The 141,421-nt window shown below is 37.0% G+C and overlaps 15 protein-coding genes, 4 long non-coding RNA genes and 4 pseudogenes across 26 annotated transcripts; 5 read left to right on the forward strand and 18 right to left on the reverse strand.

The window, feature by feature from the left end:
- Positions 1-7,275: 7,275 nt before the first annotated feature.
- LOC125480349 lies at positions 7,276-9,582 on the reverse strand. Its single transcript, XR_007260759.1, has 2 exons — positions 8,831-9,582; positions 7,276-8,030 (listed from the first exon to the last, which is right to left on the reverse strand). It is a non-coding gene; the product is annotated as an uncharacterized LOC125480349 (long non-coding RNA).
- Positions 9,583-10,766: 1,184 nt separating this feature from the next.
- LOC125480345 lies at positions 10,767-11,378 on the forward strand. Its single transcript, XR_007260755.1, has 2 exons — positions 10,767-11,027; positions 11,106-11,378. It is a non-coding gene; the product is annotated as an uncharacterized LOC125480345 (long non-coding RNA).
- A 938-nt stretch (positions 11,379-12,316) lies between these two features.
- LOC103948117 lies at positions 12,317-18,634 on the reverse strand (annotated as a pseudogene).
- A 677-nt stretch (positions 18,635-19,311) lies between these two features.
- Positions 19,312-20,109, reverse strand: LOC103948279. The gene has a single exon (XM_009359290.3). The coding sequence runs from the start codon at positions 19,975-19,977 to the stop codon at positions 19,480-19,482; it is 498 nt and encodes a 165-aa protein (XP_009357565.1). The 5' UTR covers positions 19,978-20,109; the 3' UTR covers positions 19,312-19,479.
- A 2,271-nt stretch (positions 20,110-22,380) lies between these two features.
- LOC103948119 (cysteine-rich receptor-like protein kinase 10) lies at positions 22,381-25,544 on the reverse strand. The gene is made up of 7 exons (XM_009359109.3): positions 24,644-25,544; positions 24,046-24,189; positions 23,812-23,933; positions 23,449-23,659; positions 23,129-23,366; positions 22,879-23,029; positions 22,381-22,796 (listed from the first exon to the last, which is right to left on the reverse strand). Exons 1-7 carry the CDS (start codon positions 25,437-25,439, stop codon positions 22,467-22,469), a joined length of 1,992 nt encoding a protein of 663 aa, XP_009357384.2. The 5' UTR covers positions 25,440-25,544; the 3' UTR covers positions 22,381-22,466.
- A 10,985-nt stretch (positions 25,545-36,529) lies between these two features.
- On the reverse strand, positions 36,530-37,477 carry LOC103933028 (cysteine-rich receptor-like protein kinase 25). The gene has a single exon (XM_009342681.1). The coding sequence runs from the start codon at positions 37,475-37,477 to the stop codon at positions 36,530-36,532; it is 948 nt and encodes a 315-aa protein (XP_009340956.1).
- A 2,069-nt stretch (positions 37,478-39,546) lies between these two features.
- Positions 39,547-42,368, reverse strand: LOC103933029 (cysteine-rich receptor-like protein kinase 44). 2 transcript variants are annotated; one of them, XM_018643919.2, is made up of 7 exons: positions 41,588-42,368; positions 41,376-41,495; positions 41,104-41,294; positions 40,784-40,994; positions 40,450-40,687; positions 40,226-40,376; positions 39,547-40,146 (listed from the first exon to the last, which is right to left on the reverse strand). In XM_018643919.2, exons 1-7 carry the CDS (start codon positions 42,351-42,353, stop codon positions 39,847-39,849), a joined length of 1,977 nt encoding a protein of 658 aa, XP_018499435.2. In that variant the 5' UTR covers positions 42,354-42,368; the 3' UTR covers positions 39,547-39,846. The 2 variants fall into 2 exon arrangements, with proteins under 2 accessions (XP_018499435.2, XP_048447012.1); XM_048591055.1 differs by having other exon boundaries at positions 41,376-41,498.
- A 1,331-nt stretch (positions 42,369-43,699) lies between these two features.
- Positions 43,700-46,817, reverse strand: LOC103948280 (cysteine-rich receptor-like protein kinase 10). Of its 4 annotated transcripts, none has more exons than XM_018647690.2 (7): positions 45,897-46,817; positions 45,708-45,812; positions 45,445-45,617; positions 45,093-45,303; positions 44,726-44,963; positions 44,487-44,637; positions 43,700-44,400 (listed from the first exon to the last, which is right to left on the reverse strand). In XM_018647690.2, the coding sequence occupies exons 1-7, from the start codon at positions 46,702-46,704 to the stop codon at positions 44,098-44,100; spliced, it is 1,989 nt and encodes a 662-aa protein (XP_018503206.1). In that variant the 5' UTR covers positions 46,705-46,817; the 3' UTR covers positions 43,700-44,097. The 4 variants fall into 4 exon arrangements, with proteins under 4 accessions (XP_018503206.1, XP_048447009.1, XP_048447011.1 ...); XM_048591052.1 differs by having other exon boundaries at positions 45,974-46,112; XM_048591054.1 differs by lacking the exons at positions 45,445-45,617; positions 45,708-45,812; positions 45,897-46,817 and having other exon boundaries at positions 44,726-44,818; positions 44,917-44,963; positions 45,093-45,173.
- A 6,122-nt stretch (positions 46,818-52,939) lies between these two features.
- LOC103948123 (cysteine-rich receptor-like protein kinase 15) lies at positions 52,940-89,252 on the reverse strand. 3 transcript variants are annotated; one of them, XM_048591057.1, is made up of 8 exons: positions 89,168-89,252; positions 54,970-55,926; positions 54,749-54,868; positions 54,458-54,648; positions 54,138-54,348; positions 53,804-54,041; positions 53,580-53,730; positions 52,940-53,500 (listed from the first exon to the last, which is right to left on the reverse strand). In XM_048591057.1, exons 2-8 carry the CDS (start codon positions 55,733-55,735, stop codon positions 53,201-53,203), a joined length of 1,977 nt encoding a protein of 658 aa, XP_048447014.1. In that variant the 5' UTR covers positions 55,736-55,926; positions 89,168-89,252; the 3' UTR covers positions 52,940-53,200. The 3 variants fall into 3 exon arrangements, with proteins under 3 accessions (XP_048447014.1, XP_048447015.1, XP_048447013.1); XM_048591058.1 differs by lacking the exon at positions 89,168-89,252 and adding an exon at positions 86,249-86,266; XM_048591056.1 differs by lacking the exon at positions 89,168-89,252 and having other exon boundaries at positions 54,970-56,781.
- Positions 58,661-59,877, forward strand: LOC125480346. Its single transcript, XR_007260756.1, has 3 exons — positions 58,661-58,884; positions 58,978-59,089; positions 59,620-59,877. It is a non-coding gene; the product is annotated as an uncharacterized LOC125480346 (long non-coding RNA).
- On the reverse strand, positions 71,864-74,847 carry LOC108866009 (cysteine-rich receptor-like protein kinase 10). The gene is made up of 6 exons (XM_048591351.1): positions 73,806-74,847; positions 73,354-73,526; positions 73,002-73,212; positions 72,635-72,872; positions 72,396-72,546; positions 71,864-72,309 (listed from the first exon to the last, which is right to left on the reverse strand). The coding sequence occupies exons 1-6, from the start codon at positions 74,611-74,613 to the stop codon at positions 72,007-72,009; spliced, it is 1,884 nt and encodes a 627-aa protein (XP_048447308.1). The 5' UTR covers positions 74,614-74,847; the 3' UTR covers positions 71,864-72,006.
- Positions 80,885-83,541, reverse strand: LOC108867300 (annotated as a pseudogene).
- On the reverse strand, positions 88,521-92,538 carry LOC103948121 (cysteine-rich receptor-like protein kinase 25). The gene is given in 9 exon segments (XM_048591051.1): positions 88,521-89,252; positions 89,345-90,089; positions 90,176-90,326; positions 90,418-90,655; positions 90,785-90,995; positions 91,138-91,310; positions 91,398-91,502; positions 91,585-91,893; positions 91,896-92,538. Coding segments are annotated over 8 exon segments (1,992 nt in total). The 5' UTR covers positions 92,398-92,538; the 3' UTR covers positions 88,521-89,252; positions 89,345-89,786.
- Positions 92,539-93,858: 1,320 nt separating this feature from the next.
- LOC103948281 lies at positions 93,859-95,647 on the reverse strand (annotated as a pseudogene).
- A 788-nt stretch (positions 95,648-96,435) lies between these two features.
- LOC103948120 lies at positions 96,436-99,307 on the forward strand. Its single transcript, XR_007260761.1, has 2 exons — positions 96,436-97,108; positions 97,674-99,307. It is a non-coding gene; the product is annotated as an uncharacterized LOC103948120 (long non-coding RNA).
- Positions 99,308-100,502: 1,195 nt separating this feature from the next.
- LOC108865424 (cysteine-rich receptor-like protein kinase 10) lies at positions 100,503-101,488 on the reverse strand. Its single transcript, XM_048591060.1, has one exon. The coding sequence runs from the start codon at positions 101,049-101,051 to the stop codon at positions 100,521-100,523; it is 531 nt and encodes a 176-aa protein (XP_048447017.1). The 5' UTR covers positions 101,052-101,488; the 3' UTR covers positions 100,503-100,520.
- Positions 101,489-101,534: 46 nt separating this feature from the next.
- Positions 101,535-103,177, reverse strand: LOC125468136 (annotated as a pseudogene).
- Positions 103,178-103,962: 785 nt separating this feature from the next.
- Positions 103,963-105,778, forward strand: LOC103933001 (probable UDP-3-O-acylglucosamine N-acyltransferase 2, mitochondrial). 2 transcript variants are annotated; one of them, XM_048591061.1, is made up of 3 exons: positions 103,963-104,597; positions 105,302-105,373; positions 105,529-105,778. In XM_048591061.1, exons 1-3 carry the CDS (start codon positions 104,421-104,423, stop codon positions 105,544-105,546), a joined length of 267 nt encoding a protein of 88 aa, XP_048447018.1. In that variant the 5' UTR covers positions 103,963-104,420; the 3' UTR covers positions 105,547-105,778. The 2 variants fall into 2 exon arrangements, with proteins under 2 accessions (XP_048447018.1, XP_048447019.1); XM_048591062.1 differs by having other exon boundaries at positions 103,968-105,198.
- Positions 105,779-105,793: 15 nt separating this feature from the next.
- LOC103933003 (protein NDR1) lies at positions 105,794-107,170 on the reverse strand. The gene has a single exon (XM_009342653.3). It carries the CDS (start codon positions 106,451-106,453, stop codon positions 105,872-105,874), a length of 582 nt encoding a protein of 193 aa, XP_009340928.2. The 5' UTR covers positions 106,454-107,170; the 3' UTR covers positions 105,794-105,871.
- Positions 107,171-107,256: 86 nt separating this feature from the next.
- LOC103933005 (NDR1/HIN1-like protein 26) lies at positions 107,257-108,910 on the reverse strand. The gene is made up of 2 exons (XM_009342654.3): positions 108,774-108,910; positions 107,257-108,138 (listed from the first exon to the last, which is right to left on the reverse strand). The coding sequence occupies exon 2, from the start codon at positions 108,133-108,135 to the stop codon at positions 107,455-107,457; it is 681 nt and encodes a 226-aa protein (XP_009340929.2). The 5' UTR covers positions 108,136-108,138; positions 108,774-108,910; the 3' UTR covers positions 107,257-107,454.
- Positions 108,911-116,946: 8,036 nt separating this feature from the next.
- On the reverse strand, positions 116,947-117,865 carry LOC125480308. Its single transcript, XM_048590956.1, has 4 exons — positions 117,569-117,865; positions 117,356-117,454; positions 117,191-117,271; positions 116,947-117,088 (listed from the first exon to the last, which is right to left on the reverse strand). The coding sequence occupies exons 1-3, from the start codon at positions 117,749-117,751 to the stop codon at positions 117,197-117,199; spliced, it is 357 nt and encodes a 118-aa protein (XP_048446913.1). The 5' UTR covers positions 117,752-117,865; the 3' UTR covers positions 116,947-117,088; positions 117,191-117,196.
- Positions 117,866-124,978: 7,113 nt separating this feature from the next.
- Positions 124,979-128,414, forward strand: LOC103948127. Its single transcript, XM_009359117.3, has 6 exons — positions 124,979-125,261; positions 125,397-125,541; positions 125,721-125,903; positions 126,337-126,448; positions 127,651-127,855; positions 127,941-128,414. Exons 2-6 carry the CDS (start codon positions 125,521-125,523, stop codon positions 128,029-128,031), a joined length of 612 nt encoding a protein of 203 aa, XP_009357392.1. The 5' UTR covers positions 124,979-125,261; positions 125,397-125,520; the 3' UTR covers positions 128,032-128,414.
- A 1,852-nt stretch (positions 128,415-130,266) lies between these two features.
- LOC103933007 (probable pyruvate, phosphate dikinase regulatory protein, chloroplastic) lies at positions 130,267-132,559 on the reverse strand. The gene is given in 4 exon segments (XM_009342658.3): positions 130,267-130,633; positions 130,787-131,131; positions 131,134-131,425; positions 132,024-132,559. Coding segments are annotated over 4 exon segments (1,218 nt in total). The 5' UTR covers positions 132,501-132,559; the 3' UTR covers positions 130,267-130,529.
- Positions 132,560-141,421: the final 8,862 nt, after the last annotated feature.

Below are 141,421 nucleotides of genomic sequence, written 5' to 3' on the forward strand. Positions count from 1 at the left end.
CATCGGACAGAGGGAGAAGAAAAGAGTGCTTTAAATAGAAATACCCCTCTCTAACTAATATCGAGGCCTTTTGTGATAAAACCCCACACCTGAGGATTGTGCAGGTGGTTAAGTGGGGACAATATTGGTGTTGTTGGAGTGGGCCCTCGGCTCGTCGACCTGAAAATTTCTACACTTTCACCTAACTTGTTATATTCAGAAAAATTGCTTGTGGCAATTTGGATAGTTCGCAAGTTAAAATGCAAGAGTTCAATATATCCATCTGAGTAGATTAATTAATAACAATTAGTTGCACATAAACGATTGGATTAATGTACGTCTTCATGGGTGCGCGCGCGCGCGCATATATATATATATATATAGGGTTAATCTTTATAAATTGTGTGCAGCTTTACCATTTTCTTGTTGTTTGGCAGTATTAACGTGCGTCTCCAATTCTCTTCGTACAATGTCGTAGGCCCCCAAAGCTACATGCACCACACAGGCACAGACAATAAGGGCAAGGACACCGGCAACAATGTACAAGATCTGTTTGCTCCTTGATCCAGCTGCTACAGTCCTTAATTTTTTGAAGAACGGGGAAAGTTGGTACCTAATATTACAATTGTGATATAGAAAAAATCCCTCTAACTGGTCTTCCCTTGAAACTATATCTGCTATGGCCGCTCGAAGATACTGATTGCAATCTGCTGTGGGCGTGCACTGCGCAAGGCTGTACAGCGTCATATTTGACCCTTTAACTTGGGCTTCCTTGGTAGCGAACAATCTGTCAGCTTTGGCAGCCTCAGTGACTAATTTATTCATAGTAGCTGCAAGCAACCGATTATAGCGGCTGATGGGTTTGGTGATCACATTCTTCCCCATCAAAACTTTGACGTAGTCTCTACGTGAGTTGTTTGCCATGGGATTTATCCGTTCATAATCATTGGAGATTCGATACAAGCATTTGTCGAACCATAGTACAGCATCTGTTGCATTGGGCCAATTTTGAAAGGCAAAGGTGGTTGCGGTGTCCACGCATTCTCTACAAATGTTTGAGGTGACATCACCGCGACAGAGGAAGGAGACGTAGACATTTTCAGCTGAGTTTGTGCCTACGTAGGTGGCATTGTGATAGCCATGGTCGGCATTGGAGGAAAGGGTAGTGGAGAGCAGGTTGTTGAGATTGAATCTGAACTCTGCGTCGCCATTGCTGCCCCCGTCTTGGCTTACGCACGTACCACGCGTGATGTGATCAAAAGCATTTGCGGATTAGTAGTAGTGCCCGAGCAGCTGAGCAAGCTAAGCATGCATATGAAGATAAACAAAAGCTTCATAATTGTCATATTTCGTAAATAATATGTTAGTTAAGCAGAAGGAATTTTAGTTATACACTTGATACAGAATAGATATTGACCCATAAGAACTTGCTCGAGATATTTGGTCTTTGGGATCATCATATCATATCATAGTTTTGAGGTCGATGATGCGAGGACCTTGACCTTAACCAAAAAATCCAACAAGGCTCAAAGCTGTGTAAACATTTTTTATGAACTCGACAGTTCTTTTTACTGTATGAGTCCAGAACATTACATTGAAAGAGTAATGCTAGGAAGACTAAATTAATTTGTAGACAAAGCTTTAAAAACTAAACAACATGGAAGTTAATGATTGGTTTATTACTTACACGTTAATAAACGTACTTATTCTTATTGGTGACACATTATTTAGTTTGTAAATTTAGTCTTCAAATTTGGTCCCCCTAGCATTACCCTACATTGAAAGTATCAAATTGACCTATCTTTGGCCTCGAAACTAACGAATGCACTCTCTCACAGCCAAAAGCTTTAAAACTTTACCCTGTTGCTACTTAGTACTACAGTCTAGTGATATTCCTCTTCATTTGTAAGTGAGAGGTCTTACGTTTGAATCTCGCCAAAGGTGAATTCGAATCACATTATTATTAACTCATTGTGAGACTAAACCCATCCCTTCCCTTAGCGATGATAAATATCGTTTGTTCAAAAAAAAAAAAAAAAAAAACTTTATCTTGTTGCACTTTTTTGTTTTTTGGTTTTTTATTGGAGAGTTTCGAATTCTAGACTTAGCACACTAATAGGATTTTTATTACTTGTAAAAATAAGGATAAAAACACTTAAAAATATTTGCAAGAGAACAAGATAATTGTAGTATAGCATCTCTAGAAAGGTTACTTTCCATAGGAATTGGACGAATATCGAATTGACCTATCTTTGGCCTTGAAACTAATGAATGCACTCTCTCACAGGCCAAAATCTTTAAAACTTTATCTTGTTGCACATTTTTTTTTTTTGGACAAAAAATATGGAAAATCTGTTCAGCCACAAATCAGCCACGTTTCTAGATCTTCAGGGCTAAAAAAGGCCCAAAATGACTAGAATTAAAGCTTGAGATGTTCCGAACATAATTGCAGAGGGCCTCGAACCCAAAAGACATCATCTTAGACACCAAATAAGCACAAAATGTCACTTTGAAAGCACTATTTGCTGGACCTTTATTTCATTGCTATAAATAAACCACTCGGTAGAAAACCCTGAAACTTTGATACGAACAAGTAGAAAGACTAATGAACATCCTCCAATTAGAATCACTTCGAAATTCATCTGTTTGGCCACTTTTTGTTCAAGATGAAATTGAATGTCCTATATTGGAAATATAATTCAAAGTATCCAAATTTCACCAAAATAATAACTTAAATATACTTAGAAAGTTAGAATATGGTCAAATATATAATATGAAATCGACTCATCCCATACTCTTACACATCACATTACTCACACTTTGATGGGGGGACTGTTAAAGGGCAGAGAATCAACTAGACGAACACTAGCACAACTAGAGAAGGAGACTAAGATAAAGATGCAAGCTCTGTTCATAAATTCATTCACATACCTCCCCCCTCCCCCCCCCCCCCCAGCTCTTTTCATAAATTCATTCACATACCTCTCCCTACCTCGCGCCACCTCCCCCCCCCCTCCCAAAAAAAAACCTACATAATTCTAGCATTTTAAAAGGCCTAGTCAACTGCTTAATTAAACGCTAACACAACTTCTTAGTCTTACCAAATTCTAGCATTTTAAAAGGCCTAGTCAACTGCTTAATTAAACATTAACACAACTTCTTTGTCTTACCAAAATATAAATTAGCCATGAAATATGATAGCTCAATGAATTTCTCTTTCATGCATTGCATCACACTCATCTTTTTTTTGGCAATTTGCATTTCATTCATCTTCGAATTAAATGAAACATTTTAAATATTTTGGTTGCTACAGCCTACAGATCCTGAAACCAAAACCAATGAAATTACCAAAATCCCTGGAGACCCCATATAGGCTATAACTATATTCAACTACAAAAGAAAAAGCTGTGGCAGTTAGACAACACTTGTGGACAGTCTCACGAACCGCCACATGTGATGGCAGTCAAGGTGGAGGGTTTAGAAAACCCAAAATTTCAAACTTAACCAAAAGGGCTCAAATTTACGGGGTAGCTAGAACTCAACAAGGGAAACACTTTTTACAACTAGGCCAACGACAAAATCAAGCCGTAAACCATCCAATTTCACCAGGGAAACCCGGATTTCTAGGGTTCTAAACACCCAACACTAAAACGACTACAAAAACACAAACCAAGCATACCAACTTGAAGATTATGAAGAGTAGATGAAGTTTCATACCTCACTCAAAGGGAATGGTTGCCGGAATCATTGAAAAAATAACAAAACCGCTGGAAAAATCATGGGCTTTGTGGCTTCAAACTGAAAAAATGCATAAGAAAAGGGAAAGTATAACACTACACAGATGTAGGCCTCGTCAAGAGCTTTCTATGGACACCAAAATCACCCAAAACGGAGCTCGGATGAAGGAGATATGGCGGGTCAAGTTTGCGGGTTAACGGGTCCAATTCACCCACCAAACGGGTCAAAATCAGACCCCCTCCTTCTTTCTTTTTTTTTTTTTTTTTTTTTTTTTTTTGTTAACAGAAACCTTTCCCCATTTTTGGAGGTTTCACTCCAATTATAGCATTACCAAAATGCCACCAACTTCAAACGACTCTAACTTCTTCATTCTGAATCGGAATTAAGATCCGTTTACACCTACGCGCTCATGAAATCTAACTCTACGTAACCAACTCAAGAGTTGACCGAAAAGGTCGAGAAAATTTGAAATGACTAAAGTACCCCTCACTTTGATTTTCTCAAATTTGGAGAATTATCAAACTAGTTTCAATTAAATCTCCGAAATACGTCAAGAATAAAATAAAATACTAATTTTGGGGACGGAATATCACAACTTGACTTTCAATTTTGAGTGTTGACTAGAAGAGTTCCTCCTTTACAACCAGATTTGGTGAATGCTAGAGAAACTAAATTTGTAGACTAAATTTTACAAACAAAATAATATGGAAGTTGACAATGGAATTATGACTTAAGTATTGATAACGTACTCATTCATTAGTGATACATTATTTAGTTTTGTAAATTTTATCTACAAATTTAATTTATCTAGCATTACCCACCAAATTTTAGTCTCAATGCCATTATCGTTTCATAAGTGTTTGCAACTTGTTCAAAAGGTGCACTATTCTGTCCAAAGACCAATTATTTAGCAGTAAATTGGTAAAAAAAAAAAAAAAAAAAAAAAAAAACCAACAACAACAACAACAACAACAGTGATGCTAAAAAGACCAATTTTTTAAACTAATTCTTTAACTAAATAATGTAGTTGTTAATAATTAAATTATATTGATTAACGCGCTTATTTTTTATTTATGACACATTTTTAATTTAAAATTTTGATTACCCTACTATTATCCTTTGATTAAGCCGGCCTTAATTGCCAACTTTTATTGTTTGTTGGTTTGAAGCTGTCTCAATGGGTCATTGTCTCTATCATCAAATTAATAGTAAAAGAAAACAAGGGGAGAGACAGAAAAATAAAAAATAGAAGTAGTTTGAAGCTAGGTAAAATGCAATGGGGACGGGAGTGGTAAGAGTGTGACGCCAGGCTCGCCGGTTATGTATGGGGAAATTCCTGATTTGTGTGGATTTTTCTGAGGATTATTTAGTTCTAGCATCAAGGAACAAAAAGGGTCCTGAAAAAAATTATTGATTATTACCCACAAGGACGTTAGAAGTTCCTTAAACTTCAAGAGCACGACATATTGGGATTTACTATAGTAATATCTCATTCACCATCATGTGAAAAAGTTAACAACTTAAAATACAGGACAATGCATTATTGATTTGAAAAATCGCTACAATATCTTTCTTTGTAGTAATTTATCTTGTCATCATGGCTCATTGAATGTTACGTTTGGGCAATTGAGATATGTAGCCCCACTTAATGGGACCGCTACACTACCCTCATATCCATCATGTGATAAGTTATTTCAAGATGTTCGTATTATATACGTGTTTGCAGTGGTGAAGTCAAAATTTTCAAATAATGGTGCCTTAATTTCAACAAAAATAAAAATAAAAAATCAATGGACCATTTCGTCGGTCACCTAGTGGGTACTTGCCGATTCCTGCTGACATTTGCCAATAGCTTACGCGAACGTATGTCAACAACTACTATGACCAGTAGAGGCTTGTCGAGGGCAGCAGTAGGAAACTATCGAGCAATGTTGAAGACTGCCAATGTTTGTTAATTGAGGCATTTTATCGAGCATTTGGTTCACATAATAGAGTCGCATACAAGAAGAGAGAAAATAAAGGCATGAATGTTAAAAGAAAACAAAATTAGAAAGAGAAAGTTATGATTTAGTTTGCCATAACTTTTTATAAGGGTCAATACAAATACACAATCAAATATATATATATATATATATATATATATAAAGATTTTAAAGTTGTTAAGGGTCATACGCAATCAATAACGCCATATTAATTATGTCATTGCAAGTTTGTACTTGAAAATAACCGCGAACATTCGCCTAAGAAAGCAACATACATATTATTTGCCAAATTCATATCGGTGAAAAATAAATATTGCAATGTTGGAAAAAATAATTTAAACTTTGAAATCTGAAAAGTCATGGCAGATAGTCTTTGTCGAAGAGTCTAAAGTCAAACAACTTTAATTTTCCGTGTGGAAAAGTATCTCACTAGATATGTTTTTATCTCAGTCAAATTCGCTAAAGAAATTAAGAAATTGTGTAAAATTTCAAAAGAATTAAGTATTTTTATATTATAATATACCATACGATGGAGACGTAAGTGCCAAAAGGGTACCATACTTTTAAACATGAATTTTCAACAATAGCATAAGAGTGCTACTAGACCCATCTCATTATCTTATTTTTCCACCCACACTATTATTTCCCCCACCATAAAAATTTTAAAAATTAAAATACTATTTTCCCACCAACTATTATTCATAAAATAACCTTTAATATTTTTATTTTATTTTAAAAAACCTCAATCTCCATCCTTAATCACATCGCCGCACCTTCATTATACTCTAGCCGCACCAACACATGACTTTCAATGAAACTTTGGATTTGGATGGTGGGTCGGGGTCCGGCTATTGTGGTCTAGTTGGTGGTTTGCATTTTTTATGCAGGTTGTTGTTCTCTGAAACTTTGGATTCAAAACAACCCACCAATGACTTTCAATGAGGTTGTGAGCTTCTTGGTGTTGGAAAGATGGAAGCATTTTAGGGAAAATCATGTGCTGGTGTTTTGATGCTACCTTTCTTAAGCTTGAGTGCATCTTGTCAAATCCAGCCCCAGATGACGCCCAAACCCCTCACACCTGCCTCAAATTCGACCCTTACCAATATCCACTTTTGCAGATCGGTGTCGTCGAGGACGATGGGAGGTGATTACTTGTTAGTGGCAAGTCACCCCGTTCTCTCTTTTCCCCCTCTCTTATTTCGCCAACCGTACCATCAAATCCACTCAATCATGGCCGTTACAAAAATAGTAGCGTTGATTGCTACATAGGACCACATAGGGGTTTAAAAGTCTTTTGATAAAAAGATAAATATGTCATTAAAATTTTCATTAACAAGTGGGTGGGGAAATAGGTCAATGGGGTTGTCACGCCTCGATCCCAACATATGTCCAGGATCGACACGTGACGTCACCCAAATACTCGTATATCTCGCATACCCCGTCTCAAGAATATGGCAATCACAATTTGAGAATCAAATTGCAAAGAAATTTTTCGTTTGCCTTATGCCTGCATCTAACCTCCTCGTTAGACTGCCTACGTACCCTCAATCGGAATCAAGCCATTCATAGTTCACTATCACAAAATCAAACGTTTATTCCACTAAGTTCAAGCAGAAAAGCAAAGTATTCCTCAATCATTCAATATAACCTGACAACATGTAATTCGGAGACTCGGCTACATAACCAATCCCCATGAAAACATGATATCTCTCCCATCCAACATATAAATCATGTCTCATCATGATATCGCAATTCACAACGCACATCATATTTAAGAGCCGACTAACACAAAACCATCCTCTAGCCACATTAATTAATTAATTTGATCAAAGTAAAACAGTCATTCTCATATCTTCTAAATTCATACCTTATGAAATCATAATCGAATCATAGAAATCCCGAAGGAATCACTCAGACGTCCAACATCTTTTCTAACTCAATTCACAAGACTCCCGAAACCATTGTCACAAAAAAAAAAAATATATATATATATATATATATAACTAAGGCTAGAGTGACACGGTTAGGCCACGCCTACTTCTCCAAACAAAGGATTTTAGGCCACTCCATGAAATTCAACAACCTCGGGTTCCAAACCACTCAACGGAACCAAACCAAATATGATCGCCTAAAAATATACCATGTACAACTAATCATCATCACCTCTAGAATGCGTATAGTCCCCCATCGCGGATATACCAAGTAGGACCATAGGGCATAAACTCATCGTGCAGGCAATGATCACCCATCGCGGATATACCAAGCATGATCACCTTTGAATACATATGGTCCCCCATTGCGGATATACCAAGCAGGACCATCCATGAACCACTAATACATGGTGCAATCTCATCATCACACATTATACATAATTATACGCATACATGTTATAGATTCCACATATCAACCAACATCTAGTCAGATGGAGCACAACCCAAGGAATTTCCTTAATTACTATTTCTACTAAAAAGCTAATAAAGTACATAACTCATCTCCTGACTTCCATTTCCACCTCATGCTAGGAATAGCACCAAGTTCAAATAGGTACTCAGTTGGCAAGCATATCCAAATAATTATCAAACAATATTTAGATCTCATAATTGTCATAACATTCATCATAATTATCATTCACATTATTAAAAAATTAATTAAACACATATATATCACAAACATCATCATTACACAAGCCAAATCATAGTTAATTATCATATGTCTATGGCTAAATATATAAAGGTCACATTTCAATAGAAATCATAATTATAAGACCAATTCATATTCACAAATGATACCAATATAAGAAATCAAGATAATAACCATATCACATATGTTAAAGTTTGGTGATGATCCAATGGTCGGATCGTTGATTCACACTTTTACGGTTTTACCAATTAACGTATCGTAGAGAATTTAGGTTTCAATCATCAACCTATGTCATACAATTACCAAAACTGAGCTCAAGGCATCAAATTTAGCCTAAAAGTGACATCGACGGCCCCATGGCTATGCGCCACCGCACTCGCCGCCGTGTGTGGCGGTCGGCCACCCCGACTCGCCGGAAAAATCTAACTATTTCCAAAAATTACCAAAATTTACAAGAATGAAGATCTCAATGAGTAGAGTAAACTTTATACCTGCTGCTAAGGCCAATTTGGCCGAAAAACACCCCAAACTGGCCACGAACCGCCGGAATCCTAAGGTGGGTGTTCTTCAATTCGACTTCCTTGGTGTTCCAACACCCCTACAACCTATCGGGTCTTGTTTCTGGGTCCAAGGGAAGTTGACTAAGGGTGGTGGTGGGTGGTGAAACTCACCGGAACGGTGGAATCGCCGTCAAACACCTCCGGTTTCCTCGCACAGTTCTTCACGATTTTTGACCTAAAAACCCACAATCTTGGGTGGAAATAGTAGAAGGGATGTTGTAGAAGAAATTGCAGGTGTTGTATGGTAGTGGTTCAACGGAAAAGATGACGAAAATCGCCGAAATTTGCTCAGATGGGGGCGCGGGTGCACAGACGGGAAGGGAGGTTTCTTCCTTTTTTTTGTTTCTTTTTCCCTTTTTCTTTTCCTTTTCCTCCTCATTCGTTGTTTCCCCTCTTTTTTTTTTTTTTTTTTTTTCATTTCCGATGGTCCCCTTAACCCCATATTGATCTGGGCCTCTTACCCACAAAGTGGGAGATAATTAAATCTTAAAATCTATAGTATCACCACTTCAAACGTCCATAACTATACCGCTATAATTCGGACTCATAAACAGCTTTCGCCTATGCTCACGTGGCTTCAAGACCGATTCGAAAACGTTACTTATGACCTCAAAAGGTCAACGAGTAAAAAAAATAATTTTCCAAACTTCACTCTTCGTAACTAGTTTAATTGAAATCTAAATTCAAATAAATTAATATAAATTCTTGAAAATAATATAAAATCTCAATAATACAAATACGTAGATTATAATAGTGAAATCCAGGAACGAGATTTCACATAGGTGGGTTTAACAGCACTCTAATATAATTACATAAAATCTGTTGATTTGCTGCTGATGAGACTTGTTCTGTTGATCTAGGATAAATAAAATTTCTGTTTCTTCCCTTACTAAAGATTTGAATTTTTGAAACAAAGAAACTTGACAATGTATATGTTAAACAGTGTCAATTAGCTTAAAAAAATTTCACAGAATGTGTTAAGTTTTTTTTTCGTTATTAAATAAATGTGTGTTAAAATTAAAAAAAAAACCGAACTTGAAACATATATGTACAAGAAGCTATGTGAAAAAAGTATAAGAAAAAAGAGATGTTTGTAAACTGTATTATATAATTTATTTAATTAAACTAAGAGAATTAAGATTGGTAGCTAAATATACGGTGGACTACAATTGCAAAATAATGAAAATTACATGTAATTTTGTTTTCACTGAAAACTCTGATTCTAGCAAGAAACTTGCATTCAACCAGAATATTGAGTGACGAGTGCTAAAAACGTGTGAATATATGTTTCATTGGCATCCAAACTCGTCGTATGTAAAGCAAGTTCTTTACAGTAATTTGAGATTGGGTTTACGCATTCCATATACAATTAATCGTCTCTAAGTTCAGTTAATGGATTCCAATGATAAATTTCCTCATCTCTTGCTCAACGGGCCACAACATTAGAAATCGTCAAGCCATTGACCGAGCAATTGTGAGCACTTACTGCTACTTGGTCATGATGATCAATACATCTCCCTGTAAAGAAGGCTGGTCGCTCAGGTTTAGAAAGACTAATGGTTTCACTTTTCAACAAAAGAACAACTGATGACATGGTTGGCCTGTTGTTTGCATCTTCTTGAACACACAATAATCCAATATGAACGTATCTCAGGAATTCATTTGGACTGCATGAGCCTTTCAACAACGGATCCATCAACTCCAACACTTTCCCTTCATTCCATAATTTCCAAGCCTGCAATTATAATTTCATGCTAATTAAGAATGTAGTGATATATTGATTATAAATTTCTATATACCAACATTAATTTGTTTGAGATATTTTTGTATAAGCTAACTCAATTAAAGACTTTACGTACGTTGCCTATAAGAGTCGGTGCCCACGAAGTCGCCGCAGCAGAGGAAGAGGCCATAGACGGCGTTGTTTGGGGTTTGGACTGTGGCGTTGTAGAAGCCAGTGGAGCGGTTGGCGTTGGAGGAGAGGGTGGAGAGGAGGCGGTTGACGTTGGACTGGAAGGTGGAGTTTCGGGTGAAGGTAGTGGTGTTTGGACAGACGTGGTAGAGATAATCTGCTTCCGTATTGGTCAGAAAGCTGGGCAGAGTAAAAATGGAGAAAATCAAAAGAAGGGTAGTCTCATGCTTTTCATTTTTTGGTGATTCATCGTAACATCATAAGTTTCTGTACTGATTATTAAGAGCAATGCAGGGGTGGCAGCAAGACTTTTCAGTTTTAAGTGTTGACCAGAAGAGTTCCTCTCATACAACGGGGTTTTAGCCTCAGTGCCATCAACCTCTAGTGAGCGCTTGCAAGTTGTTCAAAAGTTGCACTATTCTGTCCACTGACGAATTGTTTAGTGGTGAAATGGTGAAAAAAAACAAAGGTGATTTTGGGGACACCAAATTTTTAAGCTAATTTTTTAAAACCAAATAACATAATTGTTGATAATTAAATTATGTTAATTAACGTATTTATTTTTTATTAGTGACACGTGTTTTAATTTAAAAATTTAGTCTCCTTAATATTATCTTTTGATTTAGCCCACCTTGTATGTACCTTGTGTCCATAAGAAAGGTTTAGGTTACCTGATAAACCATTAACCCGTGTTTGATAGTTTCTTCGTTGTCGCCTTCTTCTTCTTCTTTTGGTTTTTCAAAGTGTTCTGTTCATGATTGAAATGTAGCCATGAATTGTCAAGAGGGTTTGAACAGGCAGACAAGTTTTGTCCTAAGAGTTGAGTCGATTGGAAATTTTAGCCAAACAGTTCTTGCCTTTTTTTTTTTTTTTACACTCCTCAAATATTCAACAATTACACCTTTGATTTTTTTTTTTTCCTTTCTTTTTACAAGGTTACTACTCTTGAACTTGGGTCTAAGGGGGCCGAAATTGTCTTGATCAATTGACGTAATCAACTTCTGCTATTGAACACCTTCAATTAATGCTTTCGACACTTCTTTAGTCTTCAAAATCTTGGAAAATATTCCTCATTTGTGGGTCTAGGTTGAATCTTCTCTATTTACTTGGTCTAAGTTGAATCTTCCCTGATTACCTACCCCTTAAAATTTTTGTGTCACATAATAAATTTATAGTGTACTAAAATAATTACAAATTTGCATAAAAGAACACAATCTTTGTTTTTTGTTCTATGTACGTCTATATGTTGTAAATAATACATGAAAAAGTAGTACGTACAATTTGAGGAAGATGCTTGAAAATGATCGTTGCAATAGTGAGTACTGAAATGTTTAACTCGGTTATTATAGACTAAAGGACTCACTAAACCGTGCCAATCACGTTATGTGGAAAATCAAGATGTTGAAGAAATTCAAAATGCATATTACACTAGCAATAGTGCATGCGCGATGCTGCGGATTTTAAAATTGTATAAAACATGCAGAAAATTCTAAATACACACGATATGCAATACTATTTACATACATATAGAAATCCATTTACAACCATATGGATTGGCAGTTCTATTGCCATTGTTCTAATATTCACATCTTTTACAAATTGAACTCCTAATTGTCCTTAATCGTAGGAAATTTTTTGTATATAGTATTATTTACATATAAAAGATAATATTTGATGTGTATTTACATACTATTTACACACAAAAGATTGGGTAGATAGCCCCTATTGATATCTTCATGAAATATGCAGATAATCAGCTTATTTTACCCAATCATAACCAAACCGTGTGGTTGCAGCTGACTTTAAGTTGTTAATGGAACAAAGTACCTGAAGTCGAAGATAAACCTGGTGAATGTGGAAAACTTTTATTACATAAAATTACAGGAAAAGCTTTTAAAAGTGGAAATAAAATTAAGTCAAATAATTAGGGACCCATAAGTTACTAGACCATACATAGAAATAGAATTTAAATTAAAAAAAAAAAAAACAATCTCAAATACACAGAGCATGACAATTTTAAACATCCAAAAGTGAAACAAAATCATCGGAGTAAATAATAACATGAAAGTGAAAACTCATTAACAATTTATTAAGCATATATAGGTACACCCAACAGATAATCTTATTTAATCACACCATTTTAGTTTATCAAACTGATTATTTAATACTGTCATGCACGACAATATTTTACCATAATGAACTCTGACAATACCCTCTCATCCCAGTCGCACTTTTTGTTAAAATTTTGTTTGCTTTACTTCCATCCATAAGTTTAATATCTTTTCACTGTTTTTCAAATCTTGACGAAACTATGAAGACACAAACAACATCACTCAACTCCTTTTTCAACCCTTTAACCAGTTACACAAATAAGAATGCAGCATTTTTATTAAAGCATGTAATTCTCCTCTTCCTATATTCTTCCCCTTTCTCTAACCAAATAAAAATTTCCAAAACTATATACGAATTTTTTTTTTATATAAAAAATGATACATAATTAAAGCAAACAAAGAAAAAAAAAGAAAACTCTTTTGTGAGATTGTATTAATTTGTTAGCAACCAGCAGCAAAATGTTTCATCTTCTCACCAATTAATAAGTCAGTAAACAAATGACTAAACTTTCTACATCACAAAAGGCTAAAAGCAAAAGACAAAAATCACTCACCTTAATGATAAAGCACTTCGAACAGTCGCATCATCTCATTGTGTAGAAACTGAAAATCTGTAAAGTGTTAACATTTAAATAGATATCAGAAATGGCATCATCACTTGGATTAATTCTTTAAGAAAATCGATGACAACTGTAATATAAGCATCCAAACATCAAATTAAATGCAGAAACATGGCAACCCATAACATAACTGAATTCCAGATGAATTGAAAACAATATTACAGCAAAAGAACTCCAAACATTAAAAAAATCCCAAACCAATTGAAAAAAAATAACCAAAACCAAAACAGACCAACTCAGGGTCATTGACACAGTTATTTCAAGAAAGCTTCCCAATACTGATGAAGCGACACTTCTCCCTTGCCTTGGAGCAGTCTTTTACTTTGAGGTTCAACCAATGAGTATATTCAACCAATAACTGAGTTTGGAAATATACAGCATAGATAATAATTTTCCTGAATTAAACTCAAATCCTATATATATGAAAATTTTTAAAATCATGTATAATCCAAATTCCAGTCCCAAAACAAACCATATTTTTAAAAACTACAAACATGCAAAACCCAAATCAAATCTTCAAGTCATTTCAGATTTTATCAATAACTCACCAACCCAATACACACAAAAGAGTAAATTACCTGAGATCGCGGCTGCTCAAGTAGTTTCTAAGGACATGTAGATTGTGCGTTTAAGTTTCAAGGTTTTTACTATGGAATTGAAGCAAAACCCAGATTAGATTCTAAGTGGGCTTATAAAAAATAATAATTTATTCAGGAATCAATACTGAAAATAAATCAGAAATTAACATTGAAAATAAATTAAGAATCCAAAAAAATTGAAATTTTCATACCTTTAAGTTTCTGGGTTTTACTGTGGAATCCAATTGAGAACCACCTAAAAAACGAAATCACGTACGCTGAGCAAAAATCACCCGAACACGTTAGACTACGCAAGCAAAAAACGGATTTCAATCGAATTGAAAAAGGCAGAAATCTGTAGCCCCTCCACCTTTCACGAATCGAGTAGTTTTCCGAAAGAAAAATGAAGGTGAAAAATCGGATGGAGAAAGTTGCAAAGGGTGGACACCAAGAACAACACCGGCGTGGAAGAGAAAAAACGTTCGACAATTTGCAGGAGCTGAGGATGGAGAGAGAAGCGAACGGAAAGAAAAAACAACGAAGAAATTGAAGGAGAAGGATCAGCGATGATAGACGCGTGGCCACCGAGGGCAATGTCGCCATTTCACTGGCCAAAAAGTGGAAAACCCGGACAACCAAGAGCAATTTTGGGGCATTCTGGGGATTTCACTTTTAATGAATAGTGTTAGGAAACTGAGTTTTAGCATATATAATTTTCGTCTTTAATGTTTTTTATCCTAACAATGGTTGATCATCATAGGAAACGAAATTCAAGTTTCATGTTTTCTAACAAATAAATATAAACATATATGAAGAGTCCGAGCAACTGCAGAATTTTATGCGATTTATTATCATGTAAACAAACAGTAATTTCTCCTAAAACTTGTATGTGCAGAACGTTCATCTTTTTAAGGACAGTTGATACCATGTCGGTAAATTTTGTTATTGTCTAGAGATGATTGTATATATAAGAAGATATTACAATATGTAACAGTAACAACTTATCTATTCACACTATCTATTGGTTTTATTAAACCAAGAACTCCTCAAGAACCCTAGCAATGCTCTTAAGAATGAAACTCACGTAAAATATTGAACTGTTCTTCTCATTAATTTCAAAGGAAGGTGACAGTTTTTAAAAGGAAAGACTGAAAATAAATAACAACTTCACTCACACAATCATATGCTGATTTTGTGGAGATCTCATCCCTAAGCAACGGAAGCAAACCTAATCGTGGTGAACATGCTCAACCACGACTCCTACAAACTAGGACTTGAGCTTGACTATGTCTCTACATAGCCAGTCACCATTATTTAATTAAAAAACTTAATTAAACTTGACTAAAAAACTCTCAACACTATCGAGGGTATACTTCAGTGATAGATCCTTCATAAACAGACAGAGATGACTTGCTGATAGATTGAGCAGAGTCCAGTGTTGCCTCTGACATGTTTCCCATTGCTCTACTTTGGAGGAAAAATGCCGGTTGTTGAGGTAATGGTAGAGTAACAGCATAGCTATTGAGCATGAGAACTACCGATTGCATTGTCGGCCTGTCAACTGGATCTTCCTGAACACAAAGTAAGCCGATGTGGATGCATCTGATTACTTCAGTCCTTGAATAAGAGTCTCTCAGACATGGATCCAACAATTCCAAAGGTGCCCCATCTCTCCATAACTTCCAAGCCTGCATAAAATTCAAAAGTTTAATTCATGATGCTATGTCAATGTAGGATAACAGAACACTACACTTTTCATTTTAAGTTTACATGGCTCATGAGGTCCTCAGCTGCATCGGTCTGAAAGAAGTAACTGTTCTTCTTGCCACTGATGATTTCTAGCACTAAAACACCGAAACTATACAAATCGGACTTGACAGAAAAATGTCCGTGCATTGCATACTCGGAGACATATAACCACTAAAAGGAGCATAACCATCAGTATAGAAATTATAACAAAGATGTAACGCGAAAACATTTTAGATTCAATTAGATAATTGCAAAACAAAAGTGGTCGTGAGAAAAGAATGAAATAGATAACTTACTATGTTCCGACAATTCTATTTGTGCTTGCTTGAGTTTGATCAACCCCAAATATCCTGGCCATGCCAAAATCAGATATTTTTGGATGCATCTCCCCATCTAACAATATATTGCTAGCTTTGAGATCACGATGTATAATTCTAAGTCGGGAATCTTCATGTAGGTACATGATTCCTCGAGCAATTCCTGAAATAATCTTGTAACGTCTTGACCAATCCAATTGCCCCTGTTTCTCAGGGTCTGCAAATCATCAAAATCAAGTTATCATCGACAAATTGCTATTGCAATAGGGAAAGACTATCAGATGTTTGGGTGTACAAACCAAATAGGAAACAGTCGAGGCTTTTGTTGAGCACATATTCATAAACAAGAATCTTTTCTTCACCTTCCAAGCAAAATCCCAATAGCCTAACCAAATTTCGGTGTTGAAGCTTGGCTACCAATACCATCTCGTTCTTAAACTCTTTTGTGCCTTGGCTAGAGTTCCTTGATAGCCTCTTCACAGCTACTTCTTGACCGTTTGAAAGTGTACCCTACGAGAAAACTTCAATCAAACAACGGAATGTCCACTCATGGCATTCATGGACGGCTTATGAGGCTCCAAAATTATTCAGATTTTGCATGCATAAAAGTTGGAACTTTGTAGACCTGAAGGAGCACTCATGTCATATACTGATTAACATACCTTGTAAACTTGACCGAAACCACCTTCGCCTAACTTGTGATCGTTGGAGAAGTTGCTCGTGGCTGCTTGGATGGTAGCAAAATCAAATTGCAAAGACTCGACAGTAGTAATGTCATTCTCACCTGCACAACCAACCAAGCCATAAAAGCACAATGTTAATAGACGAGGAATAAATGAAAGGAGAATCAATGAGAATAAACAAGAGGAGTAGTGGAGAAGGATATATTTTTCTACTGCTTGGTTCGTTTGTTGCTGCTGTGTTGTACTTCTTTCTTGCTCTCCTGGTTATGCAGCAGTAACCCACAACAAAAAGTAGCACAGATACAGATATTGGTGCAACAATGGCAACAATTGTACTAGTTGGGATTTTACTTTTTCCTGCAAAATAAGCAAAAAAATATTGAGAAATTAGTAAAATCAGCAGCCACAGCACAACACCATATTCCCCTGTTACAAAGTCCATAATAGCTATCAATTACCTAACAAACTAATCTGATAATACAATAATCACTTGATTGGGCTTCTTAAAAGGTTAGAAACGTTTTGTGACACTTCGCTTTTCCGACAACATTTGGGAGAAAAACTTAACTACATAATAGAAGCACTTTTCGAAGAAGTACATACCTAGAAGCACTAATTAGAGTTCTAATGAAAGCATTTCAAGCAAAAATGCTTATAAGCAGAAGCGTCAGTCACGGTTATACCCTTAACATTCAATTTTGAAATCCTTTTTTTGTATCAGACTAGACTGTCGCTCGAATAAAATTGCTAACCTATTTATATTTGCTTAAGTTTAAAGTTGTCAACTTTGAAAATTATTTGATTTGAAGAATTGGTCACTTTACCTTTAGGCGAAGGAGGGAGAGGAGGAGGCGGCGGCGGCCCTGGTGCAGGCTCAGGTAATGACCTTGCGTTTTGGTCGTAGAAGGGGTAAACTTCAAACCTAAGATTGCAACTGGGTTTTAGAACTCGTCCCCCAGCACTACTTCTAGGAATTTGTGTTGCAGCTCCCAGAAGACACCAATTGCAATCTCCAGAGGACAGGTCCTGCGTGCACTGCCCAAATCCGTACAGCGTAAGGAAACCTGAAACATTCGTTTCTTTCGTCGCAAACTTGTGACTGCTATTGGAAGTCTGAGCGGCCACCTCGGTGACCGTAGCTGCCAGTACCTCGTTGAACCGGTTTTGGTCCACTATACTACTTGCATTCTGCTTGTTCCACATGTACACAACAGGCTTGTCGTCCGCCCTGGAAAAGAAAGACTCGTTGGAGTAGCGTAGCATGCAGTCGTCGTACCAGATGACCACCTCTTTTTCTACCGGGCAGCGTTGTGGGGCCTCGGCGGTTGCGGTGGCGACACAGGTTTCGCAAGCGTCGGTGCCCACAACGTCGCCGCGGCAGAGGAAGAGGCCGTAGACGGCGTTGTTTTGGGTTTGGACGGTGGTGTTGTAGAAGCCGGTGGAGCGGTTGGCGTTGGACGAGAGGTTGGAGAGGAGGCGGTTGAGGTTGGACTGGAAGGTGGAGTTTGGGGCGAAGGTGGTGGTGTTTGGGCAGACGTGGTAAAGGTATACTGCTTCCGTATTGGTGAGAAAGCTGGGCAGGGTTAAAATGGAGAAAATCAAAAGAACCGTATTCATGCTTTTCGTTTTTGGGTGATTCATCGTAACATCATTGGTTTTTGTACTGAGTATTAACAAGAGTAATGAATGGGTGGTAGCAAGACTTTTCAGTTTTGATTGTTGACCAGAAGAGTTCATCTCATACAACCGGGTTTTAGTCTCAGTGCCATCAACCTCTAGTAAGTGCTTGCAACTTGTTCAAAAGTTGCACTATTCTGATAACTGACCAATTGTTTTGTTGTTTATCGGTTCAAAAAGCAAGGATGATTCTATTGGTAGATCTAATTAAGATGTTGCGGTTGATGAATGAATTAAATTGATTAACGTAATTATTTTTTATTAATAAAATATTATTTTATTTAAAAATTTAATATTCCTAATATTATTAAAAAAGTAATCACGGCTTCCTGTTGGCAAATTTAAATTACTATTTTTATAAGTGATAATCTAAATTAATTTAGGGTATATACAAAACTATCTCAACTATGAATAAAAGTTAAATGTCATATATCATCTTATGAATTTGCTACAATATTATACTTCTGTCAGTTTTTCTGTTAATTTATCTGTTAAATACTGACGTGATTTGAAATACAGTCCATTATGAATTAAAAATTAATTAAATATAAAATATAAAAAAAAAAATATATATATATATATATATGGGATCCGTCACCCTTACCTTTCTGCCCCATTCCACCTTCTTCCCCATCACCAGCGCCTACCTTGACCTCCTTCGTACTTATATTTTCCCTATCAAGCACCAGCACGCACCAGCACAACCATGGCACAGAGTATTTGCACTAACATCCAAATCAAAGGGGAAAAGAACGCATCCAGGAGTTGAAACAAGTCATCAAACCTTATCATTTACCAGTTACATTCCGAACAAATAAAAAAACAAAAGAATTATAAGTGGTAATCAAATTCCCAGGCAATAAAACATCAAACAAATATTCAGTAAAGAAGGAATGAATAGAGGAAAAAAAAAACCCCAAAAGAACCAAACTTTCAGAACTGTCTGTATCCCAAAAGAGTCCTTGGCATTGCTCTGCCATTGCCATTGGCATTCCCTTCCACCATTGCCATTGACGACAAACCCTTCAATTCCTCCATACTCGCGTTGCTCTTCCTCGCCATGACCCCTCCGCAATTGTTGTACCTCTTCTCCCCCGCGCTCACCGACTTACTCCCTCTCGAATTCGACAATATCCCGTACGCTGCTTTCGCCAAACTCTTTGCCGGCATGGTCATCTCCTGCATCGACGGAAGCCTGGACGGCGGATTGCGGTTCTCTTTTCGCAACACGGCTGAGAAACTAGGCACCGATTGAGCGAGAACGGAAGACCCTTTACGCGAATTGGTCAGATGGGTCTTAAATTTGACTTGTTTCTTCAATGGGGTCGATTTCGATTCGAGTTCTTCGAGCTCTTCTGGGATCATGTACTTCCTCCTTAGCCGCGATTTTCTGAGTTCCGCGTAGGCTCTGTATCTAGGACCTTTCTCCATGGCGAACCTGAAGGAACTGGATGTTGATCTGGGTTAGGATTCTGGGAGAGGGAGGCAGATTGTCTGCGCTCCTATTACATGCCCTTCCCGTCACGATTAAATTAATCAACATTCTATATTAATTTTTTTATACAAATAATAAATATAAAATATTAAGGTATCGTGATCATAAAAATAAAGATATTAATTCTTTTATAGAACTCTTTCCCCCCATAATTTCTTTTAGGAATTTGTGTTGCAGCTCCCAAAGACACCAATCGTCCAGAGGACAGGTCCTGCGTGCACGGTGCACTGCCCAAATCAGTGAAACCTGTGTGGGAAAAGAATAGTATTTAGTTTTATTCTGTTGTTTGAATTTTAGGTTAAGCCCATTGGAATTAGAGTATTGATTTCTTGCTTATTAGAATTAGGTTTAGTTGACTATATACGGTACTTATGTTATGCAATTGATTGAAATGTGTGAAGAAAGTTAAGGTTCTATTTGATTATATATAGTGCTTATGTTATGCAATTGGCTGCAATGTGTTAAGAAATTTGAGGTTTTACTATAAAACCAAATGCAATTGGCTATAATGTGTAAAGCAAGTCAAGGTTCCAGTATAAAACCAATTGGTAATATGAGAAGTATAACAACACTCTTTTTTTTTTTATAACAAAGATTATAAAAACACTCTTAAATCAAAATATTTTTACTTTGGGTTGTATTCCCCGTTTCTTTACAACAAAAAAAACATGTTACTTTTTCAAGTTTACCATCTTTGTCACCTAATTTATATGGAGACGCTAAACTAATGAATCAAAAGAAATTCTTTCAAATGTAGAAGATAGCGCTTTATCATAATAGCGGAGCAACTCTATTTATGCTTAAAATTGCAGTTTCGATCTCTACTAATTTTTTTCCTTCTTAACAACTACTTATTAACTCACAACCGCTGTTTTTAGTAAAAAAAGAAAATAGATTCTTTCAAGAAAAATAGAGAAGTGATGCAAGATTTGGATTGCCGAGAGGGACGAATCCATTGTGGGACTTCCTGGAAGTGGGAGAGAGGGAGTGAGCCGAACACTTCAGACTTGGTTGGTGTCATTGACCAGCTAATTAATGGTTGGCGTTAATGTTTTAGTAACCATGGGATCAAATTTGATTGATTGTTAACACTAGATTGTGTCAGTAAATTGAGAATATGAATATACCGTACCAAATAAAACATTAATATGTATAAACTGTTTTTCATATATCATTAAACAATTGGCACTCATACGAATGGCAATAGCTAACCTCATTTGTTCATTCATTTGATTTATGAAAAAAAACAAAATAGCAAAAAAAAGCACCACTGACAGAAAAAGGAAGGTGCAAGGCACAATCCGAACGTTGGAACGTGCAATGTCTGGTAACAACCCACTGAAGAAAATTCGTGAGAAGAGAGAGAGAGAGAGAGAGAAACCCTTTGATTTTTTGGACAGAGAAAAGAACTTTTTTCCGATCATAGGCATGAAAACTTGAGCCTTGTCAATCACGTCATGTGGAAAAAAGCTTCTTTAGTATTCTTCAGATCATGTGGCGAGGCCACCAATGGCCAAAGGTAGCGCGTTGACCCGTGAAGGCCAAAGAAATAGCTGAGATCAACTACGGTGACATCTTGATCATCTGGTTGGGGACGCTTTACAGCCGACTATTTTTTGACGAAATAATTGAATGAACTCCCTGAAGTGATGTTTCTGCATACTAAGCACGCAAGCTTTTCTCTTCTTTTAAAATGATATAGTTTTGAACCCGGTTTTTAGTTGTCATTTTTCTTCAAATATTTTAAAGAAAGTTTTAACAAAATATTTTTAGTACTATTTATTTTTAACGTTAAAGATATTTTAATTTTAAATAGTCATTTCTAGTACTATTTATTTACACATTTTTATCATTTTGATTAAAATTCAAAATTTTCAAACTCTTTTTATTAGTTTTCCTTATTTTAAAAGAAAAAACGATAACAATAAACCACACCCACACCGGATTACTCCCCTACAACCCAACCCCAACCCTGCCACCACATGCGGCCATTTTGCCACCGAGCCACTACTCTCTCTTCTCTCATATTTTCATTCCTCAAATTTCAAGTAACTTTTAAATTAGAAAGTTTTAACGAAACATCCAAGGTACTGTTCACTTTAAAGAAAAATCATATTTTTACATTAAAAAATCAAACCTAATATTATTCACTTTACCCTTTATTTATTTTGTCCTTATCATTAAAACTCAAAACTTTCAAACCATTTTCATTAATTTTCCTTTTAAATTATAATCCCAAATATTTTGGTTTATGAATAATTGAATATTGAGGTTTAAAAAATTCAAACGCTTTAACCAACTCATTAATTAAAAATCCTGAATCCGCTGCTCCTCACATGTATGTATAAAATTCTAATCCATAGATTACGAAGCAGTAGGTTGATAAACATATATTACAATAGATCAAACGCCTCATTAATGCACACTATCTGGGATATACTTCAGTGATAGATCCTTCATAAACAGACAGAGATGACTTGCTGATAGATTGATCGGACTCCAACGATATCTTTGGCATGTTCCCCACTGCTCTACTTTGGAGAAAAAATGCCGGTTGTTTAGGTAATGGCAGACTGACAGAGTAGCTATTGAGCATGAGAACTACCGATTGCATTGTAGGTCTATCAGCTGGATCTTCCTGAACACAAAGTAAGCCGATGTGGATGCATCTGATTACTTCAGTCCTTGAATAAGAGTCTCTCAGACACAGATCCAACAATTCCAAAGATGTCCCGTCTCTCCATAACTTCCAAGCCTGCAGAAAACTCAAAGATTTAACTCATGATGCTATGTCAATGCAGGAGAACAGAACAGTGCACTTTTCATTTTAAGCTTACATGGCTCGCGAGGTCCTCAGCTGCATCGGTTTGAAAAAAGTTACTGTTCTTCTTGCCACTGATGATTTCTAGCACTAAAACACCGAAACTATACAGATCGGACTTGACAGAAAATTGCCCATGCATTGCATACTCGGGAGACATATAACCACTACAAGTTGAGAAGGGAAAATTTGACAAATTCATTAGTACAGATAATGCAAAGAAGAGGTGGTCTAGTTAAAAGAAAGAAGAAAAGAGAGAAACTTACTATGTTCCGACAATTCTATTTGTGTTTGCTTGAGTTTGATCAACCCCAAAGATCCTGGCCATGCCAAAATCAGATATTTTTGGATGCATGTCCCCATCTAACAATATATTGCTTGCTTTGAGATCACGATGTATAATTCTAAGTTGAGAATCTTCATGTAGGTACAGGATTCCTCGAGCAATTCCTGAAATAATCTTGTAACGTCTTGTCCAATCCAATTGCCCCTGTTTCTCAGGGTCTGCAAATCATCAAAATCAAGTTATCATTGACGAACTGCTATTGCAATAGGGAAAGACTATCAGATGTTCGAGTGTACAAACCAAATAAGAAACAGTCGAGGCTTTTGTTGAGCACATATTCATAAACAAGAATCTTTTCTTCGCCTTCCAAGCAAAATCCCAATAGCCTAACCAAATTTCGGTGTTGAAGCTTGGCTACCAATACCATCTCATTCTTAAACTCTTCTATGCCTTGGCCAGAGTTCCTTGATAGCCTCTTCACAGCTACTTCTTGACCATTTGAAAGTGTACCCTGCAAGAAAACTTCAATCAAACAATGGAATGTCCACTCATGGCATTCATGGACGGCTTATGAGGCTCCAAAATTATTCAGATTTTGTATGCATAAAAGTTGGAAATTTGTAGACCTGAAGGAGCACTCATGTCATATACTGATTAACATACCTTGTAAACTTGACCGAAACCACCTTCGCCTAACTTGTGATCATCGGAGAAATTGCTTGTAGCTGCTTGGATGGTAGCAAAATGAAATTGCAAAGACTCGGCAGTAGTAATGTCATTCTCACCTGTACAACCAACCAAACCATAGAAGCACAATGTTTAAAGACGAGGAATAAAGGAAAGGAGAATCAACGAGAAAAAACAAGAGGAGAATCGCAGAAGGATATATTTGTTTACCGCTTGGTTCGTCTGCTGCTGCTTGATTGTACTTCTTTCTTGCTCTCCTAGTTATGCAGCAGTAACCCACTACAAAAAGTAGCACAGATACAGATATTGGTACAACAATGGCAACAATTGTCCTAGTTGGGATTGTACTTTTTCCTGCAAAATAAACAAAAAAATATTGAGAAATGGGTAAAATCAGCAGCCACAGCACAACACCATATTCCCCTGTTCCAAAGTCCACAATAGCTATCAATTACCTAACAAACTAATCTGAGAATACAATAATCACTTGATTAGGGCTTCTAAAAAGGTTAGAAACGTTTTGTGACAGTTCGCTTTTCCAACAACATTTTGGGAGAAAAACTTAAACTACATAATAGAAGCACTTTTCGAAATACATGCCTAGAAGCACTTAAGTAAGCATTTATTAGAAGAGTGCTTATAAAGCAGAAGCGTCAGTCACGGTTATACCATTTACACTCAAATTTGAACCCCTTTTCTGTATGACATTAGAATATCGCTCGAATAAAATTTCATCGAATTGATATTTGCAAGTTTAAAGTTGTCAACTTCAAAAATTAAATTTGAATTGAAAAATTGGTCACTTTACCTTTAGTCGGAGGAAGAAGAGGAGAAGGCAGCCCTGGTGCAGGCGCAGGTGCCGACGTGGCGTTCTGGGCGTAGAAGGGGTAGACTTCGTACCTAACATTACAACTCGGAAACAAAACTCGTCCTCCGAGTTTCCGATTACAGCAACTCGGAAGTAGGGCTATGGTCCCCCGAAGACAGCGGTTGCAATCCGTCGCCGACAGGTCTTGCGTGCACTGCCCGAGGCTGTACACCGAAATCAACCCACTAACATTTGCCTGATTCGTCCCGAACTTGTCGGCGTCTCCGACAGCCTCACTGGCCGCCTGGTTCACACTCGCCGCCATGACCTGGTTGAACCGAGTCGGGTCGGTGGCGTTCTGCGTGTTCCACATGAATACGCTGGGCGACTCGGTAACGGTGGAGAAGAATGACTCGTTGGAGTAGCGTAGCATGCAGTCGTCGTACCAGATGACCACCTGTTTTTCTACGGGGCAGCGTTGTGGGGCCTCAGTGGTTGCGGTGGCTACACAGGTTTCGCAAGCGTCGGTGCCCACGACGTCGCCGCGGCAGAGGAAGAGGCCATAGACGGCGTTGTTTGTGGTTTGGACGGTGACGTTGTAGAAGCCGGTGGAGCGGTTGGCGTTGGACGAGAGGTTGGAGAGGAGGCGGTTGAGGTTGGACTGGAAGGTGGAGTTTGGGGTGAAGGTGGTGGTGTTTGGGCAGATGTGGTAAAGGTATACTGCTTCCGTACTGATCAGAAAGCTGGGCAGAGTAAAAATGGAGAAAATTAAAAGAAGGGTAGTCATGTTTTTCATTTTTGATGATCGATCATAAAATCATAGGCTTTTTGTATTGCGCATCAACAAGGGCAATGCAGGGGTGGTAGCTTGACTTTCGGTCTTGTGCGTTTACCAGAAGAGGGATTTGGAGAATGAGAGATTAAATTTACGGAAAAGTTTTCAAATTAAATAATATGAATATTGATAATTTGATTATGACTTAAGTATTGATAACGTACTCATTTATATTGGTGACACATCATTTAATTTGTAAATTTTATTTACAAATTTAGTTTCCCTAATATTACCCACCATATTTTAAACGCAATGTCATTATCATTTAATAAGAGGAAAATTAATGAAAAGAGTTTGAAAACTTTAAGTTTTAATGATAAGGAGAAAATAAAGGGTAAAATGAATACTATTATGATTGACTTTTTTTTGTGTAAAATTATGGTTTTTCTTTAAAGTGAATAGTACCGTGAGCTTTTCGTTAAAACTCCCCTTACTAAGTGATTGAAACTTGTTTGAAAGGTGCACTATTATGTCCAACAACCAATTATTTAGCAGTGAATTGGTAAAAAAAAAAAAAAGCAAAGGAAAACTAATGCAAAGAATTTGAAAATTTTAAGTTTTAATGATAATGACAAAATAAAGGGTAAAATGAATAGTATCATGATTGACTTTTTAGTATAAAAATATGATTTTTTGTTAAAATAAACAGTATCGTGAGCTTTTAGTTAAAACTCTGAAAAAACAATAATGATGCTCTAGAAATTAAATTTTTAAACTAATTTTTCTAAACAAAAGTATTGTAATTGTCAATAATTAAATTATGTTGATTAACGTTTTTATTTTTTATTTGTAAAAAAAAATTTAGTTTAAAATTTTAATTCCTTTAAAATTATCCAATGATTGAGCCCACCTGAATTGCCAACTTTTATTGTTTGTTGTGTCATATTAAATGTGAGTTGATGTTGAAGCTGTCTCACTGGGTCATCGTCCTTATCATCAAAATCATGGTGAAGAAAACAAGGGGAGAGAGGAAAATAAAAAATAGTAGTTTGAAGCAAGGTAAAATGCAATGGGGACGGGAGTGGTAGAGTGTGACGTCAGACTCGCCGGTTACGTATGGGGAAATTCCAGCTTGGTGTGGATTTTTCTGAGGATTATTTAGTTCTAGCATCAAGGAACAAAAAAGTCCTGAAAAAAATTATTGATTATTACCCACAAGGATGTTAGAAGTTCCTTAAACTTCAAGAGTACGACATATTGGGATTTACTATAGTAGTATCTCATTCACGATCATGGGAAAAAGTTAAAAACTTAAAATACAAGATAATGCATTATTTATTTGAAAAATCGCTACAATGACATTCTTTGTATTAGTTTTATCTTGTCATCATGGCCCATTGAGTGTTACATTTGGCCAATTGAGAGAGGTAGCCCCACTTAATGGGATCGCTACACTACTAGGTTGCTCTCCCTCATACCCCATCATGTGATAAGTTATTTCAAGATGTTTGTATATATTATATATGTGTTTGCAGTGGCGGAGTTAGAATTTTCAAATAATGGTGCCTTAATTTCAACCAAAAATTAAAAGAAAATCAATGGACCATTTCTTCGAGCACTTGGTGGGTACTTGCCGATTCATGCCGACATTTGCCAAAAGCTTACACGAACGTATGTTGACAACTACTATGACCAGTAGAGGCTTGTCAAGGACAACAGATGCTGACATTTGCCGAAAGCTTACACGAACGTATGTCGACAACTACTATGACCAGTAGAGGCTTGTCGAGGGCAACAGTAGGAAACTATCAAGTAATGTTAAAGACTACCAAGGTTTGTCAATTGAGGCATTTCATCAAGCATTTGGTTCACACAATAGATTCGCATACAAGAAGAGAGAAAAGAAAGATATGGACGATAAAAGAAAAAAAATTAATGATACTTTGATTCGAACTAATTCTTCTTATGGTCATGTCACGTTTTCTCGTGGTATGATATTAAACGAAGCAAGCAACCTTTGGTGGTTTGGGACCGTTCCGTTTGGAATTCTTGTTTCCGTCCTAGAAATTCTCTTTTTCTTTGGAAATTCATGCATGGGAAAATTGTTATAGATTCTTTATTACATGATAGAGGTTTTGCTCTTCCCTCCATGTGTTCCCTTTGTTGCTCAAATGTGGAAACTCCGAGACATTTGTTTTTTGAATGTTCTTTCTCATTTCAGGTTTGGTCTTCATGTTTAAATTGGTTTGGGGTGATCTCTCCTTTTGATGATATTATGACCTTCTTCACTTATCCTATTTGCAAAGGCTATGGCTCTCAGATTCAACTTCTATGGTGGGGTTTAATTGGAGCTTGTTTATATTGTCTATGGACAACACGTAATAAGCTTCATTTTGACGATATTCAACCTTCCATTACTGCTATTGTTCGCTTAATTAATTGTCAGCTCCTTGTAATTGATTCGTTGAGCAGGGGAAACATGAAAAATTATGTGGAAGAACTTTGTATTCTTTCCACTATTGGTTTGTCTGGTCGTCCTACCAAGTCACCTCATGTTATTGAAGTTTTATGGAAACCACCTTCTCTACATTGGGTCAAAGTGAATACCGATGGTGCAACTCGTGGATCATCAGGATTGGCTGGTATTGGCAGTATCTTTCATGATCATTTTGGTTCATGCATAGGGTGTTTTGCTACTTTTTTAGGGGTGGCTACCTCTTTTGAAGCTGAATTGCATGTTGTAATTCATGCGGTAAACTTAGCTTGGGAGAAGGGTTAACATTCCATTGGGATTGAGTGTGATACATCCTTGGCTGTTCTTTTCAATTCTACTTCTCATAATCGTGTTCCCTAGCATTTGAGAGTTCATTGGTTGAATTGTTGAGTGTTACTCTTTTCTATGTGCATAAGAGTTACACATATTTTTCACAAAGGGAATCAAGTGGTTGACTGTTTGGCAAATTTTGGAGTGGACCATCCTAGGGTTTATTGGTGGGACTATTGTCCTCCTTGTGCTATTGTTGTGTATCATCATAATCTTTCTCTTCGCCCCAATTTTTTATTTTGTTAGGATGGGTTTTACTTTGTTTTTTTGTAACTGGGTTTTCGTGTTTCAAGCAATTTTCTACTTCTTATTAGGGTTTGGCTTCAAAAGTTGTTTTAGTGGGTATTGGCCTAGTTTCCCGCTTGTATTACGTTTCCTTGTTTCTTCATGTTATTAATAAATTCTAGGAGAGAGGGGACGGGCGGGAGGTTTCTGGGTGCAACGGTCTTTGCTCTTTCGGGAGAGGGTTGGTGTCTCGCACACGACTGTTGACGAAGAGCTAATCTCGCCTAATTCGTCTCTACAAATTATATAAAAATAAAAAATTAGAAAGAGAAAGTTATGATTTAGTTTGTCATAATTGTTTATAGGGATCAATATAAATACACAATCAAATATACGTAAAGATTTTAAAATTGTTGGGATCATAAGCAATCAATGATCTCATATTAATTTCGTCATTGCAAGTCACGAACACAAACAACGTGCATATTATTTGCCAAATTCATATCGGTGAAAAATCAAAATTGCAATGTTAGAAAAAACAATTGAAACTCTGCAATCTGAAAAGTCACGGCAGATAGACTTTGTCGAAGAGTCTAAAGTCAAACAACTTTAATTTTCCGTGTGGAAAAGTATCTCACTAGATATGTCACCATCTCAGTCAAATTCGTTGAAGAAACGTAAACCAAGGGGACGAACTGACCAAGAAATTGTATAAAACTTCAAAAGAATAAAGTATAAAATTATTAAAACATACGAAACGATGGAGACGTAAGTGCCAAAAGGCTACCATATAATATACTATTAAACATGAATTTTCAACAATAATATAACATTAACAAAGCCTTTTTTCATTAAATAAAGTTGGCTGTATGAATCATAAAATGTCATTATGTTCGGTTATATGTCACGTCTTCTGTTAAATCTAAGTACTTTAAGTCTTTTCTTAGAATCTCTTCCAAAGTCTCCCTTGGACTTCCTCAACCCCTTCGGCCATGAACTTCTGTCCTGTAATCGCATCTTCTAACTAGAGTGTCAGTAGGCATTCGTTTCACATGTCCAAACCACCGTAACTGATTTTCTCTCATATTTTCTTCAATTTCGGCTACTCTTACTTTACCTCGAATATCCCATTCATAATCTTATCATTTCTCTTATGCCCACACATTCAACGAAGCATTCTCATCTCCACTACACCCCTTTTATGTACGCGTTGATGCTTCATCGCCCAACATTCTGTGCTATAAAGCATTGTTGGCCTTATTGTTGTCCTATAAATTTTAATTTCCCTTGAGCTTCAGTGGCATACGACGGTCACATAACATGCTGGATACACTCTTCCACTTCATCCATCCAGCTTGTATTCTATGGTTAAGGCCTCCATCCAACTCTCCGTTCTTTTGCAAGATAGATCCTAGGTAGCGAAAGCGGTCGCTCTTTGGTACTTCCTGATTTCCAATCCTCATCTATAAATCATTTGAGCCTCTGTTGATTTGTTGCTGATGAGACTTGTTCTATTGATGTTAGATAAATATAATTTAGGTTCCTTCCCTTACTAAAGATTTGAATCTTTGAAACAAGGAAACTTGACAATGTATGTTAAATAATATCAATTAGCTTAAAAAAATTTCACAATGTGAGCCAATTTTTTTCGTTATTAAATAAAGAGGTGTACTATCTACACACTCATTTTTACTTCTTACACTCTCTTCTAATTAATGAAAAAGACAAAAGTAACATATAACAGGCCCAAAAAAATTAAATTCCACGGCTGAAATAAAGCCCAACATGCAACATCAAATCTTTCTTCCAGCTTTGCCCCTAACAGAGGTTAACCCAAATCTGTTAACCTAACTTCACGAAATTACCATCAAGCAGAAAAAAGTCCAATAAAACCAGAAAAATTCTTTTTTTTTTTTCTTGCAACAAGCCGTTGCACCACCCACCCAAAACAAAAAAACCCCAAAATTAAAGCTCATATACTGACATGATTATTTATTTTTTTATTTTATTTTTTTTGGAAACTACTGACATGATTAATTTAAGAACCATCTCCATTTCCATTTTTCCTCTATGGCGTCCCCTATTCCCACTTCTATTTTTCCTCTCCACAATTTCCACAAACTAAAAATATTACTTTTCAAATTCAATTTAATAAACAATGAACTTACACTTCCATTCCATACATATATATCAGAAAGAACAAAGCTCTTCCCAAACAGAAAAATAATCTACATGTTAAAAAAAAAGAAAAGGTAACTCATGTAAGTAGTGGATTGCCTTGGTAGTTAAAGTTATAATGTCAACTTATGACTTTGCAGGTTTAACTTTTTATCCCCTTAGAATAAATTAGTATAGGATATTGCTTGTACTAAAAAGAACAAGTAATTAGTATAGAATATCGCTTGTACTAAAAAAAAAATATTACACATCAAATTAAAATTACATAAAAATACCCATCAATTATCTTTTATATTAGCAAATCAATTGTCTTGGATTATAGCTTTACAAGTCGCTTTGTCATGTCCCAGCAACAACCTGAAAACAAATCAACAAAAAATGCATTGGTATCATACCAGAAATGTGATACTTTACTATTCCACAAGTAATAAAAAAAAGTCAAATAGCTCAAATATTTCCACAAGTAAACAAAATTAGCAATTATAAACAAATGAAAAGTCTCCAAAATCTAAAATCTTCGAACTGAGCACTACCACAATATTTAGAAGTGAACACTGACTATTTCTAAAACTGAGCACTAACACTACCACTATTTCTAGAACTACACACTAACTATTTTTAGAATGAACTCTAATTATTTCTAGAATTAAACACTAATTATTTATAGAACCGAGCACTAATTATTTCTAAAACTCAACACTGACTATTTTACTGTAGTTTCAGATATAGTGTTTATTTGTTCCCTTTCAGAAATAATGTTAGTTATTTTGATTCATTTTTCAGAAATAGTGTGCAATTTTGTTGTAGTTCCAAAAATAATGTGGGTTATTTTGATTTTATTTCATAAATAGTGTTGGTTATTTTGATGCAGTTTCAAAAATAATGTTTATTTTGTTTCATTCCATAAATAATGTGAGTTATTTTGGTTCAATTTCTGAAATAGTGTCAGTTATTTTGTTGCAGTTCAAAAAATAGTTTGAGTTATTTTGCTGTAGTTTCAGAAATAGTATGTATTTTGTTCTATTACAGAAATAATTTGGGTTATTTTGTTGTAGTTCCAGAAATAGTGTTTATTTGTTTAATTACAAAAATAGCATGGACTATTTTAGTTCAGTTTTTAGAAATAATGTGGGTTGTTTTGCTGCAATTTCAAAAATAGTGTGGGTTACTTTGGTTCAGTTTCAGAAATATTGTGAGTTATTTTGCTGTAGTTTCAAAATAGTAAGTATTTTGTTGTAGTTCCATAAATAGTGTGGGTTATATTGGTTCGGTTCCAGAAATAGTATATGTTATTTTGCTGTAGTTCCAGAAGTAGTATTTTGCTATAGTTCCAAAAATAGTGTGGATTATTTTGGTTTAATTTCAGAAAGAGTGTAAGTATTTTGGTTCATTTCCAGCCAAAAATAGTGTGGGTTATTTTAGTTTGATTTTAGAAAGAGTGTAAGTATTTTGGTTCATTTCCAGAAATAGTGTGAGTTATTTTGATGTAGTTTCAGAAACAATGTAAGTTATTTTGGTTCAGTTTCAGAAATAATGTGAGTTATTTTGTTATAGTTTCAGAAATAGTGTGAGTTTTTTTTTTTTTTTTTTTTTTTTGCTGTAGTTCTGAAAATAGTGTGAGTTATTTTGGTTTAGTATCAGAAATATGATGAGTCATTTTGGTTCTGTTTCAGAAATAGAAGCCACTATTCATGTTCGTAATTTCTCGTTCTTCAGTTTAAGTAAACTTATTAAATGTTATATAAATAAATGTGTATTTACACTTAAAAAAAACCATATTTGTATTACGAATTTGGATTTATTATTTAACATAGAACATATAAATATTAGAATTTTAGAATTTTCTCTTTAGTATCTTAGTAATTTGATGGTATGATATGAAATGCAAACCCAAATGATTACGAGTTAGAAGTACATATTTTTCAGAAGTCTCATGAATTTATAATAAATTTAAAAAAAAATTAATGATGTTTTTTTTTTAATAAAAAAACATAGGCTGATATAAGACATCGCATCATACCTCCCAATTTTTTTGCCGGCATGTGTATCACCTCCCAATTCATAAGTCCTTGAGTTAATAGGATGCTAGGTGGCGGAAGCTCATAGGATTACAATTACAAAAGAAGACTTTGTTTGTCACGTGGGAGAGAGAAAATAAGATTGAGGTTTCAGTTTTCACGAAGACACGAGAGACATAATGGCAGAGAGAAGGAAGAGAGATATTAAACGGAAAAGGCAGGGGCAAAGTCAAAAATTTAGTGTTTGGATCATTTTAATTGGACTAATTTAGTATTGAGCTTTGTTCTAACCATTAAATAAAGTTATTACCTGGGTTTTGGTTAGCATTTTTCAAATCATTTTCATTAGTTTTGTTTATATTCTTTTTCATATATATCATGTCATCATATGTACCTTGAAAACTTCCCCGAATCCGCCTTCACCTAACTTGTTATCTTCAGAAAAATTGCTTGTGGCAATTTAGATAGTGCGCAAGTTAAAATGCAAGAGTTCAATATATCCATCTGAGTAGATTAATTAATAACAATCGGTTGCATATACACGATTGGATTAATGTACGTCTTCATGGGTGCGCGCGCGCACACACACTTATATATATATATATATATATCTTCATGGATACGCGCGTGCGCGCGCACACACACACATATATAGGCTAAATAACCAAGACGGTCCATGAGATTTGTATAATCAATATAAATGGTCTCTAAGATTATCCACCGTCCATGATTTTGATTATTCTGTTAAAAACTCTTTGGGCAATTTTTAAAACTTCGTAACTCAATCAATTCTTAACCAATTTCGACCCATAATATATCAAAATGAAGATAGCAAAATGTAGAACAAGATTATACCTATCTGGAAGCCTAATGGTTACCAGAGATGGCCAGAAAATAGCCTGAAAGGTGACTGGTCCGTGGGAAATTGGAAAACTTGCCGGAAACTGGGTAAACTTTAAAAGTTCATAACTTCTTCACTACTTAACGAAATCAAGTGATTCAAAAGTGAAAATCATACTTTTTTGACGATACGAAGAGAAGGGTACATTTCTTGATTGCTAACTTGTCATGGTTTGGCTGGAAAGCGGCTTAAAAGTGGCTAACTCGAAAATGGTTAGCCACTTTCGAGTCATTTTCTGGTCAAAACACGGCGAGTTAGCCATCTAGAAAGGTACCATTATCTTCGTCTTGTCGAGCAGTATGAATTCCGTTTTTGAATCACTCGATTTTGTTGAGTATTGAAGAAGTTATGAACGTTTAAAATTTACCCAGTTTCCAATGAGTTTTCCAGTTTTCCCTTAGACCATTCACCTTTCAGGTTATTTTATGGCCATCGCCGGCAACCATTGGGCTTCCAAATAGGTATAATTTGGTTCTACACTTTGCTATCTTCATTTTGATATATTATGGGTTGAATTTAGTTAAGAAACAATTGAGTTACTCTTATGGACCATTTCTATTAATTATGCAAATCTCAGAGACCGTTTTGGCTATTTAGCTATATATATATATATAGGGATAGAATCAAGGGACAAACATTTTAACAAATATTTTTACACTTCTTTTAAACCTTTAGATTACAAAACATCCGAAAGTCCATATTCATTCATTAAATGACATAGATGCTTAAGTGGATTTTAACTAATATTAAACATAAAAATAAAATTAAAAAGGAGAGGAAAATAAATCACACTTTAGAAAAGGAATTTTTTTTTAATGGATTCCTTTAAACCTGCAGATGACTTTAACATGAAAGATGGTTAATCCATCCAAACCCATCATCTTCAGTATTGCCTTCGTGGTGCGCTTACGTAACGGTAATGAAAATAGGAGGAATTGAATTAAGGAGGAGTTGGAATGAGAAGAAGTCAGAATCAGATTCCTGTTGAAGCTGTTTACTTAAATGTTCTGGAATCGGAATAGAATTCCATAAAACTGTTTACTAATTCACTAGAATCAGAATATAAATTAGTATGATTACTAAAATGCCCTTGTCCCAAATCAAATATTTTATGTACTTTAATGGGTTTATAAAGAATAGTCTTGGAAATAAAAAAAGTAAGTGAGGGCATAAAGGGAATAAAAGTGTCATTCCAATTGCCCAAACAAGCAGGAATTGGATTCCCACCTATATCTAGGGAATCCAATTCCACCAATACAAGGAATTGAATTCCAAAATTTGTGTGGGCCCCATTGCATTTTTGATTCCTCCATGTTTAGTAAACACCGGAGTACTCCGTAATCGGAATTCAATTCCACATTTTCATTCTGATTATGGATACGTAAACACGCCCGGTGTTGCTTCTACAATTGTAGACTGAAAGTAGTTATTTTCTCATATTTTTTTAATAGATTTGGTGTTTTACTCGAGAGTATAGGTCTAGGGGCGGTTTTGGTACAGTATCGTACCAAACTTTCGATATACCGAATATCGGTATACCAAATAGTTTGGTTGGTATGGTATGCCAATAGTAATTGCCAATTTGTTTTACGCCACTTAGTTTGCTCAAAATCTAATATTTTTTAATTAATGTAGAAGTGTAAAAAATATAGAAACGCTCGTAATGACAAACTTTACAACTTTCATGAAGAACTTAACTTTGAAATTCACCATTATAATCATACAAATCATAGATCAAAATTTAACCGTTGATTGTTGTTTACATTTACACTTCATTTTTCTCATCAAATTTGTTTTTTTCGGATTTTCTTTTTTGAAAACATGATCTATTAGAGGATGCAGGAAGATGAACGGTTTGGATCGTTGATATTATATTCAGAGTTTTACGGTTAGTAAAAATATTGCTTGATGTTTATTAAGTTTCCACAAACTATATGACATCAACTCATATTTCAGTTAATCGTAAATATCGAAACGTGATAACAAAGATCTGAACCGTTTATCTTCTTACATCCTTCAGATGATCATGTTTTCAAAAAATAAAATTTAAAAAATAAAATTTAGTAAGAAAAATAAAGCGTAAATGACAATCGACGGTTAAATATAAATTTAAGGTTTATGGATTAAAGTGTTGGATTTTGAAGCTGACCTCTTCATGAAAATTGTAAAGCTTGTCACTATGAGTGATTGTATACTTTTCTTTTTTTTTTTTTTACATTTTTTACACTTCTACAATAAATATTATTAATTTTGCCATCAAATAATTATATGAATCAATACATAATATAATATTAATAATATTGGTAGGTACGGTATACCACCGGTACTGGTTTTGGATACCAATACCGTACTGAAACAATATGGTACGGTACAAATACCCTACCATTACCAATTGGTACAAATTTTTGGTAATAATTTGGTATGGTATGGTTGGTAGAGCGGTTGGTATGGTAATTTGATAAAAATTTACACCCCTATATAGGTCTAGTTGAAGGGGAATCACCATAAGTAGTGGAAACAAATTCATTAATTAACTCATGGCTTTGTTGAATTATTTCTTGGCAATCTATCTTTTGCTCATTCTTTTTTTTTTTTGTTATTTGTTAGGGTTCAATTTTTATAAAATGAAAGAGGAGAATTCATCCAAGGCAGTGCAGGGAAGGAGATGGAGGTTACAGTATTTTCATGTTTTTGTTTTTCCTATTTTTTGATTTTTTATGCTAGGTTCAAAGTTTGATTATTGGTTTTTTCAATTTTATCCTATTAGATATTAATTTTTAATTTAGATTAGTGTTTTCTTTATTAGTTATAATCCACATATCATCCAAGTCATTTAATTTTAAAACTCTTCACATCACTTTTAATCTAGACCGTTGAATGTTATAAAATCTAAAGGCTACAAAAAAGTATAAAAATGTTTATCCCCTGATCTTATCCCATATATATATACATAGAGGGTTAATCTTTATAAATTGTGTGCAGCTTTACCATTTTCTTGTTGTTTGGCAGTATTAACGTGCGTCTCCAATTCTCTTCTTCGTACGATGTCGTAGGCCCCCAAAGCTACATGCACCACACAGGCAGAGACAATAAGGGCAAGAACACCGGCAACAATGTACAAGATCAGTTTGCTCCTTGATCCAGCTGCTACAGTCCTTAATTTTTTGAAGAACGGGGAAAGTTGGTACCTAATATTACAATTGTGATATAGAAAAAATCCCTCTAACTGGTCTTCCCTTGAAACTATATCTGCTACGGCCGCTTGAAGACACTGATTGCAATCTGCTGTGGGCGTGCACTGTGCAATGCTGTACAGCGTCATATTTGACCCTTTAACTTGGGCTTCTTTGGTAGCGAACAATCTGTCAGCTTTGGCAGCCTCAGTGACTAATTTATTCATAGTAGCTGCAAGCAACCGATTATAGCGGCTGATGGGTTTGGTGATCACATTCTTCCCCATCAAAACTTTGACGTAGTCTCTACTTGAGTTGTTCGCCATGGGATTTATCCGTTCATAATCATTGGAGATTCGATACAAGCATTTGTCGAACCATAGTACAGCATCTGTTGCATTGGGGCAATTTTGAAAGGCGAAGGTGGTTGCGGTGTCCACACATTCTCTACAAATGTTTGAGGTGACATCACCGCAACAGAGGAAGGAGACGTAGACTTTTTCAGCTGAGTTTGTGCCTACGTAGGTGGCATTGTGATAGCCATGGTAGGCATTGGAGGAAAGGGTGGTGGAGAGCAGGTTGTTGAGATTGAATCTGAACTCTGCGTCGCCATTGCTGCCCCCGTCTTGGCTCACGCACGTACCACGGGTGATGTGATCAAAAGCATTTGCAGTAATAGTAGTAGTGCCCGAGCAGCTGAGCAAGCTAAGCATGCATATGAAGATAAACAAAAGCTTCATAATTGTCACATTTCGTAATTAATAGGTTAGTTAAGCAGAAGGGATTTTAGTTATACACTTGATACAGAATATATATTGACCCATAAGAACTTGCTCGAGATATTTGGTCTTTGGGATTATCATATCATATCATAGGTTTGAGGTCGATGATGCGAGGACCTTGATCTTAACCAAAAAAACCAACAAAGCTCAAAGCTGTATAAACATTTTTTATGAACTCAACAGTTCTTTTTACTGTATGAGTCCAGAACATTATATTGAAAGAGTAATGTTTGGGAGACTAAATTAATTTGTAAACAAAGTTTTGAAAACTAAAGAACATAGAAGTTGATGATTTGTTTATTACTTACACATTAATAAACGTGCTTATTCTTATTGGTGACACATTATTTAGTTTGTAAGTTTACTCTCCAAATTTGGTCCCCCTAGCATTACCCTACATTGAAAGTATTGAATTGACCTATCTTTGGCCTCGAAACTAACGAATGCACTCTCTCACAGCCAAAAGCTTTAAAACTTTATCTTGTTGCTACTTAGTACTACAGTCTAATGATATTCCTCTTCATTTGTAAGTGAGAGGTCTTAGGTTTGATTCTCACCAAAGGTGAATTTGAACCACATTATTATTAACCCATTGTGAGACTAAACCCACCCCTCCCCTTAGTGTAGATAAATATCGTTTGTTCAAAACAAAAAAAAAAAAAAAAACTTTATCTTGTTGCACTTTTTTGTTTTTTATTGGAGAGTTTCGAATTCTAGACTTAGCATACTAATAGGATTTTTATTACTTGTAAAAATAAGAATAAAAACACTTAAAAATATTTGCAAGAAAACAAGATAATTGTAGTATAGCAGCTCTAGCAAGTTTACTTTCCATAGGAATTGGACAAATATCGAATTGACCTATCTTTGGCCTTAAAACTAATGAATGCACTCTCTCACGGGCCAAAAACTTTAAAACTTTATCTTGTTGCACTTTTTTTTTTTGGACAAAAAATATGCAAAATCTGCTCATCCACAAATCAGCCACGTTTCTAGATCTTCAGGGCTAAAAAAGGCCCAAAACAACTAAAATTAAAGCTTGAGATGTCTCAAACATAATTCCAGAAGGCTTCGAACCCAAAAGACATCATCTTAGACTCCCAAAAGTCCAAATAAGCACAAAATGTCACTTCGAAAGCACTATTCATTGGACCTTTATTTCATTGCTATAAATAAACTACTCGGTAGAAAACCCTAAAACTTTGATACAAACAAGTAGGAAGACTAATGAACATCATCCAATTAGAATCACTTCGAAATTCATTTGTTTGGCCACTTTTTGCTCAGGAGGAAGTCGAATGTCCTACATTGGAAATATAATTCAAAGTATCCAATTTTCACCAAAATAATAACTTAAATATACTTAGAAAGTTAGAATATGGTCAAATATATAATATGAAATCGACTCATCCCATACTCTTACACATCACATTACTCACACTCTGATGGGGGGACTGTTAAAAATCAACTAGACGAACACTTGCACAACTAGAGAAGGAGACAAAGATAAAGAGGCAAGCTTTGTTCATAAATTCATTCACATAGCTCTCTCCCCCTCTCCCCCCCCCCAAAAAAAAAAACCTACAGAATTCTAGCATTTTAAAAGGCCTAGCCAACTACTTAATTAAACTCTAACACAACTTCCTAGTCTTACCAAAATATAAATTAGCCATGAAATATGATAGCTCAATGAATTTCTCTTTCATGCACTGCATCACACTCTCACCTTTTTTTTTGGCAATTTTCATTTCATTCATCTTCGAATTAAATGAAACGTTTTAAATTTTTTGGTTGCTACAGCCTACAGGTCCTGAAACCAAAACCAATGAAATTACCAAAATCCCTGGAGACCCCATATAGGCTATAACTATATTCAACTACAAGAGAAACCCAGTTAGGTCTGTTAACCTAAGGCCTCATTTGGTTCACGTAATGAAAGTGAAAGGAAAACGAAGCTTGTGTTTTTTTATAGGGGGATGAGAATGCATTGTTTTGTTGGCATGAATTTGAATGCATAAAACACAATATTACATGACACATTCTACCTTTTATGTTAAAATTGCTTGGGAAGTTGGACAAATAGCCCTCTTTTTAAAAGAATATGCCACAAGTAAACGAAGAGAGCAAAGAAGAATTAATACACAAGGTACGTTTGAATTCCTTGATGATCCTGAGGATCCTAACTCACTGGGGGCTATTAAGGTTTTTTTTTATTTCAGCGATATATATAGCCACTCGAGAGCTAGGATCAAACCACTTTTGAGCCCCCTCAAGCAGTACTCGAACCAGCCTCGAGGAAGCAAAATGGAATTCCAGTCAGAGCTAGTTCACCTCGGTGAAATGATGGAAAGAGTGAGCCCATTTGAAGCAGGATCAGTTGTAGACTCACTGATTGGGGCAACTCTTCGTACTGCAAATATTGCCGGTTGCTTTGGTTCAGGAAGATCTATGGATTCACTACCCAGCAATACAACCACAGTTGACATTGTAGGTCTCTCCGCAGGGTCTTCCTGGACACACAAAAGACCAATATGCATGCACTTCAAAACCTCGGCTGTTGGGCATGTTTCCATCAACGAAGGCTCAATAAATTCCAACTGTTTTCCATCCTTCCATAGCCTCCATGCCTATCAATTATTTAAGCCGCAAAATATTTTAATTTCACAGAAATTAAGTTAAGTAATCAAAGTGGACAAAGAAACATACATATGCAAGGAGTGTCTTGGCATGTTCTGTGAGATAGAACCCACTATTCCTTTTCCCACTAATAATCTCTAGCAAGATTACACCAAAGCTGAAGACATCGGATTTGACCGAGAATAGACCCTCCATTGCGTACTCTGGAGCCATATAACCGCTGTTTCAAGAATCGAGTATAAGCATTAGCATGTTCTAAAGATAAATATGGGAGGTGTAAGAAGCAAACTCACAGTGTTCCTACAACTCTTTTAGTGTTAGCTGTGTTCTGGCTCTCACAAAATATCCTTGCCATGCCAAAGTCTGATATTTTGGCAACCATTTCATAGTCCAACAGTACATTGCTAGGCTTTAAATCCCTGTGAATGATTTTAAGCCGCGAGTCCTCGTGAAGATACAGAAGCCCTCTAGCAATGCCTTCAATAATGTTGTAATAAATTTTCCAATTGAGTTCAGCTCGTCTTTCCAAATCTGAAAATTTAGTACAATTTATCATGTGAAGTGTCCGTATGATGTATCAATGTGAAAGTAAAAGAAAATTATAGCAGAAGAGTAAGATGGACAAACCAAAGATAAAAACATCAAGGCTTTTATTTGGCATGAACTCGTATAAAAGCAGCTTTTCCTCTCCCTCAAAGCCGCATGCCAAGAGCCGCACCAGGTTTTTATGTTGAAGTTTTGCAATGGTTACCACCTCATTTTTGAACTCCTCGAAGCCTTGCCATGACTTCTTCGACAGTCTTTTGACAGCAACTTCTTTCCCATCTGGTAGCAAACCCTGAAAGAATATTGACAAAATCAGATGACATACATTTTTCGGCCTATAATTGAATCAATACTATTGTATAATTAAGCCTACTTAGAAACATAATACATAGTATCATTACCTTATAAACAGTACCAAACCCACCTTGTCCAAGCTTGTTTAAATCCGAAAAGTCATTCGTAGCTATCTTTATAGTAGCTAGATCCATGAAGGCCAGCTCTTCAGAAATTATGAACATCCCTTCTTCTGTGATTGTGACTCCAGTGGGGCTTGCCAAATCTTGTAATAGTACTTGCTCGCTTTTTTCTTCATCTGCAAAAAAAAACATCATAAGTAAATCTTACAAGGTAATCCTCAAAATTCAGAATAATTTTTTAGTTTTGATATATGTACCTTTGACATCCTCTGATCCCTTTTTGCGCCGGAGATGGACAGCACAAAATACAATGGCTGCTAACAGTATGATGGATGCAGATACAAATATAACCACCTTCCAATTCTTCCATCTATCCGCTGCTTTTTAATAGAAAGAATTTCCTTGAGCCACAATGTGCATGCAGTGCACAGATGATTTATTCACAAAAGAAAACTTTCAAGCAACTAACCTTTGGACTGTGGATAAATTAACAAAGAATTTGACGTGTCGTTAAAAAAGGGGAACAGCTCAAATCTCACATTGCAATTCCTACTGAGAACAGTTCCACCTTGTTGAGAAGAGCAACATCCCAAAAGATCTGTGAGAGCAGAATTCAAACAGCTATGGCAGTCACTTGCAGAAATGTCTCTAGTGCACTGCTGTAAGCCATAAATTGTATCCTTTCCTGAAATTTTAATTTTCCCAGTTGCAAACATATGCTTAGAAGGACTAAACGCAGCTGCTCCAGAGAGGTTTATCATTAAATAGTTCAATACATTATTGAAATGGTGTGGATTTGATACGTTCTTCTCCTGATTGTCCTTGTCCGGATACTTTCCGGTGTAAACCATTAGTTGAAAGAACATCTGGTAAGAATATCGAACTTGACATAGCTCGTACCAAATCATTGCATCTGTTGTTTTGCAACTCTTGAAGATTTCCTGCCTTGCTTCATCGACACAGTTTTGGCAAACTGTGGAGTTGACATCCCATCTACAAAGTGCTTGTCCATAGACTATGTCAAGTCCATCTCCAACCGTATCGTTGTAGAAACCTCCTGCGATGGAAGTGTTGGAAGATAATGACTCAAGTAGCCGCTCAAGATTGCTTTCAAATTGGCTATTTCTGGCATCAGCTGAACAAAAAATTGAAAGGGGATCTGTAGCAGAAAGGGCAGCTGGCATCAACAGCGAAATAATTGCAAAAAGCATTACAGGAAGTTTATCTTTATCCATGTTCTAGAAAAGGGTTCACAGTGAACACAGAATTAGGACAATGGCAAGAAACACTTTGATGATTTATTTTGATCACTTTTCAGTTTTGACATCGAAGTTCCAGCTACTAGTTTTCATCTGGTCAACCGTTTATTACACCACAGAAACTTCCTTGCTGATTGAACAGTAGAGACAAAGAATAGCATATGGTATTCAAATGATTTGATTAATTGTTGATTAATTAATCAAGGACTTTGCAGATTAGTCACATATAAGGCATGCTTAAAATACTTGATTAAAATGTGATTATCTTAGAGTTCATGTATCTAGAGTAGTGGTAAGTCTAACTATTTGTTTTACCATTCTACTTGAAGGGAGCAGCCATGGAATTACTAGTAATTTAGTATGAAGTGTTTTGACTGTAGCATAGAATTTGGCAGAAAAAAATTGGAGGTGAGGGTAACGACGTGATGAGTGCTATAGGAAGATAGGATATAATCACGTGAATTTACCTGTAGAAATTGAAATATATCCAAGTGATCTTATTGGATATGAAATTTCCTTGAGGTGACATCAAATTAACAACAGCATGTGCTTTAGTGTTTATGCAGGCTCTATTTTGATCGTCTGTTATATAATCCGAGAGTGAAGTTTAACCTCTAGCAGGTTGCATCCGGTTAAAAGTATCGATTTGATTGTATCACCGAGGCTTCCTTGCTGATCGAAGATTTGACGATATGCAAGCCGGCTGAACAAAGTCATGCTGACTGAGACCAAGGATATTGCATTGATCAAGGGATTTGAATTGTTGGATTATCAAAGACTTTGCAACTTGATCACATGTAAGTAAGTCATGCTTACAGCACTTGATTAAAGTGTGATTATTTAAGGATTGGCTAAACAAGTTGTGTCTCTTTATTTAACTATTTGTTTGACCGGACATCTAGAATTTGACATAAACAAGGCTCCAAATCATCTTATTTCAAATGAAACCTCAGATTAAGCAGCCTCTGGTTTTAGACTTTTAGTGATTAATTAATTACTAATTTTGTGTGTCATGTTGGCTATTTTTTAACCTGAACATGCTTACAGCCATCTTAACAGTGAATTCAAATCAATTAGCAATACTGATGATATCATAGCTTTAGACTTTAGTGTCAAGTTATGCTAAATCTAGCTTTCATTTGTTGCTATCGTAATACGTCATAATGATTATTACAGATTAGTAAACAAGTTATCAGGGCCATTTCCAGGTTGGTTCGGATGGTGGTTGACAAACAAATGCAATTTTTTTATTTTTTATTTTTTATTTTTAAATTTGAATGAAGTGAAATTCCTTGAATCGAATCCATTAGAATGATGAAAAATAAATAAAAACCATCAATTCTCATTAGAAATGAGGGCATGTCTTACCGCAACAATAAGGTTGCTCTTTTGTGACTGAAAAATCATTGGTTTGGGCCTTGGAAACAGTCTCTTTGTAAGGCAAGGGTAAGGCTGCGTACGCTAGATGTTTCTCTCCCAACCCTGGCAAAGAGGGAAGCCTTTTTGGCTTGGTGTCCCCCTTTTAATTCTCATTAGAAATGAATAAACCAGTTCTTAGCAACTTGTATCACCTGAACTACCGGTGTTCTGTATTTATTAATAATATACACACAACAAAACTAAGAAAAACTTTGTGCTATCGAGAACATGGGTAGAATTTCATGACAAGGAACACCATAGGAAAGCTTCAACTTTGTACAGATTCATGAATCTTATGGTGTTATCGCGGCATGACATTAGAAACTGTTAGGCCATTAATAGAACTATTACCAGCAGCTGTCTCAGTATAATGATCGGTGAATCTTCCCGTGGTGAAAGCAGGTTTCTCGGGCTGGCTAAGAGTTACAGTTTCACTTTTTAACATTACAACAGCAGAAGACATGGTTGGCCTGTCATACGCGTCTTCCTGGACACACAACAATCCGATATGGAGATATCTTAGAAACTCATGTGGATCACATGAATCGAGCAGTAGTGGGTCGAGTAGCTCCAACCCTTTTCCGTCATGCCATAATTTCCATGCCTGCATCATAATCAATTGGATAAGCATTAAGCTGCTGTTTAATTGCAAAAAGTCTTGCTTTGAGAGAAGTGCATAAAGTAACTTACATATGTTACAAGGCTAGGAACACGTTTTATTGGATGAAAGCTGGCGTTCCTTCTCCCAGTTATGATCTCAAGCAATAGTACTCCAAAACCATAAACATCAGACTTGACGGAATATACTCCCTCCATTGCATATTCTGGAGCCATATATCCGCTATTCCAATACCAAAATCCAGAACAAAATGTTGAGTACCGTAAGTTTCCCTTTAGTGGAAAGGAAAATTTAGACAAGAAGCACTTACTAAGTCCCAACTATTGTAGTCGTATTTGCTTGGCCTTCACTTCCTGCAAAGATCCTTGCCATGCCAAAGTCGGAGATCTTAGGGTTCATGTCACTGTCCAATAAAACATTGCTAGCTTTCAAGTCTCTATGGATGATTTGAAGTCGAGAGTCCTCGTGTAAATAAAGAATTCCCCTTGCAATTCCACTTACAATGTTTACACGTCTGCTCCAATCAAGTTGTGCTCGTTTCTCTGAATCTAAGCATCATTGGAGGAGAATTTACAGACTAAAATATTTCTGACAATAAAATCTTAGCCATAGTATAAAGCAGTTGAAGTTAGATCCCGAATACAGAAATTTTCAAGAGATCATAAGAGAAAACATACCAAAGAGGAAGACATTTAGGCTGCTGTTTGGCAGGTATTCATAGACAAGCAGTTTTTCCTCTCCCTCAACACAAAAACCCAAAAGCCGAACAAGATTTTTATGTTGAAGTTTCATTATCAGCAGAACTTCAGTTGTGAATTCCTCCGAGCCTTGCTCAGAACAGCTTGAAAGCCTCTTGATTGCCACTTCTTTTCCGTCACTGAGTACACCCTTCAAAAAACCAGATTTTAAATCAAGCCGCTGAAAATACTAACCAAGCGGTAGATGGTACTACAAATAACGATTCAATCTTCGTATGTGAACTTTTTGTCCATAGTTTTGTTAAAGAAACAGTTTGCTTTTACTTTTTACCTTGTAAACAGGCCCAAAACCACCTTCTCCAAGCTTATTTGAATCAGAGAATTTATCCGTAGCTGCATGTATAGATGCCAAACTGATATAGGGGTACTCCTCAGCTTTCGGGTTTCTGCCTTGAAAACGTTGTTCTGGGAACAATACATGTTGTCTTAAAATCTCACTACTCACTGAACAGATCAAAAGAAAAGCTGCTTTCAGAAAACATATTAGAGTGATGATCAGCTCTAAAATAAGCATTTCCCAAAGCAGTATTTTACCCTTTTTGTTTCTTTTTCTCATTGCAAGATAGAAACAGGAACCCAAAAGTAGTATGGCTAGACATGCTGACACAACCGTAAGGATCGTGATCCACCATCCTCTACCTTCATTTGGAAACAACCAGGCATTTGCAGTTAATTTATAACATCGTAACGTCGAAATTGACAAACACTTTTAAAAGTACTCACCGTCCCCTTTGTTGTTATTCGGAGAGCTAGAAATAGAAGCTTCAGTTGCACCATTATAGAAGGCATACAATTCGTACCTCAGATAGCAACTCCGGCTCAAAAGCCGTGCACCAATGGAGAAATAAAACTCTCTCAAAACGTCTTCTATGGCGTGCTGAAGGCATTTATCACAGTCATCTCCAGATAAGTCTCTGGTGCACTGCACAAGAGCATATATCACTTTATCTTCAAATTGTACATCTCCAGTAGCATACATTTTCGCTGAAACATTATATGCGGCTCGCTTCGCAAGCTCACTCAGCTTCTCCCTCACGGTATACTCAAACTTTATTGGGTCTGAAACGTTTTCCTTGTTAGCCAACGCAATGTTGTCTGCCATATTCAATTCACCATAGAACTTCACATCGGAGTAGCGCAGTTGGCACGTCTCCTCCCACACAACTGATTCTGTTGAGTTGGGACAAATCCTCACAATGTCTAAATGCGCGGTGTTGATGCAGTTGTGACATGTCTCATTCGTAACATAATCGAGGCACATATAAAGGCCATAAACTCTATCTGGTTCATTTCCGGCGGAAGTATTGTACAGCTTGGAAACAGAAGCATTTGAAGGCAATGAATTGAGCAGGCTCTGGAGGTTTTTCTGAAACGTACTATTTTCGACATAACCGCGAACATCTGAGCACAACTTGTATGGAGGATCAGCATAAGCAAGATCAAAAAGGAAGGTGATGAGATAACAAAGCAAAAAAAGAGAGATTGTTTTCGGAACACTAGGGAAATTAGCCATGTTTTGATCTCTAATCATAGAAATAGATTAGGGAAACTTTTATATACAGCTTTTAAGTCTTCTCCTTCCTGCTCGAAATATGGTTAAAAATCTCGGAGTACGAGCACCATTGAATTTTTGTGAATTGATAGGTAGTTTCTTGGAAGACTTGTTTAATTAAATTAGTTAACATCACGTCAGTACAAATTCTAAGAATACAAAGCCTTCGACTGGCTGTATTTTCCAGGAAATTGCTCACGGTTGGTCATGGTTTTGCTTGTAATTCAGTAAATGTCAGACCACAAGTTGAAAGATATATTAACTCAAAACTAATAGATAATGACAGAGACTTCTGCAAACCATGAAATAATATAATAGTCACACATGTTCTGCTGTGGTTTAATTATTTATTTATATACATGAAAGATTAGCATGTCCGATAGGTCACACAGCTAGAATTAAACTTCATTGCCTAGCCTACTCTCCATGTATGCATGCCTGATTTTCAGACAAATCTAATTGATATTATGAGTTTCATTTTCATTCAATTCTGTCGTAACCAAAAAAAAACAAAAAACAATCAAACTTTCAGAAAAGTTGGTAACTTATGTCTCAAAAATAGTTTGGCACTTGAAAATGGGCAACATTTTGAATTTTGTTTACAATATATTCTAGGGTAAAATATAAAAAACTACCTCAACTATTGGGGTCACGATAGTTTTATACCTCATCTTTTAAAATGGACAATGTCATACCGCATCTTACGAATTTGTGACAATGTTATACCTCCGTCAATTTTTATGTTAGTTTTTCTGTTAAGTGTTGACGTGGCTTGATTCGGAACCTACTTTCTATTAAAAAATTATTAAAAACTAAAAAACAATTATTTAATATTTTTTAAATATTAAAATAATAAAAAAAATAGAGAGAAAAAAAAAAAAAAAAAACCTCATTTCGTCCCTCCCCTCCCCCCTCCTCCCTCCTCCCTCCTCCCTCCTCTATCCATCTTCATCTTCTTCCCCCACCTGCAAATCCCAACAAAAAAAAAAAAAAAAAAAAATTCCAATTTGTCTTTCCCCACACCCACACCCACACCCACACTCTTCTCCCTCCCGCAACCCAGAAAAAAAAAAAAAAAAAAAAAAAAAAAAAAAACCCAGATCCCGTCGGCGGGAAGATGGGTGCGCAGAGAAGGTGGAGGATGGGTGCGGAAGAGGATGTGGAGAATAGATGAGAATGGTGGATTCCTTCCTCCTTTTTTTCCTCTTCTTCTTCTTCCTCCTTCTCCTTGTTCTTCTTCCGCTGGGGAGTTAATGGTTTTCAAAAAAAAAAAAAAAAAATTTTCCTTCCTCCTTTTTTTCCTCTTCTTCTTCTTCTTCTTCCTCCTTCTCCTTGTTCTTTTTCCGCAGGGGGTGTTGATGGGTTTTCAAATTTTTTTTTTTTTTCCTTCCTCTTCTTCTTCTTCCTCCTCCTTCTCCCTTCTTCTTCTTCTGCACCGACGTGGGTTTGGGGGGGGGGGGGGAGGAAATTTTTTTTTTTTCCTTCCTCCTTTTTTTCCTCTTCTTCTTCTTCTTCCTCCTCCTCCTCCTCCTCCTCCTTCTCCTTCTCCTTCTTGTTCTTCTGGAGGGGGGTTGTTGGGTTTTCAATTTTTTTTTTTTTTTTTTTTTTTTGGGTTTGCAGGTGGGGGGAAGAAAATGAAGATGGGGAGAAGAGAGAGGAGGGGGAGGGGAGAGACGAACTGATGATTTTTTTTTTTTAACTTTTTATTATTATTTTAATATATTAAATATTTTTTTTTTAGTTTTTAATCATATTTTAATGATTTTTTAATAGAAAGTAGATCTCGAATCAAGCCACGTCAGCATTTAAATGAAAAGTAAACGGCTAAGCAACGGAAGGTATAACATTGAACCAAATTCTAAAGATGAGGTATGAAAGTGTCGTGACACCAATAGTTGAGGTAGTTTTTTGTACTTTACCCTATATTCTTTGTGGTTATTAGATCGTATTTATTTTATTATGAAGTTAATCAGCGTAAATAATTTGAAACCTTAATACGTTCTTATAAAGTATATTGAGATTATTAAAATTTTTAGATGTACATCCCAGTTTCGATCCATATTATTTCAGAATTTTGAAGGTCAAATTTCCTTTGGGTTCACCAAAATTGAAAGTTTTCTTTACCATCTTGGTCAGAAGTGATAAAAATCGAAATATCCAATCCAACTTGCGCCTGTTCTCAATAATCTATTGGCTTGGACTTTCAAGCCCAAGACCAATGTTTGTTGACCCAACGTGAATTTAGGAGACGAAAATGCCCTACATTCCAAAAGCCCTTCCGGTCAAACACGGTGGATACTGGATACGCAGGTTCAAACAATGTTTGTTGACCCAACGTAAATTTAGGGAAATTAGCCATGTTTTGATCTCTAATCATAGATAAAGATCAGGGAAACTTTTATATATAGCTCTTAAGTCTTCTCCTTCCTGCTCGAAATATGGTTAAAAATCTCGGAGTACGAGCACCATTGAATTTTTGTGAATCGATAGGTAGTTTCTTGGAAGACTTGTTGACTTAAATTAGAGGAAAACTAATGAAAATGATTTGAAAACTTTTAGTTTTAACATAAGAACAAAATAAAGAGTAAAGTGAATAGTAACATGATTGATTTTTTAGTGTAAAAATATGGTTTCTCGTTAAAGTGAATAGTACTATAGGTTTTTCGTTAAAACTCTCTTATATTAGTTAACATCACATCAGTAAAAATTCTAAGAAAACAAAGCCTTCGATTGGTTGTATTTTCCTGGAAATTGTTCACGGTTGGTCATGGTTGTAATTAAACCTGTAAACGGGTCGGGTTCAATCCGACCTATTAGGTTAACGGGTCACTTGAACCCAACCTGTTAAGGTTAACGGGTCACCCGAATCCGACCTGTTAAGCTAACGGGTCATCCGTTTCACCCGTTAACAACTATTATTATTATTTTTTTTTTTTTGCATAGTTAATTTTTTGTTGTTAAGATTTTACTGAAATTACTAAAACATCCTCAATTAATGAATGCTAACGGATTGACCCAAAATGATCCGTTATTTAACGGGTTCACCCCTTAGCAACCCCACCCGTTAAGCATCCACCCAAATACTAATATTAACGAATCGGGTCCAAAATGCCAGGTATAGTTGTAATTCAGTCAATGCCACGCCACAAGTTGAAAGATATATTATCTCAAAACTAATAGATAATGACAGAGACTTCCACAAACCATCAAATAATATAATAGTCACACATGTTTTCTGTGGTTTATTTATTTTTATATATACATGCGAGATTAGCATGTCCAATAGGTCACACAACAAGAATTAAACTTCATTGCCTAGCCTACTCTCCATGTATGCATGCCTGATTTTCAGAAAAATCTAATTGAAATTACGAGTTTCATTTTCATTCAATTCTGTCGTAAAAATAATAATAAATAAAAGAAAAACTAATGAAAAGAGTTTGAAAACTTTGAGTTTTAACGATAAGGACAAAATAAAGGGTAAAATGAATAGTACCATATTTGAATTTTTAGTGTAAAAATATGGTTTTTTGTTAAAGTGAACAGTACCGCGGGTTTTTCGTTAAAACTCCCATAAATAAATAATGATAATAAATAAAAAACAATAAAATATTCAGAAAAGTTGGTAACTTACGTTTCAAAAATAGTTCGGCTCTTGAATATTGTGACATCCCACATCGTCCATGAGAGTGATCCTTATACGTATATTCTCATCCCTATCTAGCACAAGGCCTTTTGGGAGCTCACTGGCTTCGGGTTCCATGGGAACTCCGAAGTTAAGCAAGTAGCGCGCGAGAGCATTCCTAGGATGGGTGACCCATTGGGAAATTCTCGTGTGAGTTCCCAAAAACAAAACCGTGAGGGTGTGCTGGGGGGCCCAAAGTGGACAATATCGTGCTACGGTGGTGGAGCGGGGTCGGGAAGTAATCCTCCCCGGACGGGGATGTGACAAATATGCCCAACATTTTGAATTTTTTTTTACAATATACCCTATATGGTTATTAGATCGTATTTATTTTATCATGAAGTTAATCAGCGTAAATAATTTAAAACCTTAATACGTTCGTATAAAATATATTGAGATTATTAAAGTTTTTAGTTGTACATCCCAGTTACGATCCATATTATTTCAGAATTTTGAATGTCAAATTCCATTCGGGTGCACCAAAATTGAAAATTTTCGTTGCCAACTTGGTGAGAACTGATCAAAATCGAAATTTCCAATCCAACCTGCACATGTTCTCAATAATCTATAGGCTTGGACTTTCAAGCCCAAAGCTCAACACCTATGTATGTTCGCCCAACGTAAAATTAGGAGACGAAGATACCCTCCATTACAAAAGCCCTTCCGGTCAAACACGGTGGATACTGGATACGCAGGTTCAAATACAAACGGGCTTTCCCTCTTCGAACCTCAGTCAATGGCAGTCGCTCTGAGAAGCCTTGCAGCGGCATTCGGCTACTCGCCACATCTTCAATGCGCTCAAAGCTTGTTTCCATTGCGCTTTGGAAATAGTTATAGTTCCTCTGTGTCGTCTGTTTCGTCTGGCATGCCCTGAACGTGCTTGTGAAAATGTCTCTGAGACAACATCTGTTTTGTCAGTTGTCACTAACCATTTCTGCACCTGCTCTGTATTTCATGATTAGAGGACGGTGCTCCGACCGTTCATCCAGAATTCCAACAATGGCATAACGGAGGTGGGTCTTTCCACAAGTCTGCCTGCATCGACCCAACAGTTTTCATAGAGTTTGGTGCTGTTGTTCATTCAAAATCCGTTGTTGCCGAGCATGCTCGTATTGGTTCTGGAGCTGTCATTGGAATTTCGGTCGCTATTGGCAATCAACCAAAATTGGGTGATGATCAAATTTTTAACTCGACATTGCGACTCCACTAAACTGTGATAGCACTTCTGCCATTGCAATCACTAAGAACCCTATTTTTCACCGGAAGACTAAACACATCAACAGGAGATATCATTTTATCAAGGAGGCTTTGCAGAATGAGATCATTGACTTGGTGTACTGCTCAACCAAAGAACAGGTAGCAGATATATTCACAAATGCTTTTGCCAAAGATCAATTCTGTCATCTCAGAGAGCTATTGGGAGTGAAATCAGTTCACAATTTAGGGGGAGTGTTGATGTACAAATTGATGAACTGATATGAAGAAGATTACAAGTTTTGATTAGTGTAATGGTTCAGCTCATAGGCTGAGCTTATGTGATCAAAATGTAATGTGTTAGTTAAGTCTCACGGGGTTTGATATGTGACAAGTGTTCTAATGTCAGTGCAGTGTAGAATGGATGACTAAGATTGAATCTAGAGTTGTACCTCTCTCTCTCACTCCCAACGGTTATATTGTTGTTTTGTATGAGCTCATATGTTCAGTGAGTGCCCCAAAATACATGGAAGAATTTGCAGAGGCATATTCTCTGTGATTTTGATCGGAATTTTGCTTCTTCTTCTTCCTCAAGTTTTCTAAGTATTCTTCCATAATCATCATCAGCATTCTCTGTTTAAATCTAATTCACTTGATACAGAATATATATTGACCCATAAGAACTTGCTCGAGATATTTGGTCCTTGGGATCATCATATCATATCATAGGTTTGAGGTCAATGATGCGAGGACCTTCATCTTAATGAAAAAAAAAAACCAACAAAGCTCAAAGCTGTATAAACATTTTTTATGAACTCAACAGTTCTTTTTACCGTATGAGTCCAGAACATTACATTGAAAGTATCGAATTGACTTGTCTTTGGCTTTGAAACGAACGAATGCACTCTCTCACGGCCAAAAGCTTTAAAACTTTATCCTATTGCACTTTTTTGTTTTTTTTTTTTTTTATTGGAGAGTTTCGAATTCTAGACGTAGCATACTCTTATACATCACATTACTCACACCCTCAACTTTTCTTTTGGCACTTTTTCATTTCATTCATCTTCGAATTAAATGAAACGTTTTTTTTTTTTTTTTTTGGTTTCTACAGGTCCTGACTATAACTATCTTCAACGACAAGAGAAACCCAGTTAGGTTCGTTAACCTAAGGCCTCATTTGGTTCACGTGATGAAACTGAAAGGAAAACGAATCTTGTGTTTTTTTCTAAGGGGGATGAGAATGCATCGTCTTGTTTTTTGGTTGGCGTGAATTTGAATACATAAAACACTATAACATGACACATTCTACCTTCTATGTTAAAATTGCTTGGGAAGTTGGACAAATAGCCTTCTTTTTAAAATAATATGGCACAAGGTAAACGAAGAGAGCAAAGAAGAATTAATACACAAGGTACGTTTTCTGAATTCCTTGATGATCCAGAGGATCCTAACTCACTGGGGGTTATTAAGTTTTTGTTTTTATTTCAGCAATATACATAGCCATTCGAGAGCTAGGATCAAACCACTTTTGAGCCCCCTCAAGCAGTACCCGAACCAGCCTCGAGGAAGCAAAATGGAATTCCAGTCAGAGCTAGTTCACCTCGGCGAAATGATGGAAAGAGTGAGCCCATTTGAAGGAGGATCAGTTGTAGACTCACTGATTGGGGCAACTCTTCGTACAGCAAATATTGCCGGTTGCTTTGGTTCAGGAAGATCTATCGATTCACTTCCCAGCAATACAACCACAGTTGACATTGTAGGTCTCTCCGCAGGGTCTTCCTGGACACACAAAAGACCAATATGCATGCACTTCAAAACCTCAGCTGTTGGGCATGTTTCCATCAACGAAGGCTCAATAAATTCCAACTGTTTTCCGTCCTTCCATAGCCTCCATGCCTATCAATTATTTAAGCCGCAAAATATTTTAATTTCACAGAAATTAAGCTAAGTAATCAAAGTGGACAAAGAGACATACATATGCAAGGAGTGTCTTGGCATGTTCTGTGAGATAGAACCCACTATTCCTTTTCCCACTAATAATCTCTAGCAAGATTACACCAAAGCTGAAGACATCAGATTTGACTGAGAATAGACCCTCCATTGCGTACTCTGGAGCCATATAACCGCTGTTTCAAGAATCGAGTATAAGCATTAGCATATTCTAAAGATAAATATGGGAGCTGTAAGAAGCAAACTCACAGTGTTCCTACAACTCTTTTAGTGTTAGCTGTGTTCTGGCTCTCACAAAATATCCTTGCCATGCCAAAGTCTGATATTGTGGCAACCATTTCATAGTCCAACAGTACATTGCTAGGCTTTAAATCCCTGTGAATGATTTTAAGCCGCGAGTCCTCGTGAAGATACAGAAGCCCTCTAGCAATGCCTTCAATAATGTTGTAATAAATTTTCCAATTGAGTTCAGCTCGTCTTTCCAAATCTGAAAATTTAGTACAATTTATCATGTGAAGTGTCCGTATGATGTATAAATGTAAAAGTAAAGAAACATTATAGCAGAAGAGTAAGATGAACAAACCAAAGATAAAAACATCAAGGCTTTTATTTGGCATGAACTCGTACAAAAGCAGCTTTTCCTCTCCCTCAAAGCTGCACGCCAAAAGCCGCACCAGGTTTTTGTGTTGAAGTTTTGCAATGGTTGCCACCTCATTTTTGAACTCCTCTAAGCCTTGCCATGACTTCTTCGACAGTCTTTTGACGGCAACTTCTTTCCCATCTGGTAGCAAACCCTGAAAGAATATTGACAAAATCAGATGACATACATTTTTCAGCCTATAATTGAATCAATACTATTGTATAATTAAGCCTACTTAGAACCATAATACATAATATCATTACCTTGTAAACAGTACCAAACCCACCTTGTCCAAGCTTGTTTAAATCCGAAAAGTCATTCGTAGCTATCTTTATAGTAGCTAGATCCATGAAGGCCAGCTCTTCAGAAATTATGAACATCCCTTCTTCTGAGATTGTGATTCCAGTGGGGCTTGCCAAATCTTGTAATAGTACGTGCTCGTTTTTTTCTTCATCTGCAAAAAAAATTTAAAAAAAATAAAATAAAATCATAAGTAAAACTTACAAGATAATCCTACAAAATTCAGTGTAAGTTTTTAGTTTTGATATATGTACCTTTGACATCCTCTGATCCCTTTTTGCGCCGGAGACGGACTGCACAAAAGACAATGGCTGCTAACAGTATTATGGATGCAGAAACAAGTAAAATTGCATTCCCATTCTTCAATCTGTCCCCTGCTTTTTAATAGGACGAACTTCCTTGAGCTACAATTTACCATGAAAAATGTGCATGCACAGGTGATTAATTCACATAAGAAAACTTTCAAGTCACTAACCTTTGGAATGTGGATAGATTACCAAAGAATTTGACGTATAGTTAAAAAAGGGGAACAGCTCAAACCTCACATTGCAATTCCTACTAACGACAGTTCCCCCTTGTCGAGAAGAGCAACATCCCAAGAGATCTGTGCGAGCAGAATTTAAACAGCTATGGCAGTCACTTGCAGAAATGTCTCTAGTGCACTGCTGTAAGCCATAAATTGTATCCTTTCCTGAAAATTTAATATTCCCAGTTGCAAACATATTCTTGGAGGGACTAAACGCGGCTGCTTCAGAGAGGTTTATCATTAAACAGTTCAATATATCATTGAAATGATGTGGATTTGATACGTTCTTCTCCTGATTGTTCTTGTCCGGATACTTTCCAGTGTAAACCATTAGTTGAAAGAACATCTGGTAAGAATATCGAACTTGACATAGCTCGTACCAAATCATTGCATCTGTTGTTTTGCAACTCTGGAAGATTTCCTGCCTTGCTTCATTGACACAGTTTTGGCAAACTGTGGAGTTGACATCCCATCTACAAAGTGCTTGTCCATAAACTATGTCAAGTCCATCTCCTACCGTATCGTTGTAGAAACCTCCTGCGGGGGAAGTGTGGGAAGATAATGACTCAAGTAGCCGCTCGAGATTGGTTTCAAATTGGCTATCTCTGTCACCACCTGAACAAAAACTTATAAGGGGATCTGTAGCAGAAAGGGCAGCTGGCATCAACAGCAGAATAATTGCAAAAAGCATTACAAGAAGTTTATCTTTATCCATTTTCTAGAAAGGGCTCACAGTGAACACAGAATTAGGCGAATGGCAGGAAACAATTTGATGATTTATTTTGATAACTTTTCAGTTTTGACAGTGAAGTTCCGGCTACTAGTTTTCATCTGGTTAACCGTTGATTACACGTCGGAAACTTCCTTGCTGATCGTAGACGCAAGCCGGCTGAATAAAGTCATGATCTGCAGGTTGATAGAGACCAGCAATAGCATATGGTATTCAAATGATATGATTAACTGTTGATTAAACAAAGACTTTGCAGCTAAGGTATGCTTAAAATACTAGTATTAAAATGTGACCATCTTAGAGTTCATATATCTAGAGTCTATTTAGTGCAAGTCTAACTATTTGTTTGACCATTCTACTTAAAAGGAGCAACCATGAAAGTACTAGTAATTTAGTATAAGCTGTTTGGACTTTAGCATAGAATTTGGCAGAAAAAATTGGAGGTGAAGATAACGACGTGATGAGTGCTATAGGAAGATAGGATATAATCAAGTTTAAATGGACCTCTAGAAATTGAAATAATGCTAGCGATGAGTAGGAACTCCTACTCAAAATTTTTTTGTGTTCGAATGCAGCACTTTGTGCTTATAATCAGAACCGTTTATATTATGAATCACTATAAAGTCTGCAAAAAGAAAAGAAAAGAAAAATTAAAATTAAGATCGTTTAGTCAACTATTGTATCAAATACATAAACGGTTCGTAATACTTTTACCAATTCCGTTCATTTGTTCTTATACAGTTCGATGACTAAACGATCTTAATTTTAATTGATTTTTTTTTTCTTTTCGCAAACGTGATTTTATAGAATGATTTATAATATGACAATTATTATTATAAGCATGAAGTCCTATAAATCAACAACGAACAGTTTTGAGTATGAACTCCTACTCATCTTTTGAGTAGCAAAGTATTATTCGACTTTTTTGTGGAGAAAATTATTATATTCGATTTGAATTGTTGAATTATCAAAGACTTTGCAACTTGATCACATGTAATTAAGTCATGCTTACGGCACTTGATTAAAGTGTGATATTATACGTGCTAAGATGGATCAGATATCTTTGGTTTGGTTTCTCTGCAAAATATAGAGAAGTAATTTGATCAAGCATTTCAGATGTCATCATTTTCATCTTTTTTCTTCAGAGGAATTCGTTGTTACCAATATATAGATAAAAACTTTCTTCTTTTGGCTTGCTCTATATACATAATCAAGTATTCAACTGTTTATTGAGAAGTTTAAGATGGATATCTAAAAGTACGGATACAAATGCTCCAACCAAAGATACACCTTGTCCATATGCTTTGATTGATCCAAAAAACATCTTACAATTAGAAAAATTGTTAAATCCGGGTAATGAGTGATGGAAATAGTACATGGATAGATTTAACCATTTCTGTATCATTAAGGTGTACTTTGGCTAATTAAGGCATGTGAAGAGGGTATATCTGCAGTAGAGACAATTTTACTAATACTTTTGTATTCCTATCTAAATTTGTTAATGGTCAGGCAAACAATTGATCATGTATTGAGACCAAGCCAAAAGAAGATAATGATTATCTATACCGGTAACAGTCAATTCCCCTGAAAAGAAATGTTACCGAAAGTCGAATTTAAACGTTAAATATTGACAAAAGAAAACCAATGAACCATGAAGAATATGGGGTGGCTAGACAAATAATAATGGTAGGGTAGAGGTGAGTCATCTCACACTTATATTTTGAACAATTATTATCTTTTAAGCAGGAATCTTCTCAAAATCAAAAGTTTGATAGACATTTCACGCAAAGACATTTAAAATCTCACTCACTTTTTGAACAATGATTATCATTTAAGCAGGAATCTTTTCTCAAAATCAAAAGTTAGATAGACAATTCAAACAAAGACTTTTAAAGTTGGGGGTCGTGGAAGAAACAATTGTCGGGTTCTGAGTAAAGTGGAATTCTTCATCTTAACCTTTAATCTGATAATTATGTGAATTTATGCTTTTGAGATGAGAATATGCAAGACAAATAATAGAGGCAGGGTCGAAGTGAGTTATCCCTCACTTATTATAGGTTCATTGTTTGTTTGATTCTTTTAACTAACAATAAGCACACAATAATTGCATTTATAATTCTTGTCCCCCAAGTCCATATAACTCCTACATAATAAATATATATAAATAAAAATAAAAATAAAAAAACAGTAGTAAAGCAATTAAAACAGTCTGATAATGTAAACAGTTTCACACCAACACAATAAAACAGATTTGTAGAAAATGCTGGCAAAATAAAGAATAACGAAACGAAAAAACATGCAATGATCATAATCCAAAATCACTTAGGTAATTAATCCACATTGGAAATCACACATTACAAACCCAAACCAAAATATATCATGTGAGACATTTTATTTCTAACTTTGTTGTTGCGTCTTTATACTGATCAATAGCAGAATTGCTTTCTTTTTGAACAATCTGCGAAGGTCAAGTTTTTAAAAACCTGCAATCACAATGTATAGTTTTAAGGGAATTTTAACGAAAATCCCACGATACTGTTCACTTTAACGAAAAACCATATTTTTATACTAAAAAGTCAATCTTGATACTATTCACTTTACCCTTTATTTTGTCCTTATCATTAAAACTCAAATTTTTCAAACCATTTTCATTAGTTTTCCTTAGTTTTAACAGGACAAAGACAGAAGGAACTACAGTTTCAAGAATTTATACAGCAAACCAATTACCCCATAGCGATAACATTGATAAACAGAGATATATCTCTTAATCAAAACAAAAGAATACACATCAACAAAAAAAATGTTAAGTTTTTGTCCTTCCTGATCAATACTGTGACACCCCGTCCCGAAACTATCGAACGCATAGGTGAAATGACCATTTTACCCCTAGTTTGTTTTATTATGTTTTTGGTTGTTTTGTGTGGTGTTGGCCAAAGTTGGACCACACACACACATCCTATCTCTATCCCTCACCCTCTGTCACTTCCTCTCTCTCTCCCGTGTCTCTCTCTCCCTTCCTATCACCATAAACGTACGGACAAACACCAAACTCACCCAAACCAGCACAGATCGAGGGAACCAACTGCACCATCGAACTCGTGAGGCCGAGGGGAGTCCAGTGGTACCATTTTCAGGTAGGAACTCTGACGTTTTCACGTCGATTTCACGAGCTCGGTTTTGGTTACTATTCATGCAAGTTTAATCTAGCTGGTTTTTGGACTTTTTAGGCTCGTAGATGTCTTTGTGAGGTTCCCAGGAGCTTGGGAGTAGCTCGTTGGGCTAATTTGGATGTCGGGATCGTCCTGTACGAAGTTGGCCGGTTTTTGATTTCGTGGACAGGTATGATTGCATAGTTTTTAGCCCTTAAAACTAGTCTATCGTGATTCTCCTAGGTCTAAGCGTCATTTTGGTTCAAGAATCTTGAAAAACGGTTGAAAAACGAGCGAGAAAACCTAAGTTGCAGGTTTTCCGACGACGGCGACGGCGCCGGCGAGGGGGTCTGGCCGGAGAAGAAGGGAGAATATTCCGTTAAGGTTTAACGGAATATTCCTAACGGACGTTGACGGCGTCAGTTAGGTTTAACGGAATATTCCGTTGGGTTAAGGGAATATTCCTGACGGCGTCACTTGACGCCGTCAGTGTGCATGGCACGTGGCCGCGCGTGGGGGCGCGTGGGTCCGTGCCTGTCTTGGCGCGTGAGGGCGCGTGGGAAGTCCAAAAATTATTTTAAAATTATGGGTATGATCGTGAGGTTGTGTAGATCACGTTGGTATATTCATTTGTCTATTTTGAGCAATGTATGAGAAGTTATTTTGAACGGACGGTTATGTGCTTTAAAGTTAACGTTTTTATAGTTAATTCGCATATAGGTGACACGTATCCCGAGGACGAGCGTGCACACTCGAGGCAGGGGGGCTACGACCCTTCCACATACCAGTGAGTGGGCTTTTGTTTTCCGTATATACCTATATACATATAAATTCCCAGAATAAGTATAAATGCTTCGTTTTATGCCATTCTTTTATATGATTGATGGTTATGCATGATTAGTGGCATATACGTTTAATTACATACTCATTTATGCAAATGTCATATATATTTATATGTTGGTGCTGTGGAGGCATAGGTAAGTGCCAGGTAAGCGTTATTTATCGATTGCATTAAATAGCGGTTAGAAATGCTTAGAGAGCTCATAACCTGCACCCCCGGTGTTAGTGCTCCCGCCCAGAGTAGGGCACAGTCCTTCACGTGTTGTTCACCTTCCGCACCACACGCTCAGCTTGAATCCAAGTTAGGTGCACAGTCTTGTCGTACAGACCACTTTAGGTGGTTCCGACTCGTAGGTGACCCGCGATTATTCGCACAGCCTTCACGTGATCGTAGCACTAGAGCGTTAATATGTATTACACCCAGGCCTGTCGTACAGACCACTATAGGTGGTTCCGACTCGTGGGCAGGTTTAGTTATTAAGTTTGAGATTTGAGCTCTAGATTCAGCCGTACAGGTCACTTAGGGGACTCCGGCTGTCAGTTTATTATGCTATTGATGTGATTTATACCTGAGCACATGCATGATATTATGAAGTTTTGTGATGGCATACCTTGAGCATGATTTGGTACATCTACGTATATGTGTTTATTTTTCTGGGAAGTATACAGGTTTTACGGCGAGGGGTTATAATGTATTTTATGAATTGGTTTTCAAAGAATTTGTTTTTGCCCACTCACGCTTTTGTTTTGCGCCCCTCCAGGTTCTAGTAGCTTAGCGGGTTTGGTGGTTTTTCCCGGAGGACGTCCCGGCATTCTGACAGACACTCACCTACGTAGGGTCACCTTCGGGTGCACTTTTGTTGTATCGTTTCTTTTGGACTGCTGTAGGCTTAAAGCTCTGAATTCAGCGTCTTACTTTAGCTAGCACATACTTTATCACATTATATTTGCTAGTTTTAAATTATTCGTACTTTTATATTACTGTTTTTAGCTTCCGCACTGTGCACATGGCTACGTCACTTCCACGTGACGGCCTGCATGCCCTGGCCTCGGTTGGGGTGTGACAATTTGGTATCAGAGCTTAGGTTTGGCAGTCCTGTGTCTTTTGTGAGTATTCTAATGGTTTTGGTGCCTTCTGTCAGAATTATGCCGCCTCGTCGGGAACCACGTCGTTCAGATGAGTCTAGTTTCCCCGATATCACTCAGCTGGGGGAAGCTATTGCTACCGCTATCCAAGCAGCTATCCGCCCTCCCCAGAGGACTCCTCTGGAGACTATGTACAATCTGAAATTGGATAAGTTCCACGGTCATGAGGGGCACGAGGGCGCGGAGCGTTGGTTAGAGCATATTGAGAAGACTTTCCGAGTGTTGAACAATCAGGGGAATCTTCCTGTTGAGAGGTGGGTCGAGACGACCTCATGGTTTCTGGGTACGGAGTCTACATCCTGGTGGGAGCAGGAGCTTCGTAGTTTGACTCGAGTCGAGAAGACTGACTGGAATGTTTTCATTAGGCTATTTAAGAGGAGATTTGTGCCCCCAGAGTACATCGATCGCAAGAAACAGGAATTCACTGAGTTGAAACAGCGAAAGATGTCTGCGAACGAGTACTATCGGAAGTTCACCGACTTATCTCGCTACCACCCTGAGATTGCTAGTAACCCAGCGGAGATGCTTCGTCGTTTTCGCATCGGCACTAAGAAGAAGTGGCGTTCGATGTCGACCTCCACTCATTGTGATACTTATCAGGAGTTCTATGAGGTTTTGCTGAGGGTTGAGGACTCTGAGAATATGACGAGCGAGAGTGATGACGATGTGAAGAATGGTAATCAGAAGAAGGATGACAAAGGTAAAGGTCAAGCGTCGCTCGGGCCTCGTCAGACTCAAAACTTCAAGAGGGGTGGTAATAGCTCTAGCTCTTCTAGTGGTGGTTTCAGTGCCACTGGTCAGGGACGAGGAGGTAGATTTACTGGTGGCGCTCGAGGCCAGAGACAGGGGGATGGTGGTCGGGGTAGGGCCCCACTTTGCCGAAGGTGTAATAATCGGCACACTGGCGAGTGTAGGCGGGGCAGTAGTGGTTGTTTCACTTGCGGGCAGATGGGGCATCGAGCCGCGCAATGTCCCCAGAGTCAGCAGCAGAGACCGCAGCAGACTTTCCTGCCACCACCTGCCCCTATCCAGCAGATTCAAGGTCCTAGTGGTTATGGACAGGCCGGTCGGGGTGGTGCCTACCACTACCAGGGTGATGCTGTTCCCTATGCCTCGGGACAGTATCAGTATCCTCAGGACCCCTACTCCCAGGGTGGTTACCCTCAGTATTCGGGCAGCTATATGTCGTATCCTCCAGCTCCAGCCGGTGGTTCTCAATGGTATCAGGGAGGACAGTTTCAGCCAGGAGAGATTGCTACTAGCAGTGCAGGGTCTTCGAGACAGACTGGTCTGCCCAGTCAGGGGCGTGGTACACAGGGTCGTGGTGCTCAGGCGAGTAGAGGTCGTGGCGGACGGCAGCAAGGCCAGGGGCGTATTCACAACATTTCTCTACAGGATGCTCAGAACAACCCGGATCTGATCATGGGTACGTTAAATATTCTTGGTTATTTTGCTAGAGTCTTAATTGATTGCGGAGCTACACATTCTGTGATTTCTCATACATTTGCTCAAGTGACGCAACCTCGCCCCACACCTCTAGGGTTCGATTTAGAGTTCGCTATGCCTAGAGGAGAGAGATGTATTGTAGATCGTGTGTACCCGGGGTGTCCAGTGATAGTTGAGGGTGTGGTTATGCCAGCTGATCTTATCCCGTTAGATATTGTTGATTTCGATGTGATTTTGGGCGCGGATTGGTTGCACCCCAATCGTGCCAATATTGATTGTTACGGGAAAATAGTTACATTTCGTCGTCTTGGACTACCCGTGGTTACTTTCGTGGGTGAGCAGAGTGGGGTGAGACATGGTGTTATTTCGGCGTTACGGGCGAAAAAGTTGTTGACTAAAGGTTGTCAGGGGTATTTAGCCCATGTGGTGTTAGATGAGGCTCCTCCTAGTAGTGTTGAGGATGTGAGGGTAGTCCGACACTTTCCAGATGTTTTTCCCGAGGATTTGCCTGGTTTACCACCTGATCGAGATTTGGAGTTCACTATCGAGTTGCTTCCAGGTACTAATCCTATTTCTTTGACTCCTTATCGTATGGCACCTGCTGAATTAAGGGAATTGAAGGTGCAGCTGCAGGAATTAGTGGATAAGGGTTTTATTCAGCCTAGTACTTCACCTTGGGGCGCTCCAGTATTATTTGTGAGGAAGAAAGACGGAACTTTGAGGCTGTGTATCGATTACAGGCAATTGAATCGGGTGACGATTAAAAACCGTTATCCGTTGCCACGTATCGATGATTTGTTCGATTAGCTTAGAGGTGCTTGTGTGTTCTCTAAGATTGATTTGAGGTCTGGGTACTATCAGCTGAAGATTAATCGGGATGACGTTCCTAAGACGGCGTTCAGGACTCGTTATGGTCATTACGAGTTTCTGGTTATGCCATTTGGGTTGACGAATGCACCAGCAGCTTTTATGGATTTAATGAATCGGGTGTTCCAGCCTTACTTGGATAGGTTCGTCATTGTTTTTATTGACGATATTTTGGTGTATTCTAAGTTGAAGGCGGAGCATGTTCGACATCTTACTTTGGTGCTGAAAAGGTTGAGAGAACATCAATTATATGCTAAGTTTAGCAAGTGCCAGTTTTGGCTAAACCAAGTAGCGTTTCTGGGGCACGTTATTTCTGCTCAGGGTATTCTGGTTGACCCTCAGAAGGTTGCGGCGGTGGAGAATTGGGAGCAACCGCGAACCGTCACCGAGGTGAGGAGTTTCCTTGGTTTGGCGGGGTATTATCGGAGATTTGTTAAGGATTTCTCGGTGATTGCCTTACCATTGACGAGACTAACGAGGAAAGATGTTAAATTTGAGTGGGATGATAGGTGTGAACAGAGTTTCCAGCAGTTGAAGCATTATCTCACTCAAGCACCTGTTCTGGCACTCCCGGACGATAGTGGTGATTTCGAGGTTTATAGCGACGCTTCCTTGAATGGTCTGGGATGTGTATTGATGCAGCATGGTAGGGTGATTGCTTATGCTTCGCGTCAGTTAAAACCCCATGAGTTGAATTACCCTACCCATGATTTGGAGTTGGCTGCTATCATTTTTGCATTGAAGTTGTGGAGACATTACCTGTACAGAGAGAAGTGTAGGATCTTTACTGATCATAAGAGTCTCCAATATCTTTTTACTCAGAAGGAACTTAATCTTCGTCAACGGAGGTGGATGGAGTTGCTCAGTGATTATGACTGCACGATTGATTATCACCCTGGTCGTGCGAATGTAGTTGCTGATGCACTAAGTCGGAAGTCTCAGGGCCGCATTAATGCGTTGTATGCAAGCCGTATTCCTCTTTTGGTGGACTTGCGTGCTACGGGAGTGAGGTTAGAAGCAGAAGATCGAGATGTGGCTTTACTTGCTAATTTTCAAGTTAGGCCCATCTTAGTTGATAGGGTGCTTGCAGCTCAAGCAGCTGATGAGCAGACTTAAGAATTAATCCAAGCTCGAGAACAAGGTAGGAGGAGAGACCTCAGAGTACGTGAATCGGGTGGCATGTTGATGCAAGAGGGAAGAATGTTCGTGCCAAATATTGTGGATTTGAAGGGGAAATTCTGGATGAAGCACATATCTCGACTTACGCCATGCATCCAGGGGCTACTAAAATGTATCATACCATTCGACCATTTTATTATTGGCCGGGTATGAAGAGGGAGATAGCCGAGTATGTGAGTAGGTGTGCCATTTGTCAGCAGGTTAAGGCAGAAAGGAAGAAGCCGTTTGGGTTGTTGCAACCGCTTCCCATTCCCGAGTGGAAATGGGAAAATATCACCATGGATTTCGTGTACAAGCTCCCGCGTACACATAACGGTTTTGATGGCATTTGGGTGATCGTTGATCGACTCACTAAGTCCGCACATTTTATTCCAGTGAGAGAGAAGTATTCTTTGAGTCGTTTAGTGGAATTGTTCATCTCGAAGGTAGTGAAGTACCATGGTGTCCCGGTGAGTATTGTCTCGAATCGTGATCCACGGTTCACATCTAAGTTTTGGGTGGCTTTCCAGGAAGCTTTGGGTACGAGACTACTCTATAGCACGGCGTATCATCCGCAGACGGACGGGCAATCTGAGAGGACTATTCAGACGTTGGAGGATATGTTGCGAACTTCGGTGTTGCAGTTTGGTGATGCTTGGCACCAGCGGTTGGATTTGATGGAATTTGCCTATAATAATAGTTTTCATTCGAGCATTGGCATGGCACCATTTGAGGCATTGTATGGTAGAGCTTGTCGCACACCATTGTGTTGGTCAGAAGTCGGAGAAAGAGTTTTAGTGGGTCTGGAGATTGTTGAGGAGACTACTCAGAACGTTCAGGTAATCAAGACTAATCTGAAAGCAGCACAGGACAGACAAAAGAGCTTAGCGGATCGGCATGCTACGGACAGAGTGTACGAGATCGGAGATTGGGTATTTTTGAAACTTTCATCGTGGAGAGGTGTAGTGAGATTCGGGAAGAAAGGCAAGTTAAGTCCCCGGTACATCGAACCCTACATGGTCACGGAGCGAGTTGGTGAGGTAGCTTACAGGTTGGAGTTGCCTCCGGAGCTAGCTAGAGTGCATAACGTTTTCCACGTGTCTATGCTCCGACATTATGTTGCTGATCCATCTCATGTGATACCCCCTCAACCGTTAGAAATTAATCCAGATTTGACATATGACGAGGAACCGGTGACGATCATCGATTGGAAAGAGAAGGTTCTGAGGAACAAGACGGTGAAGTTAGTGAAAGTTTTGTGGAGGAACCATTCAATCGAGGAAGCGACGTGGGAGACAGAAGATCGGATGAGGGATTTGTATCCTAGATTGTTCTTTGGCTACTAGGGGTTGTTATTTGGTTGTTTTGAATTTCGGGACGAAATTCTATTAAGGTGGGTAGGTTGTGACACCCCGTCCCGAAACTATCGAATGATAGGAGCATATTCATGCGACTTAAATGGCTTGTTCTCGTGCATTTATGTTATGTTTCTTTAGTTATTTTAGTCCTTTATGCTTCTTTTGTGTGTTTTCAGGTTCTAAGGGCAAAGTATGCAAAAGGGTGCATTTTGGTGCATTTTGGAGTAGTTTGGGGCGTTAAATGGATTGCATATACTTGAAGCCAAGTAGATGGACGAAATTGAAGACCAAAGGAGGCCCTTTGTACCAGAAATTCACACCAACACATCCCATTTCAGATTGCATTCCAATCATTCCAGCCAAGCCACATGCACTCCGTTTAATTTATTCAACCTAGCTGTCAAAGCACATGCACATTCACCCTAATCATTCACATACACAATCTGCCATCATTCACACATTCATTCCACATGCATTCATCAACATATCTAGCTGTCACTCACATGCATTCCCTTCATATAAATCAGCCACATGCACCCACAATCATTCAACCAACTTTGCACATGCATTCATCATCATATCATAGCTGTCATTACCCTTTAATCACATGCATAAATCAGCCACATGCATCTCCCATCACCATTCCAGATTTCCACCAAGTTCCTAGCTGTCATATTCCCTCCTTTTCACCTATAAATAAGCATCCATTGCAGCCACAATGGATTCATTCCCATTCATACACAATTCATTCACCATTCACGCCAGAAATTCATCCCCTCTCTATAACACATCCATACTTCACCATTCTTCATATTTTCTGCCCAAAAAGAAGCCTTGAGGTCCCCTACATCCATCCCTATCCTAAACACATCATTCTACACCATCCATAACTCCCCATCCCTCCAAACCTATCCTTAGACTTTGTGCTACAACGAAGAGGAGGAGAAGAGTGCCTAAACGTTCATACAATTCAAGTTTGAGTTGTTGGAATGTTTAGGTGTTTCTTTTCCTCGATTCCAATGTTTAATTTCAATTCTCTTTGTTTTGTACGTATGAGGAACTAAACCCCCCCTTGGCTAGGGGGGGATTCGAAATATATGTTTATGCTTGCATTTTGATTTGATTGCTTCTAATTGCGTTTCATAAGTTGTGGATTCAATTTGTTTAACTGTTTGATTGATAACTTATTTATGTATGTTTATTGAGAGTATACGCTTAATTTTCATGCATGAATATGACGCTAGAATATAAGTGAGTTTCACCTAATAGTTACGAACTTATATTCACAAGTAGTGGAGGTTGCTTATAAACAATCGCGTTAAACGAATTCTTGGCATAAGTTTCATGCAATCATAGTAACGAATGCCTCGTCAACACTTATAATTTTCATAGAGCGTAATGATTCTTGCTTGTATCTCTATTATGCAATCATGTAGGGGACTTGTGGGGAATGTTTTGGGTTGTCGTATGCAATCATCCAATTCAATAACGTTAGGAAGATTTGAAGGTTAATTAGTGCATCACGGTTAACTTGGGGTGTTGAGAATTCATGGTTTATTGAAATGCAATTGGAAATCTTTTTATTATGCAAGTGTAACATGTGTGGAGATGAACCCCTTAGCTAGCCATCCCATCCATTCAATTCCATCACATTCATCTTTACAATCTCTTTTTAAATACAATCTGTGCAATTAGTTTAATTTCGTCCAAAACTCAATCTCCCCTTACTTTAGTGTCCAACTTAGTTAGAAAGTGTCTTAGGTTGTGTTTCTAAGTGTTTTGATTCATTTTATTACCCAATTTCGTCCAAAGTAGTCAAAGTGCTCAAAACTGCCCAGAAAGTGTTTTTAAGGCAGTTCTGAGTGTTTTGGGTGCTGTTTGAGTCTTTTGGTTTGTTTTAGTGTTTTAAGTGTTTAGTTTTGCATTCTTTGAGTCTAGTTTAGTGTTAAAGTGTCTTAGTTTGTGTTTATAAGTGTTTTGATTCAATTTATTACACACATTCGTCCAAATTCACCAAAGTGCTCAAAACTGCCCAGATTGTGTTTTTAAGGCAGTTTTGAGTGTTTTGGGGCTGTTTTGAGTCCTTTCGTTTGTTTTAGTGTTTTAAATGTTTAGTTTTGCAATCTTTGAGTGTAGTTTAGCGTTTTAAACTTTATTTTACGTTTTTGAGTCAGTTTCCAAGTGATTTTGCAATCCCTCCTAATCCCCGGTTAAGAACGATCCCTACTTATATCTATACTACAATTGTCAAAAAGAGGGTTTAATTTGTGTGCGTATAATTCTCGCATCATCGAACGCATAGGTGAAATGACCATTTTACCCCTAGTTTGTTTTATTATGTTTTTGGTTGTTTTGTGTGGTGTTGGCCAAAGTTGGACCACACACACACATCCTATCTCTATCCCTCACGCTCTGTCACTTCCTCTCTCTCTCCCGTGTCTCTCTCTCCCTTCCTATCACCATAAACATACGGACAAACACCAAACTCACCCAAACCAGCACAGATCGAGGGAACCAACTGCACCATCGAACTCGTGAGGCCGAGGGGAGTCCAGTGGTACCATTTTCAGGTAGGAACTCTGACGTTTTCACATCGATTTCACGAGCTCGGTTTTGGTTACTATTCATGCAAGTTTAATCTAGCTGGTTTTTGGACTTTTTAGGCTCGTAGATGTCTTTGTGAGGTTCCCAGGAGCTTGGGAGTAGCTCGTTGGGCTAATTTGGACGTCGGGATCGTCCTGTACGAAGTTGGCCGGTTTTTTATTTCGTGGACAGGTATGATTGCATAGTTTTTAGCCCTTAAAACTAGTCTATCGTGATTCTCCTAGGTCTAAGCGTCATTTTGGTTCAAGAATCTTGAAAAACGGTTGAAAAACGAGCGAGAAAACCTAAGTTGCAGGTTTTCCGGCGACGGCGACGGCGCCGGCGAGGGGGTCTGGCCGGAGAAGAAGGGAGAATATTCCGTTAAGGTTTAACGGAATATTCCTAACGGACGTTGACGGCGTCAGTTAGGTTTAACGGAATATTCCGTTGGGTTAAGGGAATATTCCTGACGGCGTCACTTGACGCCGTCAGTGTGCATGGCACGTGGCCGCGCGTGGGGGCGCGTGGGTCCGTGCCTGTCTTGGCGCGTGAGGGCGCGTGGGAAGTCCAAAAATTATTTTAAAATTATGGGTGTGATCGTGAGGTTGTGTAGATCACGTTGGTATATTCATTTGTCTATTTTGAGCAATGTATGAGAAGTTATTTTGAACGGACGGTTATGTGCTTTAAAGTTAACGTTTTTATAGTTAATTCGCATATAGGTGATACGTATCCCGAGGACGAGCGTGCACACTCGAGGCAGGGGGGCTACGACCCTTCCACATACCAGTGAGTGGGCTTTTGTTTTCCGTATATACCTATATACATATAAATTCCCAGAATAAGTATAAATGCTTCGTTTTATGCCATTCTTTTATATGATTGATGGTTATGCATGATTAGTGGCATATACGTTTAATTACATACTCATTTATGCAAATGTCATATATATTTATATGTTGGTGCTGTGGAGGCATAGGTAAGTGCCAGGTAAGCGTTATTTATCGATTGCATTAAATAGCGGTTAGAAATGCTTAGAGAGCTCATAACCTGCACCCCCGGTGTTAGTGCTCCCGCCCAGAGTAGGGCACAGTCCTTCACGTGTTGTTCACCTTCCGCACCACACGCTCAGCTTGAATCCAAGTTAGGTGCACAGTCTTGTCGTACAGACCACTTTAGGTGGTTCCGACTCGTAGGTGACCCGCGATTATTCGCACAGCCTTCACGTGATCGTAGCACTAGAGCGTTAATATGTATTACACCCAGGCCTGTCGTACAGACCACTATAGGTGGTTCCGACTCGTGGGCAGGTTTAGTTATTAAGTTTGAGATTTGAGCTCTAGATTCAGCCGTACAGGTCACTTAGGGGACTCCGGCTGTCAGTTTATTATGCTATTGATGTGATTTATACCTGAGCACATGCATGATATTATGAAGTTTTGTGATGGCATACCTTGAGCATGATTTGGTACATCTACGTATATGTGTTTATTTTTCTGGGAAGTATACAGGTTTTACGGCGAGGGGTTATAATGTATTTTATGAATTGGTTTTCAAAGAATTTGTTTTTGCCCACTCACGCTTTTGTTTTGCGCCCCTCCAGGTTCTAGTAGCTTAGCGGGTTTGGTGGTTTTTCCCGGAGGACGTCCCGGCATTCTGACAGACACTCACCTACGTAGGGTCACCTTCGGGTGCACTTTTGTTGTATCGTTTCTTTTGGACTGCTGTAGGCTTAAAGCTCTGAATTCAGCGTCTTACTTTAGCTAGCACATACTTTATCACATTATATTTGCTAGTTTTAAATTATTCGTACTTTTATATTACTGTTTTTAGCTTCCGCACTGTGCACATGGCTACGTCACTTCCACGTGACGGCCAGCATGCCCTGGCCTCGATTGGGGTGTGACAAATACACCTTAAAAATTAAGTGATACAAAGGAAGTGAAAAAGAATAGCCAAAAGTAATTAAAAAAAAAAAGATTTAAACACATTACACCACTCAGTGAATAACCCTCATAACATTGATTAACAAAGATATATTTTTTAACCAAAAGATAAAGAAAACACATTCAGAAAAACTGCTAAGTTTTTAAGATTCCTGATCATTGGAGTTTAAAAATCAAGTGATTCGTTTCTGCCTTTGCTGTTTAGAGGTCAGTCCCCCGCTGCGCTCTCTATCTCCCCCCTCTGAGAAAATTCACTTCTTCATTGGGTCTTCGAATTTGACCAAAAAGAAAACTGATTATTTTTTTTTCTTTCTTTGATTAAGAAAATTGGGTGATTCAGTTCTCCATTTTTGGAAAATTTTGAAGAATCAGGTGCTTGTGGAGAATGTGTGAGTTAATTTTTGAACTTTTTTAAAATACCATATAATTGCAAACTAATAAGGCAAATGGGTCGCCGAAATTCACTGCAAAAATGCTCCACAGAATTGTTGATTCTAACAAAATTGATAGAACCGAGTGGAAGTTTGTAAGACCCATTTGCAGGAAGGAAATGGGTGCTCTGTAGAAATTGAAAAGATAGAAAATTGATAGTTCTCATCTGCAACCACACTCCTTACATCCCCTGTCTCTTTCCCCAACCCTTCTTCACCAAATGACGCACCAGTCCTCTCTCCCCACAGCCAAGGAGCAACCAAATTCAACTCCAAAATAATAAAACTTAAAACAAAACTCTAAATCCACCAAAAACAAAAACCCCCAATAATTACATGTTTTTTCTAATGCTATGCTTTGAATCAATTGAGAGCTCACTGGCTTTGGGTTTCGTAAGAACTCCAAAGTTAAGCGAGTAGCGCGCGAGAGCATTCCCAGGATGGGTGACCCATCGGGAAGTTCTCGTGTGAGTTCCCAAAAACAAAACCGTGAAAGCGTGGTCGGGGCCCAAAGCGGACAATATCGTGCTATAGTGGTGGAGCGGGCCCGGAAAGTGGTCCCCCCAGGGCCAGGATGTGACAATTTGGTATTAGAGCCTAACCCTGGCCGTGGTGTGCCGACGAGGACGTCGGGCCCCTAAGGGGGGTGGATTGTGACATCCCACATCGCCCAGGGGAGTGATCCTTAAATGTATATTCTCATCCCTACCTAGCACGATGCCTTTTGGGAGCTCACTGGCTTCGGGTTCCATGGGAACTCCGAAGTTAAGCAAGTAGCGCGCGAGAGCATTCTCAGGATGGGTGACCCATCAAGAAGTTCTCAAGCAAGTAGCGCGCGAGAGCATTCTCAGGATGGGTGACCCATCGGGAAGTTCTCATGTGAGTTTCCAGAAACAAAACCGTGAGGGCGTGGTCAGGGCCCAAAGCGGACAATATCGTGCTACGGTGGTGGAGCGGGCCCAGGAAGTGGTCCCCCCGGGCCGGGATGTGACAAGGGTTGCTTTTTGTGACCAAAAGATCATGGACCTTGGAAACAGTCTCTTTATAAGGTAAGGGTAAGGCTGCGTATGCTAGATGTTTCTTTTCCAATCCTAGCAAAGCGGGAAGCCTTGTTGGCTTGATGTCCCGCTTTTAATTCTCATTAGAAATGAATAAACCAATTGTTCTTAGCAACTTTCATCACCTGAACTACCGGTATTCTGTATTTATTAATAATATACACACAACAGAACTAAGAAAAACTTTGTGCTATCGAGAACATGGGTAGAATTTCATGACAAAGAACACCGTAGGAAAGCTTCAACTTTGTACAGATTCATGAATCTTATGGTGTTATCGCGGCATGACGTTAGAAACTGTTAGGCCATTAATAGAACTATTACCAGCAGCTGTCTCAGTATAATGATCAGTGAATCTTCCCGTGGTGAAAGCAGGTTTCTCGGGTTGGCTAAGAGTTACAGTTTCACTTTTCAACATTACAATAGCAGAAGACATGGTTGGCCTATCATACGCGTCTTCCTGGACACACAACAATCCGATATGGAGATATCTTAGAAACTCATCTGGATCACATGAATCGAGCAGTAGTGGGTTGAGTAGCTCCAACCCTTTTCCGTCATGCCATAATTTCCATGCCTGCATCATAATCAATTGGATAAGCATTAAGCTGCTGTTTAATTGCAAAGAGTCTTGCTCCGAGAGAAGTGCATAAAGTAACTTACATATGTTACAAGGCTAGGAACACGTTTTATTGGATGAAAGCTGGCGTTCCTTCTCCCTGTTATGATCTCAAGCAATAGTACTCCGAAACCATAAACATCAGACTTGACGGAATATACTCCCTCCATTGCATATTCTGGAGCCATGTATCCACTATTCCAAGACCAAAATCCAGAACAAAATGTTGAGTACCGTAAGTTTCCCTCTAGTGGAAAGGAAAATTTAGAAAGGAAGCACTTACTAAGTCCCAACTATTGTAGTCGTATTTGCTTGGCCTTCACTTCCTGCAAGGATCCTTGCCATGCCAAAGTCGGAGATTTTAGGGTTCATGTCACTGTCCAATAAAACATTGCTAGCTTTCAGGTCTCTATGGATGATTTGAAGTCGAGAGTCCTCGTGTAAATAAAGAATTCCCCTTGCAATTCCACTTATAATGTTTACACGTCTGCTCCAATCAAGTTGCGCTCGTTTCTCTGAATCTAAGCATCATTGGAGGAGAATTTACAGACCAAAAGATTTCTGAGAATAAAATCTTAGCCATAGTATAAAACAGTTGAAGTTAGATCCCAAATACAGAAATTTTCGAGAGATCATAAGAGAAAACATACCAAAGAGGAAGACATTTAGGCTGCTGTTTGGCAGGTATTCATAGACAAGCAGTTTTTCCTCTCCCTCAACACAAAAACCCAAAAGCCGAACAAGATTCTTATGTTGAAGTTTCATTATCAGCAGAACTTCATTTGTGAATTCCTCCGAGCCTTGCTCAGAACAGCTTGAAAGCCTCTTGATTGCCACTTCTTTTCCGTCACTGAGTACACCCTTCAAAAAACCAGATTTTAAATCAGGCCACTGAAAATACTAACCAAGCGGTAGATGGTACTACAAATAACGATTTAATCTTCGTATGTGAACTTTTTGTCCATAGTTTTGTTAAAGAAACAGTTTGCTTTTACTTTTTACCTTGTAAACAGGCCCAAAACCACCTTCTCCAAGCTTATTTGAATCAGAGAATTTATCCGTAGCTGCATGTATAGATGCCAAACTGATATAGGGGTACTCCTCAGCTTTCGGGTTTCTGCCTTGAAGACGTTGTTCTGGGAACAATACATGTTGTCTTAAAGTCTCACTACTCACTGAACAGATCAAAAGAAAAGCTGCTTTCAGAAAACATATTAGAGTGATGATCAGCTCTAAAATAAGCATTTCCCAAAGCAGTATTTTACCCTTTTTGTTTCTTTTTCTTATTGCAAGATAGAAACAGGAACCCAAAAGTAGTATGGCTAGACATGCTGAAACAACCGTAAGGATCGTGAGCCACCATCCTCTACCTTCATTTGGAAACAACCAGGCATTTGCAGTTAATTTATAACATTGTAACGTCGAAATTGACACACACTTATAAAAGTACTCACCGTTCCCTTTGTTGTTATTCGGAGAGCTAGAAATAGAAGCTTCAGTTGCACCATTATAGAAGGCATACAATTCGTACCTCAGATAGCAACTCCGGCTCAAAAGCCGTGCACCAATGGAGAAATAAAACGCTCTCAAAACGTCTTCTATGGCGCGCTGAAGGCATTTATCACAGTCATCTCCAGATAAGTCTCTGGTGCACTGCACAAGAGCATATATCACTTTATCTTCAAATTGTACATCTCCAGTAGCATACATTTTCGCTGAAACATTATATGCGGCTCGCTTCGCAAGCTCACTCAGCTTCTCCCTCACGGTATACTCAAACTTTATTGGGTCTGAAACGCTTTCCTTGTTAGCCAACGGAATGTTGTCTGCCATATTCAATTCACCATAGAACTTCACATCGGAGTAGCGCAGTTGGCACGTCTCCTCCCACACAACTGATTCTGTTGAGTTGGGACAAATCCTCACAATGTCTAAATGCGCGGTGTTGATGCAGTTGTGACATGTCTCATTCGTAACATAATCGAGGCACATATAAAGGCCATAAACTCTATCTGGTTCATTTCCGGCGGAAGTATTGTACAGCTTGGAAACAGAAGCATTTGAAGGCAATGAATTGAGCAGGCTCTGGAGGTTTTTCTGAAACGTACTATTTTCGACATAACCGCGAACATCTGAGCACAACTTGTATGGAGGATCAGCATAAGCAAGATCAAAAAGGAAGGTGATGAGATAACAAAGCAAAAAAAGAGAGATTGTTTTCGGAACACTAGGGAAATTAGCCATGTTTTGATCTCTAATCATAGAAAAAGATTAGGGAAACTTATATATAGAGCTTTTAAGTCTTCTCCTTCCTGCTCGAAATATGGTTAAAAATCTCGGAGTACGAGCACCATTGAATTTTTGTGAATTGATAGGTAGTTTCTTGGAAGACTTGTTTAATTAAATTAGTTAACATCACGTCAGTACAAATTCTAAGAATACAAAGCCTTCGACTGGCTGTATTTTCCAGGAAATTGCTCACGGTTGGTCATGGTTTTGCTTGTAATTCAGTAAATGTCAGACCACAAGTTGAAAGATATATTAACTCAAAACTAATAGATAATGACAGAGACTTCTGCAAACCATGAAATAATATAATAGTCACACATGTTCTGCTGTGGTTTAATTATTTATTTATATACATGAAAGATTAGCATGTCCGATAGGTCACACAGCTAGAATTAAACTTCATTGCCTAGCCTACTCTCCATGTATGCATGCCTGATTTTCAGACAAATCTAATTGATATTATGAGTTTCATTTTCATTCAATTCTGTCGTAACAAAAAAAAAACAAAAAACAATCAAACTTTCAGAAAAGTTGGTAACTTATGTCTCAAAAATAGTTTGGCACTTGAAAATGGGCAACATTTTGAATTTTGTTTACAATATATTCTAGGGTAAAATATAAAAAAATACCTCAACTATTGGGGTCACGATAGTTTTATACCTCATCTTTTAAAATGGACAATGTCATACCGCATCTTACGAATTTGTGACAATGTTATACCTCCGTCAATTTTTATGTTAGTTTTTCTGTTAAGTGTTGACGTGGCTTGATTCGGAACCTACTTTCTATTAAAAAATTATTAAAAACTAAAAAACAATTATTTAATATTTTTTAAATATTAAAATAATAAAAAAAATAGAGAGAAAAAAAAAAAAAAAAAACCTCATTTCGTCCCTCCCCTCCCCCCTCCTCCCTCCTCCCTCCTCCCTCCTCTATCCATCTTCATCTTCTTCCCCCACCTGCAAATCCCAACAAAAAAAAAAAAAAAAAAAAATTCCAATTTGTCTTTCCCCACACCCACACCCACACCCACACTCTTCTCCCTCCCGCAACCCAGAAAAAAAAAAAAAAAAAAAAAAAAAAAAAACCCAGATCCCGTCGGCGGGAAGATGGGTGCGCAGAGAAGGTGGAGGATGGGTGCGGAAGAGGATGTGGAGAATAGATGAGAATGGTGGATTCCTTCCTCCTTTTTTTCCTCTTCTTCTTCTTCCTCCTTCTCCTTGTTCTTCTTCCGCTGGGGAGTTAATGGTTTTCAAAAAAAAAAAAAAAAAAATTTTCCTTCCTCCTTTTTTTCCTCTTCTTCTTCTTCTTCTTCCTCCTCCTTGTTCTTTTTCCGCAGGGGGTGTTGATGGGTTTTCAAATTTTTTTTTTTTTTCCTTCCTCTTCTTCTTCTTCCTCCTCCTTCTCCCTTCTTCTTCTTCTGCACCGACGTGGGTTTGGGGGGGGGGGGGGAGGAAATTTTTTTTTTTTTCCTTCCTCCTTTTTTTCCTCTTCTTCTTCTTCTTCCTCCTCCTCCTCCTCCTCCTCCTTCTCCTTCTCCTTCTTGTTCTTCTGGAGGGGGGTTGTTGGGTTTTCAATTTTTTTTTTTTTTTTTTTTTTTTGGGTTTGCAGGTGGGGGGAAGAAAATGAAGATGGGGAGAAGAGAGAGGAGGGGGAGGGGAGAGACGAACTGATGATTTTTTTTTTTTAACTTTTTATTATTATTTTAATATATTAAATATTTTTTTTTTAGTTTTTAATCATATTTTAATGATTTTTTAATAGAAAGTAGATCTCGAATCAAGCCACGTCAGCATTTAAATGAAAAGTAAACGGCTAAGCAACGGAAGGTATAACATTGAACCAAATTCTAAAGATGAGGTATGAAAGTGTCGTGACACCAATAGTTGAGGTAGTTTTTTGTACTTTACCCTATATTCTTTGTGGTTATTAGATCGTATTTATTTTATTATGAAGTTAATCAGCGTAAATAATTTGAAACCTTAATACGTTCTTATAAAGTATATTGAGATTATTAAAATTTTTAGATGTACATCCCAGTTTCGATCCATATTATTTCAGAATTTTGAAGGTCAAATTTCCTTTGGGTTCACCAAAATTGAAAGTTTTCTTTACCATCTTGGTCAGAAGTGATAAAAATCGAAATATCCAATCCAACTTGCGCCTGTTCTCAATAATCTATTGGCTTGGACTTTCAAGCCCAAGACCAATGTTTGTTGACCCAACGTGAATTTAGGAGACGAAAATGCCCTACATTCCAAAAGCCCTTCCGGTCAAACACGGTGGATACTGGATACGCAGGTTCAAACAATGTTTGTTGACCCAACGTAAATTTAGGGAAATTAGCCATGTTTTGATCTCTAATCATAGATAAAGATCAGGGAAACTTTTATATATAGCTCTTAAGTCTTCTCCTTCCTGCTCGAAATATGGTTAAAAATCTCGGAGTACGAGCACCATTGAATTTTTGTGAATCGATAGGTAGTTTCTTGGAAGACTTGTTGACTTAAATTAGAGGAAAACTAATGAAAATGATTTGAAAACTTTTAGTTTTAACATAAGAACAAAATAAAGAGTAAAGTGAATAGTAACATGATTGATTTTTTAGTGTAAAAATATGGTTTCTCGTTAAAGTGAATAGTACTATAGGTTTTTCGTTAAAACTCTCTTATATTAGTTAACATCACATCAGTAAAAATTCTAAGAAAACAAAGCCTTCGATTGGTTGTATTTTCCTGGAAATTGTTCACGGTTGGTCATGGTTGTAATTAAACCTGTAAACGGGTCGGGTTCAATCCGACCTATTCGGTTAACGGGTCACTTGAACCCAACCTGTTAAGGTTAACGGGTCACCCGAATCCGACCTGTTAAGCTAACGGGTCATCCGTTTCACCCGTTAACAACTATTATTATTATTTTTTTTTTTTTGCATAGTTAATTTTTTGTTGTTAAGATTTTACTGAAATTACTAAAACATCCTCAATTAATGAATGCTAACGGATTGACCCAAAATGATCCGTTATTTAACGGGTTCACCCCTTAGCAACCCCACCCGTTAAGCATCCACCCAAATACTAATATTAACGAATTGGGTCCAAAATGCCAGGTCTAGTTGTAATTCGGTTAATGCCACGCCACAAGTTGAAAGATATATTATCTCAAAACTAATAGATAATGACAGAGACATCCACAAACCATCAAATAATATAATAGTCACACATGTTTTCTGTGGTTTATTTATTTTTATATATACATGCGAGATTAGCATGTCCAATAGGTCACACAACAAGAATTAAACTTCATTGCCTAGCCTACTCTCCATGTATGCATGCCTGATTTTCAGAAAAATCTAATTGAAATTATGAGTTTCATTTTCATTCAATTCTGTTGTAAAAATAATAATAAATAAAAGAAAAACTAATGAAAAGGGTTTGAAAACTTTGAGTTTTAATGATAAGGATAAAATAAAGGGTAAAATGAATAGTACCATATTTGAATTTTTAGTGTAAAAATGTGATTTTTCGCTAAAGTGAACGATACCGCGGATTTTTCATTAAAACTCCCATAAATAAATAATGATAATAAATAAAAAACAATAAAATATTCAGAAAAGTTGGTAACTTACGTTTCAAAAATAGTTCGGCTCTTGAATATTGTGACATCCCACATCGTCCAGGGAAGTGATCCTTATATGTATATTCTCATCCCTATCTAGCACAAGGCCTTTTGGGAGCTCACTGGCTTCGGGTTCCATAGGAACTCCGAAGTTAAGCAAGTAGCGCGCGAGAGCGTTCCTAGGATGGATGACCCATTGGGAAATTCTCGTGTGAGTTCCCAAAAACAAAACCGTGAGGGTGTGCTGGGGGGCCCAAAGTGGACAATATCGTGCTACGGTGGTGGAGCAGGGTCGGGAAGTGATCCGCCCCGGGCGGGGATGTGACAAATATGCCCAACATTTTGAATTTTTTTTTACAATATACCCTATATGGTTATTAGATCGTATTTATTTTATCATAAAGTTAATCAGCGTAAATAATTTGAAACCTTAATACGTTCGTATAAAATATATTGAGATTATTAAAGTTTTTAGTTGTACATCCCAGTTACGATCCATATTATTTCAGAATTTTGAATGTCAAATTCCATTCGGGTGCACCAAAATTGAAAATTTTCGTTGCCAACTTGGTGAGAACTGATCAAAATCGAAATTTCCAATCCAACCTGCACATGTTCTCAATAATCTATAGGCTTGGACTTTCAAGCCCAAAGCTCAACACCTATGTATGTTGGCCCAACGTAAAATTAGGAGACCAAGATACCCTCCATTACAAAAGCCCTTCCGGTCAAACACGGTGGATACTGGATACGCAGGTTCAAATACAAACGGGCTTTCCCTCTTCGGACCTCAGTCAATGGCAGTCGCTCTGAGAAGCCTTGCAGCGGCATTCGGCTACTCGCCACATCTTCAATGCGTTCAAAGCTTGTTTCCGTTGCGCTTTGGAAATAGTTATAGTTCCTCTGTGTCGTCTGTTTCGTCTGGCATGCCCTGAACGTGCTTGTGAAAATGTCTCTGAGACAACATCTGTTTTGTCAGTTGTCACTAACCATTTCTGCACCTGCTCTGTATTTCATGATCAGAGGACGGTGCTCCGACCGTTCATCCAGAATTCCAACAATGGCATAACGGAGGTGGGTCTTTCCACAAGTCTGCCTGCATCGACCCAACAGTTTTCATAAGAGTTTGGTGCTGTTGTTCATTCAAAATCCGTTGTTGGCGAGCATGCTCGTATTGGTTCTGGAGCTGTCATTGGAATTTCGGTCGCTATTGTCAAATTTTTAACTCGACATTGCGACTCCACTAAACTGTGATAGCACTTCTGCCATTGCAATCACTAAGAACCCTATTTTTCACCGGAAGACTAAACACATCAACAGGAGGTATCATTTTATCAAGGAGGTTTTGCAGAATGAGATCATTGACTTGGTGTACTGCTCAACCAAAGAACAGGTAGCAGATATATTCACAAATGCTTTTGCCAAAGATCAATTCTGTCATCTCAGAGAGCTATTGGGAGTGAAATCAGTTCACAATTTAGGGGGAGTGTTGATGTACAAATTGATGAACTGATATGAAGAAGATTACAAGTTTTGATTAGTGTAATGCTTCAGCTCATAGGCTGAGCTTATGTGATCAAAATGTAATGCGTTAGTTAAGTCTCACGGGGTTTGATATGCGACAAGTGTTCTAATGTCATTGTAGTGTAGAATGGATGACTAAGATTGAATCTAGAGTTGTACCTCTCTCTCTCACTCCCAACGGTTATATTGTTGTTTTGTATGAGCTCATATGTTCAGTGAGTGCCCCAAAATATATGGAAGAATTTGCAGAGGCATATTCTCTGTGATTTTGATCGGAATTTTGCTTCTCTTCTTCCTCAAGTTTTCTAAGTATTCTTCCATAATCATCATCAGCATTCTCTGTTTAAATCTAATTCACTTGATACAGAATATATATTGACCCATAAGAACTTGCTCGAGATATGTGGTCCTTGGGATCATCATATCATATCATAGGTTTGAGGTCGATGATGCGACGACCTTCATCTTAGTCAGAAAAAAAACCAACAAAGCTCAAAGCTGTATAAACATTTTTTATGAACTCAACAATTCTTTTTACCGTATGAGTCCCAAACATTACATTGAAAGTATCGAATTGACCTGTCTTTGGCTTTGAAACTAACGAATGCACTCTCTCACGACCAAAAGCTTTAAAACTTTATCTTGTTGCACTTTTTTGTTTTTTTTTTTTTTTGTTGAAGAGTTTCGAATTCTAGACTTAGCATACTCTTATACATCACATTACTCACACCCTCAACTTTTCTTTTGGCACTTTTTCATTTCATTCATCTTCGAATTAAATGAAACGTTTTTTTTTTATTTTTTGGTTGCTACAGGTCCTGACTATAACTATCTTCAACTACAAGAGAAACTCAGTTAGGTTCGTTAACCTAAGGCCTCATTTGGTTCACGTAATGAAAGTGAAAGGAAAATGAATCTTGTGTTTTTTTCTAAGGGGGATGAGAAGTGCATCGTCTTGTTGTTTGGTTGGCGTGAATTTGAATACATAAAACACAATATAACATGACACATTCTACCTTCTATGTTAAAATTGCTTGGGAAGTTGGACAAAGAGCCTTCTTTTATACACATTACTCTATGTAAATATGGCACAAGGTAAACGAAGAGAGCAAAGAAGAATTAATACACAAGGTACGTTTTCTGAATTCCTTGATGATCCAGAGGATCCTAACTCACTGGGGGTTATTAAGTTTTTGTTTTTATTTCAGCAACATATACAGCCACTTTTGAGCCCCCTCAAGCAGTACTCGAACCAGCCTCGAGGAAGCAAAATGGAATTCCAGTCAGAGCTAGTTCACCTCGGCGAAATGATGGAAAGAGTGAGCCCATTTGAAGCAGGATCAGTTGTAGACTCACTGATTGGGGCAACTCTTCGTACTGCAAATATTGCCGGTTGCTTTGGTTCAGGAAGATCTATCGATTCACTTCCCAGCAATACAACCACAGTTGACATTGTAGGTCTCTCCGCAGGGTCTTCCTGGACACACAAAAGACCAATATGCATGCACTTCAAAACCTCAGCTGTTGGGCATGTTTCCATCAACGAAGGCTCAATAAATTCCAACTGTTTTCCGTCCTTCCATAGCCTCCATGCCTATCAATTATTTAAGCCGCAAAATATTTTAATTTCACAGAAATTAAGCTAAGTAATCAAAGTGGACAAAGAGACATACATATGCAAGGAGTGTCTTGGCATGTTCTGTGAGATAGAACCCACTATTCCTTTTCCCACTAATAATCTCTAGCAAGATTACACCAAAGCTGAAGACATCAGATTTGACTGAGAATAGACCCTCCATTGCGTACTCTGGAGCCATATAACCGCTGTTTCAAGAATCGAGTATAAGCATTAGCATATTCTAAAGATAAATATGGGAGCTGTAAGAAGCAAACTCACAGTGTTCCTACAACTCTTTTAGTGTTAGCTGTGTTCTGGCTCTCACAAAATATCCTTGCCATGCCAAAGTCTGATATTTTGGCAACCATTTCATAGTCCAACAGTACATTGCTAGGCTTTAAATCCCTGTGAATGATTTTAAGCCGCGAGTCCTCGTGAAGATACAGAAGCCCTCTAGCAATGCCTTCAATAATGTTGTAATAAATTTTCCAATTGAGTTCAGCTCGTCTTTCCAAATCTGAAAATTTAGTACAATTTATCATGTGAAGTGTCCGTATGATGTATAAATGTAAAAGTAAAGAAACATTATAGCAGAAGAGTAAGATGAACAAACCAAAGATAAAAACGTCAAGGCTTTTATTTGGCATGAACTCGTACAAAAGCAGCTTTTCCTCTCCTGACATCCTCCTCTGGTAGCAAACCCTGAAAGAAGGACAGTCTTTTGACGGCAACTTCTTTCCCATCTGGTAGCAAACCCTGAAAGAATATTGACAAAAATCAGATGACATACATTTTTCAGCCTATAATTGAATCAATACTATTGTATAATTAAGCCTACTTAGAACCATAATACATAATATCATTACCTTGTAAACAGTACCAAACCCACCTTGTCCAAGCTTGTTTAAATCCGAAAAGTCATTCGTAGCTATCTTTATAGTAGCTAGATCCATGAAGGCCAGCTCTTCAGAAATTATGAACATCCCTTCTTCTGAGATTGTGATTCCAGTGGGGCTTGCCAAATCTTGTAATAGTACGTGCTCGTTTTTTTCTTCATCTGCAAAAAAAATTTAAAAAAAATAAAATAAAATCATAAGTAAAACTTACAAGATAATCCTACAAAATTCAGTGTAAGTTTTTAGTTTTGATATATGTACCTTTGACATCCTCTGATCCCTTTTTGCGCCGGAGATGGACAGCACAAAATACAATGGCTGCTAACAGTATTATGGATGCAGAAACAAGTAAAATTGCATTCCCCTTCTTCAATCTGTCCCCTGCTTTTTAATAGGACGAACTTCCTTGAGCTACAATTTACCATGAAAAATGTGCATGCACAGGTGATTAATTCACATAAGAAAACTTTCAAGTCACTAACCTTTGGAATGTGGATAGATTACCAAAGAATTTGACGTGTCGTTAAAAAAGGGGAACAGCTCAAACCTCACATTGCAATTCCTACTAACGACAGTTCCCCCTTGTCGAGAAGAGCAACATCCCAAAAGATCTGTGCGAGCAGAATTTAAACAGCTATGGCAGTCACTTGCAGAAATGTCTCTAGTGCACTGCTGTAGGCCATAAATTGTATCCTTTCCTGAAAATTTAATATTCCCAGTTGCAAACATATTCTTGGAGGGACTAAACGCGGCTGCTTCAGAGAGGTTTATCATTAAAAAGTTCAATATATCATTGAAATGATGTGGATTTGATACGTTCTTCTCCTGATTGTTCTTGTCCGGATACTTTCCGGTGTAGACCATTAGTTGAAGGAACATCTGGTACGAATATCGAACTTGACATAGCTCGTACCAAATCATTGCATCTGTTGTTTTGCAACTCTTGAAGATTTCCTGCCTTGCTTCATTGACACAGTTTTGGCAAACTGTGGAGTTGACATCCCATCTACAAAGTGCTTGTCCATAAACTATGTCAAGTCCATCTCCAACCGTATCGTTGTAGAAACCTCCTGCGGGGGAAGTGTGGGAAGATAATGACTCAAGTAGCCGCTCGAGATTGGTTTCAAATTGGCTATCTCTGTCACCACCTGAACAAAAACTTATAAGGGGATCTGTAGCAGAAAGGGCAGCTGGCATCAACAGCAGAATAATTGCAAAAGGCATTACAAGAAGTTTATCTTTATCCATTTTCTAGAAAGGGCTCACAGTGAACACAGAATTAGGCCAATGGCAAGAAACAATTTGATGATTTATTTTGATAACTTTCCAGTTTTGACAGTGAAGTTCCGGCTACTAGCTTTCATCTGGTTAACCGTTGATTACAAGGCGGAAACTTCCTTGCTGATCGTAGACGCAAGCCGGCTGAATAAAGTCATGATCTGCAGGTTGATAAAGACCAGGAATAGCATATGGTATTCAAATGATATGATTAACTGTTGATTAAACAAAGACTTTGCAGCTTAGTCGCATGTAAGGTATGCTTAAAATACTTGTATTAAAATGTGACCATTTTAGAGTTCATGCATCTAGAGTCTATTTAGTGCACGTCCAACTATTTGTTTGACCATTCTACTTAAAAGGAGCAACCATGAAAGTACTAGTAATTTAGTATAAGCTGTTTGGACTTTAGCATAGAATTTGGCAGAAACAATTGGAGGTGAAGATAACGACGTGATGAGTGCCATAGGAAGATAGGATATAATCAAGGTTAAATGGACCTGTAGAAATTGAAATAATGTTGGCGATGAGTAGGAACTCCTACTCAAAATTTTTTTGTGTTCGAATACAACACTTTATGCTTATAATCAGAACCGTTCATATTATGAATCACTCTATAAAGTCTGCAAAAAGAAAAGAAAAAAATTAAATAAAATTAAGGTCGTTTCGTCAACTATTGTATCAAATAAATAGACGGTTCGTAATACTTTTACCAATTCCGTTCATTTGTTCTTATACAGTTTGATAACTAAACGATCTTAATTTTAATTGATTTTTTTTTTCTTCTTGCAAACGTGATCTTTATAGAATGATTTATAATATGACAATTATTATTATAAGCATGAAGTCCTATAAATCAACAACAAACAGTTTTAAGTACGAACTCCTACACATCTTTTGAGTAGCAAAGTATTATTCGACTTTTTTGTGGAGAAAATTATTATATTCGATTTGACTTGTTGAATTATCAAAGACTTTGCAACTTGATCACATGTAATTAAGTCATGCTTATAGCACTTGATTAAAGTGTGAGATTAAGGATTGGCTAGACAAAGTTGTGTCTCTTTATTTAACTATTTGTTTGACCGCTCAAATTCTCATGGGGCGACTTGGACGTGGAGAATTTTAAATTAACAAGGTTCCAAATCAGCTTATTTCAAATGAAACATCAGATTAAGGGAGCGGGATCCTTTTTACTCCTAATCCATTAATTCAGGAAATCTGTGCTGTTAAAATATGATCTAATGGTTGAAGTTAATATAATTTTTAAAGTGAATCCCCATTTGTAGCCATTCAATCAAATTTCAACGGTACAAATTTTCTAATTTAATGGATTAGGAAGAAAGGATCCAAAGAGGATCCCTTTTCTAGATTAAGCAGCCCCTAGTTTTAGTCGTTAATTAATTACTAATTTTTTATATTATGTTGACTACTTTTGAACCTGAATACAATTACAGCCATCTTAACAGTGAATTCAAATCAATGAGCATTATTAATGATATCATAGTTTTATACCTGGTGTCAAGTTATGATAAATCTAGCTTTAATTTGCTGCCAGTGGACTCCATCATAATGATTATTACAGATTAGTAAACATGCTATCAGTGCCATTTCCAGGTTGGTTCGGGTAAAGGTTGACAAACAAACGCAATTTAAAAATAAATAAATAAATAAAGAGAAAAAAAAAATGAAATGAACTCAAATTCCATGAATCAAATCCATTAGAACGATTCAAAAATAAATAAAAACCATCAATTCTCATTAGAAATGAGGACGAGCCTTAGCGCAACAGAGAGGTTGTTCCTTTGTGACTTGTTACTGAAAGGCCATAGGTTCAAGTCGTGGCGTCCATTTGTAAAGTAAGGATGATGCTGCATACACTAAATTTTCCTCTCCTGACCCTTGCAAAGCAAGAAGCTTTATTAGCTTGGTGTCACAATTTTAATTCTCATTCGAAAGGAATAAACCAGTTGTTCTTAGCAATTTGTATCAGCTAAACTGCCAGTATTCTGTACTTGTTAATAATATTCACATAACAGAACTAGGCAAAACTTTGTGGTATAGATAACACTAGCAACGGTGCCCGCGCGATGTTGCGGGTTTTAAACAGCATAAAACATGTAGAAAGTTATATTTACAACTCTGCTTAACTCAATCTATTTACAACTCTGCCTAACTCAAGGAATAGATAAAATTTTGTTTCTTACCTAAATATACGAATTTGAATTAAATGTATCAAAGAAGTATAGAGTGGAGCAAACCTTGTAATTTCTATAAGGTGGGCAGCTGGAATACCAATAGTGATATAATTTAACGGAATCTGGCTATATAATCCAGCTTGGTTGTTCTTTGTAAATTCGTTGGAAAATGTAGTAGTTGGCTTGAAAATAACAATCAAGAGCGTTGAACGAATCAACGATATCCAATCTTAATTATGTACCAATGGTGAACTTATATTTCACAGGCACCATGAAGCATAAAAGTTTTACCAAACAATAAAATTGAAACGTATAAAAGTTTAGTGAAACAATCAAAACCCAGTTAGAAACCTCAATGGTTGAGCTCACAAACTATGTAAGTTTATGTTGTATTAATTCATGCACATCATTGCACTAAAACAACTGAAAATGCTAAGAAAGGTTAGACATGCATAGGATTTTGATGCTAAAAGCAGTACCTGAAGTGGGCAAAAAAGTTGGGCCAGTGCGGTGGACTTGAGAGCTTCTCCATGAGATATAAGACACATCATTATGGGCAAGAAATTGGGAATTTAGTGTTATGGTTTGAGTGTAAGGAAACAATATAAATTAGAAATAGAAGGGGTACACCTTGAACACATATTGGAGGAGTTTTGACGCTATCTTTTATCAAATAGGTCGTGGGCACTAAAACATTCAATTCGACACAGTCAAGCTCATTTACAGGTTGTTTATCCACTGAGTAAAAGACACACTGAATGTAAATGTTATTTTTAAACTCGAATCAAAAGCGTGAAATTATACTCTTAATATATTTTTGAAATTTTATTTCATTAAGCTGTGTTACCCAAATGAAGGAATAAATACAGGATCAGGATGGCAGGAAACTGGTGCATGTTCTCTATGAAGCTTTGCTAGTTCTCTGTTTTCCTCAGTTCAATTAAGAGTTTAGACCCACTAATTTATCAGTAAATAAATAAATACAGTAAAAAACCTTAAATTACCCAATTCGAATAATGACAACAATTGGACAAAACAAAAGAAACCGTAGAGATTCAGCAGTTCAGTGTCTATAACCTCAAAATTTTACTGAGTTTATGCAACTAAAGGGGCAATCAAATTATTAAATTGTAAACAAAGTATCCAATTAAAAGTATATAATAGCACATTAGATAGTAAACTTGGACTTAACCACTGGATTTTGCAAGACAGCATTTAAGATAGATGTGTAAACATGGATACAAATGCCTATCTAAATGGGTAAGGCATGCATGGTTGTTTTTGTGCATTCATATGTTTATCACAAAAGATAACACAGGGCAATAAAGTATTTTGTCAAATTGGAAATTGTGAATATAAATTTGTCTAAAATCTGTGGAGTGATTAATCTTAAAAAAAAAGTTGCCATATAAGAATGGGATATTAGATGTGCTAAGATGGATCAGATATCTTTGGTTTGGTTTCTCTGCAAAATATAGAGAATGTAATTTGATCAAGCATTTCAGATGTCATCATTTTCATCTTTTTTCTTCAGAGGAATTCGTTGTTACCAATATATAGATAAAAACTTTCTTCTTTTGGCTTGCTCTATATACATCATCAAGTATTCAACTGTTTATTGAGAAGTTTAAGATGGATATCTAAAAGTATGGATACAAATGCTCCAACCAACGATACACCTTGTCCATATGCTTTGATCCAAAAAACATCTTAGAATTAGAAAAATTGTTAAATCCGGGTAATGAGTGATGGAAATAGTACATGGATAGATTTAACCATTTCTGTATCATTAAGGTGTACTTTGGCTAATTAGGGCATGTGGAGAGGGTATATCTGTAGTAGAGACAATTTTACTAATACTTCTGTATTCCTCTGAATTTGTTAATGGTCAGGCAAACAATTGGTATACAAGCCAAAAGAAGATAATGATTATCTATACTGGTAACAGCCAATTCCCCTAAAAAAAAATGTTACCAAAAATCGAATTTAAACGTTAAATATTGACAAAAGAAAACCAATGAACCATGAAGAATATGGGGTGGCTAGACAAATAATAGTGGTAGGGTAGAGATGAGTCATCTCACACTCACTTTTTGAACAATTATTATCTTTTAAGCAGGAATCTTCTCAAAATCAAAAGTTAGATAGGACATTTCACACAAAGACATTTAAATCTCACTCACTTTTTGAACAATGATTATCATTTAAGCAGGAATCTTATCTCAAAATAAAAAGTTAGATAGACAATTCACACAAAGACTTTTAAAGTCTCACACTCACTTTTTGAACAATTATTATCTTTTAAGCAGGAATCTGATCTCAAAATCAAAAGTTGGATAGACAATTCAAACAAAGACTTTTAAAGTTGGGGGTCGTGGAAGAAACAATTGTCGGGTTCTGAGTAAAGTGGAATTCTTCATCTTAACCTTTAATCTGATAATTATGTAAATTTATGCTTTTGAGATGAGAATATGCAAGACAAATAATAGAGGCAGGGTCGAAGTGAGTTATCCCTCACTTATTATAGGTTCATTGTTTGTTTGATTCTTTTAACTAACAATAAGCACACAATAATTGCATTTATAATTCTTGTCCCCCAAGTCCATATAACTCCTACATAAGAAATATATGTAAATTAAAAAAATAAAATAAAAAGACAATAGCAAAGCAATTAAAACAGTCTGATAATGTAAACAGTTTCACACCAACACAATAAAACAGATTTGTAGAAAATGCTGGCAAAATAAAGAATAACGAAACGAAAAAACATGCAATGATCATAATCCAAAATCAGTTAAGTAATTAATCCACATCGGAAATCACACATTACAAACCCAAACCAAAATATATCATGTGAGACAGTTTATTTCTAACTTTGTTGTTGCGTCTTTATACTGATCAATAGCATAATTGCTTTCTTTTTGAACAATCTGCGAAGGTCAAGTTTTTAAAAACCTGCAATCACAATGTATAGTTTTAAGGGAGTTTTAACGAAAAGCCCACGATACTATTCACTTTAACGAAAAACCATATTTTTATACTAAAAATTGATAGAACCGAGTGGAAGTTTGTAAGACCCATTTGCAGGAAGGAAATGGGTGCTCTGTAGAAATTGAAAAGATAGAAAATTGATAGTTCTCATCTGCAACCACACTCCTTACACCCCCTGTCTCTTTCCCCAACCCTTCTTCACCAAATGACGCACCAGTCCTCTCTCCCCACAGCCAAGGAGCAACCAAATTCAACTCCAAAATAATAAAACTTAAACAAAACTCTAAATCCACCAAAAACAAAAACCCCCAATAATTACATTTTTTTTCTAATGCTATGCCTTGAATCAATTGAGAACAAATACAAACTGAGAATCGAAAATTACACGTAGTTGTTTTAAAACTTACCACAAGTTCAATATAATTTCTCTGTCAATAATCTGAAGAGGCAGCATGCGATTAGTGACCAATTTCACAAAAATTTGTCGCAACCCTGCAGATCCGTAGCAAAAACAAAAACAAAGACCTTAAATTTCTTGGCCTAGAGATCGCAAAATGAGGATAAAACATTGAGAACAAACTAACCTTAAAGTTCTTGCCCCGACGATGGCAAGATGAGAACAAAACGCCGAATAACAAAGGATTCAATACCGGGAGAGACTGGAAACTAAATCGAAAAAAAAAAAAAATCAAACGCAGGATCTCTTGTGAGACTATTTTGCGAAAGTAAAAGAAAGGATTTGAGAGCAAAAGACGGACGAATGAAGGTGAAAAACGAAGTGGAAGGGTAAAGCTAAAAAGATGCGGTCCAAGCAGACAAACATACGAGGAAAGACGCGTGGCTGGGAAGATCATTGCCGACTTTCCACTGTAGAGCAAAGAAGAAATCGAGGGTATTATCGCCCTTTCACTTTTATTGAACAGTGCCAGAAAATTGAATTTTAGTACATGTTTAATGTGTGGAATTTCATGACAAAGAAACCACAGGAAAGCTTCAACTTTGTGCAGATTCATGAATCTTATGGTGTTATCGTGGCATGACGTTAGAAACTGTTAGACCATTAACAGAGCTACTACTAGCATCTGTTTCAGTGTAATGGTCAGCGAATATTCCCGTGGTGAAAGCAGGTTTTTCGGGTTGGCTAAGAGTTACAGTTTCACTTTTCAACATTACAACAACAGAAGACATGGTTGGCCTGTCATACGCATCTTCCTGGACACACAACAATCCGATATGGAGATATCTTAGAAACTCATTTGAATCACATGAATCGAGCAGCAGTGGGTCGAGTAGCTCCAACCCTTTTCTGTCATGCCATAATTTCCATGCCTGCATCATAGTCAATTGGATAAGCATTAAGCTGCTGTTTAAGTGCAAAGACTCTTGCTCTAAGAGAAGTGCATGAAGTAACTTACATATGTTACAAGGCTAGGAACACGTTTTATTTGATGAAAGCCGGCGTTCCTTCTCCCAGTTATGATCTCAAGCAATAGTACTCCGAAACCATAAACATCAGACTTGACAGAATATACTCCCTCCATTGCATATTCTGGAGCCATGTATCCGCTGATTCCAATACCAAAATCCAGAACAAAATGTTGAGTACCATAAGTTTCCTAGTGGAAAGAAAATTTAGAAATGCTTATGAAGCACTTACTAAGTCCCAACTACTGTTGTCGTATTTGCTTGGCCTTCACTTCCTGCAAAGATCCTTGCCATGCCAAAATCGGAGATCTTAGGGTTCATATCATCGTCCAATAAAACATTGCTAGCTTTCAGGTCTCTATGGATGATTTGAAGTCGAGAGTCCTCGTGTAAATAAAGAATTCCCCTTGCAATTCCACTTATAATGTTTACACGTCTACTCCAATCAAGCTGCGCTCGTTTCTCTGAATCTAAGCATCATTGGAGGAGAATTTACAGACTAAAATATTTCTGATTGTAAAATCTTAGCAATAGTATAAAACAGTTGAAGTTAAATCCCAAATACAGAAATTTTCGAGAGGTCATATGAGAAAACATACCAAAGAGGAAGAGATTTAGGCTGCTGTTTGGCAGGTATTCATAGACAAGCAGTTTTTCCTCTCCCTCAACACAAAAACCCAAAAGCTGAACAAGATTTTTATGTTGAAGCTTCATTAGCAGCCGAACTTCATTCGTGAATTCCACTGAGCCTTGCTCAGAACAGCTTGAAAGCCTCTTGATCGCCACTTCTTTTCCGTCACTCAGTACACCCTGTGGAAAACCAGATTTTAAATCAAACAACAGAAAATACTAAACAAGAGGAAGATAGTAATACAAATATCGATTTAATCTTCGTATATGTGAACTTTTTGTCCATAGTTTGCTCAAGAAACAATTTGCTTTTACTTTATACCTTGTAAACAGGCCCAAAACCACCTTCTCCGAGCTTACTTGAATCAGAAAATTTATTCGTAGCTGCATGTATAGATGCCAAACTGATATAGGGGTATTCCTCAGCTTCCGGGTTTCTGCCTTGAAAACTTCGGTCCGGGAACGATACATGTTGTCTTAAAATCTCACTACTCCCTGAACAGATCGAAAGAAAAGCTGATTTCAGAAAATATATTAAAGTGATGATCAGCTTTAAAGCATTTCCAAACGCATTATTATTACCCTTTTTGTTTCTTTTTCTTATTGCAAGATAGACACAGGAACCCAAAAGTAGTATGGCTAGACATGCTGACACAACCGTAAGGATTCCGATCCGCCATCCTCTACCTTCATTGGAAACAACTATGCATTTGCAGTTAATTTTTAACATTGTAGCGTCAAAATAGACATACACCTTAAAAGTACTCACCGTCCCCTTTGTTGTTATTTGGAGAGCTGGAAATAGAAGCTTCAGTTGCACCATTATAGAAGCCATACAACTCGTACCTCAGATAGCAACTCCGGCTCATAAGCCGCGCACCAATGGAGAAATAATACTTTCTCAAAACGTCTTCTATGGCGTGCCAAAGGCATTTGTCACAGTCATCTCCAGATAAGTCTCTAGTGCACTGCACAAGAGCATATATCACTTTATCTTCATATTGTACATCTCCAGTAGCATACATTTTTGCTGAAGCATTATATGCCGCTTGCTTCGCAAGCTCCCTCAGCTTCTCCTTACGGTATTCTCAAACTTTTTTGGGTCTGAAACGTTTTTCTTGTTAGCGGACACAATGTTGTCTGCCACATTCAATTCACCATAGAACTTCACATTGGAGTAGCGCAGTTGGCACGTTTCCTCCCACACAACTGCTTCTGTTGAGTTGGGACAAATCCTAACAATGTCTAAATGCGCGGTGTTGATGCAGTTGTGACATATCTCATTCGTAACATAATTGAGGCACATGTAAAGGCCGTAAATTCTATCTGGTTCAATTCCGGCGGAAGTATTGTACAGCTTGGAGACAGAAGCAATTGAAGGAAATGAATTGAGCAGGCTCTGGAGGTTTTTCTGAAACGTACTATTTTCGACATAACCGCGACCATCTGAGCACAACTTGTATGGAGGATCAGGATCAGCATAAGCAAGATCAAAAAGGAGGGTGATGAGAAAACAAAGCAAAAAAAGAGAGATTGTTTTCGGAATACTAGGGAAATTAACCATGTTTTGATCTCTAATCATAGAAAAAGATTAGGGAAACTTTTATATATAGCTCTTAAGTCTTCTCCTTCCTGCTCGAAATATGGCTAAAAATCTCGGAGTACGAGCACCATTGAATTTTTGTGAATTGATAGGTAGTTTCTTGGAAGACTGTTGAATTAAATTAGTTAATATCGCATCAGTAAAAGTTCTATAAAAACAAAGCCTTCGACTGGCTGTATTTTCCAGGAAATTGCTCACAGTTGGTCATGGTTTTGCTTGTAATTCAGTCAATGCCACGCCACAAGTTGAAAGATATATTAACTCAAAACTAATAGATAATAGAGACTTCCACAAACCATCAAATAATAAAATAGTCACACATGTTTTCTGTGGTTTATTTATACACACACACGCGCGCGCGCGAGATTAGCATGTGTTTTCTGTGGTCACACAACAAGAATTAAACTTCATTGCCTAACCTACTCTCCATGTATGCATGCCTGATTTTCAGAAAAATCTAATTGGAATTATGAGTTTCATTTTCATTCAATTCTGTCGTAAAAATAATAAAAAATAATAATAATAATAATAAAATAATAAAAAATTCAGAAAATTTGGTAACTTACGTTTCAAAAATAGTTTGGCTCTTGAATGTGCCTAACATTTTGATTTTTTTTTTATAACATACTTTATGTGATTATTAGATCATATTTATTTTATCATTAAGTTAATCAGCGTAAATAATTTGAAACCTTAATACGTTCGTATAAAATATATTGAGATTATTAAAGTTTTTAGATGTACATCCCAACGGTTATATTGTTGTTTTGTATGAGCTCATATGCTCAGTGAGTGCCCCGAAATATATGGAAGAATTTGCAGAGGCATATTCTTTGTGATTTTGATCGGAATTTTGCTTCTTCTTCTTCCTCAAGTTTTCTAAGTATTCTTCCATAATCATCATCAGCATTCTCTGTTGTCATAAAAAACTTTTGCGGTAATATTAATATTACCCGAGCAGCTGAGCAAGCTAAGTATGCATATGAAGATAAACAAAATCATCATAATTGCCATATTCGTAATTAATAGGTTAATTAAGCAGAAGGGATTTTAGTTATACACTTGATACAGAATATATATTGACCCATAAGAACTTGCTCGAGATATTTGGTCTTTGGGATCATCATATCGTATCATAGGTTTGAGGTCGATGATGCGAGGACCTTGATCTAAACCAAAAAAAACCAACAAAGCTCAAAGCTGTATAAACATTTTTTTTGAATTCAACAGTTCTTTTTACCATATGAGTTCAGAACATTACATTGTGAAAGTATCGAATTGACCTATCTTTGGCTTTGAAACTAATGAATGCACTCTCTCACGGCCAAAAGCTTTAAAACTTTATCCTATTGCACTTTTTTGTTTTCTTTTTTTTATTGGAGAGTTTCGAATTCTAGACTTAGCATACTCTTACACATCACACTCACACCCTAAACTTTATCAAGTGCTGTTAGCTGTGTTCTGGCTCTCACAAAATATCCTTGCCATGCCAAAGTCTGATATTTTGGCAACCATTTCATTGTCCAACAGTACATTGCTAGGCTTTAAATCCCTGTGAATGATTCTAAGCCTCGAGTCCTCATGAAGATACAGAAGCCCTCTAGCAATGCCTTCAATAATGTTGTAATAAATCTTCCAATTGAGTGCAGCTCGTCTTTCCAAATCTGAAAATTCGGTACAATTTATCATGTGCAGTGTTCATATGATGTATGAAAGTAAAAGTAAAAGAACATTATAGCAGAAGAGTAAGGTGAACAAACCAAAGATAAAAACATCAAGGCTTTTATTTAGCATGAACTCGTATAAAAGGAGCTTTTCCTCTCCCTTAAAGCTGCACGCCAAGAGCCGCACCAGGTTTTTGTGTTGAAGTTTTGCAATGGTTACCACCTCATTTTTGAACTCCTCTAAGCCTTGCCATGACTTCTTCGACAGTCTTTTGACGGCAACTTCTTTCCCATCTGGTAGCAAACCCTGAAAGAATATTGACAAAATCAGATGACATACATTTTTCGGCCTATAATTGAATCAATACTATTGCATAATTAAGTCTACTTAGAACCATAATACATAGTATCATTACCTTGTAAACAGTACCAACCTTGTCCAAGCTTGTTTAAATCCGAAAAGTCATTTGTAGCTATCTCTATAGTAGCAAGATCCATGAAGGCCAGCTTCTCAGAAATTATGAACATCCCTTCTTCTGAGATTGTGATTCCAGTGGGGCTTGCCAAATTTTTGCGCCGGAGATAGACAGCACAAAATACAATGGCTGCTAACAGTATGATGGATGCAGAAACAAGTATAACTGCCTTCCCATTCTTTAATCTGTCCCCTGCTTTTTAATAGGACGAACTTCCTTGAGCCACAATTTACCATGAAAAATGTGCATGCACAGATGATTAATTCACAAAAGAAACTTTAAAGTCACTAACCTTTGGAATGTGGATGGATTACCTAAGAATTTGACGTGTCGTTAAAAAAGGGGAACAGCTCAAACCTCACATTGCAATTCCTACTAACAACAGTTCCACCTTGTTGAGAAGAGCAACATCCCAAAAGATCTGTGCGAGCAGAATTCAAACAGCTATGGCATTCACCTGCAGAAATGTCTCTAGTGCACTGCTGTAAGCCATAAATTGTATCCTTTCCAGAAAATTTAATTTTCCCAGTTGTAAACATATTCTTGGAGGGACTAAACGCCGCTGCTTCAGAGAGGTTTATCATTAAACAGGTCAATACATCATTGAAATGGTGTGGTTTTGATACGTTCTTCTCCCGATTATTCTTGTCCGGATAGTTTCCGGTGTAGACCATTAGTTGAAAGAACATCCGGTAAGAATATCGAACTTGACATAGCTCGTACCAAATCATTGCATCCGTTGTTTTGCACCTCTTGAAGATTTTCTTCCTTGCTTCATCGACACAGTTTTGACAAATTGTGGAGTTAACATCCCATCTACAAAGTGCTTGTCCATAGACTACGTCCCGTCCATCTCCAATCGTATCGTTATAGAAACCTCCTTTGATCGAAGTGTTGGAAGATAATGACTCAAGTAGCCGCTCGAGATTGCTTTCAAATTGGCTCTTTCTGTCACCACCAGAACAAAAACTTGTAAGGGGATCAGTAGGAGAAAGGGCAGCTGGCATCAACAGCAGAATAATTGCAAAAAGCATTACAGGAAGTTTATCTTTATCAATTTCTAGAAAGGGTTCACAGTGAACACGGAATTAGGCCAATGGCAAGAAACAATTTGATGATTTATTTTGATAACTTTTCAGTTTTGACAGTGAAGTTTCGGCTACAAGTTTTTATCTGGTTAACCGTTGATTACAGCACAGAAACTTCCTTGCTGATCGAAGACGCAAGTCGGCTGAATAAAGTCATGATCTGCAGGTTGATAGAGACCAGGAATAGCATATGGTATTCAAATGATATGATTAATTGTTGAATAAACAAAGACTTTGCGGCATAGTCGCATATAAGGCGCACTTGTATTAAAATGTGACTCTCTTAGAGTTCATGTGTCTAGAGTATTTAGTGTAAGTCTAACTAGTTGTTTGACCATTCTACTTAAAAGGAGCAGCCATGAAAGTACTAGTAATTTATTATAAGGTGTTTGGACTTTAGCATGGAATTTGGCAGAAAAAATTGGAGGTGAGGATAACGACGTGATGAGTGCTATAGGAAGATAGAATATAATCAGGTTAAATGGACATGTAGAAATTGAAATAATGGTGGCTGCTCAAGGAGGACTAAGAACTCCTACTCAAAATTCTCTGTGTTTGAATTACATAACTTTCTGCTTATAATCAAAACTGTTCATATTATGAATCACTCTATAAAGTCTGCAAAATAAATAAATTAAAACTAAGGTCATTTGGTCAACTATTTGATCAAATACATAGACGATTCGTAATACTTTTACTAATTCTGTTCATTTGTTCATATACAGTTCGATGACTAAACAACCTTAATTTGAATTGATTTTTTTTTTTTTTTTTTTTTGCAGAGGCGATCTTTATAAAGTGATTTATAATATGACATTTATGATTATAAGCACAAAGTCCTATAAATCGATAACGAATAGTTTTTGTTACACCCCAATTGTACGTGTAATTTCGTTTTCCCCCAAAATATTTATGGAGCTATCAATTTAGTCCTTATTCCTTTACCCAATCAGGATTTGAAATGGGATTCTCTCTATCCCCAAGCTGCCACGCGACAGCACCCCAGCTCTCCTCACTTCTCTCTTTCTGTCCCACACCTCGTGACCCTCTTTCCTCTCTCTCTTTCTCTGCACCCCCTTCTCTCTCTCAAAAACCCTCTCATCTCTCTCCCTCTCTTTCACCGTGATCACACACACACACAACTGCACCACCTGCTCGAGGAAAAACACCACCATCATCACCATCAAAACCTCATCAGTCTTCTCTCTCCCCAGTCACAGTGAGGACGACGAAACCCAGAAAACTCTCCGCGAGTTTCCTTCATTTTTCCGATTAGGTAAGCCTCGAGTTCCTTCTATCCGTGTTAGATTGATGCCTGGATGTGATTTTTTTAGTGTTATCTCGTTATTTTCCAAGGTTTTAGAATGAGATCGGCTCGGGTGAAGGCACACCTATCTACGGCAAACCCGTGAGTGTCGAGGAGTTTTTCGACCACCACTGGCCGTTTCACGACGAACCAAAGGTATAAACTTACCCCTATCACCTTATGCTTCCTTTTAGTGCTTAGATCGGAGTCTAAGGTTCACATTTGCAGTCGGCCGGAGCTGGGAAAGCTTCGGCGTTCATCTCCGTCCAACCAAGGCCTTTCAGGCCATTTCCAAAACCCAAGGGCCTTAAGCCCGTTTTGAATCAGCCCAATACCCTAGCCCGTTTCCTTTTTTTTTTTTCTTTTTTTTTAATTGTTTTTTTTAACCCAAAAAGGCCTTTGGGCCGTTTAGAACTTGGGCTTTCAGCCCATTTCCCAAAATCCTAAACTTTAAGCCCAAATCTGGATCCAATCTTAAGCCCAGACCCATTTGACCCAGTCCGATCCAAACCCATGAACCGTTGACTTTGACCCGGTCAATGTCAACCATTGACTTGGTCAACGTTGACCGTTGACTTTGACTTTCGAGTTGACATTTCGAGTTTTTATCCGAGACCTCTCCTAGGCTAATTTCGACGTCCTGGACCCGTTTTTTAATTTCATTTTTCCAAATTCAATCGTTTGAGTAGAGTTTGACTAAATATACCCTTTATGTACATAGGTGCAATTAATAGTGGAGATTCCGTTATTCTTTTTTGGTACGGCTTTGCACCAACAGTGTACGGTGAGTAGACCCCTTCTAAAAATGCATGTTTTGATAGTAGAAATGCATACATGAAAAACATGATTTGATGACTATGTTTTATAATACGTTTATGAGATAACATGTTTACTAAAGCTAGTTTGAATTATTACTATTTTTCTTATAACCTATGTTCTTATAGAATATTCAATGGATGATGATATGATATTTAGAACATGTTTAGAACACATCTTTATAGTATAGATGATGGATGACTTTATACTATGAAGTTGTTTTTCAATATATGTATGTTCAATGGTTTTGCACTTACCTAGTGGTCTTTATTCCGCTACGGGGCGTATGGATAGATTCCGGTCCATCCCGAGCGACGGTTTGGTGTTGACATAGGGCCTGGACTACGTTGCATGGACACGGACACGGACACGAGGATACGACACGATACGACACAGAGATACGTCAAATTTCTAAAAACTAAGACACGATACGGCATGGATACGGCAATTTATATAATAAATATATATTTAAAACATATATTTTAAATAACAATGAAAAAATTAATTACTCAAAATTTAATTTATATTGTTCAAACTCTCAAAAAATAAAGGATGGTAGTGATGTAAATTCAGTGGGCTATGTAGTTTTGGGCTTTAGTCTCATTTAAACCCTTTAAAGAAATAAAAATAAAAGAAATTGTGGTGTCATTTTTTACTACAGAAAACAGCATGTCGACCTAGCAGTCATCTTCTTCGTGAAGCCTCCTCCACCAGATCGGGTCGTCTTCGTGCGACGCCTTCCTCCGTCAAATTGCGTCATCTTCTTCATGAGGCGTCCTTCCACCAGATTGCGTCATCTCCGTCATGAGGTTTTCTTCCACGAAATTGTGTCAAAGGCCATGGTGCAGATATCTGTATCTAGACAGTCGGATACCCGTATCTAAACAGTCGGATACCCGTATCCATCTGTCAAATGTCGTATCTATTGATCCAGATACGTATCCAATGCGTATCCGACCGTATCAGAGGCGTATCGTGTTCATTTGTGTATCCGACACGCGATACGCGGGCGATGTGCCATGTCTGTGCATCGTAGGGCCTGGAGTGTGTTTCCTCTGGCTATTAGCACAGGAACGGGGAGCCGGCATGGGGCCTGAAGTGTATTTTTCTCTGACTATCTGTTCAGAGACAGGGAGCCGGCATGGGGCCTGGGGGTTATCGAACATTCATTAGTGATTATTTTATATATATATATATATATACAAGTTATGATTTGAGACATTGCACGGTATGCTAGGTTTCAGAAATATATGTGTTTTCATAAAACTTGGGGGTTATTACGTTGATAATTGTTTTAGTATATATATCAATTTGGTCCACTTATGTTTGTTTTGCGCCCCCTTCAAGACCTAGGAACAAGGATTACGATCTGAGCTACTAGGCATTCCCTACCAGTGATATCTTGTTATATTCTCTGCTTTGGCATCTATTGTAATAGCACTTTTCTATCTCAAATTTCCGCTTGTACTCTGTAATAGACGTATGCTCTGAACATGTCATGCATTTTCTAAATGTTAAATTGTTAGCTATTGAACTTTAGTGTTGTGTTATTTGTTCCTATCGCATGATTAATTCCAATATTTTTGCATGTGTCACATGTTTGTAGCTTTTGCATAAATTAAATGGCTTTCGTCACCTTTAAGATGTCGACCAGCACGTGACCACCCCAATGTCATATCGGGATCGAGGTGTGTCAGTTTTGAGTAGGAACTCCTACTCATCTTTTGAGTAGTGAAGTATTATTCGATTTTTTTGTGGAGAAAATTATTATTCGATTTGAATTGTTGAATTATCAAAGACTTTGCAACTTGATCACATGTAATTAAGCCATGCTTACAGCACTTGATTAAAGTGTGAGATTAAGGATTGGCTAAACAAGTTGTGTCTCTTTATTTAACTATTTGTTTGACCGCGAAAATTCTCATGGGGTGACTTGGACATGTAGAATTTGAAGTTAACAAGATTCCAAATCAGCTTATTTCAAATGAAACATCAGATTAAGCAATCACTAGTTTTAGTCTTTACTTAATTACTAATTTTTTATATTATGTTGACTACTTTTTAACCTGATTATTATCACAGTCATCTTAACGGTGAATTCTGATCAATGAGCATTACTAATGATATCATAGTTTTAGACTTTAGTGTCAAGTTATGATAAATCTAGCTTTAATTTGCTGCTAGCGGACTCCATCGTAATGGTTATTAAATATTAGTAAACGAGCTATCAAGCTATCAGTGCCATTTCCAAATTGTTTCGAGTAGTGGTTGACGAACAAACGCAATTAAAAAAAAAAAATTTAAATGAAGTCAAATTCCATGAATCGAATCCGTTAGAAAGATTCAAAAATAAATAAAACCATCAATTCTCATTAGAAATGAGGGCACGCCTTAGTGCAATGGAAAGGTTGTACCTTTATGAATTGTGACTGAAAGGTCACAGGTTCGAGTCATAGCGTCTATTTATAAAGTAAGGAAAAGGTTACGTAAACTAAATTTTCCTCTCCCGACCCTTGCAAAGCAAGAAGCTTTATTGGCTTGGTGTCACCTTTTTAATTCTCATTAGAAAGGAATAAACCAGTTGTTCTTAGCAATTTGTATCTGCTAAACTGCCAGTATTCTGTAGTTATTAATAATATTCACACAACAGAACTAAGCAAAACTTTGTGGTATAGATAACATGTGTAGAATTTCATGACAAAGAAATCACAGGAAAGCTTCAACTTTGTGCAGATTCATGAAGCTCATGGTGTTATCGCGGCATGACGTTAGAAACTGTTAGACCATTAATAGAGCTATTACCAACTGTCTCAGTATAATGGTCAGTGAATCTTCCGGTGGTGAAAGCAGGTTTCTCGGGTTGGCTAAGAGTTACAGTATCACTTTTCAACATTACAATAGCAGAAGACATGGTTGGCCTGTCATATGCATCTTCCTGGACACACAACAATCCGATATGAAGATATCTTAGAAACTCATCTGGATCACATGAATCGATCAGTAGTGGGTCGAGTAGCTCCAACCCTTTTCCGTCATGCCATAATTTCCATGCCTGCATCATAATCAATTGGATAAGCATTAAGCTGCTGTTTAATTGCAAAGAGTCTTGCTCTGAGAGAAGTGCATAAAGTAGCTTACATATGTTAACAAGGCTAGGAACACGTTTCATTTGATGAAAGCCGGCGTTCCTTATCCCAGTTATGATCTCAAGCAATAGTACTCCAAAACCATAAACATCAGACTTGACAGAATATACTCCTTCCATTGCATATTTTGGAGCCATGTATCCGCTAATTCGAATACCAAAATCCAGAACAAAATGTTGAGTACCATAAGTTTCCTATTGGAAAGAAAATTTAGAAATGAAGCACTTACTATGTCCCAACTATTGTAGTCGTATTTGCTTGGCCTTCACTTCCTGCAAAGATCCTTGCCATGCCAAAATCGGAGATCTTAGGGTTCATATCATCGTCCAATAAAACATTGCTAGCTTTCAGGTCTCTATGGATGATTCGAAGTCGAGAGTCCTCGTGTAAATAAAGAATTCCCCTTGCAATTCCACTTATAATGTTTACACGTCTACTCCAATCAAGCTGCGCTCGTTTCTCTGAATCTAAGCATCATTGGAGGAGAATTTACAGACTAAAATATTTCTGATTGTAAAATCTTAGCAATAGTATAAAACAGTTGAAGTTAAATCCCAAATACAGAAATTTTTGAGAGATCAAGAGAAAACATACCAAAGAGGAGGACATTTAGGCTGCTGTTTGGCAGGTATTCATAGACAAGCAGTTTTTCCTCTCCCTCAACACAAAAACCCAAAAGGCGAACAAGATTTTTATGTTGAAGTTTCATTAGCAGCCGAACTTCATTTGTGAATTCCTCTGAGCCTTGCTCAGAACAGCTTGAAAGCCTCTTGATCGCCACTTCTTTTCAGCCAGATTTTAACTCAAACCACAGAAATACAAACCAAGTGGAAGATTGTAATACAAATATCGATTCAATATTCGCATATGTGAACTTTTTGTCCATAGTTTGCTCAAGAAACAATTTTCTTTGACTTTATACCTTGTAAACAGGCCCAAAACCACCTTCTCCGAGCTTATTTGAATCAGAAAATTTATCCGTAGCTGCATGTATAGATGCCGAACTGATATAGGGGTACTCCTCCGCTTTCTGGTTTCTGCCTTGAAAACTTTGGTCCGGGAACAATATGTGTTGTCTTAAAATCTCACTACTCCCTGAACAATCGAAAGAAAAGCTGCTTTCGGAAAATATATTAGAGTGATGATCAGCTCCAAAGCATTTCCGAACGCATTACTATAACCTTTTTTGTTTCTTTTTCTTATTGCAAGATAGACACAGGAACGCAATAGTAGTAGGGCTAGACATGCGGACACAACCGTAAGGATCGAGATCCGCCATCCTCTACCTTCATTGAAAACAACCATGCATTTGCAGTTAATTTTTAACATTGTAGCGTCAAAATAGACATACACCTTAAAAGTACTCACCGTCCCCTTTGTTGTTATTTGGAGAGCTGGAAATAGACTCTTCAGGTGCACCATTATAGAAGCCATACAACTCGTACCTCAGATAGCAACTCCGGCTCATAAGCCGCGCACCAATGGAGAAATAATACTTTCTCAAAACGTCTTCTATGGCGTGTTGAAGGCATTTATCACAGTCATCTCCAGATAAGTCTCAAGTGCACTGCACAAGAGCATATATCACCTTATCTTCAAATTGTACATCTCCAGTAGCATACATTTTCGCTGAAGCATTATATGCCGCTTGCTTTGCAAGCTTCCTCAGCTTCTCCTTCACAGTGTTCTCAAACTTTTTTGGGTTTGAAACGTTTTTCTTGTTAGCGGCAGCAATGTTGCCTGTCACATTCAATTCACCATAGAACTTCGCATCGGAATAGCGCAGTTGGCACGTTTCCTCCCACACAACTGATTCTGTTGAGTTGGGACAAATCCTAACAATGTCTAAATGCGCAGTGTTGATGCAGTTGTGACATATCTCATTTGTAACGTAATTGAGGCACATGTAAAGGCCACAAACTCTATCTGGTTCATTTCCGGCGGAAGTATTGTACAGCTTGGAAACAAAAGCAATTGAAGGCAATGAATTGAGCAGGCTCTGGAGGTTTTTCTGAAACGTACTATTTTCGACATAACCGCGAACATCAGGGCACAACTTGTATGGAGGATCAGGATCAGCATAAGCAAGATCAAAAAGGAGGGTGATGAGAAAACAAAGCAAAAAAATTTCGAAACACTAGGGAAATTAACCATGTTTTGATCTCTAATCATAGAAAAAGATTAGGGAAACTTTTATATATAGCGTTTAAGTCTTCTCCTTCCTGCTCGAAATATGTTAAAATTCTCGGAGTACGAGCACCATTGAATTTTTGTGAATTGATAGGTAGTTTCTTGGAAGACTTGTTGAATTAAATTAGTTAACATCACATCAGTAAAAGTTCTTAGAAAACAAAGCCTTCGACTGGCTGTATTTTCCTGGAAATTGTTCACAGTTGGTCATGGTTTTGCTTGTAATTCAGTCAATGTCACACCACTAAGTTGAAAGATATATTAACTCAAAACTAATAGATAGTGACAGAGACTTCCACAAACCATTAAATAACATAATAGTCACACTTTTGGATTTTGTATAAATAAATTGTTCTTGTACCGTCGACATTCCTAAAAAAATATGCTTAGACTTCTATGGTTTATTTATTTATTTATATACATGCGAGATTAGCATGTCCTATTGGCCACACAAGTAGAATTAAAGTTCATTGCCTAGCCTACTCTCCATGTATGCATGCCTGATTTTCAGACAAATCTAATTGAAATTATGAGTTTCATTTTCATTCATTTATATCGTAAAAAAGCAATCAAATTTTCCAAAAAGTTGGTAACTTACGTTTCAAAAATAGTTTAGCTCTTGAATATGCCCAACATTTTGAAATTTTTTTACAACATACTCTATGTGGTTATTAGATTGTATTTATTTTATTATGAAGTTAATCGGTATAAATAATTTGAAATCTTAATATGTTTGAAATAAGATATATTGAGATTATTAAAAATTTTAGATGCACATCCCAATTTCGATCCATATTATTTCAGAATTTTGAATGTCAAATTCCATTTGGGTGCAACAACATTGAAAGTTTTCGTTACTAACTTGGTCGGAAGTGATAAAAATCGAAATTTGTAATCCAACTTGCACCTGTTCTGAATAATATCTTGTCTTGGACTTTCAAGCCCAACACCTATGTATGTGGGCCCAACGTAAATTTTGGAGACGAAGATGCCTTCCGTTACAAAAGCCCTTCCGGTCAAACACGGTGGATACTGGATACGCAGGTTCAAATACAAACGGGCTTTCCCTCCTCGCCGAGTCACTCCTCGGACTTCAGTCAATGGCAGTCGCTCTGAGAAGACTTGCAGCGGCATTCGGCTACTCGCCACATCTTCAATGCGTTCAAAGCTTGTTTCCGTTGCGCATTGGAAATAGTTAGAGTTCCTTTGTGTCGTCTGGTATGCCCTGAACGTGCTTGTGAAATTGTCTCTGAGACAACACCTGTTTTGTCACCAACCATTTCTGCACCTGCTCTGTATTTCAAGATCAGAGGGCGATGCTCCGACCGTTCATCCAGAATTCCAACAATGGCATAACGGAGGTGGGTCTTTCCACACGTTTGCCTGCATCGACCCAACAGTTTTCATTGAGTTTGGTGCTGTTGTTCATTCAAAATCCGTTTTTGGCAAGAGCTGTCCTTGGACCTCACTATTGGGCAATCAACCAAAATTGGGATCAATTTTTAACTCGACATTGCCTTGTTAATGTTTTCACTTATTTGATTTTGATAGAGTAACCAGGTTCGTTCACAGGGGCAGGTGAGACATAGAGCCTTTGATATCTTTTAAACTGATTTTAGATGCATTACTATATTTTCTGAGTAAGTTTTACTCAGATTCTATTGAAATTAGAGCAATAGTTTGTAGCATTCTTTGGTTTATGAAGTTGGAGAGATACAGTTACGAGATCATGCAACGATTGACAACTTAGTTTAGGTTAACTTTTGCCTTTTAAGTTCTTGGATAATTTTCCTGGAATATAGTATACAATTGTCCGTTTGCTTGTTGTAGATTGGTCATAATGTAGTTGTTGCGAAGAATTGCATACTTTGTGGACAAGTTGGGATTGCAGGCTCAGTGACGTATGCTCTTTCTCTGTCCCCTCTGTATTTTTCTGATTTAGAAAGCCCGCGATAAGATATGATCCACTTTCACTTCAACGACTTGGTCGATTATTCAGAAGATCTGCCAAATTTGATGGCTGTCCTGTTTTTATTCTCATATAGGATAGGAGACTATGTAACTATGGGAGGGAGGGTAGCAGTTCGTGACCATGTAATTTTTTAATTTTTCTACTGCTATTCTATTTTTTTCGTGTTCTCACATGTTTTCATTGATTACGAATATTGCTGAATATTTTATTACATGGACTTCGCAGCTATGGCTTGCTGCTACTAGCTATGTAACGAAGGATATCACAGGACCTGGTGATTATGGTGGCTTCCCAGCTGTAAGTATCATCTTGCAAATTTCTTCTGAAATAAATGAGAATAAAAAGAAATTTGTTTTCATGTATTGTGTTTGCGTACCAAGTATATGGAGCCGGAACTGGGTGATGGTTGGATGTTTGGGATATATAAATGACATAATTTGTTTGTGTTTTAGGTTCATCTCCATGAGTGACGAAGACAAGTTGCAAACTACCATCGGACATAAAAAAAGTGGAACCCTGAGAATCGTTGGAAAGGAAAATCAGGTGCACTCTTATCTGGCACTGAAATTTTGGAGGGAATTTTGGTTTGGTTCACACCAGCTCTCTAGGCTCTTGGTTTATATTAATATTAGGCACAAATGAAGAACTTACTCTCAAATATACTCTTTTATTATCAAATTGAGAAATTGTTGAATTGCGTGATCTACTAGAATAACAATTGGAACAATTCTGAGTATATTATAAGCAACAATGTGAAAGTAAGGTGAGCCATATTGTAAGTTTACAAGAAAACATCTAATCTAGTAATCGTCGGCTATTGCTCCTTCTCCATTTCTTGGAAGAATGGCCTAGCTTAATTTTTTTCTTCTTACCAAAAATCTTACCATCTGAACCAATTGATAATTTACCTTGCAAGTCTAGCCCATGATGCTTACTCTTCACTCCCCATGTTTTATACCGAACCCGAGAAAGCAAAGCCACCTTCAATTCTGCAGTTGCATTCAATAGGGACTTGCGGATAGTTTTCCAAACTCGTGCATTGACATCTACATAATCAATCACTTGACGGGTTTTACCTCTTCCTTGATGAAAAGCCGGTATATGTTTCTCCCCAACACTATCTGACCCATACAAGAACGTTAAAACTGTCTCATCATAGAAAATACTGGAGTCTTTGTTCCTATTTTCAATTTGAAGGGCATATAAGATAGAACCATTGTTTGCGCCGTCCTCTAAATCGGATTTTGGGATGTTGATATCAACAATGGTATACACAGGGTCCTTTGGACGTAAGGCCAGCCATAGACAGAGGGCTAGGAGTCCCAGGAGAGCTAGAAATTGCAAAGCCCAGCAGTAGAAATTCTTTGTTTCGCACATTTCTCCGTCTGAGGATTAGATGGACTTCAGATTTTTAAATGAATTGGGTTGCACTAGTTGTTTATATGAGGAGGAGAATAAAGGGAAAAGAAGGAATATCAAAGGAGGGTGCTTGTAATCCAAGTTAAAGAGCATATGTTCTTTTCTTCTTGACATTGGAGGATAAAGTCTGATACATTTGTAGGTCACAGGAAACCTGTAATCCTTGGAAGAGACGGAACGCGGTTTGGGTAAGCTCTTTTCATTCCCTTGCTTGTCTAGGATTAATATATTGATTATCCCCTAAATTCCCTTGGATCCGATTTGAAGACGAAGCAAATGGCATCGTAAGCTTCATTAAGGTAGTGTTTATGCATTGAGGAAGCACATATTATGTGGATCATATTGGAATTTGAGAACAAAACATAATTCTTTTCCTGCATCCAAATAGCTCATATTAGTACATGATCATCTCTTTTTTTCTTGCATCCTAACACGTGTCAGGTGAAGAAGTGAAAATGTCCAAATGCAAATGTTAGTGCAAAAGTTGCTGGCACTCCTCAAATTGTTATAGAGGAATAATAGTTAAAGGAACAAGAAAAGAAGAGGAAAATTATGCTTGAAGGCCTTTCTAGGCATTTTAATTCATCAGCACTTTGTCGTGTTTTTCATAAAAACCGTTGAGGTTCTAAAAATTACACTACCAATTTCTGAGGTTTCAATTTGTTCACTCTTTTTTTTTTTTCTTTTTTTTTTTTTTTTTTTTTTTTTTTTTTAAGGTGAAACCATAATGGTTTTAATAGAATGTTAAGAAACACTGCAAGGATATTTGAATCGAAAAGATTTCGACCCCAAATTCAATAATTTGAACCAATTAATTGAGAAAGATTGCACAAAATGAAATAAATCACACAACTTCTGTGGTCCCTCGGCAAATCAAAAGCAAATAACCCCAAAACAATGGGGAAAGAGAAACACCAACTAATTTATAATTAGAAAAAATAATAATAATATCTCCCTACTCAGGTGAAATACACAGGGCATCTCCTATCTTTAGAAATGGGCAAAATCAAGCCGTCCGGGCCCACATCAACATCACAGGTGGCGTGCATCCGGTGGCGCTTGCTATACCAAGCGCGAATCTTAAATCTGATCGCGGCCGTAATTTCAAGCCGAAACACAACCGTTCCTCTTTTACGATCATTCAAAAACTCCATCCAACGCTGGTTATTAACCGTTAAAGTGGCCCCCCTAAACGACCCCATCACGATTGTTGTATTCTTCGAATCCTGATAAAACGGTTGCAGTAAACCCGTTATTGACCCAATCCGTTGATCCCTATAGTACACCGTCCCGTCCATCGAACCATAATATATGCCAATATTATGGTTCGCGTTACGGGCCGTGGCATTGAACGTTATCTCAGCATTTTCGAACCCGGTTTCTTGAGCCAAACCCGGAACCGAAAATGCATGGATATGAAATCTTGGGCGGTGGGGGCGTAGACTGAGCCATAGTATGAACGCTATGATGCCAACGATGAGGAGGAGGCCTAAGAAAATGGTGCATATGACCTTGGAGACCCGGGTGGTGAGACTTTCGCGGACGCGGTGGGCGTAGTACCGGGCGGTGTGTTGACGCTTCATGGGTCGTTGTTGCTCTGGGGTGGCGTACTCGATCGGCAACTGGTCGGAGTTGTACATTTTCTGGGAGAAAAGAATGTACGAGAGGAGGGATTTGGTCAGTAGGATAGAACTGTTAGTTAATGGAGTTGGTCTACATATGTTGTGTGAAGTGAATAAGGTGGCGGGGAATTGAAGGGACGTTAAAGCACTTTGGTTCTTTTGCACGGAGAAAGAAAAGAATAGGTATATTCTTGCATTGTATACGAAAGAATAAAGGTTTCCTACGGATTCTGGAAAGTATACGTACGTATTCTAAAATGAACATAATCCTGTGAAAATCGTTTCTAATCATGGGATACCGAGAACGTATAATGTTTGTGATGAATTTTATACTTGATTATGGTGGACTCGGTGTCTGGAGTAGCTTAGAAGTGGCAAATCAACCCATTGAGTTGTTAGTGGGTGCCTACTAAAACTCATTTAGTTTGATTTCACCTTATATCATCATCATGGCTACCAATCTCACCTCTATATTATGATGATATCAAATTAAACATGTTTTAACAGATATCTATTAATAACCTAATAGATTAATCCGCCACCTCTTGTGTAGCCTAATTTATATTCTCCTTGGAGTAGATATTCTGTTGTATAAAAAAAAAAAAAAAAAGTAAAAGCCTTAAGAGTAGGGATGGACATGGTTCCTACTTATTTAAATCTATACACTGGAGCAAGGGCAGATCTTGGTCCCTGTTGGTTTGCCTGTAAGGACCTCTGAGGATCACCCGACGGTCTGGACAAGTGGTGGAGGAAAGGAGGCCTCCATGGCTGATGTCCAACGTAAACTTTGAACGAAGAAACGGCATCGTTTGATTCCGGTCAGTTGAAAAACACACTCTCTTCCTACGCCTAAAAGACCCGGGCCGACCCAACTAACCCAATTCCCAAACGTTATTCACCAACTCCCAAGCCCAACCATGCATCGACCCCAACGCACTCTACCACCACATGGTCCACCTCTCTCCACCGTCACCGATTTTAATAGTTTTTGTCCAAAATTTTTAAGAGAAAATTTGAAATAGGTCCAATTTTATAGACTACTTTTTGAAATATGTCCAATTTTTAGTGACTTTTGATTTTTGAAATAGGTCCAATTTTTAGTTACTTTGGACCCATTTCAAAAAACCCCAATTTTCAATTAATAATATAGGGATATTAATTATTGAAATTGATGTTTATTGGCTAAAAAATTTGGACACTTAGTATTAGAAATTGGGATGCAGTTTATAATTTTTTTGATATTGATTGATTATGTAATGGTTAATTCATATATTTTTTAGCTTCAATAATGTGACAGCCCGTTCCGGATTTTCGAACCGTAAGGGTGAAATGACGATTTTGTCCCTATTATGGTTGTTTCGTTGTGTGGTTGTTTTTGGGTGTTGCTTGGCTGGTTTTGGACCACACACACTCTCCCACACCCCCCCTCACCCTTTTCCCTGTCCTGTATCCCTATCCCGAGCTTTCTCTCTCCCTTATTTCTATCCCCATATGTACGGACACACCCAAAAACCATTGAAACCTTCACAGATCGAGGAAACAAATTACATATTCGTGCTCGTGAGGTCCTTGGGAGTTCAACCATACCCATTTCAGGTAAGGATACCTTTGTTTTCACGTCGAACTCGGGATACCCCGATTTGGTCACTATTCATGCACACGTTAATTCTTGTGTTTTTGGGAATTTCAAGCTTGTAGGAAGCTTGGTGAGGTCCTTAGGAGGCTCGAGGTGGTTCGTTTGAAGGTTTTGGACGTCGGGATCGTGAGTTACAAGCTTGGCCGGAGTTGGTGGTGTTTTCCCGGCGAGATTCCGTGTGTTTTAGTGCTTGAAAGTGGTATGGATTTGTTCCTCTTGTTGTAAGCTTCATTTTGGTACCAATTTTGTGATATTTGGTTGAAAAACGAAGAAGATACAAGGTTTTAAAGTTTTCCCGATTTTCCGGCGCTGGCGACGACGCCGGAGCTTCGCCGGAGAAGATGATGGAATATTCCGTCAGTTTGGACGAAATATTCCGAACGGCGTTAACGGAATCCGTCAGAGTTAACGGAATATTCCTGACGGCGTTAATTGACGCCGTCAGTGTGCCAAGCACGTGCCTGCATGTGGCCGTGCCTTGGCCGGCGTGTGGGGGCGCGTGCGGCGTCAGAAAATTATTTTAAAAATATGGGGATGTTCCTGAGGTTGAGTAGATCACGTTGGTGTATTCAGACACCCTATTTGAGCAATGTATGAGAAGTTATTTCGTGATGTTGGTTATGTGCTTAAAAATTAACGTTTTTATAGTTGTTTCGCATATAGGTGAAACCTATCCCGAGGATGAGCGCGGTCACTCGAGGCAAGGGGGTTACGACCCTTCTACATACCAGTGAGTGGGCTTTTGGTTTTCCGTATATACCTATATACTTATACTTTTCCCAAAAAGTGAAATGAAACGTTTATACGTTTATATGCCATGCTTATTGTTTGCCATTTATTTACACATTATTAGTTGCATATATATATGTGTGTTGGTGCTGTGGACGCACAGGTAAGTGTCAGGTAAGTTATGGTTTATGTTTATGTTCAGTAGTGATTTGAGATGCATAGAGAGCTCATAACCTGCACCCCCGGTGTTAGTGCTCTCGCCCAGAGTTGGGCATAGTCCTTCACGTGATGTTCACCTCCCGCACCACACGCTCATCTTGGATCCAAGTTAGGTGCACAGTCCTGTCGTACAGACCACTTTAGGTGGTTCCGACTCGTAGGTGACCCGCGATTATTCGCCCAGCCTTCACGTGATTGTAGCACTTGAGCGTACTTATATTACACCCAGTCCTGTCGTACAGACCACTTTAGGTGGTTCCAACTCATGTGCATGTATAGTTAGCGAGATGCAGATTTGAGCTCTAGATTCAGCCATACAGGTCACGTTAGGTGACTCCAGCTGACAGATTACATGGCATTGATTTGACATTCCTGAGCACTTGCATTCTATTTAGAGACATTTGACATGGCATATTTCCGAGCATGATTTATGTATATATGTGTATACTCTATTTTTCTGGGAAGTATACAGGTTTTATGAAATGGTTTTTGAAAAGCTTTGTTTTTGCCCACTCACACTTTTTGTTTTGTGCCCCTCCAGGTTCTAGTTGGCTAGCACTTTTGGTGGCTCCCCAGAGGATTTCCCCGATATATCTGACAGATTATCACTAGTGTAGGACCACCTTTGGGTGTGTTTATGTAGTGTTGTTTCTCCTGGACTGCATTAGGTCTTCATGCTCTGTACTTTGTTTTTCACACTTACGCTTGCACATGTATGTTCTTACTTTGTGTAAAGCTGGTTTTTATTTATTCGTACTTTTATTATTATTTTATTAGCTTCCGCACTGTGCACATGGTTACGTCACTTCCACGTGACGGCCAGCATGAATTGATCTCGATCGGGGTGTGTCAAATAAACGATGAATTATTATTTTTAATTGATATAGGAGATTAGTGGTTAAATGATAGTTTAATTGTTTACATCAAGAAAGATGTTTTTTCTTGTATTAATAATGGAACTATCATGAAAAGTTTCCATAGTAATACATCTCGTCGTACGTAAACAAATTTAATATTTGTGGTTTGTAATTTTGTTTGAACCATGGATATAAATGAAAAATATTTACCGTTCAATGTAATAAAACTTTTGCATTGGAATCATCGAATGTTAAAATCCTGAATCCGCAATTGCATAGGAGCAAAACCAAAATTTACATCTTACGAAATATCAATGATAATATAAAAGTGGTTTACATCCTATGTATAGATCCCCAAGATTGGAGTTGCTCTTATAAAAACAGTCCCAAACATATCCCGGTTACAAGAAATCATTTCATTAGTTATCAGCATGCAGACCTAGGCTATAATCTGTACTAGAGACTATAGACAATGACAGATCACCCCGTGTAATATGAGCATGTAGCGAGAAGGTAGCCCACGCCCCCTCACCACCACCACCACCACCACCACACTGTGACGCTGTGACACTTCAGACACCCGTACGTTGTCTGTTTGTGCTAGTCAATTGCATTATTGCATGCAAAATAAATTAACGTACAACGCCAATTGCGCTGGGCTGTCTCGAGGTGGCTAATTTGAACCGCCATCGAGTCGCGACGAGAAAGCAGAATCGTCGTGCCAACCGACGCACCTGGATCCATCATATCTGTGATTCTGTCTATATGGAGTATGCGTTTTAAATTAATTGATTGGTTAAGTTTAACTGCCCTTGATGTGGACGGTGAAGATGCTCTGCATGTGGGAGTGGGATCCCATTTGAATCAGTAGCACTCCACAATCCACTCCCACAAAGTGTAATTTAATCATTAGAAAACTAAATTTTAATCATTAAACAAGATGAAGTTTAGGTTAATACTTGGTACAAGATTTAAAATGGAATTTCATCTCTTGTATCTATTTAAATGCCATCATTTATATTTCATGTCATTTTTTGGATAATTTCATGATTTTTCTTTTTCTAAGTCTACACTAATTCATTATAATATAATTAGGTATAGATATTTCGGTACAAAGAAGTCAATTTAATATATTTCGGTATCATTATTTCTGTACACTTATGAATTTACGTATTTTTCTTATGTGTGACTAGTTTCTTTTAGTGTTTTCTCATTTAAGTTTATTTATATTGAAAGAACTAAAATGTGTGTACTAATAAAATCAAAATTTTAATGTGGAACTATTAAATAAAAATACAGATTAAATAACAAAAATAGAATATAATTTTTTAAAAAGATACACTGCAAAGGATTAGAATCAATAGTTTTTTTTTTTTTTTTTTAATTTCAATATTTTTAATGACTAATGTTCGAAAAAACCCGTGATCTGTCGTTGTCAATGTTTTTCACCAAAATAGCTTAATTTGTCAAGTCTCTGTGACTAGAAACTTCAATGTTCGACCCTGGAAACAAACATTCCAAAACAATTTATATATCATTTTCATCTCTGGCTACTGTCCTCCCAAAATAGATTGCATGTGATGGAAACGGTGCATGATCGAGTACACAATGTCGTTAGACTGTTGATCAGAATGTTATGTGTAAGAATATGTTGATTCTTTCACAATATAAACTCATCACAATTGTTCAAGAGAAGTTACCACTCTTTGTATGGATGTAACTTCAAACGTATCCTTTTCAGTTAATTGAATAAATAAATAGTCACTTAGTATTACAATTTATAGAATTTTTTTCATTTGTAAGTGAAATGTATTATGTTCAAATCTCAAGAATAATGTGTTTGAAACCAATTTACCCTCCCACCTCTTATGTATATATTTCGTTGTATTAAAAAAATTGAAAATAATATGTAAATATATATATATATAGTTATTCACTTATTAATTATGTAATGCACATAATACATAATTAAACATTGTGAAAGCTATGTTATCATAATCATAAATATACGAACAACATGTATTAAAAAGAAAGAGTTAACTCTTGCATGTTTAATTATGAGCAAGTACCAATAACAACAATAACAACTACTAAACTTATCATACTAAGTGAAGTCAACTGTATAAATCCTACTACGACATTACGCTCGAGAGTAGATAAAGTACCACTTAGTGTAAATAATTAATCTACTCCACTACTCAGATATTTATTCATGTTAGTTATGTAAATTATTCCTTTCGTTTGATATCTTAAAGATCAATCCAACTCCATGTCTACCAGATGACCAGGCACATTACCCTACGGCCTGTCACTAGAAATCTAACTGTTTACATATCATATATGGGAGCACACGTCTATACCCTTTCTCTTTCAGTTTTATTGGAACTTTGTCACGTCTCTGAAATTTTGTCCTTCTTATTGTCCATGCATGCACATCAAGTTGGTCATTAGAGAAAAACTCTAATTTTTCATGCTAATTCTTACAATAGCAAGTAAACAGTGTGAAAAACAATTAGTTTAGCTATTTAGTTTAATTTTTCAATCTTTGTTAAAACTTTATGATTTAATAAACTTTGAATATTTATTATTAACAATTCAAACTCAACCCACTTATTCCTTAAAACAACATTCTCTCTTCATTTTCTCTTTGACCAAGAGTCCATTCTTGGAGAGATTTTTCAGTGTGCCCGAAACACGGGATAGTACGTCAAATGTTATTATACATGTGCGCCCATGTTTCGGGCACACTGAAAATTCTCTCACACCCTTGAGTTTTATTATATTTTTTATATTTAGCAAGTGAATAGTTAGACTCTTAAGGTTAAAGAGCAACGGTTCATTTTACTACAATCGAGATTCTTTTACTACATCTCTTAAATATGAATTTTTTAAGTTTGAATCTTTCAAATAAAGCTGTGGTTGTTTTACAACATCTTTTAGAGATGCCGTTAGGCCATTTCTCCTTTTGTTCTGCCTCTTACTTACAACTTTGAACTTGAGTTCTCTTTTGGAGGATAACATATGGTAACTTTGATGAACAATTGAGATCAACCGAAGATTCCAATTAACTTCCAGGACTCAGACAATGTACGTACATATGGAACGAGAGCAACGTAACTAGCTAGTTACCAGTCGAGTCCTCATCAGTCAACGCCCAATAACTTGTCTGTCCCTTGGAGGCCAGGGCAAAGGTCCAAGGATAGGGCCACGGCTTATCTTTTGAGACCTTCCTTTATTGGATCACGCTTGCACAACTCTGCAGGCCATGTAATATATTTCCCCCATCCTTCAAGCAAAAGCGACCTATATGTAAAATAGCATGTGATGGATATTACCAATGCAAATGTAGTATTTCGTGAAACTTTTAACATGATTGAGTTCAAAGTCTTACTAATTTCTAGGGGAATTTAATTTTGTATTTCAAGTAAGTTTATGGCAGCACATCAAGCAATCTATCGATCATGAACATTTAGAAGTCTTAACAAAGAACGTTTGAGTCTTGAATCTTACTAGCTATAACCCTTTTGAGTAACGTCAGCATCTTTTTCATTTGAACTTTCTCTACTTTCATTTGATATTTTGGCTTAAATTCTTTGACTCTTCGATATAGTTCTCATTTTTATCCTGTAATGTTGCACAATGATCGAAATTGTTTATTTTCTAAGTTACTTCTGTTAGATCGTGTTCAATTTTTTGACATTTATCACCTAACCATTTGGCCATGATTTGGAGCAATTAAGTTCCATGCCCTTTGGAGCTGCCAAAAATGCTTGAAAGTAATTAAAACCTAAGCCACATCATTTTCAGATGAAACTTGTAATGTTATAGTTTGTTCATTCAACAAAAGCTAGGAGTATAATTATGACCAACAAAGATTCTTTGGTGAATGATCGATGAATGGGATATTACTTTGAATGCTTTCTGATGATATATTGAAATTGAAACCCCACCACATCCACATATACAAGTCATAATTTCATGATTATATATAATGCAACTTCCATAGCATTCCATATCCAACCACCATTTGAAATTGAATAAACAAGTTTTCTTTTGTCCACTACCAAGTAATAGTGTTGATGATTCGTTTCATATATATATGTTGCATTATTGTGAGATATAACTATTATAAATTATGACATCTCCACACGTGTATAATACCTCTTTGATTAGAAATTTCATTGTGTGTACTATATATATGCGGACGGATTCGCGGTATCATTTTTTTTTTACATAATTTTTTATTTACGTCTTTAAGGGGCTCACTTCGCACTAGTACAAAAAACACTTTGCGCGACGTAGGGGATGCGTCGCGCAAAGTCAAAAATCATCGCGCAAAACTTAGCTCAACGCACCTTCGTCGCGCACTAACCGTCGCGGCAAGGCAGTGACAGAAGGGGTTTGCGCGACGAAGATTCCCCCTACGTCGCACAAAGTCTCTTTGCGCGACGCATCCCCTACGTTGCGCAAACACTTCGTGCGACGAAGATTCTACCTACGTCGCGCCAACCTCTTCGCGCGACGCACGACCTTACGTCGCGCGAAGTGGATTTGCGCGACGTAAGGTCGTGTGTCGCGCGAAGTGGCTTTGCGCGACGCGCGACCCTACGTCGCGCGAAGTGGCTTTGCGCGACGTAAGGTCGTGCGTCGCGCGAAGAGGTTGGCGCGACGTAAGGTCCTACGTCGCGCTAAGTGGCTTTGCGCGACGTAGGGTCGTGCGTCGCGTTAAGCCACTTTGCGCGACGTAGGGTCGTGCGTCGCGCAAAGCCACTTTGCGCGACGTAGAGTCTTGTGTCGCGCAAAGAGGTTGGCGCGACGAAGATTCTACCTACGTCGCGCAAACCTCTTTTTTTTCTTTTTTTTTTTGGTCAAAAAAAATATTTTTTTAATTTTTAATAAATATCTTAATTAAACTCTAAACGATAATTAATTAACCAACGAAAAGTATTTAGTTATAAATATATGAAAATATACATACAAAATGTCCAAACAAAAAAATAAGAAAAAACTACAAGTAGTCTTTTAGGTTTGATACATCAAGCTACTAGGTATCGGTAGGGCAAAGTGGCTCAGAAGTCGAAGGTGTAGGAAGATCAGGTACTGGTAGTGAGATTTGGAGGCCGGACATCTGTATGGCTCGTACAAGGTCTCTCATGTGTCCGGCATAGGCCTTCACATGCTCGCCCTGGGCCTTAATCTGCTCGCCCTGGGCCCTCATCTGCTTGTCCCGGGCCCTCATTTGCTCACTCTGGACAGCAAGTTGACCCTTTAGGGTTGTCACTTCCTCCTTCAATGCACTGACCTCTCCTGTGTTTGATCTGGAAGAAGAGGCACCCGTCTCACGAACTCGCGCTTTTCCCATACCCCGAACAACTTTGCCAGGACGACGACCGAAGTTTTGATCCATGACATTAGTCAGGATCTGAAAACCTGCATCCTCGGGTATCGTGGCGTCCTCGATCAAGGTCTCCGGGGGAAGTTGTGATGTTGCTTCTTGGAGAACAGTAGTGCGCTGTTCCACCATAGCATCCTGTAATAATAAAGGAAAAAACATATAATGTTTAATAACATAATATAAATAATATTTGAACGATTCATACATATAAGAATAATAACAATTACATATACTTACATGAAGCTACTTAGTTATCTCATCACCAGGTCGAACGTAAACGTCCTCGAACATGTCGATCTCTGGGAACTTAGAACCCTCCTGAAGAAACAAACATTAAGAAAATTTTATTAATAAATAATAATAAATAAATTGAATAAAATTTCAAAATTAATATACTTTTACCTGACGTCGTGCCTCAATCCTATACGAAAAGGGCTTCGAACCAGAATGGTGGAGAAGTGTCTTTGAGTCCCGAGCTATCTTGCCAGCAATAGATTTCTTCTGTTAAACACACAATATACATGTTAGTGCGATTATTTAAAATAAATTAATAAAGGAAGCTTAAAAAAATAACTAAAACAATAATAAATTATTATTAAAATATTATGTACATACCACAAATTTTGGGTCCGTAAAATGTTTGCAGAGCCACTCCCAATCCTCCGGCCGGTCCTGCAGCTCGGTTGGGCAACCATGTAGGCGAGCAAACTCCGGATCATCCCATCGCTTAAAATGCGTGTGAAGATAGTTCTTCCAATGTTTGTACCGATTTGCTAAGGTATCCTCTAAGTAGGCCATGACCTCAGGGGATATGTCGTCAAGATCAAAATTGACCTACGAATATGAAAAATAATAAAATAATAGTAAGAAATTTAATAATATTAAGATAATATATTTTGGTTTTTAATATTTGTAAACAAAATTAAAAAAATGATAAAGGCTAAAAATTAATATACTAACCGACAAGTTTTCTCGCACTAGTTTCTTTGTCTCCTCGGGAATCAAGTAACGCGACAAAACTTTTCGACGGTTGTAAATGAAAAATAACGATTTAACGGTAGTTTTAACTCCGATTTTGATGATTTTTTACAGCTACACTCCTTGACCCTATATGAATACAATGAACTAATTCGATCATCAATTTAAAGTATTTACACAAGTGGATACCACAAAATCTTATGTTATAGTTAATAAAAGTATTAATAAACTCTAAGTGTTAGTAAATCTACCATTTTAAAGGGAAACACATTGTACGGAACTAGTTTCAACGATCCATCCGTCAAACTTGTTTGTATATGCTTCGAGATCGCATACGCCAAAAATAGGAAAAAAAAAACATTTAGAGATCAAGTAACGCGACAAAACTTTTCGACGGTTATAAATGAAAAATAACGATTTAACGGTAGTTTTAACTCCGATTTTGATGATTTTTTACAGCTACACTCCTTGACCCTATATGAATATAATGAACTAATTCGATCGTCAATTTAAAGTATTTATACTCGGGGAAAGTATTTTTACCGCTTTTTCTGTTGACTTTGCGTGACGCAGGGCTGCGTGAGTCGCGCAAAACAGCTTTGCGCGACGCACGTGCACATACATCGCGCAAAGCTGTTTTGCGCGACGCCACATACGTCACGCAAAGATGTTTTGCACGACGTAAGTGCACGTGCGTCGCGCAAAGCTGTTTTGCGCAACTCACGCAGCCCTGCGTCACGCAAAGTCAACAGAAAAAGCGGTAAAACTTACTTTCTTTAGCGCCAAAATCTTGCGGGACGTACAAAACGTCGCGCAAATGGCGTTTGCGCAACTGCACTTTGCGCGACGAAGATTGGCGTCGCGCAATACTGTTTTGCGCGACGCCAATCTTTGTCGCGCAAAGTGCAGTCGCGCAAACGCCATTTGCGCGACGTTTTGTGTTTAACGTCACGCAAACATACTTTGCGCGACGCATTTAGCTGCATCGCGCAAGTTTTCGTCGCGCAAACATGTTTTTGTACTAGTGTCGTAATATATTTTAACAATCGAACAGTCTATCTTTTCGGTCTTCACTCAAAGATCATGTCTATCAATAATCAATCATATGGATTTAGGGTCTACGATTTTTTTGTAGAACCATATTCGTCTATTTTCTTCATTACAAATAAATGTCTTAATGATTTTAGATTTGTCTAATTCTTTGCAATGATTTACAAGTGAAGTTTTAAAAGATAAACCGTTCCAATTGTTAAAATATTAAAATATATTACAGACTATGCTTCACAAAAACTTGTTTTAAAAGTTGTGTTGAAAAATAATGTCACGGATCTACTTCACATATATATATCAGGCATGCACCATGGAAGAAATTGGAAGCTCGTGTCTATTTCTGATTGGCTAAGATCACAAAAAATAGACAGGTGAGGGGATTTCGACCTGGCAATATTAGCTGGCCTGGATGTCTGCATAAACAGTATTTGGAAACTGGAAATATAATATGAGTCTATGATTGCGCGCGCCAGATCGAAAAGAAATAATGAATTATAATACAACAGAAACCAAATTAATTAGTAAGATAAATACAGAGATAAACATTCTCCTTTCTTGATTTTGGATAAATGACTAGACAGTTTTCATATATATTCATTTGCTGTAAATGAAGAAGCAAACACAAAGCAGAAGCCTACATAATCAGCGGGGAAAATGAAGAAGCAAACACAACGCAGAAGACTACACAATCAGTGGGGAAGCAACAACTTACAGCTCTACGAATTTTACTTCATTTGAATTTCAGACTAAATATATGCCTATATAGATATGGAGCACTTAGAAAACAAAGATTTTTTGTTAAGGAAAACTAATGAAAAAGGTTTGAAAACTTTGAGTTTTAACGATAAGGACCAAATAAGGGTAAAGTGAATAGTACCAGGATTGACTTTTTAGTGTAAAAATATAGTTTTTCGTTAAAGTAAACAGTACCGGAAGTTTTTCGTTAAAGTTTTTTTTTTGTTATTATAACAAAACAAACATGACAATCTTATAAGACCTTTTATATATTCATTGTTTTCCTCGTTTTGACTCCCAAATATGACAATTTTATACAGTACTTACATGCTCCCGCAGAAACCATATATTGTCTCATTTTCATTAATAATGCAGTTCAATACGTGTGGGTGTTGTAAGTATGGATGTCCCTTGTGGGTTGGATAAGCCTTTACTATTCATCGAAGACTTTTGTGTAGGGTAAATAGTTCTCACTATTTGTTACAACATCTTTTGCTTTATGATTGTGTACATTGTAAGAGAACGGATCTCCATTTGTTTATAAAAATGAGAATTAGTTATGGGTTCATACCATATCGAATTTTAACGATCTGAACTGTTTATTTTTCAAGTTGTACTTCATAGATCATCCTTGCAAAATATTAGCCAAATCGGAAATATTTAAGATAACTAATTGGGTTCAAAGAAATGAACAAATACTTTGTTCTATAAGAAACAAGAAATTTGATTTTGATAATTAAATAGGCAAATGGTTTCGAATTGAATTGAATTTTTGTAAGAATGATCTATGAATCGAGACTTACAAAATAGACAGTTTATATCGTTGAAATTCAATGTAGAGTGAATCCCTTTCCATAAAGGGCCTGATATATATATATATATATATGAGTCATATTATGACTCCGAAAAAAACACACCGAAACAACTTCACTTTTTCTTTACAAACAACATAAAAGATCATCAACAGAAACAACGATAATACAAATCTCTCTCCCATCTCTTCTTCTACATTATTGTCTGATACGTTTAAGAAAATAAATAGTGTGATACATTACTCCCGTTTAACTTCGATTTCTAGCAACGATTCCCTCTCTTTTTGCCTATTTATAACAGTAGGGTTTGTAAATTTTTTATTGTTTAAATAATAAATGTAGATTTTTAATTCCCTTCCTGTAACTTTTGAACAGTATTTGCATGGCTTAGATGAGATAAGGATATGCATGCCCTAAACCCTAATGATCCTGCACTTCTGGCCATAAACGTCAATTTGCACCTCATCCTGTTGTGGATCTCTCCTTTCAGTTCCTTCATTCTTCATTAATGGAGTCGATCCAAACTAAATATTCTGGTGCAAATCACAACCATCAATGGTGGTAATGTCCAAGAGGGAGGAAACCGAAACTAAAGATACATATAGGATGAACAAAATAAATGGGATAAATGTATGAACAATAAAAATCAGTGATTTTCCCCTTCACGCGATCACCTTTTTTTATATTTTAAGATCTTGAAAGTGACTTCCATTTAGTCTGTTTTTCAAGAGATTCGACTGCCCAAACGTCAATATAGACAAAAGTGGATCCATCCTATGTTTGTTTTTTCCGACATTGCCTGCAGTGTCTGGAACTGAATAATTTAAGGCAGTCCTTCTCAAGTGATACAAGTTGTCACAAAGAACCAAAGAACCAAAGGAAATTTAATCTTAGCTGTAATTGCCTAATATCTTGCTTACTCAAAACATAAAAAGTCACTTTTGCACCTCAAAATTGAAGATTCATGCGTTACGTACATAATTTGGTCTATAAATTCGAGATTAACATACTTACATTTGCTTGAATATAATTCTGTGAAGATGTACAAACCATCCTACGTACTATTAAAAGTGGCATTTCTGTTGTAAGAAAGTTCTTATAATCTGAACTGACAAAATCTGAAAGTTGCTTAATATTTTGCTTCCTCAAAAGTAACTGTGCAACTAAAAAAAATGAAGATGTGCACAGAAATTTGGTCTATATATAAAATCTGGAGATACACTTATCCATATTGATGAGAATACAACTTTGAAAATACACCAAGACAATCTCACAATACTACAACAGCATCCCCGTTACAAAAAAGTTCTTCTCATAAGTTTGAAGCTTGCCCAATTTTGTTTTTATTTAAAGCTACAATCAACATTAACTGAAATCGCATGTTGTCCATCTCAACTGCTACAAGTTGGTGTAGAAGTCAATTAAATTTAAAGCTTCACAACAAATTTTTTGGAAAGCAATGGGAGCTTCAAATTTAGCTGGATAATTCATCTAGAATAATAATAGAATCTTCTCTTGGATTTTATGGTTTAATAAAATTGTGATTTATCTACCTAGAGGTGAAAATAATAAAATAACAAAAATTAAATGACATCGTCCGTTAAATTAGATCAAATGATACGTGACGGGAATTTGCTTGAGCTATAGATCAAAAGAAGGAGACTAATATTAGATTAAGCATGTTGCGTCCACAAAAGTGACTATTACCTGTTCTGCACAAAACAAAATAAAAAAAAACTGGTGATGACTTGTCCTTCTAATTCATCCATTACCGAAAACAAAGAAAGCATTTGCTTCACATATTATATAAAGCTATTGCCTATTGCAGAGACCCAAAGGAATAAAAAGGACGACGATTTGGAGGTCATGTGTTCTGACTTCTCACCATAAAAATAATTCAGAACTAATATATTTCGAAGGTAGAAAAAGAAGAAAAATTAACATAAATTAGTAGTTGTTATTGGCACTTTGAAAAGTTTATTGTCCACTCTTTACTGGTAATTTTTTTTTCTTCTAAATATATAAAGTTTATACTTCAAAATAAGAATTTTGATGCGTCAATAACAATTCCTTTTTTTTTACAAACTATGTTGAGGAGGATTTGAGTTAAGCCACAATCAGTCAATCATAATTTAATATCAAATTCGTTATCTATAAGAGTTAAATCTAAAAAAAAATTACTTATAAATAGAGGGAAATACTAATATAACGCATTACTAGAGGGCTACCAAAATTAGTTGTTAAAGAAATAAATAATGACAAAGGTGGGCACGATTTATGTTCCATCGCAAACATAGTAAAGTGAGGAAGATAGGGAGGAAACGAACAAGGAAGAAGAAGGCGTATACCCTGATATGACCTTGCTTGCCTCATCATGTTCCTTTCATGTTTATCTCACTTGTTAATTAAGGTTCTAATCTATCGTCATTCCCTTTTCTAATCTTCTTTTTACTTTTTGTTTTAGTTAATCTAAACCTTAACTTCAGTTCTAAAAAGCATGAGGGGTTTTATTTAATTATTTATTTGGCCAGAAATAAAAACATGAGGCTTTTTATGTAGATGCTCCTAACTTTTACACATTCTGATGCCCAAATGTTCTCAATATTTAAATTCTCAATAATACTGATGGTCTCAGATTAAAAACATTTTGATAAGTGTGTGTAGTCATTATATATACGAGTTAGACCGGTTGGTCAGGAATTAGATTGAACGATCTTTCACATGTAAATTGACTGCCTCTTTTTGCTTTCGTATTTCCTTTGTTTTTCTGGTGGAGATTGGCAAAGAATGGTAAATCTTACCTTATCTACAATCGTATGTATACTACTCACATACTAAATTCAGTTCAGCTCATTTTTTCAGAAATTGTTATCCAACCTTTTTGTCTATAAATGATAAGATATCTCCAAAATTTTGAAATAAATTGATAAGTTAATCAATTTATGGCTTGGGAAGATAAAATTGTATTTATTTTTTTTATTCCGAAGATAAAATTGTATTTGTTGAGTGTATGTAATTTTGTTGGTGGTTTTGGAGGCAAAATCTCTAATGTGGCTAGTTATGAAGTGACTGAACGTCTAGTTGTCAAGTTTAAAGTTTTTATTTTTGGGCATTGGCTATATTTTTTTGCTACTTCATGTGCTTGTCACACTCTCGTATCTGTCAGTATGATGGCTATTAGATTGACCAAGTTAACCTTATTTTGTGCTTTCAATAATTTAAAAACGCTTCCCAAACAAGTCACAAATTATCCATGATTTACACTAAATTTAGATTTATTTATACAAGGTAAACTTTCTAAAGAAAATGTTAGGACAAAGGATATAAATAAAGAAAACGAAAATTGAAAATCACTTGTCATTTTATTTTTGGTCATGGCTTTTGAAATTCTCCAATCTGTAGATTCTTAATGTGGGATTATCCAGGTGATTGGGTTTATATGGATCCTAAGTGAACCTTAACAACAATCAATGGAAATTCGAATTCCATATTTTGTTGTTTCCCCTTCTAGTAAGATTAGCTTTACAAGTTAAATAAATGTTGCCATCTATATTATAATTAGAGATTAAAAAACCACTTTTCTTGTTTGATTAATTAATCCAGAACCGAATTTGCGTGGAATATGACAGGATCTCTAAAAACAAAAGCAGAAAATAACATGACAGAATGTTCTACTAATTGGGCGGGTGTAGGGTCATTACCATGGGACTCTTGTGATCTCTCCATCCTACAATTGATCAAAGAGTATGTGTGTTTCTCTAGAAAACGTTAATATGTCACAAAAGCACTTTAAAGTTTTATGTCAAATGAAGTAATAAGAATTTTTTTTATTAATCTTATTGCAGATTAAGTTATCAACTTAAATAATTTTATGTTACACTGAGACACAAATAATCCTACGAAATGATTAAATTGAAAAAATTTGTCGCGTGAACGTTCATCTTCTTCCCTTACTGTTTCTCTCCTCCACATCCCTTTCCTCTCTCCCTCTCTCTCGATCGTTCACTCCCCTTCTCTCATGAGTTTTTTGTTTTTTCTTTTTGGCATATGAAAAAGAAAGAGGGACTTGTTTTGAAAAAATTCATATAAACAGGGTTCATGCCTTTAAGAAGAAAGGAATTCCAATTTTCAAAACCACATAATCTTAATTTTTGATACTTTGTAACTAACTGGTTTGAATTATAATTGATAAAAGCTGGGATGAAATTAGATATGCAAAGTTAATAAGATTTTATACAATTGGATATGGTTGGTTTAGATATTTGATGAGGAGATTAGATTTTACAGATAAAAAAGATTCGGAGAATTATTTAAGTTGGCAGTTTAATTTATCGTAAGATGAATCTGAAGGTACTATAAAAAAAATTATAACGCAAGTGATTAAGGAATAAAAACGTCACGATTATAATTAAACACCAACTCGTGGTATAAAAAACACTCCCCACATGATCACATTCTCGCATCCTCACTCCCTTTCTTAATTTCTGTCCCTTCCTCCGCAGCCAAAACTACCAACTTCTCTCTCTCTCTCTCTCTCTCTCTCTCTCTCTCCAAGTCTCCATTTTCTCTTCTGCAACAGGGTTTTGTTGAAGAAACAAGATAAAAGACTTAATCTTCTCTTGTGGGTTATTACGTGCGCTGGGGTTTCTAAACTTTTTTCAACGACTTGAGCAGTTGGAAGAAGAAGAAAAAGTGAACAAAATAATCAGAAAGTCGCAGCCTTCGTGTACAAAGTGAGTTTCTTTCGTATAATTCACGGGCTTTGTTTCATCTGCTATTTGCTTATTCCAGTTAAATCCCTCCAGTTTGACTTATTTGGATAGTTTTCTTTCGATCTTATTTTTCAAATTTTCTTATTTCGCAATCAGGTGGTGTCTGTTGATTGTCCCGTTCGGTACGCAAATTCTGACGCTCCTGATACGGCCCCTTCTCTTCTCCTCCTCCATTTATCTGTTCCTCCGAGCTTTCATTTTTCTACAGAGCGACAGAAAAATGGCGGAAAATCCAAAGTTGGTAAGCAAAACTAAATTATACATTTTCTGGGTTTTATTTATTTTTTAATTGGGTTCTCGAAAATTGCTCCATTTTCGTATTGTAACTGTTCCGTTGGAGTTCCAAATTTTCAGAAAAGTTTTTAATTAGTACTTACAGGGACGCCGTTTCTGAATTCGGGTTTTTGGATTTTGGTTTAGGATTCTGATTCTGGGGAGGTTTATGGATTAGAAGAGAGAATGGGAACCCAGAAAATATCGGTTTCGGATCATATAAACGGGTTTCATTACACCGCTGATAAATCTGACAGCTTCGTCATCGACATGGAAAGCTTCTCCCATGGCGGCACCGATAAAGATGTCACTGCAAATTCTAGAGTCTCGGTAACGTTCTTCTTCCTCCCATTTATTTATTTTTTTCATAAGAGTGTGTGCATTTTCCAGTTTTTTTTTTTTTCTCATTGGATTTCTTAAAAGTGGCAATCTTTAGTAGTTATTCTCCCAATTAATCATGGCGTTTTCTTTTAGTAAACGTTGGTTAGGTTAGCAGGTTCAGAAAAAAATTTCAGTCCCCTTTCACCTGACTTTGAATTCTCGTCCTTGTAAATTAGAGTAGTTCACATTCTTGAGACTGCAGTCGTATTTGTTTCTCAAGCAACAGCAAGCATCATTGTTTGAGACATCAAAAGTAAAATTGCAATTGCAATTGCAAGTTGTTCATATTTGTTTTTTAAACTCTGTTTTCTACCCTTCTTTGCTTTCTTTTTCCATTTTAAAATTAAAATTGTTGACGAATTATTTATCTTTAATGATAAAGATGCAGAGAAATCTTTCCCGGAAATGGTCTCAGAGAGGTGGGGAGAAGAAGATAATCTGCAAAGGAGATTCAAACGACAAAGAAGTTTCATCTACAACATCCTCACCCGTCGGTAATAATTTTTTCTTATAAAAGCGATGTTTTACTTTAAATTAATTATGTTTGAAATTTGATAAAAAGATGATTAACTTTCTTTGTGGTGAGAGACTGAGAGTGATATAAATTGATGCTGAAATGGCCTTCTGGAGTTGCAAACAGTAAGAACAAAATAAAAAAAATGAAAGTTTAACCAAACATTTCTAGTACTATTCACTTTTAACGAAAAAACATATTTATACTTTTTCTTGATACTATTCACTATACTTTTTTAAATAACTTTTCATTAAAAGAGCAGTTTTTTTTTCAACTTTTCATTAATTTTTGTAATAAAAAATTAGACATACTTTAGTGTGCGCCATATTTGTGGTAATATATAATTGTTATCACCAACCTTTACCAGCCTCACATTGTGGTGGCTGACTCCCACACACTACCCCTTGTCATTCCCATATTATAATTGTTTCTTTATCGTAATTAGCAAACTATAAGAAGCACTCCACAACGTACTGTTTATTTGAAATGTCTCTTTACGGCTCACAGTCAGATGCAAGTTTATGTGAGTCTCATTTTAAACGCCTGCGATACTGGAAAGTGGGCAATCAAACTCGAGACGATTGGGTTACAAACCTCTTGCATTATCATTAATCATTTGTTAGTGTCCCACCTTAGATAAACTTATGGGTATTTGAAACTTGTAAGTTGGCGATTAGTTAGTGATAAGCATGAACCCACATCCATAATTCAAACCAGAACCAACTCTAATCGATTTTAAGTGGGGCCCTTGGGGTCGGTTGTGACAGTGAAATGCAACCAGATTTTGGCTAGGTCAACCAGATGGTACAGTTGATGAATTCTTCACAGTTTGATTGCATTTTTATGGATTGTTTAGAAGTGCTTTAAAATTACTAAAAACGTTTTTTATGACAATATTTTTAGAACTAATCTTTAATAAAAATGCAATTGAATCTTAGAAACGCACTTGAAGTGCTTCCTGCACGAACACATATCCGTTTGCTTCTTACAGGAAACACTTTAATTGCTTTTGGTAAAAGGATTTACTCAATACCTTCCCCCCTTTGTTTTGATTCCCTGTTTGGAGGCATAGGCAGTTATATGCGCCAGCTTTTTGGGAAATCTGACGTTGAAATTCTAGTTAAGCAACATGTTCTGTGCACATTTTGGTATGAAATTATTGAGTTGCAGCTACTATTGTAGGGTCTAGCACGCCTGAAAAGTCCCCACTAGCTGTTGGGACCATAGATCAGTCGAGCAACCCACACGTTCATCATCAGATCACCGTCACCGCGGCCAACATTGGCACCACCACCGAAGGGAGGTGCGTTGTCCGGAGAAATAGTTTCCGGCGCTCTTCCTCGTGGGGCATTGATCCCAAGAGGGTTCTCCTCTTCTTTGCCACCATGTAAGTCTACTGATATCTTTAAACCCTAAACCCTAAACTCCATTAATTCGACTCGGTGATCACAAGTGTTCTTTTTCGATGGCAGGTCAAGCGTTGGAACAATCTTACTCATATACTTCACGCTTTCAATTGCCAAGTACAATGCAGACGAGAACAGTCTGGATTGGCAGCAATGATACAAGTTGTACACTTTCTAGTTGAATTTAAGACACGAAACGATCCATGACGGAAAGGTAGCTAGCTAGTCCAAAAAAGCGGCTTCTTTCGACGAGAGATATGGTTTTTTGGATCGAGAAATGCTAACAACATTCCATCAGCATGTCTTGGTACAGAAATCCAAAACTCCTTTTTGAGGCACTTTAGAAAGTCTTAGAAGTGAAGACAAAGACATACTGCATTGTGACAAGGAGAAGGAATCTTAACTTTTTTTTTTATTTTTTTATGTAGATGGGTGAGATCAAAACACATGATGTGTTCTTTGTTTGTAAAGTATTTCTTTTCTCTACACAGATTAATGGGAGGATCAGAAAGTCACTTCTTTTTTCGGTTCGCCTTCTCATCCTTTTGCCTTGTATTTTACTCGGGAAAGTAATTTCCACACGTCCCTGTTTGCTTTTCTCTTTCGGCAATCCAACTTCGGCCGGCCATATTTGTTGTGTGTGGCTTCCAAGTGAGTGGACAAATGGACGGAAACAACGACGAGATTGCAAAGCAAACAATAATATTAATAATGGCAATTTGGTCTTCACGCATGCGCAGTTGGAGCTTTTACTTTTAAGGAAGATATATTTTTGGAGTCCTAGGAGTGCAATGGTGGAATTACATTCAAAACCACACAACATGACATCCCCTGTTCAAACATAAGCAAAAAACAAAGATAAACTCCAAAAGGAGAGTGGTTGGTTTTATAACATTTACAAGTCACGTCATGAGGACGATGGGAAGGAAGAATATCTCCCAAGTAGTCGTATTTGTACCATTGTGGCTAGTGACGCATTTAAGATTAGAAAAGAATATCTCCCAAGTAGTCATAATTGTACCATTGTAGCTAGTGACGCATTTAAGATTCGAATATTGAGGGTCTTAGTATTAAAGGTCTAAGTCTTCTAATAGAAATAGAGTGCGTAAGAAAATTTTAGTGTATTCACTGAGGCATTTTATCGAACACTTGGTTGACTTCTTGTTGCCAACCGAACCATGTTGCACGCACGTCAACAAATATGTGTACATATGCCAAAGCAACCTCATGAGTCGTGAGTGCTATCAAGAGAATTTGTCGAGTGCTCGACGCAAGTGCTGTCAAGATATGCCTAACTTGCATTAAATCAAACCCTTGTGGGCACACAAGAATCCGTACCAAACATTCGAAGGATTCTCGGAAGACCTTCACATGAATATTTCTAGGACTTTGAGTGGTCTTGGGACCACCTTGGTCCCAATGTACATCCACCACTAATTATGGCGGTATCTCAAGCTAATCACACACTAATATTTTGGGTAGGGAATACCGCCACCATGCATTCTCAGATGTATATAAGTCATGCCAAGAGAATGATAAGAAGGATATCCCCCAAATGCAGAGTCACAATTGGACTCTAAAAATAGTTTGCGATATGTTTTGCTTTCGGGGACTAAAGATTGAATATTTAAGCAGATGTAGGTTAGGTCAGTTTGTACAATCCACAAAATCTTCCCTTGCAAAGTCGGCAATCAATTCCTACATCACACACGAACCTAAAATACAATCTCACATAAAAAGTCTTAATTCTTTCACCGACCCTATACTACCCTTATGCAGAAAGGAAATTTTTCACAGTTCTCTTTAAAGAGTCTGGTTGTTTTAGGTATCACTAGGTCATCTACGATTGGTAGCAGTTAAAGCTTTTAGTGCTCCCTAATTCCAGTGAATCGTAAATTACAGAGGTCAATTTAGAATTTAAGATGAAGAACCTAACATATGGTGACAATTTACAAAGAAATATAAAGAAGAAACCAAATCAACAAGGCATTCCATTGGAAAGAAGTAAATATCTATACTAATAATGGCACACTCAAAATCGCTCAAAATATTGCGTTCTATGTAATCAGGGTTGTCCAAAACACCCAACACGAAACCCAACCCCGCCAAGAGTAAACAAAAAGTGTGGCATCTGGGTTGAGCCTCCTGAAGTTACTTGCGATGTATTGGTAAATGTACATGTAAAGTTATAAAGGTGATGAAAACCATGAGGATAATTCTGTCTCTATTTCCTGCTATTTCATCAGGATGTAATGCAAATGGTGATGGGCTTGTACATTTCGAAATGACAACTAGCATTTGTAATTTTGTATCATACGCGTGTGCAAGCTTTGATTCAAACCAAAGAAATCTTTTCAGCAGAGAAACTGCATGGCTATACTCGACATTCATGTATTGGTAACACTATATATATGTTTATGATGTACCACTGGTATATAATATAAAAGAGGCATGCCATTCAGCATATTCTTACCTCATGTTTTCGTACAACAAATATATTCACGTATAGGTAGCACTATATATGTTTGTTTATGTATGTATCACGGGTATATAATATAAAAGAGGCATGCCATTCAACATAATTTTACCTCATATTTTGGCACAACAAATTGCAGACAGCTTGGATGTTACTTCCTTGGTTCAAAATTTCCGTTTCTAGTAGCGTTTAGATATTCTTGGCATAGAGCACTTGTGCTTCCGGTCGTGATAAAGTCTCAATACAACAGCTGCAGTTTCTTCTATTGCTTTTCCTGTTACTTCTGCAATCAACAAAATACGAGCACGATTAACTTAGGCAACGATTACCATACCAATCTTCACATTACCAAATTGATGCATAAGAGGAAAACCGAAGAAGAACACACTAAAAGAAAACCGATATGTGTAAAGATGTGAAAGTGCAGTATTCTCACCAATTACTGGCCAGACAGGATTCTGTGCAAGAATCCTTCGAGCAAACTCCAGCTCCTGTCTGACATGAACCATCTCGGAATAGTTACTCTTCATTCCTTCACTGAACCCCAGAGTCTTAGCTCTTGCCGTTCTAATTGTTTGCAACACTAGAGGATTGATAGTCAGACCAAAAACCTTTTCCGGGTCAACCTCAAAAAGGCTCTTTGGCAGCTGAACCCCGATCACAATAGGCACATTTGCAACCTTGTAACCTTTTTGCGCAAGATATATTGATAATGGGGTCTTCCCAGTTCGTGAGACCCCGGCAAGAACAATGTCAGCCTTGTGCAAGTTCTGGGGAATGCCCCATCATCTTGTTTGATTGAAAACTCAATGGCTTCAATCCTACGAAAGTACTCATCGGTGAGAGGAAAGCTCCGGCCTGGTGCCCCACGAGGGAGGCCGGAGGGCAAAACGCCCAAATGGGTAGCAATGGCCTCAGTGATTGGACCTAACATATCTGTCATTGGTATGCCCCAGTGCATGCATGCTTGCCGGGCAGCGTCTGCCATTGACGGGTCAGCTAAAGTGTACACAAGCATAGCACCTTCTTTTGCTGCTTGCTTTACAATCTCCATCAACCTCTCTACATCATCAATCTGAAAGATTTCACAATACCCCATTTTGCATTCTAAATTAGAATCAACACAGGGCAGTATCAAGGATTACAAAATTAGAAAATTCATAATAAGTACTGATTTGGTCTACTTTGATTTCACTTAAGCCACAAACATCATAATAGAAGAGATTATAAACTTAATAGAAAAATTAGATTAAGTACTAATTTGAGCTATTTTTTCACTTGAGCTACAAAGATTATAAATTTGTGAGAAATTTTGGATCAAGTACTAATTGAAAGCTTGCCACCTCAAGTCCTAGTCAGCAGTTTTCATAGTCAAAACTGTTTACCTTGATTAGTGGTGATCTAATATATAAATACTACTGTGCAGAAAATCATTATTATTCAGTTTCTCCTTACTAATTAATTTGTGGGTGTTTTTTTTTTTCATTTAAGCTACAAACATTATATTAATTTTGATCAATTCAGTTTCAGAATGTCATCGATTATCTAATCGCTATGCCGTCCATATCTGATCACTCCACAATTGATATTTAATTTTGATCAATTCAGCAATTGGGTTTTGATGTTTGATCATTTTAGCCAATTTCCCAATATTATAAAGCAACGAACTTTACCCCAGAAAACAAATGGGTATTGACGGCGCAGCCCCGATCGACCAAGCAATGCTCGAACTGCCCCAACGCGGCGTTGACAGAGTGCTCCACCGTCCATCCAGTTCCGTCAGAAACCATGTATATCGACTTCCCCGCCGTAGTCTCCGCGTCATCGTCACTGCCGTCACTTCCCGATGAAGTACTATCATGAGGATCTAGCGATACGCCGTCGCTGGGATGCAGCGGAGGGTTCGGCTCCAGAAATTGGGTCCTCTGTCCCGCGCGGTCCAATTTCCGACCCGAGCGTATGGCCCGTGCCCGGGACCATCGTGTCAGCTGAGGGCTGCCCTTGATTTTCCGCGCATGTGGGTCGGAATCGGGTTCGGGTACGGAGGAGGAGGCGGCGATCAGAGGTTTGAGGATTGGCTGGGGATTTGCATGACTGGTTCTGCGCGCGGGAGCGAGGTTCGGGAAGTTGAAGGTGGAAGAAGCATTCATTATTTTATTTTATTATTATTTAGTTCTCTTTTTCCATTTTTTGGATCTTTATTTTTGCCTGAGATTTTTTCTTGTTGTCGGGTTTGGGTTTGGGCCTAGTGGGCCTCAGCAGCCCATTAAGCAGGCCTCTTCTTTTCAAACACAAATATGCCCATGTATGAGTCAAATGCCTCTAAAGTTTAAACAGTCGAATATTTCCCTCAAGTTGAAAGTTGTCCTTAAATTGCTAACAAAATCAAACATAGTGACCAAATTGATGGAAAAAATAAACAAAATGAGAGTGACCAACAATGAAACTAAGTGTCACTCCTGTTTTTTAATATGACTGTCACATTGTCACATAGTGTTATCGTATAACTTTGTTACAAACCGTGTGTATAACTTTGTTAATATTATACTTAGATTTATAACAAATAAAGATTAATACCACGTAACAATGTAACTCGCACATAAAAAAGTTATCGTATAACACCAAAAATGCATTTAGTCAACATGGATAGCATTCGAGAACTCCCACATTCAATGAACCTCCTGGTAGTTGTTAAATATAAACAAAAGAGGACCCAGAAAGAAGATGGATTATCACATCCTAACAAGTTGTTTACTTTCAACTTAACTTCTTAATTAGAAATTTGGAATCTTTTTTTATTTTGTTTTTCTTTTATTATCTTAAGAACTTCAAGTATTCTTGTGGATACATTAATCCGACAGAGAGAGGACAACACAATTGCATGTACAAAAGTTAAAATGTATGAAATTACGGTTTGTCTATGATGTGTTGAAATATTTCACATCAATCGTATCTTAGAGAAAAAAAAGTTTAAATATTATAACTCTACTCTACCTAATACCGAAGTCTTTTGTGATAAAACTCCACACCTGACGAATTGTGCAGGTGATAATTAATAAATTGAGGATAATATCGATATTGTTGAAAGTAAACATTCAATCCGTCTCTCTGATAATTTAACAGAATGTCACGAATAATTTAAGCCTTTTTAAAGAGTGGGAAGTGGGATGATGAGAAACGAAGGGGTAACTAAGACGGTTAAGTTTCAGCACTCTCCAGTCACAATATGCAGAGAAGGGAGTATCAAGAATCCAATAATGTAGGGGGTAGCCACATGATATAAAGGCCCTAGGATCTCATATAGAACCGAAGGGGTCGCGTGACAATACTTTTTTACACGATATATTTATATTAGGAGAATTGAGAAATAAATTGTTATTTTATTTTTATAGGAAATAAATTGTTATTAAACTTGTTATTAACTAACGACATTCAAACTTAATATCTTATTTATATATAAAGAAATATTTAAATATTAAACTTGCAACTAACAAGATTTAAACTTAAAACATTTATAAATGCATAAAAAATAAGGAAGTGTTATTGATACTTCAAAAATCTCATTCTACACTCCTCACAAATGTATTTTTCTTTCCAAATATAAAAAATTAAGAATGTAAAATGAGATTTTGAAAGTATCAATAAAAATTTTCAAAAAATATTATTATATTATAATACTGTGTGTGACGTGACAACAGGTTAACATCGAGTGTAAAATTGAAAAGACCGGCGCACATTGGGCCTCGTAATAAAAACATGAAGATTGTACGTATCAAATCTTAATAAAAGAGCTTCCACTAATTGAAATGACATGACATGACACGCACAATCCATTTTATCTCTTCCTCTCTTTTTTATGGTCGTACAGTTTGTTGATTTTTATATTGAATCATAAGTGAAAATATCATTAGGTGGTTAAGAGTACGAAACTATGCAATCAATCATGTCATCTAATCATATACAAGGATTTGCCTCCTTGAGAGCAATTTCATTTATCAACTCAACTGAACAGTAATAGACCCTAATAAATAGTAATAGGCCAAAGTATCTCCACCCCTAACAAAAAATAGCCTAGTCAATTTTATTAAAATATTATTATTTTTTATTACAATGGTCCTCTTGTCCGACTCGTCATCGTCAGCCTCCGTACCTTCTCCGTTGTCCTCCACTTTTGCTTTCCCTTTCTCCTTCTTGTTCTTCACCTCGGCCTCCACTTTCTCCTTCCCTTTCTTCTTCTTGTTCTTGTTCTCTCCGCTTGGGTCAGTACTGAAGCTGGGCCAACCAGTCTCAATCACGACCACGAGAGTGTTCTCGTATCGTGCAACGACCATGGCTCTGATGATGGCGTCAACCATCATGTCGAGAGGTTTTGGTATCGAACGTCAGTGGTGAGGCAATCTTGGAATCCGAATGGGTGCTTCTGAAACAAGGGAAACTCGGCCTCCGCCTTGCTCTTGCCGGAGTTGTCCTCCTCTTCCTTCACAGCTTCCCCTTCCTCTTCTTCCGCCTCCACCTCTTCCTTCTTCGCCTGCTCTTTCTTCTTCTGAGCTCCCTTGACCTTCTTCCTCGCCGGCGCCACGGGTCACCAGCTTGATTTCACTAACGCCACCAGCTGTTTTTCTTCTTGCTCAGTTGCCTTGCGTTTCCTCGGCGCCATTCCCACAAAACGCATGCTAATAGGCCAGTCCCTGGCTCTGTCAATTCTGGGCTGGCCTAGAGACCAGCTTGGGTTGGGTGCCAGGCAATTGAACGGACTGGAGTGGATTGTCTGAGTCCCGGCCCATTTTTTTGACTGGGTGCCGGCCTAATGGAGTTCCGGTGGAAGTGCTCTAAAAGAAATGATAAGGACGCTTTGATAAAGTGAGATTTTTTATGGATTCTTGCCATTTTATATTTTAGACATTTTTTTTTTTATAATGTTGGTATAAAAATTATGTCAAAAAAATGAGATGATGGAGAATCTTACTTTTGAGAAAGTTTCCTTAGCATTTCTCTTGCCCATAAATGATTACTTCGTATGACTTTTTGTAAGTCTACCAAGCAATCATTGATATATGTTAGAGAAAAGAGATACTCTCTGATCTTTTCCTCTTAATCGACCAAATTAGGGAATCTGTGTAGTTGAAATTTGATCCAATGGCTGAAGTTATTATAATTTTTAAAGTGGACTCCTGTTTGTAGCTATTAGATCAAATTTCAATGACATGAGTTTCCTAATTTGATAGATTAGGAGGAAGGGATCCGAAGTCCTATGTTAGACTATTGATTTTGGATTTGAGAAAATATACTTCACACACAAGAAGTAAATGATGTCAAAGTAAATTTATATCTACTTTAAGAATAAAAATTAATAAATTTTACCAAATAAACACCAAGAAAATAAATGTGTTTATTTATTTTATGCATTAAAACTTGTTAGGTAATAATATTTTATTTATGAAGAAAGTTTAAAGTTGGGTTTCACTATAAAACAAATTAATAATATGAATAGTAATTCAATTTATTTATAAGCTCATTTAAAGTTTCTTATCTTATTAAAGCGAGATTCATTCTCAACAAGTTACGTGCTCATAGAAGTAGAAGTGCATCCAAGGTGGGAATTAGGTACGTTGGGCAGGTTGCAATGCCAACCAACCCTAGTCGCACCTCAAAATTTTGTTTTATTTATTCAAGCATAACTCAATCCAACCCTAGGCCATCAAGTATTTTATGAACTCGAGATGTCCAAGATGAACTTGAATTGGGCATGTGAATTGGTACAAGCTGTTTTGCAAGAAAATCTCCTGCGTTGTTCTCAATTTTCACTCGTAAATTTGCACAATTCAATAGTTAAATTGAAATTTTTAAATTTAGGACCTTCTGTAAGCAGAGTTGATTGAGACAAACATTGCCCTCAGCTCTAGAATGTAACTCAAAATTATTCGAATTTATTTTGAGTTTATATTCGGGGTTGAGTTTTTGTGCTTCATATTACTCGCTAAACCGAACTCAAGAATTGGATTTTGTTTTGGCGATCTAGATTTTGTAGATATGGGTTGAATCAGATTTATAAATTTCTTTAAACATGAGCATTAAAAAAATAAAAGAGATCGCAAAAGATGACATCGAAATATCCAACAATGTTGATAAAAGAAATCATTTTATCATCGGCTTACCGACCTTCAGCCGTTGTTATTTTAATCATCAAACCTTCCACTCATTAGATACATATGTCTCATGAGGAAGATATTCAATTATATGTCTCATGACGAAGATATTCATTAGGAGTGTGCTATCTACACACCATTCGTTACTTCTCACATATTCTTTGTTAATTTATGTATGTTCATCTTTTTCAATTCATCCGATCCGACAGCTGAAAACTAAAAATATGTGGGAGAATTAAAAAGAGGTGTGTGGATATCACATCCATATTCAATAATATGTGTTTTTGAAACACTCCTCCTGCTACAGTTTCATTCTTCATACATCTATGTCGGCCTCTTTTAGACTGAAAATCAAAAGACTTGCATTCGACAACTCAACCTTCGACCATTAACTACAACCAAAGGTGTTTGTTGTGGAGGTCCATCACATGCTTCCTGTATTAATTTTGCGGTTGGCAATTTCAACTTTCAATATTTAATTCTTGGACCATGGTTCACAGAAGATACTTGTTTATAGAGGTATGAAGTGTTTGTCTACATGTCTATGCATGCATTTTAATTTCCTTCAGATATAGAGTAAATTGAGTTAGACAATAGAGCTCAAGTATATAGCGTCCCATGTTTTTGTGAATGGTATCTACGAATTGTTAAGAATGAATCTCACGTTGATGAGAAGATGAGTCTTGCATATGATTATAAGTAGATGAGATATTCCTCATATTACCAATTGGTTTTATGGTGGAACCTCAACCTTCTTCATAGTGAAGTCGAACGGCCACCACACATGCTCCACGCCACCTGAATTGTGTTGTTCATATGTTAAGCTTAAAAATTCATCACATATGAGGGGTCGTGTTTAAAATGAGTCTCACATTGATTAGAGAATGAACCTTACATGATCTTATAAGTAGTTGTGTTACTCTCTATACTGCCAATTAATTTTTATGGTTGATACTCAACATTATTCACGAATGATATATAATCAAGGAAGTCTATTCAAATTTTATTTTCAGTTAATTTAATTTTGGTATTTTACAGTTTAACTAATTAACTTGCTTAGAGATTGCATGCATGCGTATATCTGCAAATAAATGTACACTCCCAGGGAAAAGCAAACAAATCTGATATATATCGAAAGCAGAGCAAGATTTTTCTGCCTCAAATGTTTGGTTTTCCCTCACAAGTAACACAGGAACGTGCCCTAGCTCTTAGCCATAATATATATTTGTGGAAATATGACAGGAATTTAAATGTCACCATCGATACATAATCTATAATCTCTATAGATACCAAATGGAAGGACGTTAGAGACTTGCTTTTATTATTAATGATTGAGCTAATTAATCTGACCATGTCCTTTTCGATCCATATCAAATAAAGCACAGCACATGCATGACCAAATAGAAAATGCCAACGGAAGTATGTAAAACGGGCTTGTGACTCGAGGTTCCTCCACGTATTTGCCGACATGCATTGCAGATGTTACAGTTAAATTCGGTTAGGTCCGTCGAATTCTAATCATGTGCCTTGTTGATCCCCATTTTATTACAGGATTTTATCTCCCTGTGTATTGTGTGTGTTGAGAGAGAGAGAGAGAGAGAGAGAGAGATTTCTTTCAACTGGTGCATATTCAACCGAGCCTCTCATCATTATTCAACTTTGCTTTTTAAGTTTATTATTGGTTGTCATGCGTCCAAATCTACCAGTCATTGTCCCTGGCATTTCTTTTTCTATCACACCAGGTAACACTATAAATGGAAAATATCTTTCACAATACTCCAAAATTTACCATGTGCTTGTACTATAACATGTTGTATAAATATACCTAATACATTGAAGTCATGAATAATCCAAGTCGAATTTGTAATAGTGAAACTTTGACGACCATTTCATAGACAGGTTGAATCAACGTCATATCTGTTCTTTTTAAATAATTTGATTACATAAAGTTAATTACAAACGCGTAAGTCATGCCGAGTGTTGATTGAATAACGATATAAAATTTTCATATAAAATGGTTAAAGTATCACCTCAAGCTTTGTGGTAAGTTTCATTTTCTATTAGACTAGGAATAGAACCAGCTCATACTTATATATATAAGTGAAGAGACCATGGCTACCACTTCACCATTATTCTAAGCTTTTCCATCTCTCTCTTTGTATATACGAGGGTAGACATTCAAACCTGATTTCTTTCTTTTTTTTTGAGAGTTTTGCATACCAATTGGTGGAAACCAATGAATTCGATGCGCTGAAGTCAGAATTTGGGAAGGTTTTGTAATTTCTAGTTGCTTTGAATTATAGATAGAGGCCAAAAATGCGAGACAACTTATAGATGACTTGGTGTGATAAAAAGCAATTGGAAGCTCCAGGGTCCTTTATTTTCTAAAAGATGTAAGCAGCTTTCGGTGATTTGATATCTGGCCTCGAACACTACTTGGCTGTTGAAAATTCAGTAGCCGGTCCTGCTTACACCCAATTACGGGTAGACACGTGTCTAAATTTTGATTAAAAATTTAGATACGTATTCACCCGTAATTGAGTGTAAGCAAGACCGGTTGCTGAATTCTTCAGGAGCCAAGTTCTTTCCTTTGGCCTCCTGTATGAAAATTATTTTAGTGATATATTCTACATGCATGCATTGACTATTTTAATAATCTCCTGCCATTTCTCTGTTTGGGTTGAATTAACTTATTTCAGTTGTAAATTAATGGGTTAAGTTAATTGTTAATTTATTTGTTTGTCTTATGATGTTTAATTAAAAATATGTCCTTTTTAATTATATTGTGGAATCATTAATCCAAGAACACATGAATATATAAATTAATTATGCAATGGCGCCATTTGTTAAAAACATATTAGCATCTGTTTTTGTAGTATTTCTAATCTATATTGTTCTATAAAAGAATGAATTTAAACTATTTTTTTGTTTTCTAACGAAATTAGGTTAGTACTCTTTGTTCTTGAAAAACAGTTAAATTCCTTTTTTTATATATAAACCATATATTTACATTAAGAGTTGGGGAAATAAATTGGTTTTGAACTTGTAATTTATGAGATTCGGACTAAGATCGTTCACTTATAAGTAAAAAGAATATTAATACACCGTAATACTAAGTAACTTGACTTTATTGTGTTCTAAATTTTCTTTTGAATTCGACGATGATTATAATTTACACCTATATACGCATGTGTGTCCAAAATTTAATCTTTTCATAACTACTAATAGTCCTTCAAGGCTGCCTTGTTGATCCCCATTTTATCAGAATATCTCCGTGTGTGTTGAGAGAGAGAGAGAGAGAGAGAGAGATATATATATATATATTTCAACTGGTGCATATTCAATGAGAAACTTTTAGTTGTGACAGGAACACGGATAGTACACAATATGTTTTTATGCAAGTGGTGAAAAATTTTAAGTTTTAAGTTATTAACCTTTAATACACATAACTCACTATTTATATAAAAACACGTGATGTACCACCTCGTATGACGATCACACTGAAAAATCTCTTATATTCAACCGAATGTCTCGTCATTATTCAACTTTGCTTTTTAAGTTCATTATTGGTTGTCATGCGTCCAAGTCTCACCAGTCATTGTCCCTTTCATATACATTTTTCTTCACTATAAATGGCATTTCTTTTTCTGTCACACCAGGTAACACTATAAATGGAAAATATCTTTTACAATACTCCAAAATCTACCATGTGCTTATGCTATAACATAGTGTATAAATGTACCTAATACAATAATGTCATGAATAATCCAAATCGAATTTGTAATAGTGATATTCTGACGACCATTTCATAGACAGGTTGAATCAACGTCATATCTGTTCTTTTTAAATAATTTGATTACATAAAATTAACTGCAAATGCGTAAATCATGCTGAGTTGTTGATTGAATGAAGGTATAAAGTTTTCATTTGAAATGGTTAAAGTATCACCTCAAGCTTTGTGGTAAGTTTCATTTTCTATTAGACTAGGAATAGAACCACCTCATACTTTATATATAAGTGAAGAGACCATGGCTACCACTTCACCATTATTCTAAGCTTTTCCATCTCTCTCTTTTTGTATATACGAGGGTAGACATTCAAACTTCACGTCTTTCTTTTTGAGAGTTTTGCATACCAATTGGAGGAAACCAATCAATTCGATGCGCTGAAGTCAGAATTGGGAAAGGTTTTGTAATTTCTAGTTGCGTTGAAATTTTGAATTATAGATTGGAGAAATTTTTAGTTGTGTCAGGAATACAAGTGGTATACCACCAGGGCCGGTCCTGAGAATTTGGCGGCCCTAGACGAGGGCCCTAAAATTCTCTAATCTCCGGTTCTTTGTATAAAAAAGAATTCGCTAAATACATAAAAAGTTATATTTTCACATCAAATATCATTAAAAATTAATATCAAAAGAAGATAAATATACAAACATTATTTAAACATTACATGATTCACGTTTTTAGACACAAATGTACTAAATGTTTGCAGTTAAAAGTTTAAGATTGAGAGTGAAGAACAATAAAACTTGATGATCAAGAGAGTAAATAACAATAAAACTTGATTGACGAGTATAATAAATTCAATGCTAATTGTTTCTCTTGTTTTTTTTTCTTTCTAAAATCAACATCACACTAACGAATTGAATATTAAAATAATCCATTGAATAAAAAGTTATTGAAAAGAAAAATATAAAATTCAAAGTTTTGATTACCTTAAAGTACAATATTTAAGACCATATGATAGTTGGTTTAAACATTCGATATAAATGAAGAGAATGAGAAGTTGAAAGAAAAAAGATTGCAAAGAGACTTGAGTTTTATAACTTTATATGTAGTTGGACAGATGGATTGACAGTAAATTTGAAAAACAAGAAAAATCTAGTGACTGAAAGGCATCTTCGTGTTTCGAACTCAACACCCCAA

This window comes from the organism of the source record quoted next, unplaced genomic scaffold, assembly GCF_019419815.1.
Source record: "Pyrus x bretschneideri cultivar Hongxiangsu unplaced genomic scaffold, Pyrus_bretschneideri_v1 Contig33, whole genome shotgun sequence".
Lineage (NCBI taxonomy): Eukaryota > Viridiplantae > Streptophyta > Magnoliopsida > Rosales > Rosaceae > Pyrus > Pyrus x bretschneideri.

Excerpts from the sequence above, each read along its gene's own strand:
- LOC103948279 (XM_009359290.3), bottom strand. The coding sequence starts at position 19,977 with ATGGAGAAAGGTCCTAGATACAGAGCCTACGCGGAACTCAGAAAATCG.
- LOC103948119 (XM_009359109.3), bottom strand. The coding sequence starts at position 25,439 with ATGAAAAACATGACTACCCTTCTTTTAATTTTCTCCATTTTTACTCTG. Across the intron at positions 23,934-24,045 it reads AGCAGCAGACGAACCAAGCG|GTGAGAATGACATTACTACT; the intron begins GTAAACAAATAT and ends TTGGTTGTACAG. Across the intron at positions 23,367-23,448 it reads CCTCGACTGTTTCTTATTTG|ACCCTGAGAAACAGGGGCAA; the intron begins GTTTGTACACTC and ends GATGATTTGCAG.
- LOC103933028 (XM_009342681.1), bottom strand. The coding sequence starts at position 37,477 with ATGAAGCTTTTGTTTATCTTCATATGCATGCTTAGCTTGCTCAGCTGC.
- LOC103933029 (XM_048591055.1), bottom strand. The coding sequence starts at position 42,353 with ATGGATAAAGATAAACTTCCTGTAATGCTTTTTGCAATTATTTCGCTG. Across the intron at positions 41,499-41,587 it reads AATTTATCCACAGTCCAAAG|CAGCGGATAGATGGAAGAAT; the intron begins GTTAGTTGCTTG and ends TCTATTAAAAAG. Across the intron at positions 41,295-41,375 it reads GGGATCAGAGGATGTCAAAG|ATGAAGAAAAAAGCGAGCAA; the intron begins GTACATATATCA and ends TTTTTTTTGCAG.
- LOC103948280 (XM_018647690.2), bottom strand. The coding sequence starts at position 46,704 with ATGATTAGAGATCAAAACATGGCTAATTTCCCTAGTGTTCCGAAAACA. Across the intron at positions 45,618-45,707 it reads GAGAAAAAGAAACAAAAAGG|TGAGTAGTGAGATTTTAAGA; the intron begins GTAAAATACTGC and ends TGATCTGTTCAG. Across the intron at positions 44,401-44,486 it reads TTCCTAGCCTTGTAACATAT|GCATGGAAATTATGGCATGA; the intron begins GTAAGTTACTTT and ends ATTATGATGCAG.
- LOC103948123 (XM_048591057.1), bottom strand. The coding sequence starts at position 55,735 with ATGGATAAAGATAAACTTCTTGTAATGCTTTTTGCAATTATTCTGCTG. Across the intron at positions 54,649-54,748 it reads GGGATCAGAGGATGTCAAAG|ATGAAGAAAAAAACGAGCAC; the intron begins GTACATATATCA and ends TTTTTTTTGCAG. Across the intron at positions 53,501-53,579 it reads CCAAGACACTCCTTGCATAT|GCATGGAGGCTATGGAAGGA; the intron begins GTATGTCTCTTT and ends AATAATTGATAG.
- LOC108866009 (XM_048591351.1), bottom strand. The coding sequence starts at position 74,613 with ATGATTAGAGATCAAAACATGGCTAATTTCCCTAGTGTTCCGAAAACA. Across the intron at positions 73,527-73,805 it reads GAATAACAACAAAGGGAACG|TGAGTAGTGAGACTTTAAGA; the intron begins GTGAGTACTTTT and ends TGATCTGTTCAG. Across the intron at positions 73,213-73,353 it reads GTTTTGGGCCTGTTTACAAG|GGTGTACTCAGTGACGGAAA; the intron begins GTAAAAAGTAAA and ends GGTTTTTTGAAG.
- LOC108865424 (XM_048591060.1), bottom strand. The coding sequence starts at position 101,051 with ATGGCTCCAAAATATGCAATGGAAGGAGTATATTCTGTCAAGTCTGAT.
- LOC103933001 (XM_048591061.1), top strand. The coding sequence starts at position 104,421 with ATGCTCCGACCGTTCATCCAGAATTCCAACAATGGCATAACGGAGGTG. Across the intron at positions 104,598-105,301 it reads GGGCAATCAACCAAAATTGG|CTATGGCTTGCTGCTACTAG; the intron begins GATCAATTTTTA and ends TGGACTTCGCAG.
- LOC103933003 (XM_009342653.3), bottom strand. The coding sequence starts at position 106,453 with ATGTGCGAAACAAAGAATTTCTACTGCTGGGCTTTGCAATTTCTAGCT.
- LOC103933005 (XM_009342654.3), bottom strand. The coding sequence starts at position 108,135 with ATGTACAACTCCGACCAGTTGCCGATCGAGTACGCCACCCCAGAGCAA.
- LOC125480308 (XM_048590956.1), bottom strand. The coding sequence starts at position 117,751 with ATGGCCTACTTAGAGGATACCTTAGCAAATCGGTACAAACATTGGAAG. Across the intron at positions 117,455-117,568 it reads TTACGGACCCAAAATTTGTG|AAGAAATCTATTGCTGGCAA; the intron begins GTATGTACATAA and ends TGTGTTTAACAG. Across the intron at positions 117,272-117,355 it reads GGATTGAGGCACGACGTCAG|GAGGGTTCTAAGTTCCCAGA; the intron begins GTAAAAGTATAT and ends TTGTTTCTTCAG.
- LOC103948127 (XM_009359117.3), top strand. The coding sequence starts at position 125,521 with ATGGCGGAAAATCCAAAGTTG. Across the intron at positions 126,449-127,650 it reads TACAACATCCTCACCCGTCG|GGTCTAGCACGCCTGAAAAG; the intron begins GTAATAATTTTT and ends CTACTATTGTAG. Across the intron at positions 127,856-127,940 it reads CTCCTCTTCTTTGCCACCAT|GTCAAGCGTTGGAACAATCT; the intron begins GTAAGTCTACTG and ends TTTCGATGGCAG.